Source organism: Trichoplax adhaerens, genomic scaffold (genome assembly GCF_000150275.1).
Source record: "Trichoplax adhaerens TRIADscaffold_9 genomic scaffold, whole genome shotgun sequence".
In the NCBI taxonomy this organism is placed as follows: Eukaryota; Metazoa; Placozoa; class Uniplacotomia; order Trichoplacea; family Trichoplacidae; genus Trichoplax; species Trichoplax adhaerens.
Window position 1 is genome coordinate 1,127,613 of NW_002060951.1, and position 136,021 is coordinate 1,263,633.

Consider the following 136,021-nt stretch of genomic DNA (forward strand, 5'->3'; position numbering starts at 1 on the left):
AAAGATCTGTTTACGTCGATTTGGGAGCAAATTGAATTTGTGTCAGTTGGTAGAAAAGTCTGCAAAATGTTTTGCTAATGTTGCTGAAGGTTGTAAAGATCTGTTTACGTCGATTTGGGGGCAAATTGAATTAGTGTCAGTTGGTAGAAAAGTCTGCAAAATGTTTTACTAATGTTGCTGAAGGTTGTAAAGATCTGTTTACGTCGATTTGGGGGCAAATTGAATTTGTGTCAGTTGGTAGAAAAGTTTGCAAAATGTTTTGCTAATGTTGCTGAAGGTTGTAAAGATCTGTTTACGTCGACTTTGGGCCAAATTGAATTAGTGTCAGTTGGTAGAAAAGTTTGCAAAATTGGCTCAGCTAATGACTCTACTGTAGGTACTTACTGTATACTCCTACTCGGGTATGTTTAACAGTAGATCATGTAGTAGTCCCTGTTTCTAGCAAACTGTAGACTACTTAGGTCCAGCCCTTCAACCAGAGCGTGCCACGCCCATCTAGCCTGTGTACAGTGTACAGTACAGTACACTACAGTACTTGAAGTTGCTACTGTACTGTAGCGTGCTATGTGCTGAGTTGACAGTACTGACTACTGTATGACTTGAGCCATTCAAGTCAGTACTGTACTGTCAAGAGACTCATCCTCCCTGGTACGGTAGAGTACAGTACAAAGGATACACGTACTGTACGAGAAGTTGCTACTATAGTGTGCTGTGTTGAGTCGACACTACTGACTACTGTATGACTTGAGCCATTCAAGTCGGTACTGTACTGTCAAGAGACTCATCCTCCCTGGTACGGTATGCTGCAGCCCTTTTGACCCTGACAGTACCGTTTTAGGGTCACTGTTCACATACCGTCAAACGCACATACGCCTGTCACTACAACAGGTGACTCGCAGGTGACCCAACCCAAGTCAACCCCTACTGGTGTGAAAACCGAACAGTGACCACAGACCTCCATTTGCAAAGTGAAGAGGGAAAGGATTCCAATGAAACTCCATTGAAATTCTAGTAATATTGGAAAAAAAATTGGCTGATTGCAGTAGTTTCTTACACTGGCAGACATCGAGTACAAGTTAATTTCTCTCACCTCATTTGTCAATCATTACTACATTACTCTCGGTATTACTAAACGACGACAAAATCATAGCCGCCGCGCTAACTACTAGAAGAGAAAATGGCCCCATGGTAAGCTGCTAGTCATTTTTTTCATTGCAATGGACAACGAAATGATATTTTGACGGCGTTATAACAACTTCTTTTTCCTACAATCATTAGGAAAATCAATGAAAGAAATTATCGAAGAGAATTACGTCAATTATCTCGTGAAAGCTCGACCGCTGACCATCCTCTGAGTGGTGTCACAGTAAAACAAGTAATATCCAACCCCCAAAATAACAAGACTAAATGAATTAATAACCATATCTACATCAATCGATATTCTACAATAATCACTACTCATTAGACTATACTAAACCATAGGTGTAATTCTCCACACTAATTTCCAACGGCAGTCTTCATTCCAGCACAATACTGTACAGTAATAGAAAGTAGACTGCAATACCTGATAGATAGTACAAACTTGTTGACTTCATAATTCATTCATGCTGCAAGCCTCAAACAAAAATAAACTCTTGTCCTTCAAAACTAATCTTACTTCATTATTTACGCATATCATCAGCTTCAAAACGACCCCAAGAAAGGGAAAAGTAGCGCAACTAAAACTAAAAGTAAATCAACAGTTCAAACGAGGTCCAACCCGTTGGATGGCAATGATCCATTGTCTGTTGCTAGCTCCGATCCTCTTTCATCAGCTATTTCGGACCCCTTGTCTGCAGCTACCAACGCCGATCCTCTATCTGCAGTCCATACCAAAGATGAGGTAAGATACTGTATGCAATGGCTATTTTATGCTCATGGACAATGTTATTTTTAACGGTTTTGCGGTTGTTATTCCGTTAAGGCGTTGTAATCATATTCTATTCAGTCTAAAATAGGCTACTTTAATTACAGAATAATTGTACTTTGAGCTCAATTTATTCATCTACTGTATAACAAATTCTTAGGTGTACGAGCAAAAGCAAAATTAGAGCCGCCACGCTATTATTTTGCTAAACTTCTATGACTCCAACAGCTGATTTATGCGTACACTAATTGATTATTGCGTTTCGTACAGTATAAACTATTTCCTAATACGAACAAGAAATCATAACCACTTAATTTCATTTCTAGCCTAAGCAGACCGTGTCATCGATAAGCATAAATATCGATGCGTCCTTATACTGTACAGTATATACAGTACTGTAAATTGTACGTAAATAGGTGTTCTGTAGATACAGTATGAAGATCGCTAGTTCCGACTTTAATCATACATATTATATCCATATCCACATTTAATAACACTGTACGTACGGCGTAGACGTGTGCAATCTGCACTATGTAGTGCAGTACAACATTGTGTTACTGGTCCATTGTAGCTCAGTTTACAATTACAAAGCAGCACACCATAGCACTACTCGATCTTGAAGATTGCTGTTCTGTTCGATGTTGTAATCATATATTCATCGAATATAAAGCTACTCTATGAATAGGAAGCAATAAACGCTAATTTAAGACGCATATCGATACTGCTTAGCATAAATTGTAAATAAATTATTTTTTACTTATTGTTAATAGAAACGAAACAGAAGCGGAACTGACGAAAGGATTCAAGATGAGAAATTTCTTTCTTGGAAAGACAAAAGAATTGCTATTTTAAATAAATACACAACCACGGAAAAATTATCTATTGCTACTGTATGTTAAAATCTTAATACAAACTAAATAACATTGAAATTGAAATTATCAATACCGTCATGAAATAGTCGGATTTAAATAGTCATTTTGTTTTTTAACTATTTTTGATGCATCTTTAGAGCTTCTTCACTGCTGATGACAAGGAAAAACGTAAGTTATTGACCTTGATAGTCTCACGGGCTACTTGTGCACTAATGGTGACCTGATAACATAAGATTGCAAACACATTAATGACAGTACTTAGTCTTAAGTCAATGTAAATTATAGTATTCTCATTACTATGATTAAGATTAAGGATATATCGATTTCAATCATACTTTCTTGACAACAATTTAAAAGTTAAAGGAAATCAAGCCGTCACTACGGTTGAAGGAAAGGTCAAGCAACGATTAGAAGAACTAAACAATTTAAATGAGGTTAACAAAATATTGCATAAATCGAGATAACCTTAATTCAATTTGTTTAATGAAATAAACTACCCGTTATCTTTAATTCAGCAATCCTATCACTCTCAGTTTAGAGGCATAGTAATTAATTTTTACCGTATTGCATCATTTAAAGAATGACACTATTACTTCATTGGCATTAGTAGTTAAGTTATTTATTAACTTTTTCATTAGGACTCAGCAAAAGAATTATTAAATCTGAACCAGAATGAATTTATCCAACACATCGATAATATGAATCAGGTATACATAAATAGAGCATAACTGCAGTAAAGCATTACAATTCATACCCGATTAGTAATCAAATTGTATCACCTCTTTCAGGCATTAATTAACGCATGGGAAGCTGATCAAAGAGTTAAGACTTTAAAAATTGCTATTCAAGTAAGTTATAGCACTGTATAATGAACTGGACATACTGTACATGAATATGAGTTATAGCGTTCTTGCTGCTAACTTTGCACATTTGTACCGTTTACGATGGATTATACAGTGTGCGAAATTACTCAACGACGTTTCGGTTATACAATTTTATCCTAGCAAATTTGTGCTAGTAACTGACGTATTGGATACGTTTGGTAAGAAAGCCAACTATTTTTACTATAGTTGTATTTTTTCATTTATGAATTAAGAAACTTTGCTAAAATTCTTAACAAAGAAGACTCTATTATAACGTCTGTTATCTTTGGCTATGATGTAGGTTTTCTAGTTTACGATCGGCTTCGACGCAAGTCGGCTGTTATCAATCCAAAAAGTAACAAATTATCTGAACTACCAGGTATAGTATTCTAATAAACACTATTACCAAATGGCTGGCCTAATCAAATACTTTAAATAACTCCTTTTTTCGGTAGCTTAAATACCAATATCGTCATAACTTACAGTTGTTCGAATCTGTCTCTTACAGAAAATTTCTCACCCAATGACGTACCTGACCAAGCTAAAGAAACTTGCAGAAATTGGTTTTATAAAGTTGCTTCAATTCGTGAATTAATTCCAAGATTGTAATTACACTTTCTACCAATCCTACTACAATAGTATTATGCAAATTAGCTATTGTCATCTAATTCCTAACATTAATCGTCTCGTAGTTATTTAGAATGTGCCATACTCCGCTGCTACAAATATATATCATTAGAGTAAGAATTTTGTTTCATTAGTTTACCAACATACTTGTAATAAATAGTATAATTAATAGAACTTTGAATGACTGAGTAATATTTCTTTTTCTCACTAAATTGCTCAGTGAGCACAAAAGGGTATTGATTAGGCTCGCACGTACGATAGCAGGAATTGGTGACCCTTTGGTTGCTGCTTACGCTAGAGCGTACCTATGTCGAGTTAGCATCATAATTAACTGCATTGTAATTCTAATTCTATTTCACTCAACTAATTTATGTTGCTGTTAAATATCGGTAGGTAGGGATTCTTGTTACTCCTTCCTTACGAGATTATTGCAATTTATGCCTAACAGATTTTTTTAAAACATATTCTCAGGTAACTATAATAAAATCTAAAATCTATTTACGATTATCAAGTACGCCTTGAATACATTTTTTTGTTGTTATTCATATTTTAGTTATCATCTGATGCCGTTCAAAATACACTTGCAAGTCAAGGCATAGGTAAAATACTGAACCCAATTCATTAAAAACATATGCAATCGATCGATATTATACAGACTTTTTGGATTATTCCATACTAAGGGTTAGTCCAGTATTTCGACCTCTACTCACCTGCGGTTGAATGGGTTCTAAAATGTTGTCAGCACGATGCTACAGACGTACGTTAAGTTCTTACATAATAAAAGTCATAGCTTTTATAGTGCTATAGAAAAAAATATTTTGAACATTAATTGTTATAGCCTTTAACTCAAAGTATTATATTATCCGTCAATATATGTTTAGGTTGCTTTAGAAAAATCCTTAAGTGTGTACAAAAAGGAATGCAACAGGTTGGAGACTGTATCTTAAAATTTATCATGCATACAATTAGAATCTACTAATTATTTCTATTATCAATCCCAGTGCACTGGTCTTAAATAGCATGCTAGTCACACTGAAGGCGGAATTTGTCTCTAAACGGTAATAATACAATCTTATTGCTAGATAAAAAAAGTCTCAAATGATTACATTATCTTTTTTCTTATTATTTTTTATGCAGTAGCACTAACACATCTGTATATTTCTGGGTTTTTTAAATTCTACAGTGCTCAAGAATTTGTCGAACTAATCAAAGGCTGTGTTGAGTCTGGCTTTTCAAAAGTAAGATTTTTACATAACGGCTAGAATACAGTGCGATGATTTCTTTTCGGATTAATGGTAAAATTTTATCGTAGCATAATTTATTTGCCAATTTTGGCATGTCCTTGATTGAGTATCCACCTATGGAAGACCAGAAATTACCTGTTCTCTCAGAAGTAAGCTTATTTTTGATCAAAATACCTTATGCAAGCTACATAACATCCTTTCATGAACAATCTATTACTCATTAAGGTTTGGAAAATTGTTATGAAATACAAGGATCCTGCGGTAATGAAAACCCTCATCTATGATCAAATCCTTTTGATTTGTAGATAAGTTCTTAATATTAAAACTACTTTATTTGATGATCGTAGGACTATATGGCCTGCGCTTCTGTTTGGATTGAATATCCTGCGAAATACTTTTCGGTATAAACTATTTGTATGCGCTTTACGTCTAACTATTTCATACATGTGAGCGCTTTCGTAACGCTCACACAGCGTTACACTTCTCACATAGTTATTATTACCCCATACACGAGAACATATTTCCTGTCCCATATATTTAAGACTTATTTTAAATTGAAACTGCAGGTTCGTGAAGTGAACAAGTTATTAGATGACATTATTAAGCATTTACAGCCAGACAGGGCGTTTGAACATTTTTATCCTCAGGTATGCGCAGCCGGACCAATCTATGTTATATTACTTTATTAATCACTTTAAACTGCTAAATAAAATAATGTACCAATATATGAGCATTACAGTTCACCTTAATTTTAAGGACACAAAGTTAACTCATTGAGTAAGGGACTCAGTGTATAGCTTCTATACACCTCCTAATGCTTATTAACCTTCTTTTTTAATACCTTCTTAATTAGTTGCACTCAATCGTAATAAGAATGCTAGATCATTTACATGACTTCAACGCCATCTTTTCAATGGTAAATTGTTTAATATTTCTATAAATTATAACTATTGTAAGCGCCCTGCCAGCATAAGAAAATTTGCCTCTGTTGTTGGAGTTCAAAAATGTCAAATTCTTCATTATTATTATTATTCTAACTTAATTAGGATAAATTTTTACCTTTCCTCGATATGTTTCAAAAAGATTCTACGAAGCTTGAAGTGTTTCGTATTATTATTGATTGTTTCAATAAGTACGTATAATTTAAAATCCCTTTATTGAAACATCTCTTAGCCTATCGCTTATGACTCTAGTTTGAGCTAATTAGGATTCGCTAATACTATAGGTATCAAGAAGATGCAGTTAATGATCCTATGGTCGTAAATGGTTTAATATTTGTGTCTAAATCGCTTCATGATTCTGTAAAGTAAGTGTCATTCTGTAAGCATGAGTTTTAGGAGAAATTCTTAGATCTACCAAAGATCAGTGATAATCTCATCCATACTAGAAGAATCTAAACCATTCCCTTTTTCTAAAGTTCCTTAGCCTTAGAAGATTCGAAAAGAGAAATAAGTAACCTTATCACAGCATTCATACAGAAGGTATGTGTAAATTTATTACCTACTTTCAAGAAATCATTTACCCATAGTTGACAACTGTACCAATGACGCCCATTAAGGTTGATTTTGGCCGAGATTTTGAGCAACAGTTAAATTTCTATGTCGACGCACGCTCTTTCTTTACAGCGCTGGATGCAGTTGTAATACAGCTTGTGCAGGTAAGATCAACTACAAGGTTTACTCTATCACATTACGAAAAAAGGATAATTTCCTAAGAAATTTATTAATCTAATAACTTGCTGTTATAGTGTTTTAATAGCTTAGCAATGAACACCTTGGAGGTTGTCAAAGGCTCGCATACCCATAAAACCTCATCCTTTGTTCGAGCATGCATTGCTAACTGTTTTATCACTATACCTTCGATAACTAATATATTTGACCGTCTCCAACTATATTTGTTGTCGGCAGAAGTAGCCGTAATCAATCAGGCATATCCACAAGGTATAATTAGAGTTTATAGTTATTTTAACCCTCCAAAAATATAGTAAAGAATTATTGATGTTATATTTTGACCGTTGAACATTTTGATATTCCAAGCTGATGATATTTTAAAAGCCACCATACAGCAACTTTTACAAATTCCTCGAACGATGGGTAAACTTTGCCTTAACTAGTTTCAGTAAATATTAAACTGTACTTTTAATGTAAAGTATTTCTGATCATGTAATCTTCCATATTTGTGCATATTATTACTGTGCAGAAATTGATAATCGGATTCGATCTACTGAACCCAAAGTTTTGGACTACCTAAGCCAATTGTTAGGATTCCTCCAATATGTTCCGGTAAAATTATACATATTATCGAAATGAGAGCAGTATAGTATTCGCATAAATCACAATAAAAATAAATAATGGACCGTAATATTTAGGATAATCCAGATCAAGGAGCTTTGTATCTACTCAAGGGCCTCCTAAATGTCTTGCAAAAATACCATTGGGACAGTGATCTAGGAAAAATTAAAATGTATATTAAAACAATTGGACTACTATCCGCAATGTGCCAGGTAAATCTCGGCTTAATGTACAGTATTTGCTATTTACAGTTAGCAAATACAATTTAAATTAATAATTTTATTTTATATACATTATAGGATGGTTACTTGTATCAATTAAAAAATGGTTAGTATGTGAGCATATCATATTACTGTTGTTGTGAACTCACGACCATGAATTTTACTTCATAAATATATCTATTGTAATAATTGTATTGGATATAGTCGATTCCAATGACAAATTATATGGACAAGATAAGAAATTTATTGCAGAAGTTTTACAAATAATTGATACACTGCATGAGGAAATTCGCCAATATATGCAATCAATTTCTTCTAAAGAGGTACGTTGGTGCACGATTTCTATCTCATAGAACGATTACAGCGTCTACTGTAGCAATGGATTAGAACTTATTTTCAGATGGATATATCTCGTCATTTATGGTTATTAGATCTTAGCAATATTAATACTCAAAAATACTAATCAATTATACTCCTTTTATTAGATATTAGCTGATGTTGCAATGCAATATTTTCATTGGTATGTAAATATAACCTTCATGATTGTAATAATTTATTTGTAGTCTTACCAGCTAATGTTAATATTGGACAGTTTAAATTTAAAATAGAGTAAAGTAAGGTGGGTAATTTGACTCGTATGGTATGAGGTATAATTAGATCTGTCTATTTTCTGTTTAACAGTATAATATCCCACGCCGATTTAAGTGATCAGCAAATGATGAGTTTTGCCATTAAATTATGGAACATTGTTAAGAAACAAGGTTGCGTAGATGCCAAAGTGATCGTAAGTATGAAGTAGACTCACAAACAGGTCACGAAGTTCAATCGCTATGTTCAGTATTTATTAAACTTTAGATAATCCAGTGCATCAAAAAATTTCTATTTAGAACCGCACGATAGAGTACCTCAAAGGTAAAGCAAAGCTATCGACTAGTGGAGCCTACGATCAACTTGTTAACAGCATTTAAAAAGAAGGCATCATAGCCATTAAAGCCATTAATAAACTTGTATTATAAGAAATTGGAATCATAAAATGCAATGAAATCTTACAAAAATATGGCAATGATGACACCATTTTTTATTAGACCTTTATTAACTAATAAACCATAATATTATAGTCGTAACAATAGTTTTACCAAAATCACGAAATGAATACTACTGTCAGTTAAATTTTTTATCACAGTTTCTGGTAACTATAATTAATTCTGCAGTACAATGCGTAAAATATCTGTGTAATTGTGTATGTACAGTGTCTTTCTTTACGATAATGCAATCCCTTCTGCAAATATTCTATTCATAAACTAATTTTCAACAGAACCATAGGTTTAGGATAGGTTTATTTCAATTGTGTTAAAGTATTTTAGAACGAATGTAATTAATACTTCTAGGCATAGGCGTTCAATATACATATGTATTTATATTGTCTATATATATACGGTTGAGCTAGAAATTTCTTTTTGTTTTAGTTACTATTTTAATCTTTTAATTTTTTCGCCGTATTATCTTTAAACAACGAAGTCACTATCTTGAAAGCTCCTCGAAGCATTTTGTAGAACCAATAACAGTTCAGTACATCAGCAATAGCTGGTAGAATGATCAAAGCGAACACTTCTAAACTTGTCATAGCATTCAAGACACCCGTTTGCCAATAATGGTAAATAACATGGTACTGAATAGGCGCGAGACACAGTCGCGATAGGAAAAACGAAGCAGTCATCAATAGTCCGTTGATGACGTAGATGGATGTTCCTCTTTCATATTTACAAGCATCTAAGAACCACCTAATTTGAAAAGCAAGGAGGAAATAAAATATAACAGTTTACATAATATCCTTACTTAACAAATTCCAAGCTATAGAAGCAGTTATACAGGATGCAGTATTCAACTGTAAGAATTGAAACTACAAGATTAATTTTCGATTGGCTATAACATGAATTTAGGTTATTCATTAAGACAGTAGCACAATGCACACATTACCTTTGATTGACAAAAGGTGTCGATGCCTCAGATAACATTCTGAGAGCCGATATATAAGGTGCTATTCCTCCAGCCTAAGTGTATTGATTATAATTATGATTACAATATTAACTGTTACAGAAATATCTGGATTTGATTTTGAAAAGTTAAGATTAAGCAATCAATCTTTACTATGGTAATTACAATCTACCAGTTGAACTTGGCATCCTAATACGCCAATAACATGATGTATTATCATTCCGATATCATGGAAGGCATTATAATACCATAAAATAATAGCGAGATCTTGCGCAGGTAATGGTTCACCCGGAAAAGTATAAGAAATGAAGACATTAAAGAAATAGATTTATCGTAAGAATTTTATTCACAAACTTTTTCGTGTCTTTAATTATTCATTAACAAACGACAAATACCTGCTATAAAATACCCATAAGAAATCTGGATACTGGCTTCAAGTATTGAAGGATTACCTCTGAAAATGGATTGAGTAGCATCGATATTACTTTCTGGTATTGGCGTCACCGTACATAGTACCATAAGTGATAGCAATATTGTGGCACTTCTTGTACAGTGTACACAACAAAGTGTATCATATAGTGCAGTCCAGTATATACTACAGCTAGTTGATTTTACATAGTTTTAGATTCTAATTATCTTCAATATGAGTCTTGAAAAATTCGATTAAATTTTATTGCTTAAAACTTTTTATAATTTTTATATAATTTAACTGAATAGACTATTGTTAAATACAGTAGTAATATTTCATCTAGTAAAGTGTAAATTACTGCAGTACATAACTATGTAGCTATATAAGTGAGATCATAAAAAATAAAAGTTACACTTTCGCAAACCCAGAGAACTGAACCTGGCATATGATTTTGTGCAGAATTGTGATGATTGGATGGTACAGACCAATGTGAAATGATAGTAAAATATCTTTTTACTACGTAACAGACACATAGTACCTTATTAGCCTGTGCAATTATAATTACCACTTTGATTCCATATTATTAATTGTAACAAACCATACTATGCAAGTGACATGATATCTTTCTATTTTGCAATAACGAAGATAATTACTATAGCTTTTACGTAAAATATCGTACATAATGAATTAGTTTCATTAATGTTGGCAGTTTCCATTTTAGCACTTTTCGTTGGATCAAGTATACTTGTATAGTATCTAATTTGAGTTACAGCTAAAATCCTTACCGAGGATGATAAAGTGGAACCTGATCACCCAAAGCTATTGTACCACAGCAGATAATAACAATGACAGCGTGAATGTTAGAATAAATCCTATAATTAGAACAGCATGAATTATATATATTATTGGTGTATTAAAATTTTGAACTCAGAATATGAAAGAAAACATAGTTAAAGATAGCCATGCTACTTCTCATGCGATTTTAGAATCTACTCTGTAAAGTAAATCAAGGTCACAACTAATTTCAACTCGATTTGCTGGATTATTACAACTAAAATGGAATATCATCACTAAGAGCAATATTAGTATATATCGCAACTTGCAGTGCAAGCTTCACCGAGAAATTCTAGCTGACATGTTACAATAATAGGTAGATTATGTAAACCTAACTTAGCAGTTATACTGCATTTTGTATCTTGCAAGCGCAAATGTAGACTAAACTATGTAGATTGATTGTAAATATCGTTATAGCATTGCAGTTAGTTATCCAGTTGATTCAATATGAAGCGTATTGATAAAGTTGTGAAACTGAACTATGAATTTTTAGTTTTCGCATTTTAGAGAAAAAATTAATCGTACGCAAAATATAATTTATTGATCGTTTATTTCTATACGTACATGCACATTATCTAGAATCTCACGAATAAAAATACAAAATATTATAAATCCTAACAATGGTGTAGTATGGTCTATGCGTGTTAACTTGAGTTTGCACTACTGTATTGTGTGTGTTATTGTAATGATATAAATTTTACTGTATTGTGTAGGAAAGTTAGTTCTAATTTTTATATCCCATTCGATTGAGTAAGACGGTAATTTACTGCATTTTATCATCACTGTAATAGTTTAAGATGACAGTACTATTTGTATCGTCGATTGCATGTACTAAAAACTTACGCAATCTCTTATTTATTTATAGTTAATACAATCTTAAGTAGTAAATTATGTCGTAGTTTTATTGAATAATAACCCTCACCTGGTATCCCATTCGACTTGTTGGTAGAATGTTAATCGACTATAGTAAGACCAGCATATACTTGATATATACCGGCTTAAAAAAAAGAGAATAAAAAATGAAACGCAACTGACAGGAGCGTAAGAGTTCTTGTAATCAAGAAGATGTCGGTAAATCTGCTGATACTCCATTGATTTCCTTCATTCAGTAAAAAACCAATCAGTACGATCGAAAGACAGATGGATGTTATTCCTATAAACGAAAATCAATTGATAAGATACAGCGATCATGACGATCATTTAATGTATTAAAACTATTAAACTACTTCGATTATCGTCAATGTGAAATGAAAAAAAAAAACAGTAGTATCCTTTATACGGTCGGCTAATATTTCCTACCGCCGGGTTAATAATTCGGTTATCCATCAAAGACCCAGTTGTATACTGTAAACTATGAAATGTATCGCCAAAATAGCCTATGACTAAGTAATGAAGCTGAACATATACAGTGAAATGATGCACTGATCAAAGGTCGAGTTGTGTTAGCCAATCAATCATATGGTGTTAGGTGATGGAATTGGTGACAAGGACAAGGGTAAGCTAAGTTTGCAAATACTGTAGATAATTTATCATACTGTAAATGAGCTTTTCGTTTCACGTTAAGATGGTTTGTATAGATGACAGATGACAATACCTCTTACAACTAACTACACAAGAATGATATCATGAAGCACGAATGCATGATACATCAAGAAATTGCATAACGGCGACATCCAGCAATGTATTTAATTGGATAGAGCAATATGAATGACGAACTCCTATCAGGAATATAGAGGTTTGTCCATTTTTACAGCCATGGCTGGCTGTTATCAAGGTCAAAATCAAGATAATAATATTGATTGATTGTTCAATATGGTCTGCCCTATCCAGATTGAAAACTGTGCAAGCTGATCAATAGAAATACATACAGTACAGCGATGAGCTATATAAACATGAACTTGAAGAGGGTTTGAAGACTACTGCGAGCCTTTCTTCCATCATTCTATTCCAATCGAATCTAGTAAAGTCAATTGATATAACTGCGGTGCAGTAAATTAGCGAGAGAATTTATAGTAGCAATCCTAACAACATGTAATGGATAGATTGTCATATAAAATATCCATCTATACAGTATATACTATATATATATAAATATGCAAGGGGCACCTCCCTCTTCTGTAATTCAAGAGTATCCTTTTCAAAATAAAAGGATACAACCACTCATCCAGCACAAGTATTGATCTCGAATGAATTCCATTGATTCAACATGGTGTGTCTTATCATTTTTATTTGTACTTACAGTATCTAATCTAGCCATTTTAACTGTTATTGATCGCTGTAGATGAAAGAGATGATCCATTTTGACTTTGGGATTGAGATGATATCACGGCCTATAAGCTATGCAACGAATAGCACCCTCGCGCCCATTTGCAACAGTACCCAACCTACTCTAGTGTACAGTATCGACCAGCATTCAGTCTATACTACAGTCTGTAGAACTACCGTAGTTTTGGCATTACAATATACTCTAGTCAGGTAAATAAGCGAAATTAGACTTGCAAACTTACCTATATTAAAAGTTACCAATTCTCTCAATAATATCCACAAATCAATTGTCTTTGCTGCAAAATTTTCAATCTATCGCTCCTACAAGTTGTATTCAGCCAAGATAGGTGATCAAAACCAATAATTAGAATGACTTTAGCTTCAAATGGTGGCTTTCCAAGGCGTAGTAGATTGCTTTTTTAATTAATGAGCCGAGACACTACCACTTGCAAGGTAGAGCATCGTCCATCCTGTCCCGTCCCGTCCATAATGAATTCATACTTCCTTCATACATGGCCAACACTATTGCAATTTGTATAGGATTGGAGTCTAGCGAAAGCAATAGGATGGCATACGCCTCTCGCATTGCATTATGGGAAAGACAGTATGCTATTGTAAATCAATAAGAGAGATCATACGATAATTAATTAAAAGAAATAAAAAAATAAAAATATTTAGAATGGCTCAATCCCAAACAGTTAACTGTTTCTTGCTGTGGAATATCACGTGTTTATTGCATGCTAACTGGCTCTAAATAAAATATCAGTTGTCTGCCAGTCCTCTCCAAGTTAAACAATGTTAATCAAGTAATCCAAGACTGGCAGTATTTTACAGATACAGTACTGTACTATACGTTATCCAATAGCTCACTGTAAATACAAAAAATAACATAGCGAAAAGAGGGACATAAAATGGCCGTTCAGTCAAAGACTTTGTGGAGACAGTGGCAAAAAATGTGCAAGCTTTTCATCTTCCTGCTCATTCTACTACACTACTCTAACCTTGATTGTCTTGTTAAACCTGCCAGCTCTTGATGTGCGCCTGGCGTAGCCAACATAGGGTGCGCTTGCAGACATACTCTATGAAATAATTGAAATGACTAGCAAAATACTGTAGTCAAGCTGTCAATTTGAACCAAACTGAAGGCTTGTCCGATCCTACTTTTATAGTGAGTAAACACTGGTTTATATGCGTTGAGGAACGTTCTACTCAAGATGGATGTTAAACATCAATTTACAGCACTACCGTACTCGAAAGAAGAGACATACGCGTAGACTGAGTGGATACGATCATTAGCCTGCTTTACTGGCTATACTAGCGATGTAGAGCCGACATTTTTACCATTCGGTCGGTAATCGCATGGTAATCTGTATAGTTTCAACCAGGGACTTCCAAGACTAAGACGAGTCCGTGTAAGCCCCTGCTTTTAGCCATGCATTCTAACAACTTTTCATAAATTGGCGTAGGTCTACTCTACAGTTTTGCACAACTCTACGACTGCGCTCCAAATTAGCTGCCAGGTTGATTTCGCACAGTACGATGTACAGTGACAATATCTGCTTCCAGCATTTGCATTTACTTTAATACAGTACAATAAATCTCTCGTCTTCAATTCATACTAGATCTCTGCAAAGGATGGTATTTTCGTTCCCATCCTCACTGTTTTTTTTTTTTCCTGATTTTCTTCCCCTTCCAAGTCCTGAACACTAGTTACTCTTTCCATTACTCGTATGCACTTTATACAGCAAGTAACATGATCAATGACAAGGTCCCTTAGGGATCCTGCAGTTGCAATGTTGTTCTGAAGATATCAAAATCACACTGTCATACCAATAAACCCATAAAGTAGACTACTACATTAAGCAGTTAATATCAATAACGCTACAATAAGTTTATGAGTTCTTAAGTAAGGTAACCGCGTGAATCTGAGTTACTTTCAGCAGAGACTATTTACAAGAGAGGGAGGGAGAGCGCGCGATAGGGGATCACTAGACACAGAACCAATTTGCAAAAAAATGATACAATTTTAGTAACTTTGTAAAATGACATTTCGACATCGTATTTATACAGTATACTAGCTATATCCAGCACGCTTCGTCGTGGAGATATTGTTAACCAGATGCACACTAGTGCACATCAGGAAGATAAACAAGTTGTTGACGATGTTTACTATACAGTATGTATAGGGTAGGGCGAACTTACGAGTTTTACTGTACAGTATGTTCTTAACTTAGTCATACAGTACACAAGGATACTGGCCCTAGATGCCTGTATTATAGAGCCATGCAGGTTAATCGAAAAACGAAAGCTGTATACTAATGCAGCTGGTTCTATTTCTTGCCAATCAATGCAAATGATGATGAATGTACGGGTATAAAAACATTTATAGCAGTTTAAACGAATCGATCCGCAACTGAATACTCTATTACAGTCTACTGCATCTGCAATGAGTTCAGCCAATGTCAGTAGCTATGTATGTCTAAATAAAGTATGTGTTGATTTAAAATGTTGTTATCTGCGCGTTTATGAAAGTCAAGTAGGGTTGCCTATTTGGGTAATTTAGCAAAGCTTGCAGAAGATATATTGTGCAATATTGAGCGCCTACCTACTCCTTCTATTCATAGCAATTATTCGATTTTACTTGAATACACTGTCATGCATTTCTTCTTCTAGTCCATATGATAAACTAGTGCAGCAATCGCTCGCGATAGGGATAATTAATAACATCACTATCATGAAAAGGTCGAAGAATTGATATAAATCCAAAGCATAATAGACTACCTTCAAATTAGCTCACGAGATTTACTTCATCTAGTGATCTATACGCAGAACTGAGAATTTATTATTTGTACAGTATTCTGAATGAGTTACTCGACTTGAGATATATTCAATTATCCTTCATCCATTACTCAATGATATCTATACCCGAAGTCACCAAGTAATCACCTATCAGTAATCAATTATAAACTAGCCATTCCTGTTACTCATTTACTGTCATGGCAGCGCTAAAATTTCAATTCTAGAACTCATTATATTATGAATCGCGGGAAACGCGTACCTTAATTTTTCCAGTATTTCACCTACATGATCGTTACTAGCTAAATTCATAGTGCTCACCTCAGTTATTATTATCTACCTAGCGCATCCAATCGTCCATTTATAATAACTACTTACCAACTGTCCGTATATACGAGTATATAAATACGATACAAATAAGTGCATCACAAATCTTTGAAAGTAATACGGCCAAAACTGCAAGCACGAAACGATCAATTAATTTAAAGACGTATTATAGGACCAATTAAGAGTGAATTGATTCATTATTCTAAAATTTTCGTTCTTCAGTTTTATCGAATGATCAAAGCAAATATAGGTCATAATAATCAGACCCTCCTTTTAATAGCCTATCCACTAATTAGTAAAATTATAAAATATTACTTTGAGTAATTGCAGAATAGTTGTAAGCTAGGGCTCAATTATATTGTAAGTAACGGCTCTAATATTGCAGTAACTGTTCGTATTTGCCGAGATTCAATATGAATTCAATCATAAACAAACAGTAGCCAAGTCTAGTCATGGTTTATGCAATAGTGAAATCGCCATCTAATTTAGTCATTTAAAAAGGTGGAGATTATCTATAGATCGTTCAGCTTCTATCTGTCCTATCCAAGTAGTACAGTAATAAGGCCATTGAGTATGATAATTGGATATCTAATATCTCCTAATTCAGTTAAAATGCGGTACCAGGCACAATTTTAAGTAAATTTATAAGCGCAATTTTACTTCACTATCAAAAAGTCTACACTGATTGTTCAGTATTTATCGGTCCTATTGCACCCAGATAACTATCAAATAAACCCATTATACACTCCTTTTAACATAAAGTAACTATTCTTGTTCCAAATGATTTATTATAAAATATACATGTAGCGTTTACATACATTGATTGATATCTTATACGACAAGTATTATCGTAGGTATACATCAATGTCGGTTAAGTCAAGCATATTAAGTAACATATTCTTAATTCAAGTTTACAGATACCTCTGGTGCATAATACAAATCACACTTGTCATGTTTTATCCTATTTCTTGACTGAGTCTTTACCGAACTGTCATCACTTAGGTACGAATAAATAAACAGATTAAGTATTGAATTTGATCTATGCGATTATCAAATTCTGAATCTAAATCAACTTCAAGAGGCATAAAATGATAACTTTTTAGTTCCAAATGAAATCACTCATCGGTAAATCATATATTGTCGTGAGATATAAATAGTAATTATAATGCTTTTTATCGACTTATAATCAATAATTTATACATTGATAATTTATCATTGAACAGTCCACTGTAATTCAAGATCAGATATATGTTTCGTAAATATCATTTGTTATACTTTTTTTAGTGATATTAAAATTCAAAATTCCGAGGTGATAGTTGCGGAGATATTGGTGATCTATTTAGTGAGGCTTGTAAATTAGGTAAGGAAACGCTGTCTTGAGCGAATCCGAATAAACTCCTACTGGCTTCTTTCTGACGCATGTTAGGAGTCATGGGTACATTACGAGGTAGAAAAAATTCTTCCATATCCTTATAAAGATAAATTAAGAAGGAGTAAACAATGTTAAAAGTTGAAATTAACAAAGATTATATTATAGTATTCCTAACACTAGAAGACGCTCAGTGTTAAGTACTCTCCAATTAAATCACAAAACAGCTACGAAGATGTGCTACCCGTTGAAAATAAACAATGATACTAGAAAAAAATGTATTTACACGATACGTTTTCCGGTTTGGCTATTGAGGTATAATCTATAACTATAGTAGTTAATTTAACTCTCTTCAGATACATACATCTTAGTCAAAAAGTATCTGGACTATAAGGCAGATTAACAAGACATAACTGCAGTAAAATTACATTACTGTGTGATCATAACAAAACATAGGCAAATAACTGATTCCGTGGACACAGATAGAGCACCTAGAGACAGATTACACTAGCATATCAACATATCTAGCGACCACAATCTACTGTATAATACTGTTAGCGAACGCCATGAAAAATAAAGTATACTCTGAGTTAGGGTTCAGACTGCTACCAATTTAAATACATACCGGTGTTTTAATAACTTGAAATGGAGAGCAAGTCTTGCCAAAACGAACAGTTCGATTAATATCTATTTCACCCATATCTTGACGTCGACGACGGCGGCTTTCCATTCGACGTTGATATTGTTTTGAATATTGATCGCCAAGAACAGACTTCAAATGAAATTAGAAAATTGTTATTTACCCATACACTATGATAAAAACTACGATAGCAATACAAATGCAGTAAGCTGATTAGATACCCTACTTGCGCCTATTGCTTAATTAGGAATGCAAGTAAAAATTGCAAGCTAAAATCATTTTCTTACCCTGGCAGAATCTATTTTAGGTATATGTTGTATTAATTCTTCAACCTCTTCATCATTATTCTTATTAATGGTATCATTGGCATTGTTTGTATATTTATCAAGACTATATATACTAGCATCCTTTAAATTCATAGAACTTCTGCTGCTACCTATCATTTGCAATTTAAATTGAAAAGTCACGATTAACCAGGGTAGATTATATTAAGAGATTATAATATAGGTATGATTTTTTTAATATTTTGCATCTGCTAAATTTTATTAATGCCTTACTTAAAAGCTGTGAATCAGAAGCAGTCCATGGAGTTCTACAAGTTAGAATAAAAAAGAATTATTTATGATCGATCTTAGCTTACCTTTCGATATTTAAGAATTCAGATAAGAGTAAAAGTAATGCTGTATCTAATTACATTAACATAAAATCAGCCGTAGTAAATTAACGCCAATTAATATTCAATTTAAAATGAAACAAGAATTTTTACATTAATTTTAGCTTATTTTTAGCTACTTATTTACGGATCGAAGAGTAAAAATAAGAGTCATTCCCCATTTATAATGAAATGATCAATATAGATACCAGTATAATTGCGTGCATACTAGTAACTCATGAAGAGCGATATCATTACTACAGATATACAATAGATTATGTATAGTTAGATGAACCAAAATTACTGTTGTAAAGTGAAATTTTATAAGAAATTGTAGTTACTGCTGTAATATTTAGAAGACACCTTATCACAACTATACCGTATATTTTCTACTGTAATGAAATGTCATTGTACTCTCAAGAATCAATAACTTAAAAATTGCTGCTACGAAACATTGAGTATTACTTTCATTTTTATCCGTTTATTTTGATTATAACTTACTTAGGATGTTGGTAAGTCGAAGGGTCCTTTAAATCCCACTTAATCGCTTGACCAAATGTCCCAACGTAATGCCCGCCAGCAGTCCAAACTCTTGCTGTTTGATCAACTGATGCCGTCAATAAGAAATCGTTTGCTGTATGGCGAATATATTGGATACTAACTACAGCAAGATCATGTGCTTTCCACCGAATTAATAATGGGGGTTCATCCTCCTGTAGTTTGATTAGAAGTGTTAATGACTACGATACATAAAAATGAATTGACATACATTACCACATTACTTATGTACAATTTATGATAAATAGAATATAACAAGGAATTAATTAAAACGGTCATATAGGTATAATAAGGCATCTATGTCTATGTCACTTCCTGCAACTAAGCCCAAGGCTTGAATAATAAGGACTTCATAGGAATGACTATATTTTTATTCGCTAAACTAAACTATGTACTTACCACGATAAACTAATAAAGCATGAAGTTAATTTTGTATTATTTATACTCTATCGATACTTTACTCATACTTTACTAAAATATTTCTGTGATGCAATAATAAACTTAAAGTGTTTTATTTTCTTATTTTTTTCATCATTAGCCAAAAAATGTGAAATGTAGTGTAACCATTTAAAAAGTAAGTAGTTATGCATCCTAATCAACAAACTATCGAATAGCTTGATCTTCAACAGACCCAAAGCTTTAGTTACGAGTGATGACTCGTTAGCTTTAAACTTTTCATAGTGTAGTAGGCCATAGCTTACCGAAAGAATATCAGGCAGACAGAAACTTGTGATATCCCAAATACTAACATTACCACCACTATCGCTTACGGCCAAGATCTCGTCGTAGGAATCGACATGGATACTTAAGATAGTATCTCCGCGTTCTTGCGTTGCTCTAAAACTAGCCAGACCTCGACTATCCGAAGATAAGATATTCCAGAAGTAGATTTTATTATATTGGCTAGATATGAGATGACCACAGTCAGGGTTTCGAATATGAATTCGAGATTTTAAAAATGCCAAATTCTCTACCGCATGGCGCCTGAAAACAGTTAAGATAATGACGAAAAATGTTTCATACTATAGCTTAAATTTACAAAATCTATCTATTTAAATTATTTAATCTTTAATGAACAAAACAAGTAGTCATCCATACTCTAAACAACAGTTGGAATATTAGTGAAAAATATTCGTGTTATATTACATCTTTAATTTATAAAATTCGTATGTCCATTTTTTAGCACTTAAGATGACTAATATCTCTATACCATATCTATTTTCGGCTTTGGCACTTATTCAAAAAACTAGAGGTACTATTTGTAAAATATACATTGCTACAGCCTCACTGCTAACAGTCAGTAGACTTTATGATCTACTACGATTATGTAATAAGTAGGAATGTAATCAATACTTTTTTAGCTAATTTCATATAACGCCGAGATTAATCCCAATAATTACTGTAAGAAATCAAAAATTTCATCTATAGCAGTAACGCTTGTAGTAACTATTTTACAATACCCTATCTATCCAAAATATAATCGATCTCTAGCTTACCCTGGTCCATGTCGACTGTCAGTATATCCAGAGTTGCTTTTACTTGATCTATATCGAGAGTATGAGAAAGAGCGATCGATTTCGGTTATTAATTAAAATATAATTAGCGGCTGTAATAAGAAGCAGCTTGATTTATTTACTGAGAAGGTATCATCCTATCGTTACCTTCTACTACTTTTGGATGGCTTTCTTAAACGACGGAAAACACTTTCCGTATCGGCTAGCCAAATCACAATTTCCCCATCAAAACTACCAGTGGCTACATAATGTGGAGGACAGTAGTCAATACTAAGAATATCCTCCTGGGTTAAGGATTGGAAAGGAAGGCAAAGGATTAGCGAAAAATCTTCAAAATTTAACTGATATATCCAGTATAGATTCATGTCAGATTCATAAATAACCTTTTATAATATCATACAGTGTGATAGAAATTGATTGGCTTCTTATAACCGCTAGCGTAATATACATCGTGCTATATTCAAATTCAATAAAACTAACATTATCATCCATCAATTATTGTTACCTTGTGTAGTTGGCCTCCTTTCCATTCCATTTGAGGATCAAGATGAAAACTCTAATTTAAATTACATAAAAAGTAAAAATGATTAGAAACATAAATTATGCAATTTTACGTTTCCTTTCAACCAAAATTGCTCAAAGTATTACACTAATGCAAAATCTCTTTAGTGCACTATGATTATACTTTAAATTGAATACTTAAATTCTGTTCTTAACTAAAATCAAATAAATATGATATTACTGAAACATCTTTTAAATACTTTATAGTATATTTAGAAACTAAACTGCGTATTAAAATATATTATATCTTAGATCTAATATGGCATTGCCGTTTAATCTTTCGCGAATACTGCAATCATAGCTTAAATCATGGACTACTAAAAAAGGCTGACATTTTTTTAGTAGTCCATACTTAAATGTACTCTTCGTTTAGATTTTAACATCATATGAACTTACTGTAAGATCCTTCTCATACACTACAATCTTTTTACTCCATCCAACTGAAATGAAGCAGTTGTGTTCCGGGGCATCGACCACTCCGGTAATTTCGTCAGAGGTTGCTGGTTCTAATCTATGAAGGCAATGGCCATTGGTAAAATTCCAAACCTACATTAAGAAAAGGATTTTATTAACATAGTGAAAAATTTTACATAAGCGAATTACATCAATTTTAATAGAATATATTTATATTATCCATTGATGGCATAACAGAAGGACCAAATATAAATTTACCGTTATACTTCCGTTGCGACTGGCGTTCAATAATCGCTTTTCATCAGCATCAAATCTCATATAAGCAAGTTCTTCTTGATCATGAGCAGTTGAAAACTGGATTATCCTTTGGCCACCCTCAAAATCCCAGACTGATACTAGTGAATTAGTACAGCCAACAACAACCTACAACAGATGGATAAAATATAGCATTTCGTTAACGAGATGTACAGGAGATGTGTTCATGGTATCATGTTATACATTTTTAAATCGTATGCTTAAGATTGCTATCGCATCATTTTAATTTAAGTTACAATGATAGAATATTTTACAGCAATATCGAAATTCGAAATCAAGAGATAGTTTTATAAATTATGGTATCACCTGATTAAGTCTCTTATTATACAGCGCACTGCGCAACGGTCTGGAATGAGTAACTACATTTCGATGCCTGGTACCAATTTGATGAGAACTTTGCATCTTCATTTCCGCAATAACATCACTACAGGTAATTAACAAAGTATTTAATGGAGATGCTTGCAGTAAGAAAACATGGGAGAAATGATCGGGTAGCCTAGCGTCCAATGGAAACTTCAGGTTGATAGAGTGTAGGCAATAGTGCTCTTTAATACACCAAATCCTTATTGACTACAAAAAGAAGAAGAAATATCAATGTAGCTAAAATATTTATAGTAAATACCACATATTCCTCATTTCTATCGAATAAATGAAAGAATAAAAAATTAAACGATAACAAAATACTAAATCCACCTTAATTTCTAAAAGACTACTATCTGATAAATTAACATGTGACTATATTAGATTTAGATTTAGATTTAAAATTGTATATTAAGCTAAGATAGGACTTTTTAGTTGAATATTTAATAAAAATTAGGCGATTAAACGATAATATAAAGGCTATAACATTTTAACAATTTCCTCTGGGCTAACATTTATTTACCACGTAGAATATATGAGAGATTTTTGTGAGTATTAGAAAAAGTCATGATGATTTCTTCAAAATAAATTCTATTACATTTACAAAATTGCAGCGATATAAAAATTATGATTCATGTACTAATTCCGTCAGATATAACAGATTAGTTTTGTTATTGTTACCGAATGAACTAGGAAAACTCATTCTAATAGCCGTAATTTCTATCCGAAGTATTCATAATTAGTGGTCTGCAGTAATTACTGAGATTATTTCAGTTGGTGGATAGAACATGAAGACTGCACTATGCCTTAGCAATTATTGATGAAATGATAATAGAAAATAATTCGATTGCGTTCAAAGAGCATACGTATTTAATTATAGTAATCGAGATTATGCATCTATTATACTATATATATATATATCAATTAAGTTATCATTATATAGGTCTCTTTCAACATCTCGGTAAAGGCACTAGTATTGATCAACTTTCATTGTGTAACTCCGATCTAAATACCAGCTGATATATAGCATGACGTTACTTTTAAATCTACGCATTAAGAAATTCTGATAGAATTTTTACCTCTTCCTTTGCGAAACTAAGGACCAGTCCTTGATCTTCATAGATTACTACATCAATAACTGCCAATTGATGCCCTTTCATGACCGCTACGGGCTTATTTGTCACATATGGATTCCATAAGCGCACTGCATCTGAACTTCCTGTAGCAATAATGTTCCATAAGAGGCTAACATCGAAGCAATCGATTCCCTAAAAAAAGATCCAGAATTACCTTACCGTGAAAAGATAGATATAGTCTACTTCAAAGCAATTTTAAGAAAACCCGCTTCTCTTCCAATAAAATGATTAGTCCATTTATCAAGCAAAGAAAAGATTTATAGCTTACTAGCAAATGAGCAACATGTGCAGGTATAAGTCATTACCATTCATTATATTACATATTACATATTGGATTAGATATCTGGATGTACTAACTCTATCAATTGTAAGCTAGTTAGCTTCTTACACATAACTAGAAGGAATAACTCCTTAAAATCATTCGCTACTATCACTTTTAATAACAAATTGTTCAATCTACTACGCCATGAAACTAATAACCGAATTATGCTATACTAAGGAAACTGAAGCTTTAAAAGGTAAGCTAAACGATCAATACTATGCCATTTATTTAATTCCAATCCATTACAAGTCATTTAATTCGCCAATAAGTAATAAAACCAATGATGCAATAGCGAGTAAACTGGGAGTTCAGATCATTAGACAATTATCAAATATTGTAATCTCTTGTTAATATTTCTTTCGATCATAATGTTCTGAACTTGCTAACGCATACTATAATTTATAAAACTGATCGTACTATATCAAGAAAATTAGACTTTCCAAACAGGAAATTAATAGCAGATTAATTTTTAAATAGTTTCAGTTAAATAGCTGATAAACAAGTGGAGTTAATATGATTCTTTAATGCATTTCAATTTCCTTCAAATATGGCTTACTTTTGTAACTCGGAATGTATAAGGTTTTTTCTTCTTATCAATATCTCGAACAACTAGGGAATCTTTACCATTGCTAGAACAGGAAATTATACTGGAATGTGTTGGCAGATATTTAATTCTCCTAACCCAATCTTTATGCATATCTGTTAGAACTTGCATTTGAACAAATTCGGACTGATGATCCAGATCCTGCATAATTTTGAAAGAAAGCATCCATTGAATTATATTAATCTATCACTTATTCCTATCAGTAGAACAACTCAAGTATCTGTGATGAATTTCCACCTAGTCAAGCATAATTTTTACGCTCTTTTAAAGGTCGAAACCTAAGACTAGCATGTTATTAATGCTACCTTGGCAAATATTTGATATGTTCGATCTCGTCTTATTTTTGCAGGATCATCAAAAAGTGCAACATGAGGCTTATTAAAGTATAAAAATGTCACATTTCCGATATCATCACCATAGATTAAAAGAGATCTTGTATCAAATACCTGCAACATAACCCAAAATGACGATTACTAACATCTAATGATATCCTAATCCTCATGAATAGAATTAAATGAGATTCTATAATAATAAGATTCCTTTTGGATAATATTACTTACTAAGGGATCAAACCAATAATCGAGGCATAATGGGACAGATGGTAAATCTAGTGTATATTTACAGAAATAGTACGGTACGATCAGAATTGTTTCTTCATATAAAGTTTACAAATGAGAAAATTGACTTATGAATATTATAGACTATTTTTAGTGCAATTCAAAATAGGACCATCATATATAGGCATATATCCAATACTAAATCCAATAAATAGAATCTAGACTAGCGTTATAACAAAAACACTTCTTAACTAAAGCAGCCATGACGCATAGACATGGTAATTCTGTAACTTACCGAATAAATGAAATTGCTTCATTAACGTTGTTGTCGTGGTGTCTAAAAAGTACAAGTCCCGACTTGTCGTCGATATAGCTAATTTATTAATATTTTTCATGTAGACGGCATCGGTAACCCACAAATTTAATTTCTTTTTTGCTTCTTCATTACTAGTGGGTGATAGCTGAAGACACTGAACTAATTCTAAATCAACTCCCCATACACCAATCGTTCCATCCTAGATAGAAATGACGTATTAGTTAAGATTATCATCTAAATAACTGGCAACTTAAAAATACTAGCGCTAAAATAATAACTATTAGTTGCAATCTCTCTGGTAATTGAAAAATTATAAGGAATTATTTAAAATCATCTAGCAAAATACTAACCTTTGATACGGTTGCATATCGATTGGAATTTGAAATATACAATATTCTAATGATAACCTCCTATAAGTTAAAAATATTTGCAGTTCATAATATAGTTAGCAATAAAGACTGGCATAAGTTGTAAAAGTATCAATAACGAGATATCGATTAACATATAATTTATTTTTCTGAGATATAAATTATTGGTACTATTTGTCAAAGGGGTTAAATCTATCAATATCTTATGAATAACGTAAACTGTTAGACAGTATCTTTTATACTTATCATTAAATTTCGTTTTTGAGTACCGTATATCAAGTTGTTGATAATCAAGTACCTTATTCATACGAGGATCCGAAAAAAATTTGGGCTTGCCAATAAATGGAGTTTCTCTGTTATGTTTTTCATAATCAAGCTCCTGATATTGTAATAAAGTATATGTACAAAAATCTTCCCAGTCGACTAGGCCATCACATGTAACATCGACCTAAGTAAAGACAGTGCCAATAAAAATCTTGAATACCATTTATTTCGTATATTGACATAGTATAATCTTTAGATTAAATTAAACACATTATTTTATAGGTATCATAAAGGATAACACCAATTGCATCCATCAATTATCATTTAAGCTTATTACCTTAGAAAATATTTCGTCCAATTGGCGATTAAATTTCTGCGTTCCTAGTAATTCAATTAACGTCCGTTTAAATTCTAGCCTATTCATTTGACCTGGCTTCTTTCTGATCTCATTAAATTCTACATCATTTTTTAATCTTTTGCTGCCTATATTATCTTTAGCCCAAGCTAGTCCTCGCTGTCGTTGAGATGGCGAACCAGGCGTTATTGAAAATCGATCCATTAATTCCTGGAAATTGTTTAAACTCAAGTGTTGCTCAATACGGGGACAAGCTTCATCTCGGTCAAAACTATTTAATGAAATTGTTCTATTAATTATCTTCGATTTCGTCATTTCAATAACTCGAGTATCATAGAGCAAAGATTGATTTAAATATTCTTATGGTGATTACCATCACTTTAACATTACTGTTTTGAATTGTAAGAGTATTGTAATTACTTGCCTTTTAACCACGGTGACCGGTGTCGAGCGCTTGGCCACTTTATCTATAAATTTATTCTGTAAAAATAAAAGCATATAAGCCTATTTAGCAATTGAGTTTGGAGAAATCTATTCCTCCCAATAATTTATTTGTAACGCCTTTTGGGGTATTTATCGACTGCAGTCGTACAATAGTAATCCATTAGCCTCTAGATAGACTTACTTTATACTGATTAAATAAATTGATTTGATATTCAAGATAATTTTTGGCTAGAGTAATTTGATATTGGGGTTTAAAATGTGTAATGCAGGCATGAATAAAAAGCTTAGACAACCTCTACTACTGATATTGTACCATATTCACTATGATAAAAGTTAGCAGAGAAAAAATAAATTGATTGCTTATATTAATTACGACTATCGGGATTAGCATGTGGCATACTGTCTTAATCCGCTCTCAAAATGATCCACATACTACTAATCAGGATTAACTGTATTATACCAGCAATACGTATATATGAGGTTATATATTAATAAAGAAAACTCTAATAAAAAGAAATAACATAATTATTTATTAATTGTGGCGATTTAGATAAATTTCGGCTAAAATTCATCATCAGACTGAATTGCAGTAGTCAAAGAAAATGAAAAATCTATCGATGCCGTTTTAACACTTCAATAGCATGATTTCGTCATTTAACCGCCTTGTAGTGGGATAGTTGATTTGCTATTAAATTGCTGATTATTCCCTACACAGATCTTTCATACGTATATAGTCTAATATTGAATATCAATAAAGAAGTACTAAAACTATGATTCTATATACTGTAATTTATCACGCCATAACGCCTACCGATATATAACTATGAAAAAGGTTATCGATATCTTTCTAAAATTTATCATTAATGGTAGAAGTAAACATTTAAAATTATAGAACGCAAAATCAAAGCATAGATTAATTCCTAAGTGGTACTTAGATACAAACATTATTTATTTTAATGGCAATACGGGGTTGCTAAGATTGTGTATCTTGATAAAAATAGTAATAATGCTCTCAAATTACGAACTATCGCTAGGATTAGAATACTTATATAGATACTTTATCAATCATCGTTCTTTTGAGTATATGTCATATTCGAAATATGTACCCTTTCCCGATAAGAGTGAAGGAGCGTAAATCAGAGAATTTATAGTGCACGTATTAATATAGTAGTCTCTTTGGCAAATTGAGATTATCTAATGAAAAATGTCAACTTTGCGTTAATCAATTTACAAATATTAGGGGTTAATTAATTAAAATTGCATCCATTCATGAACTATTCGCATTATACAAGGTGATGAATTTAGGTTAAAACATACAGTAAGCCTTACAGATGACGTTAGAAATTCATTTTAACATCCAACGACTATAATAAAATTTCTTCGATTTGCTTAAAATCAATGAAACTAACCATAGCTGTACATGATAACAATCAGCAATGAATCATGGGTGGATTATGCACGAGATATTTATACCATTAATAGTAGAATAAGTTATGAACGCTAAAATTTGGAACATCGCTGGATTTATTGACTCTACTACCGTAAATTAAGTGCTATGAATTATTTCTTTCCATAATTAGAATAAATCAGTCTATATCGATTAATAAATATCTTACATACTCGAATGTCAGTCCATCGTTTTCTAGATTTCTTAATGTAGCCACTATTCGATGATGTTAATAAAGCGTTCATCAAAGCATAAATATCGCCAAGTTTCCCCGTGGCATCCTTTTTAGCGTTCTTATCGTAATCGTCGTCGTTCATGGTGATTTCGTGGAAATTTTTCAATATACAAGTAGCTCAATCCAATAACTATGCAATCATACGAATTGCCTAGAAAACCGACCATATGATATACGTATATGCATATATTTGTAAATAAACGATAATAATATTTTATCTTTATAAGAAGACAGTTCAATTAATTAATATAAGATTAATTGTAATAAATATTAATCTCACAGAGTGAGTAATACATATGATCAATTGCTATCGACAGTAAGAGCAACCTATCTCATTGGTCTATTACAGTTTTGATAACTATAAAATTTCTTGAATGTTCAACATACTTATCTACTTATGTACTCTCTTTACTACATAATTACACTAAAAAGAACTTCATACAAGGCTAATAAAACGATAAACATTGGAGTCTAAAAGATTTAGGATTAAAAGTAGCATGATTGCAATAATAATAACTAGGCATTTAAGGCCAGAAAAAAGACACCATATTATTTCTAAGAAATTATACTTACCTTCGTTAAGAAGAGATTTTCGAAGAAATTTTTATCATCCCAACTTTAAGTATGATGCAAAGAATGGACGAAAAGGACGAATCGTTGAAGGTCTATGCTAACTTAGCGCTTATCATAGATCAATACTTTTAGAAAGACTTTATGAATTATAGCTTTTCCTAATACGATATTTACACTACATTATAAGTAAGGCATAAAACAAAATAGATTTTAAAAGTTGAAAATGGCCGAAGATAAAGAGATATAGCCGAGAATAAAGTAAGTAGATACGTGAAAAAAAGGAAATTTATGCCCAATCTAGACGTCCTTTATAATTTATACTGGCATACAAAATGTGCAATTATGCAGTTCTTACGTTGCTATCATTCACAGCGTAAACCACGACTAGAATAATATTATTAAAGCATATTAATGCAGTCATTGATAATTGGAGATAGTATCTGCCATAGTAGTCTAAGATCTGATCAAGCACATCAAAAAGCATCCATAGTACTAAGAACACTTTACTCTATCCTATAGTATAATGTCTTACATTAATACGTTAATGAGATATCAACATATATCTAAGGCAAAATAATCATTTTCTGTGGTTGCCATGGAGATTATTTTGTTACTAATAGGCTATTTACAGATAGTTTATTCTTTTCCTAACTATTGTATTGTTATAATATCAGTTCATAAATCTAGACTAAGGATTTACTATGATTCGCTATGAAGATCGCAAACAATTATCATCCTGGTCTTCATTTGACGAATTTTGTGGAAATGCTTTAAATTTAACATAATTATAATTATGAACTATAAATTTTCACGTAATTTTCTTCGTTTAATTAGACGATTGAATATGTTATATCGAACAATTTGCAGCTTGGGTTACTAATAACATATCAAGATAGAATTTTTCCAGATTGTTATTCCGCTCTGGAAATATTATATTAGCTCAATTCTACAAGGATGATTGAATGTACTGGACATTGTCCATACGGTACTATGTACGATATGATACTATATAAAATTGTTAGATAAAATCTCGAAAGCTATACTTGCGCAAAGTCATTAATTTGACATACTAATTGGTGTCAGCAACTTTACATACGAGTATACGTATTACGAATACTATTCTTACTGAAGTATAGTATGTTGTCCCTCTATTGCGAGTTACCCATGCCACTCAAAATTGCATACCGTATTTAACTGTAAATTCAATGATGACGATCGCTGTATATTAGATAGATTATAAATAATATCATTTCTGCTAAACGAAATGCAGGATTTAAATTTTGCATCAAGGTGACTGGATCAATAGCAAATCCCACGTAGACAATGTTGCAATATAAAGTATAATTATTACGAGAGGGGATTCAGTAATTTAAATAATACTAGTAATATAATTTGTTATATCAATTATTCTCAACCTTGAAATACATATAGAACAAAACATTCAACGAGTTATCCAACGATTAATTTAATACTGAACAGGTCAAATAATTTTAATAACTATGACTCAATTGAGTTTGATACATAAGCGAGAAATAGCAAAAGCAATTTTTTGTCTAGAGCACCAATTCTTAGAATTTCCCTTTGAAAATTTAAAATTTTGAATTACTCTTCAAAGAAATTGCGTTTAAGCTATTTGATTTAAATAACAGATTAAATTTAACTTTTACCTACAGAAAAGGTAACGATTTTAGCTAAAGAAATAGCTGCCTTAAACAATCCAATTACAAGCTAAAAGTTTAAAAAATGGACTAACAAAATTCTATGTTGGATATTTGCTATATAAATGATTACAGCTATTATTCCATTAGAAATGAACCTGAAATCAATATAGTTTAAGTAAAGATTAAAAACTCAATAAATGGAAAGTTTTCTTTATTGAAGGCGAGTTAAAGTTTGCATGTCTTAAAGTGATTGATTGTTATTGTATCCTATATTTTTAACCTAATATTACTGATGCCAATAAAAGCAATCTTCGGCTGCATAATCAAAAATTTTAATAGATTAAATCTTCGATAATGGGTAAAGCTATTAATTTAAATAGGATTGATTTCTTTTTAACTTCTGATCAAAAGTTATTGTTTAATTCAATCTTATTTCAATGGAGAAAATTGAACGGGAACCAAGATTTTCGATGTTCTACTGATAACGGATGGATGATCTGCAACATTTGAACGATGAGAGTAATAATGTACCGTAATCGTAAATCATTCAACACGTATAAAAGTTTGTAATTTCTCACGAAAATTATATTAACGCATCATAATAATCACCTAATTCTGCTATGCTATCCTTGGAGTTTTTCTTGATGTTGTGTCTTTCATCTAAATCATTAAACCTCCAGAGTAGGAACACTATTCAAAAAGATGTTGTATTATACAAACATAAATTTGAATTTTCTAATACGAATAATGTTGTAATTACTCTATTCGAATCGCAAGCTAAAGCCTTACTTGTATCTAAAGGTCCATGTTCTGTCTTCCAGATTCCAATCAATTTACTGGAATCATTATTCTGAGAGGAAACCGTTTTTTTTACGTTCGTCTCCAAATTTGAGTACTTACTGGCGGATGATGAAATACTTTGCAATTCATAAACACCTTTAATTGATCCAATTGGATAAGATACGTTCATATACCGTAATGTATTAAAGATGAAAGACAATTAAAAATAATTAAAATACGGATTGTGAGTAAAGATTAGTTAATATTTTAATGACTATTAAAAAGATAACTGAAATCGTATTCTTAGGGATATTTACGAGTGAAAATGTTGTAACTGTACCTCCTTGTTGATTGGATGATTGAATAGGATACCATGGTAGAGGAAACATGACAACATTATCCTATAATAATAATAATAATACCATACCTTGTAACTGATGAACTTTTCAAGAGATTAATAAGACTTCATTCATATTGTACAGTTTGATGAATTGCGATAATTTTTTAGAACTATTTGACATAGCGAAATTGATCTAGCACACGGATGGTCTCTATATTAATTACTTTTAAATCCTATCTATTTTTTCCTCCATACACAATCCAGCATTATCGCGCAGGGATGTAATAGTTAACATTTATATCCAGTACTGTATATTCAACTAGCGTAAATAGTCCATCATAGAGGAAAAAGACGGTGCTATTAAATTGAAACTGGATCAATCAATCAGTTATCTTATGACTTAATGGTAGATTCTCATGGGGAGTATGGACAGTTAAACAGTACCGTAGATAGAATAACCCTCATTTAATCATAAATGATGAGAGAATGACAATACGTCTGATAAGATGAGAAAACCTTTCCAAGCAAGATAGCATAGGTATTTTCAAGCTGCGATGGATAAGAGTATCTATAATCACTTTTTTCTGAGGTCAGTGTGTTACAGGATACAGTGTAATTAAGAGAATTTGAGATTGAAGGGAAATTATGTTGCCAATACAGTTATGAGAATGATATATTAAGCGAAATCCATATTGATTACTGCTAGAAAAAATCTTTTTAGTCGATATTTTCTTGTCATTCGTAACGTTCATTAGAATACTTTGACGATTGTACAGGTATTTCACTATCTTTTATGCTGTAAATTCCAAATACACGATCGCTGATATTTGAAACTTTTCAATTTTTACTAGGCTATCAGTCCTTGTTGTATAATTTATTTAATAATTAGCATAGAGGTCTGATTGATTTGGAGGTGGTGGAAGGAAAATAAAATAAAAAAAATGAAATCATTTAATCAAGCTTTGAACGAATGTCTTACCTGTTGAACCAATTTTTTCATCATGATTGAAATATAGTTACTAATCCATTGCGGATCATCAGCTAAGGCCTTTCTGACATTTGTTCTATGTTGGAAGGTATCTATAAAATTATAAACAAAAATAAAAAAACGTTGTACAATACTGGAATTTACAACAGCATAGATAATAATAATTCTTCTAATGGATAAGAATACTGCCACAGTAATAAGAGAAAGGGCTATTACTACAGTACTACGTCGATTCGTCCATTCATGATTATCATCGTAGTTAAAAGTATTCTTAAGAAAGTAGCACTATTTCAGCTGTGGGTTAAGTAACATGGAATAACCGTATTCCCAGATATGGACAACTTGATTTAAGCCACCGAGTTCGCTTGTCCAATATCCAAGTAATTTGGAATGGGCGGTGCGCAAGTGGAATTGCTCTTGCGTCAATTTGAGAAAATTTCCAAATTCCGCAGGTTGTATTGAATATGTTCGCAATTCGTACATTTTTTGTGCATTGCAATTGGAGGTATGCAGTTGATGACGATGTTGACATGATAACTGCAAGTAACATTTCCTGGCAGACTGAAAGCGTCGAGGGTTAAGCCACGCCGCCATGATTGATTGTAATGCTGAACTTTAGACTTTTCGTGGATAATTATACAGTATATATGACAATAACAAATATATAATCATTAATCTGATCACATCCAAATATCGCAGACAGTGCAGGCATGCGCGAGTCTAATCTTGATTTGATATTCTAAGTTAACAGCATGGTTAATTCCTTCCTTCCCAGTTGAATGAAGGACTGGTGGATTTTTTTACAAGTTCATGATTTCACGACTGTACTGTACAGTACTGTATAAGATCATCGCTATATAGTCGCGGAAATACCTCGATTAAGTGCAGTATTTTATTTCATTAAGGGGCATTTCTCAAATTTGTAAATGGCTTCAATTTAAAAGAGAAAAGACAGCTATCTCCTTCAGACTGAAATCATTCATAATTTCGCAAATGCTCCTTTCTAGAATTGAATTGATTAATCATGCGAATACTCTCCTTGTAGCAATACTTTTCAATGCCTTTTTTTACATAGCTTTGCAGTAATGAAGTTTGATTAACTTTAAAGGGCATCACTAAAACGTAACACAGTGTGCAATTCAATATTTTATTTTTGTAGTTCTCTTCGTGTCGAACGCGATCTATTCCTACTTATATCAATCCATCAATGCAGTAACAAAAGGCAAATACTGCATGTAAGTAGAACCATTTTTCGCCTTCTTTACAGTGAATAAATTTCCAAATATCACACTGTACTGAACACTGAGTCAGTGTACATGAAAGGTTATTGCAATTTTTCCGCCAAACTGACAGCTAAGGTCTAACCCTCTAAAATGAATCTCCTACTTCCAACAAATGTTATAAAAACAGAAATACTAATCATTCATCTGGATATAATTAATCATCCCAACTCCTATTAGCTAAATACTGTACCATCCATTTTGAAATGGGGCGTACTTTTTTTAGTAGGTTGCAGTACCTATTACCGTAGTTATAGGAGATTGTATGAACCTATCGTGTAATCGCCAGCCTCTCACTTTTTATTCAATCAATGAAGAGTCGATTTTGAAGTGTGGATAAAATCGCCAACTCATCGAAAAGTAGCGTAGTACATGTCCTACATTGTATAAAACTCAGTCAAAGTCTCCCCGAAAAAAGATCCATTTTCTCTTCTCACCATGTTCATACTATACCACTAGCAATGTTTCGCTAAATGCAGTCTACTGCACAGTAGAATGGAGGGAACTCTATTCAGTATGGATTGCATCGAACAAAACTTTGAACTTTTCCTTTATTCATTCACAATTTATTGAAGACGTGATCGTTATTTGAGGATATTGTACGCACGTACCAGCAATGATTTGTTCAATTGATGTTCTTTCCGGGATCGTATAAGCACATGGACTACAAATTTACCTCTAAGTTAAGCGATTTCAGAACCTGTGTTCAATTAAGTTTTGAAGAACATGCATGTCCACTGTGCAGTGCTGAGGGCAACCCGCAGGAAAACATACGAGTACTGTCGTACTGACCTCCGTATAGAACATCCATTTGACCACGATTACAAGGGTGTGGAGAGCCCTGTAAAATGGTTGAAAGATGTTCAGCAATAGTGTTGCTTTCAATTATATCTTTCAATTGTGAAGAAATAGACTATCCATTTGGTTGCAATTGCATGCAGACAGATCAGTACAACCTTGAGCCATTGGCTCTTGCTATTTTGATTGCTTTTGATCGCAGTCTGACATCATTCTATTTCTTTCAAGTTTCGAATATAAACTACCAGTTGCTGTTACTGGGTCGCTCCAAGCGTTGAATAAGTCACGTCGTTCTACCGGTCTCCAGTACACAGTGTACATACAGTACAGCAGAAAGTCTCTAATACTGTACAGTGAAGAAATGGACTTTCCATTTGGTTGCAATTGCATGCAGACAGATCAGTACAACCTTGAGCCATTGGCTCTTGCTATTTTGATTGCTTTTGATCGCAGTCTGACATCATTCTATTTCTTTCAAGTTTCGAATATAAACTACCAGTTGCTGTTACTGGGTCGCTCCAAGCGTTGAATAAGTCACACCGTCCTATCTGTCTACAGCACACAGTGTACAGTACATAGAGAGTCATTAGAAGGGTCTGTACTGTACTGTAGTACGGTACAGTGTACGTACACTGTAGAGAGAAGTGAAAAATAGTGCTGCGAAAATCCTGATGAGCCTGTAGAATCAGTGCTGTATTTGCTGATGAAACTGATCTGTTCACTGTCCAATTTGAAGAGCTTTTCGTTATGATCTTGTCGTTCCTATTTCGACTTTACTCGCTGACGTCTACAGTACAATGTCCAGGCGAGATTCTTTCGTCTTCCATTTCTTTCTACAGTACTGTGCTACACTGTACAGTACAGTGTGCACTGTGCGATACAGTGTATTGTACTAGACTCTACCAAACAGCATGATCACGCTATTCGTACTGTACTCGGTACCAGACCTACTGTTCGGTACTGGACAGGACGGTACAGTGTACAGTAAGGGAAGTGTTGATCCTCCTCTCGATGACACATTTCTCGATTGCGCATGCTCCATGGCATCCAATAAAACTTCTGGCTGTCATCATCTCCAGCCATCTCCAACCCGTTCAGAGTCAATCCACTTTCAAGCCAACTGGTGTACCCTACAGTATACTGCTGTGGACTGTTTACAGCGCATCATTTTGGATAATTTTATTTTCCAAGCTAATAGTTTTTTTCCGCTACGTATGAGAAAAGATGTCGAAGGAAGACGAAATCGTGGTAGAATTAAGAAAAATCATTTTTAAAGCTCGCCAAAATGTTGAAATGGAAGAAATAATGCAGCCATGGCTACAAACATTGAAAAACCGTAGTCACCCGGCAGATATTTGCACGGCCATTGCTGATAGTCTTTACGATTTGGTATGCATAAGACGTTGATTATCACCAGTACCCTAAAAATACAAACTCCTTCCTTAACGCAATTTTTGTACATAGCGACTGTTACATCTTTTAGTGATGTAGTTGCTGTCAATGGAGTTCAGTTGCAAAGCCATGATGATAGCAATCATTATTTTATAGGGCGTTAGTACTGAAGCCGATGTGATACCGTCCGTTAAAGTGGCCGTCAAGATTCATAACAGCGAAATTCTGAAAGACGCTTTCGCTTTGGCTCTACTAAATAGGTTCTACTATTGCTTGCAACATGAATATACTAGCGCTAACTTTCATCTAATTCATTTCCTTACTTGCTCTACTTTGAACATACTCCGTTATAGTCTCTGCATGTCAATACATGTTCAACTTTAACATCAATATAAAATACATAACCATACGTAGAGTCAATAGTAGGAAGTAGTTTGCGTAGACGTGGAGAATAATACGGTAAACACACTGTAGACGGCTCTGCTTTACCGCAAGTCTTGCCACACTCTACTTGTAAACTCATGTTGTATCACCAAAGAATTCTACAAATGACATACACCCCTCCTACAGTTCAACTTGATGCTAAAATATGCCAAAGTGCTGTATCAGTCAACGACTAAACCAATTCCTATAGTAACACAACTTGCTTGGCTACAATTGATGTTTATATACTACTGTAACATTTTGTAAAGGTGCAAGACGGACTATGTTAATAGAAACAAGCTAATCGAAGAAGATCAATGGATGCAGCTAAATATCAACCTTTGGTTTATTTGCAACATGTACCAAAACTGTAAAAATCTGGTAGGAAATCAATTGGTTGTGTAACCAAAACAACCTGCTAATAGCTAAATTAAATAATACTATTTGCTTCATTTCTAGCAAACCGGCAAAACTATGTCGGTATTGTATGTGGCCATTGTCGATTACCTGATAAATATCATGGAGAATTTGCAAAAGCTGGATACTGTTAGAGATGTATTATTGGTTAGTATTGGAATGAAATGTACAACAAGATCCAATTAGTATCAATTTTAAAATTTCCTTTATCGCCGTGACGAACAAATATTTAGTTTGCCTTGCCAGCCCTAAAGGAAGATGAGAAAGCGTCCAAACGTACCCCAGGTTTAACCGACGTTTTTAATATGGCAAGAGAACTTCTGAAAGATTCATCTATAGCAGAGTAATAGCCGTCGTATTCATTTCAATTTTCAGTATTTAGTTAAAAAACAAAATCTTACCATGTTACTTATTTGGCAATAGTGACGTTAAAGCCATCTTGACGGACATAGCGGAGATGAACAACAATGCGGAGTCCGACGCAAATGACACCAATCCACAAAATGTAAGAAAACTACCCTCAACCGATATTTAAATACTATTTGCTTTCATGTTCCAACAACTTTACTACATAGTTTGAACCTGATGTATCATCTTTTAGCATGATAGCAAAGATCAGGAAACTGCGTCGTTATACGAGTATTTGCATTATTCTTTGGATGAATTGAGTGCCTTCCCGGGCGATGTAGCTACGGTGACAGAATCAATTATTGCAGAGTTAAAACCTTGGTCGGAAGATGAAAATGTTATATCTGAAACTGCCTCATTAATTTTTAACAAAGTAAGCAATTCGCCTTTCTACTCTATACGAGCTAAAGATTGTAGATGCTGCGATACAATACGAGTATAGCTACGCTCATTTCCGAAATAACACTGTTTATCGTTTTCATAGGCAGTAGCCGATAGTAATTTCCGCTATACGGCTGCTCTGTTATGTAAAAGTATTCACGAATCATCGGTATTTAAGGACGATAAATTTAGATACCATTTGCTAAAGGAGTAAGTAAAATTTTTCCAATCGTTAGCGTGAAGCCTTTTAAGACGAAAATGTATCTACTGTATTGCGTAGATGCCAAAAACTATTCCAAAGCAAGGAGAAATTCGAGAAACAAGTAATGTTTGGAGGAGCGCTTTTTACAGCTGAAATTTACTTAAATTTTAAATCTGTAAGTTAACTACATATTATCAAATCCTGTAGCTTGTTACTCATTCAATGTGTAAATACCGATATCGTACCTTTTGGGGGATATATTTCACTAATAGGGTAACAAGCCTCTTTTAAATCTACATGATGCACTGCTTTCTTACATGGAAGTACTATTGTTAAATACAGACAAAGATTATGTGAAGTGTATTACGTCTTTGTTAAAGGTAAGTATTTTTGATCTATTTTTAACGGACTGTAAATCGCTAAAAAAAGTTGCTTGATTCAGTTGGTAGGTAGCAGTATGGATCAATTTGAAAAGGAAGAAGGAAAAGATTTAAGTTTAAATAAAATTTTTGAACGTCTCCAGGAGATTGCTGAAAACACGAGGTACACTGATTATACGCTAGTAGCAATACAGTGCAATGATATTGACAAAAATGCTATTATTATTGAACTAGCGCTCAAAGTATCAAAGATATAATCTCAAATGTAGTTAAAATACGAGCATCGAATTGGGGGTTGGCGCCTAAACCGACATTAAATCCCAATGCCGCAGTCTTCCGTCCAACTGATAAAAAGTCAGATAATAATTCTGCTAGTTCTAATGAAACTGGAAAAAAATTCAATCCCAATGCTACAGAATTCTATCCGTCATACAAGACCAACCCTAAAGATAGCACTGAACAGGAACAACCTGTGAGAGATCTAGGTAACATCGTAGTATATGATTCAATACAAAAATAGGCTATACATATTTTACAATTCATTTATACATGCTATATCCTCGAATTCCTATACAGAAACTTGGAATGAGTACGTTGGCGATGATGACGATTTCAATGCTGAACAGTAAGTTATACACGCTAGTACAGAAACAACCAATTTTTAGAGCATAAGAAAAAATGTTATTCCTTCTTAGAATACACGAACAAGAAAATGTGTTTCAGTACTTCGAGGAAGAGATGATTGATGACGATATGGAACAAGAATATGAAAAGTTTCTAGCGAATGAATATTAAACTTTTAAAACATTCTGTAGAGATTGGATTGCATAAGTGAAGATTTATTGTTTGTTTGTTTGTTTGTTATATGATGCTAATACGGATGCTAGTTACGGTGGAAAGATATCAAAGTTAATAACTTTACCTTCATTTTGAAGGATATGCGACAATGCTGTATTTACATTAAATTATCATCTAGATTATCTATAATACACACAATGTTAATTATTATAACTTATTCGAGTGACCGATAACATTTCTTTCAGTTAGATGTTTGTAATATATGTAAACAGCTCTAAATAATTACGACTATTATTATGTATCCAGTTCCTCCTAAAAACAATAAATCGATGATTAACTTATAGTAAAAACCCTTTACCTAGCATAAATTTATAAGATTGCAACGCATGCCATATGCAAGATATCTAAAATTACCTTATAATCGCGAGGAATGAAAAAAATAGAAACTGGAATGTCATCGCTGCTACTATATTCTTGAAAGCTGACTTTGGCAGTAATAGTCGGTAGTATAGATAGTTCTACACATAACCGTAATTCGAATTATCACAATTAGTACTTTATTATACCATATACGACGCAATTTAAGGTACGTCTTACAACTTATTAATTTAATAGTACTGTACAGTCAGACCAAATTTGATAAATTGATTCACCTAATTTAACTGGAAAACCAGGAGGTAATTTCATTTGAATAAATTCTTTTAATTTCGTAAATTGCTTCATAGGTGACAAAATTGTTAAAATATCTACCAATCTGAAAATATCATATAGATAAAAATTGAATAAAAGTCAATCTAAACTAGTAGCAACATGCAAAACTTACACATTTACATCCAGTGGAAATTCCTGACTCTATAAATTTTTAAATGAAACACATACAAATACACTCATATTAAGAAATGCAGCAAATAAATTAGTATATCCTAATTGAACCTACCATAGCAACTTGTGGTTTGAAAGCTTTTCTCGTTTCCTTTACATCTACTAATCTAGCCAGTTGTGGCATACTTCAAAAACCAAATAAACGTACTTTAGATAACTGACCTGAAATACGTTAACTTGAGTATCATAAAAATTCGAATTTCTTACTCTCTACTTTCTAAGTACTCCTGCCAGGTCATCTTACATTTAGCCGGTGGCTCCAGGGACATACGATGCTTATGAGAAATTAAAGTTGAAACACATGAAATTCAATCCGTTAAGAAGTATAATGTAACTTTCGCAAGTAATTAGTTTGCCGTACTTCGGGTTTAAGATAATCCTCATCAAACATTTTAGAATCCCCTTTTGAAATCTTTTTCATCAACTCCTTTAAGGTTTTTATAAATACCAGATTAAATCCACAAGAATGAAATTATGTAAATGCAATAGACGCATTCTGACCTTATTTTTTTTTTTATCTTCTTCAGACAGATGTTCTCTCCTACAATACACAGTAAATGAGATTGACATGGAATTTTTAAAAGGCTGAAACAGCACTACATAGTAAATAAATGTAATTTTATGCTGATATCTACCTTTTCCTTTGGATCAATTGCAATCCGTTAACACTAAAAACGTCAGCCTTAAAGTTTCCTATGGTTTCCTGGATAAAATTTGTAAGGCTTTTTTTAAATGAATGTAATTAAGAAGATTTAAGCCAAATAAATCATACAATTTTATTTTCTCGAAAGATCCAGCCACTTTGTACTTTCGTAAATGTAACTTGCTCAGATGTTGTTTGACCAGATACTATATTACTTAATAATTGTCAATATTGCAATTCGATGTTAAAAACGCCGCACAAAAATACAACTTGGAAAGCAAACTGTGTTTTATTGTACAGAATAGTAATAATATTTACTTGCTCATAAGTAAATCTACTTCTTCATCTACTTCAGCGTCATCATCCTTGAAATTTGATCAGCAAACTTAATTAAGAATAATATCTAGAAATCTATTTATCACAGCTAATGTACAACTATACGCGTATATACAACATACTGATATACGAACTCTGCTAACCTTGAATCGCATTTTTTGAAAGGTTTTCTTATCATTATCTAAGACTATCGGTAATGGGTGAGCTGCCGAAAAAAATCAGATATACCCATAAATCATAATCTTTAATGGTAAATTACTAGCTTTTATCGCTCCTATCGATTAAAGTGCAAGCTTATCTATTTATTAGCTATATGACATCGTGCATATTTAGAATTAGTACCGTCATTATTTCCATTAAATATCAGACTGACATCTCCTCTTTGCCATTTCATTTCAGAAAAATCAGCCAAAGTCGAATCAACTCTGTCGAGGATAAAAATTAATTTACAGCTTAGCATTTCGTAAGATATATAATTAATCAATTGAAATATATAAATACTCGCAGGAACATCGAATGTTTTATCGTACAAATCTACCTTATACACGCGTCTCGTTTTCTAATTTTACATATATCAGAAGGCAGCAGTCTTGATAAAAAAGGAACTTTACCAATGAAACCATAAAAGCGAATTTAATTAATAATTGATTCATGAGTGCACAAGTTGAAGATTATTTAAAACATTTATCGCAAATTTATTACTCACTCCAAGATGTAAACTCCCATTTTAATTCCATGTAAAAATCTCCCAACTATAGATCGAAATTAGAGATTAAAGTGTTATTAACAAGATAGAGTACATTGGCTGTCCATATATGTATCAAAGTAATAATTGTAATCTTAGTATTTACACTTTTTAAAGCAGCGATAACTCGTGGACGTTTAGCCTTTAGATCTTGCTTTGATATTGTCTTCATGGTTAGGAGTAATTGAGTAACTGTCAATGAATTATAATTATATGTACTATAAAATTAATACATTGCTCAGAAAATTTGCTTATTGTATACATATTCCACCATATGAAATGTATGTTACCTGTTAGGCGATCACCATAGCTAATCGCCTCGTCTAAGGGCGTCCAACCGTAATTATTCTTGGCTTTTAGAGAGGGTTTACGTTGCAAAAGTAATTTTATGCAATCTAACAGTGTAAATGGACCAGTACGATGATCAGATTATCCATTAGCAAAATTATGCTAGCTACGATTACCGTACTATGCATCCATTAATTAATTAATAGTCAAAAAATAGAGAAAAATACGGATCCAGCTCTATAAACTATTTATCCAAAGCATATCAAGATTGTAATACAATACATAAATTGTAACTATTTTATTATTTTAAATTACTGTTTTAGCCTTTCTACGAGACAGGCGATATTTACCTTTATGGCCAAGCATGACAGCCAGATGTAATGGAGTATTACCTACGTCACAAGAATTAAATGTAACAATAATTAGAAGCAATGACTATTGTTTTCCATTAACAAGTAATCGACTACGTATACCTTAGAAAGCAATAGTATGTTACATTTGACGTACAATGTAAAAAGCACAATAACCGAAAAGTCGTAGACAAGTAATATTAACTGACTCCGGGTTATTCTGTCTAAACGACGACATTAAAATCAACATACAAATAATGCAATAGAAGCGTTGCATCGTCTCAAAATATTGTTGCTGAGTGCAATTGCAAAAATTTTATTGCTACCTCAGTTAGTTCAGTTCAGTTCAGTGTTTGATAAGTCGTCACTGGAGAGGGCTACCGTACCTTCAGACTGAAGGCTTCAAGACATACTAATTTATATAAAATGATGAAAAATTGGCAATAATGCAGTATCGCTACGAGTTATAGTAGAAGCTACGTACAGTACAGTATTATAGTGTACGAGTATCATGGATACTTTAGCCCTTCGGTAATAGAATACGTATAATTAATTAATCAACGGTGAGATAGAGGGAGAATCTGAAACCTATGCTACTAGGGTGCGCGTATTATTTTTCATTTTCTAACCACTATTTAGTATGACATTCAACTGATAAGATAAAAAATAGACATCATTCTTATTTTCATCGCTTTTAGTTTGATAAAATCAGCAAACATACTATAATGGATACTGTAGCCATTAGGAATAGAATACGTAGTGTAATTAATCAACAGTGAGATAGAGGGAGAATCTGAAATCTATGCTACTAGGGTGCGCGTATTATTTTTCATTTTCCAACCACTATTTAGTATGACATTCAACTGATAAGATAAAAAATAGACATCATTCTGATTTTCATCGCTTTTAGTTTGATAAAATCAGTAAACATACTATAATGGATACTTTAGCCATAAGGTAATAGAATACGTATACTGTAATTAATCAACAGTGAGATAGAGGGAGAATCTGAAACCTATGCTGCTAGGGTACGCGTATTTTTTATTTTCTAACCACTCTTTAGTATGACATTCAACAGATAAGATCAAAAATGGACATCATCCTTATTTTCATCGCTTTTAGTTTGATAAAATCAGTAAACATACGTACGCTCGTATGTTCCTGTTCGTTCTCAATGAATGACCAGAATGATCAGTGTTTTATTAATTATCAGCGTAAACATATTGATACAACTAAATCGCCACAATGCGAAACTAGATGCTACGGGTTGTACAGTATAAATGGAATTTCTTCGATTATTTCGAATAGGAGTATGAAATAAAGGTTCATCCCTATCGACTGAGCAGCATTGAACTCTTGGCCGATCAATCAATATCAGGATGAAGATTAAGGCCATACGTTCATTAATGTTTACAATACGATATCGCATTTCTAAAGTCAAGCTGTCTCTATAAAGGCAAAATCAATCATGAATCTTCTAAAAGAAATTGTAATATTATTATAGTTAAAAATAATTTATCTATTTCACAAATCAATGGAAGATTTACTGTATCATTTCAATTTGTTCTATATTAAATGCGTATGAATACTTTTACATGGTCTTGATTCCGGCTTGTATTTTATATTTTACAATCAGTAATCGGATTAAAAATGAATGGGAAAACATGTTTAATGAACAGTTATGGACTACCTAAAAGAGTTGGAGGACTGTCTATAGAAATGAATTCAATCATCATTATCGTTGCTAGATGAAGTGGGGCACAGGATTGACCCACCTGTATCTTCCAGTAATTAATAATTTACATGTCATGTTGATTATAGTAAAGACTGAGTTGCTGTAAAATAATAACATGAAAATAAATGTACTGTATATTGGTATCGTATTCGTGTACATTCCATTTTTGGCAGACTACGTGTCATCATTCGTATGACATAACATGGAAATGGAGTATTTGCCGATGGGGAAAATGGCGTGTATCCACAATAAACTACTTCAAGAGTAATTGAATCCAGCTGTTATGATATTATTGAGTAAAAGGAATGACTATTCAAAGAATTCAAGCCGTTGATGATCATTACTTTGTAAGTTGGTTGAAAAATTGTCGCGTACGACTATCCATGGATCCGACGGCAACTGTAGACCGAAACATCATTGAATCAATGAGAATACAAGGATCAAAATGATCGACTATGAAAAGGTATCCCATGAATCTATCCTTCCATAAGGAGGATACAAATAAAAAAATTGGATTTGCAATCTATTCTGCTTTATTTAGGCCATTGCAATGATTCTTTTGCTTTCAAAGTGAGTCTGTACGTCGTTTATTGCTGTAGCAAAGCAAGCTAGTAGCGAAGTTTATTCGTCCGACAGTGAGATTTGGATTTTCAATCAGTCAAGCTTTCATTTTGGCCCAATCTACTGATACAATACTATAGTAGATTGAGCAAAGTAATGTACAGTTTGCTGCTGGATGCCATGACTCCACCAGCGGGTCTACTGTACTGTACTAAACGATTGCTGTGGCGTCTATTGACATATTAAGACTACTGTGGACGTTGACAACGATCAGCTTCTATTTACTCTATACTGTCCATACATCCAGTACATCACAAACTTACCATGTTTATCCTTTCTATTGATGTCGTGGCCTTTCTGTAACGATTTTACCATTTCATTAGCATTGCCATTGAAGACATGGTAATGCACTGGATAGTCCAATGTCGTATTTTGAGCCATTTTAAAGTTGATACAAGGAGAAAAATCAGTAATAGAAAGCTGCTAAGGAATTGTCACGCAAGAATCCTTGAGAATATTGACTTGGAGCGGACACTGCGAACAGCAGTAGCTTGCTGTACCGTACGCACTGTAAGCACTGTACTGTACACTGTAGTGCGCCGTACTGGTTGTTGTACAGTACAGTACTGTACAATGTACACTGTACAGTATAGTACAGTACACTACGCATGTTCAATGTTCATTGTTCAAGTACAGTATAGTACAGTATAACATTCTACAGTAGTGAAACCGACTCCCTCTGCTTGTGGTCAATAGTGTACAGTGTACAGTGTACGGTACGTGACGCAACTGAGAGTACAGTACTGTACTGTAGAAAGAGAGAGAGAGACGACTGGACTAGCTGTCCTTCAGTGCAAAATAATCAACAATACAGTAGGATTGTATGCAGCACTACAGTGTACAGTGTACAGTACGCTACCAACGAAAGAGTACAGTACTGTACAGTACAGTACAATATGCAGAACCAACCAAGCGGCTAATTTGCATGATAATCGTAGACAGTACAGTATAGTGTATCGTTTCAGACATACGGCTCACCGGAGATGACCAGCAAAAGAAGTTAGCTCCCTTCTTTTTACCATGGTGAACCACTCTTCTCTGCCCTTCTCTTTCTTTCCTTCACTAGTCCCTACTCCCTAGCCATAGCCTCTATCGCTGAAGCACAACCATGGCAGATACCAAGACCATGGTAGTGCCTAGGAACTACGAATGATCTTACCGTACTGTATTACTCCCAGTGAAGTTAAGTTGACTAGTCGTGCCGTCGTGGCCTACTGTATCAATTAGTCTTTTAATGAAGTGAATAAGAAAAAAAAAAGCAACTGTACTGTACTACTAGACGGCTGATGGTACTGGCCAACAAAGGGTAGAATTATTAGCCTTACTGTCTACATAGACACCATTTTAGGATCAAGGTGATCCATTCATTTCTAGTTAATACGGGTAATTATTATACTACATCACTACGTAGAAGGCAATATCCTGGAGTAAAGTAGAAAAGACTAAAATTCATTTAGAAATCATCCAAGATGATGTAATTGTTGATCGCCGAATAAATAGCTGCATCATGCCGCAAAGAGCATTTCGATTCATTCGTATATTTTCTTTTCTTTTCTAGCCGATTTTAGTCAAGTTAATATTGGAGTCTCAGTCACAGTCAACGTGGCATCACTACGCAAGACTGTACAGTACAGTACAGTACTGTACTGTATCGTGCAGTCTTACAGTACATACTATTCTAGAAACTGAATGAATTTAATAGAGCGGGTGACGTAACGCTACACTGACGCTATGGCCTGACCATACTGTACCAGGGGCATGATTGTGTTAAACAATTACACTGCAGGAAAACTTTTTGGAACTTATTTTGTAGTACTGTAGTGTACAGTACTGTACAGTACAGTACAATGAACCGTGTGTTTAAAATCTCTTGTATCTCACAAAAAAGTCAGTGACAAATAACTGCCGACTAATCAGTAATCAGGCTTTTGGTCTTTCGGAAAGTGCATATCATTGTGCAAAGGTTAAAAGCAGCAGTAAATCTACAAATAGACAGCATACGACGTGTACGACATGGCCGCCGATATTAAGCAACCCGATAAGTAAGTCAATGAGTAGCAAGTTCTATTTTGCTAAAAAGTATCCAAGAGTAGAATGAATTCTAATCATAGGCGATGGAATGTCATTGAGCTCAGATATTGCTTTGTGATCTTCAACTTGTTAGAAACGATGAATTAGCAACAGCAATTTTACGCACTAAGGACAAGCCAAACCGGCTAATTGTTGAAGATGCGGTTAATGACGATAATTCTGTTGTTTCCTTAACACAAGTAAGTATCAGTTGAGATTCAAGTTGGACACCCAACGAGTACACAATTTAATCGTTGATAACATTTCACAGGCAAAGATGGATGAATTGCAACTCTTTCGTGGTGATACAGTCTTATTAAAGGGTAAAAAACGCCGTGAAACGGTAAGTAATAGAATTGATATTAGTATGATAACCTTGATGATACACTTTTAATGTACGGTACAGTAATTCCAAATTTATAGTCAATGAGTAACGTACTATACACCGCTTCAGCTTTACCATTTATGGTATCGCTTTATGAAGAAGTCAGCCATTACAGTAGCGCTCTTCATTCACTATTGGTTACTACCAATCAACAAGAACTATAACTGTTACTAAACTATGCAAAACTTGGATCATTATCGTAGTCCTTAACTATGACCATGATCGATAGGATAGTAAGAAAAGGTCCAAAAATTGGCACCATACTATACTATACTATAGTATACTGCTAGAAAATGGAAATAAAATACAAGAGAAATTCTTAAAGTGTTCCCATTGCAGTAGTTCATCTTGCCGATTGCATAGCTTTGAAGACTACAGTAATGTACTGTACATTGTGAGTGCTACTGTTGCAGTCAAATTGTGCTGACTGAAGCAGAATTACATGCGCACATGGGTGAGTCTACATCAGTACAGTGCCTATGTACGTTCAATACGAGGTTCAGGTGCAAGACCGTAAAACTATACAATATTATAGTTTCTGTACCGTCGACTGCTACAGTGCTTTCTTTGAAAGAGATTTGACTGATACAGTACTACTGTACGGTACAGTATTTGGTAGTACAGCACTGTACTTCAATTGTGGGGGACTCTTGCTCTTTCTACCAAAAGCGGTAGAAAAATTGACCTTTCAAGCAATGGTGATCTATCGTAGCAATGAAATTATCGATGGATCGTAGCTATTGGATAAGTTTAGTTATCTTATAAAATACGTCAAGAGATATTAGTGCACTTTACAGTACTGTAGCTACAAGTTCGATGATTATCTCTTTGTTCTTCTATGAATTTTCTCTATTGTACCCAGTACAAAGTCTCACTTGCACACCATTCTTCCTACTTTACACTCGCATAAATGTCCAGTCTTGATCGGGTTATATTTCGTACTGTCTCAATTTCATGTTTGTCATGATATATAATAATGTTCAGTGAAGCCAATTGATGACTTGCAACTAAACCAAGGCTGATACTGAGACTACTGTATTACAGTCTATAATTAATTGTTAACGTTTCCTCATATCACACTCCAACAGGTCTGTATTGTATTGTCGGATGATTCAATCCCAAATTCAAAGATTAGACTTAATCGTGTCGTGCGACAAAATCTTCGAATCCGTATTGGAGATATAATTAGGTAAGAATGTTTCGGTATACGCCGTTATACTTGCCATTAGAGTCACTAGAATCTCTGATATATCGATCGTATGAGTCAACCGAATTTTCAAGCGCAAATCTTCGATATAATAAGACAACTTTCTGCTTGCATGTGCCTAGTATTCATCCATGCCCTGAGGTCAGATATGGCAAAAGAATCCATGTACTTCCCATCGACGATACCGTTGTTGGAATAACTGGGTAAGAAATTATACCTCTTTGTAATTATATGACTAAAATCTTGACTAATTTCGTTATAATTGTTTCAATTTTATAGGAATTTATTCGATGTCTTCCTAAAACCCTATTTCTTGGAAGCATATAGACCCGTCAGAAGAGGTACTTCAAAATCTTGACCAGAGACTTGCTCGATTTTAAAAAATTATTCTTAGCCATAACTGGATATTACTTGACCATACATTCGATCTAATCAACAAAAAAGTACTTGAATTGCAGTAAATAATGATGGCTTATATTAACTATATTCATCTATAGGTGATATTTTCTTGGTTCGTGGCAGTATGAAATCTGTTGAATTTAAGGTTATCGAAACCGATCCATCACCTTATTGTATCGTAGCACCTGATACTGTGATTCATTGTGAGGGTGAACCCATTAAGCGAGAGGTATTTTGCTGTTTCCTATCAGTTCTTGTTTGTATCGGCGATAACAGCAGTTACTGCCAATATCTTAGGACGAAGAAGAATCATTAAACGAGATAGGATATGACGATATTGGTGGCTGTAGAAAGCAATTAGCACAGATCAAAGAGGTATAGACGTAATGGGATGATAACCGCGAGATACGAAAATCATATTGCCCATAATTTACCAGTGAAAGCAATACTCTAATTTTTATATTCGAATCTGTTTATTTGTATCAATAATAGATGGTGGAATTACCACTACGCCATCCACAGCTATTCAAAACTATCGGCGTTAAGGTAAATTATATCTATGATTTTTATAGGAAATACAGTAATTTAGAGAGTACTTTTAACAGATTTGTACCTTAATTTATTATCAATGAGATAGCGATCCAGTCTTATAATAACTATTACACTATTAAAAACAGTGCAATAAAAGTAGTTCTATTTCATAGTGATCATCCTAGTGAGCTAAAGCTCTTGAATTATTGTCTTTTATAAGTAAAACATGAATAATTTATTGCGACAGCCATGAATAATAATAGTTTTTGTCTAAAATATGAACCAATTTATAGCCTCCACGAGGAATTTTATTGTATGGCCCTCCTGGAACTGGAAAAACCCTTATAGCTAGGGCGGTAGCTAATGAAACTGGTGCATTTTTCTTCCTAATAAATGGTATGGGTATAATTTCTTTGCATATAGATGTACGTCAATGAATATATTAAATTACTCCTGCTTATACATGCAGGCCCCGAAATTATGAGTAAACTTGCTGGTGAATCGGAAAGTAATTTACGGAAAGGTGAGTTCTAGCAGTTTGTGATAGCACACTCAGTTGTCGATAAGCCAACAATTTTGAATCCTTTAAATTAAATTTATTACATCTCAGCTTTCGAAGAAGCCGAAAAAAATGCTCCAGCTATAATATTCATTGACGAACTAGATGCTATTGCTCCTAAGAGAGAAAAGGTATTATTCTATTGCTACAATGGCAAACTGATATTAATTCTTCATACACGCTCCTACTCCCACTCGTTTATAACATCTCCTGAATGATCTCATGTAATTAATTATAGACGCATGGTGAAGTAGAAAGGAGAATCGTGTCACAACTTCTTACGTTAATGGACGGTCTTAAGCAACGTTCTCATGTCGTTGTCATGGCTGCTACTAATCGCCCAAATAGCATTGATGGGGCTCTTAGAAGATTTGGTATGGTTTTTCGATAGAAATTGAATAGCATAGTACTAGTATTGCTTATCATTTCTATATTTGTAAAGGGCGCTTCGATCGAGAAGTTGACATCGGTATACCCGATGCAACTGGTAGATTAGAGATATTACGCATCCACACGAAAAATATGAAACTCGCAGATGATGTGGACTTAGAACAGGTAAAAAGTAGCTTGAATTTTTTATTATACAATTTCTTTATTATCAGTATATTGTAGTACTTAGATCTTGAAATACTGCAGGTAATACACTTATATTCTAATATCTTCGTGTACTGGTATATCACAGATCGGAAACGAAACGCATGGTCATGTTGGTGCTGATTTAGCTTCTTTATGTGCTGAGGCTGCTTTACAACAGGTAAAATAAAAATAAGTTCAAATTCAATGTTGTATACTTTATCTCACTTGGTTGGATGTAATCGTAAAAGATAAGAGAAAAAATGGATCTGATCGATCTTGAAGACGAAACCATCGACGCAGAAGTAATGGATTCTCTTGCCGTAACGATGGAAAATTTTAGGGTTCGATATACACGTCAATTATTTTGTACAATTCTGCTTGTAGTTCTTCCATCTTATTCATATTTTCTATAGTTTGCTTTAGGTAATTCCAACCCATCTGCTCTTCGAGAAACAGTAGTTGAGGTACCTAATGTTAGCTGGGATGATATTGGTGGATTAGAGAAAGTAAAAAGAGATTTGCAAGAAATGATTCAGGTATTCATTGCAGTAATAATAAAAGTTGATTTAAAGCTTTGAATACTAATAACTTTAATTATCCGAAAATATCTAGTACCCAGTTGAATACCCTGACAAATATCTAAAATTTGGAATGACTCCATCAAAAGGTATATTAAAAATTCGATTGCACTTCGGAAATATAGAATGCCTTACTATATTTGCGTTCTCCAATTGTTGGAAAACTCTAGGTGTTTTGTTTTATGGTCCACCTGGCTGTGGTAAGACACTTCTTGCTAAAGCAATTGCAAACGAATGTCAAGCTAATTTCATTTCCATTAAGGTTTGAAATTTTGTTACTCGTATCTTATTTATATAGTTTATAGAATTTTAGGCTTACATAAATTATAATATAAAATTTATTAGGGTCCAGAGCTGTTGACAATGTGGTTCGGTGAATCCGAAGCAAACGTTCGTGATGTTTTTGACAAGGTAATACAGTACTACGCATTCGGTAACATGGTATTAAACACGGTGATATGCTGTACCCATTGCTGAACAACATTCCGTATTTATACAAATGAAGGCCAGAGCTGCTGCTCCTTGTGTCTTGTTCTTTGATGAACTTGATTCAATTGCCAAATCTCGCGGTGGAAGTGCCGGCGATGGAGGTATACATAATACTTATATGATGACTTATTTATATACTAGTACATGTGTATAGGTTTATTCACAAGTTGATTCATTTATAGGCGGTGCAGCTGATCGTGTCATTAATCAAGTTTTGACTGAGATGGACGGCATGAGTACGAAGAAAAATGTCTTTATCATTGGCGCTACCAATAGGTGACTATGTTCTTGTGGATTTCGTATATTGAGCGCATGAACTTATTTAGAAATCTTCGTTTAGACCCGATATCATAGATGCTGCAATATTACGACCTGGTAGACTCGATCAGTTAATCTATATTCCCCTACCTGATGCCGAAGTAAGCTAAGCCCTTTATTGACTGATTGATTATAATTATGTCGTTGTAACTGTATCAAATCATTCAAATGTTAACTCAAACATTTAAATTCTTTAGTCGCGTATATCTATCCTCAAAGCGAACCTTCGCAAGTCTCCTGTTGCTACGGTAAGTCAGAATCATTGAAGATACTTTGTGCTTTCTGACAATTACACTCAATTATATAAAATATGCGGATATGATTCTAAAATTGTCCTTATCTCTCTCTCTCTTATAGGATGTAGATTTGAGCTACATTGCCAAAGTTACGAATGGCTTTAGTGGTGCAGATTTGACCGAAATTTGCCAAAGAGTAAGTTCTTTATCTCTTTTGATTGATTAATTGAAATAAGCTGAAGGTTCACTATTTTAATTTTTAAAGGCTTGCAAATTTGCAATTCGTGAATCAATTGAGAAAGAAATTCAAAAAGAAAAACTTAGAAAAGAAAATCCAGATATTGGAATGGTATCTAAGCTTATCAGATAACCCAGTGTAGTATTACTGCACTGACGAACAACCACAGTAATATTGATTATGTGTCTTTAGGACGTAGATGACGAAGACCCTGTTCCTGAAATTCGTCGTGATCACTTCGAGGAGTCAATGCGATATGCTCGTCGATCTGTTACAGATGCCGATATAAGAAAGTATGAAATGTTCTCACAGACATTGCAGCAGAGTCGTGGATTTGGAACATCATTCAGGTTATAATGCTAGAGATACGAGAACAGTATATAGGTAGTCTATAGCGAGCTAGTATGATGCTGACTATTTCCTTCTGATTTGGTAGACTTCCTACTGCAGCTCCGGATGCCGCAGGTGGTGATAGCACTAACCAGGGCCAGCCTCAAGGTGGCGCTGATGATAGAAATCTTTACGACGAAGGTGACGACGATTTGTACAGTTAGAGATTTCTGTTGTTCGTGTATCTTTGATTATGAGTTAATTGGTAGCATCGGATAAATTACTGAAGTTCTGCAATTAAGATAGCTAACGTAATTAGGAGATTATCCATGCTTCTTGATCTTGTAACTGCATAATTGATGAAGCTTGCCTATCTTGCTGTCTTTAGACTGCTTCTTAAAGGTTTAAATACTTTGCTAGTTAAATTAATGTATGCTACATAATAACTAAAAGGAGGCTCTACTCGCTTATGAATATAACCGAACGTGTGATAGCGCGCTCCTGGTGCAATGATTATTAAATGTTAGATGCTATTACCAATGTAACACTTCTTTTATCTTTTTCGCTGACATGACGAATTAGATGAGCAGTGTTCAGCAATCGATTTAACTCGTTATTTGCAATTTCATTACCTAATGTTATTAGTATCTTACTACTTTCTAACAAAACCGTGGTACGTTTGTACTATTTTTGACAGTCTCGTTGTTTTGACATAGGTTTTACAATAATAAATAATAAACACAGTCATTATCAATCTCTTGGACTGTTCTGTGTTTTGATTAATCAATTTAATGTTCAATGACTAATGTACAGTAGAAAGGTGGCTAAAATAACGTGGAGATAGGTTCAATAGAACTTACGTAACTTCATGCCAATTGACCAAATGATTAATTGATACAGTGTAATATAGTTGGCAGTAATATGTGGCTTCGCTTTAGTATGGACTTCTAGAAACTAGTCTATTTCTAGAAGTCCATACCTTTGGGGTCCTCCACTGGCATGGGGTAGTAGATGATAAAGCTACTGTACATCAATATGGGCATATTACACTTTCTTATCAACTACAGTTGGTTGCTAACAATGTTGTAAACTGGAATGTCGATAACGTTGAAGTTTTAGCTAGAAATATAAATACTGAAGGATATCAGGGAAAGTAATATAGACTTTCTCTATCAATTTTCCCTACTTGGGTGAGTGTATCGTCAATTATATAATGTCAAGATACCAGGGTCAATCAATTTTCAGACTTTAATGGGGGGGGGGGGTGCAAAAAGTTGGAACGTTGAAACTCTTTTAAAGCGTATTCATGGTCGTACCATAGCATAGCAACTGTACTATACTGCATATCGTCATATCAAGGCGGCAAATAAGACGGAATTTACCGGTTGGATCGATTTCAGCTCGGTACATTTTACAGTAATGTACCACCGTACGCTGTTTCATGGACTACTCCATGCAGTACAGTACAGTGCTATGGTACGCATACCATTGATCCTACTAACACAACTATACTGTAAAATAATAGTTGATGATTTACTTACCAAAACGTCTGTACAGACTGTCGGCTGGCTTCGTATTTCTGAATTAATCCGTGCTAGGAAAGTGCAACAGTGTATTTGTTGTTCTGAGCAGAGTAGCTGAAAAACGCAACCTTTAATTTATAGCAAACTAGGAATTGGTGTTGTAGAATATTCAAGATTGTAATCAATTTCATCATGGGATCGATGATTAGCTCACAGATGAAGGAGGTCATGGGTGAACAAATGAAGCAAAATAAAGAATCCATGAGTGAAATGCAAGATACTATGGTATGAAGCAATTATAAAAACTTATTTCACGCTTACAGTATACGCTTGTTGCCGGCTATGCTGTCTGGTAAAAGTACAATTCGGTGTAGTAATTCCCATCGGAGGCCTATATTTAGCAGGCATCACATTTGTAGAATTTCGTTCTCTCTATCACCACAGTATTCGATTGCTATCACTTGCTAGCTTGTAATAAGTGATTACATCAACTAAAGACGTATAAGAAATTTAATGCGTTACGCTACCTTATTACTATCATTTGTTCGATTGAATTACAGTAATAATTTACATACATCAAACGCTATATGGATGCAAAAATGCCTCATTTGTCTACTATAATAGAGTAAAATCTGATTTGATTTAATAATAACGGTAATTGTAATCATTATTGCGAACATTGGCTATCTTAACATCCAGCAAATATTTATTATTCACAGTAAAACCACAAAGGTACAAGGCGGAATATTAACGCTTTAATCCTGATTTTATCGCTCTTGACAGTAAATAATTTCACATAGTACCTGATTTACCGGTAAATTAATTGTTGGCGGTGAAGAAAATAATTACTCCGTACTAGTTAGTAACTGTTATACAATATTTACTCGTACGTTGGGTACGAATGTCATAGGGACGTTTCTTTCCCCTATTTTATCACGCTATTAGTTATCACTGGATACTGGTAGTTATCGCTAACTTCGTAGTTGTACAGCAGCACTGTTCTACGTATTATCTCGGAGTTACGAGGGCTTTACTTGCTCAATTCTAGACTCACTATATCGTATACATATAGTATTAAATAAATAATATTTACGTTGCTCCCACCAACGTGATTTGTGCTATGTCGTATAGATGGAACGACAAATTGTGCTACAAGATCAAATCCGTCGGCGTCAAATGGCATCACAAATCGCTAGAGCTAGAGATTTCGTTGCTTGGTATGGTTCGTTCTACGCCCTAGCTGGGATTGGCCTTATAGCTGCGTAAGAGTCGCAAATTTAGATCGCGGTTATACCGTACAACACACAAGATACTATTAATTAATTAATTAATACTGATTTTACACTATATAGTAGAACTAATGGTTAACTCTGTACAGTTCATTGCTATTGATGTACTCGAATATATAACTTTAACTGTTACAGCTCTAGACGAACAAAGAACCGTGCTTATTTAGGACCATTAGTTCCACTCGGATTTATACTGGCGTATCAAGCCGATTTAGCTTATGGGAATAAAATGGATCGTATACGAGGTAATGTAGGAAGTAATCGATTAGTACAGCTGCTTATACATGCTAGCTGCAGTTTATCCTATCCTTACATAAATGTTTATGGAATGCCTGATGTTAGCTATTTCCCTCAGTAACGAATTATCAAATTCTTTATTAAAATCCCTTCTAATAAAATACAGCCGAAGCGGAGAGGATTATGTCTGATGAGACTCACTACCTTGAGTTACCATTTGGACGACCAACTCTTAAAGCCGTAGAAGAAGCAAGGAAGGCTTCCAAGAAAAGCTAATTCCGACTGAGCCTCTTTTGGAATTGTAAATTTTAGGGCAGTAGATAGACAGCGTATGCAGCCCGTTGATAATTCCCTTAGTATATCTCATACAGTTTACCTAGGATTAGACTGCTTCTATTGACCTTAGCCAATGTAGTATGCAATAATTTGTCTATCACTTTAAATATTATCGTAGTAAATTACAGTAAAGTAAATTTAATTTATTTATTATGCTGTTTTTACATAGAATTCGTTTTAGTGTTTGATAGCATACGCCTTAGTTTGTTCCACAATTGGAATATTAGAGCTGTTGTCCTTCGAGATTGGGTGTGTATTAGAACACCTTTTCGTTTCTGATGATCTTTACCTTATTATGAAGCATTTGGCTGTGACATTTGTCTATTACAACCTATAATTACTTAGCAAATTTTATATGTATGGTATGATTGCGTGAGCCAATAAACAGAGCGGCTAATACGAAGTTTAATAACAATTTCTTAAATATAATTAAATTTATCAAGTTAATACAAAAGTATCGTGAATGATATCTAGTTATATGAAAGTGACCAAAATTTTGTCAGCAGGACCAAGAAAAAAATATGATACACCATTAATAACTATATACAGCATGCTGATAACCAGATCCATAAAATATACAGCTTTACATGATACGTTTACGGTACAGTATACTAATTTCGTCATATTGCTACCTTGTAATAATTCGGGGAACCGGTAAGTAACACCAAACATCTTCGATATCTATAGAGAAGACTATCCGTATTCTAACATTCCGCCTGAGCTCCAGCTTTTGCGAGTTTGTCTGCCATTTCATTACCTACATCACCAGCATGGCTACGTATATGAGTCCATTTTACTCTTAGTTGAGAGTTTAAATGATCTAATTTGACAATATCTTCCTTATTTTTGACTTCGTCTCCGGAGCTTGTTTTCCATTCATTACGTTTCCATTTATTAATCCAATTTGTAACAACATTAATAGTGTACATGGAATCTGTTCTTATTTCGATAGTTTCTAAGTTGTGATCTGAGGCAGATTCGAGAGCTTTACAGGCTGCAACAAGTTCAGCTCGCTGGTTAGTTTGTTTACCTGATAATCTTTCACTTACACTTGAAAGATTCGGATAGCTCCAGTATATGCCAATTCCGGCTCTTGCATTTTGAAAGCCATTATTAAAACAGCAGCCATCGCAATAAACAATATTGCTAGAGCTACTACTACTGGCAACGGCAGGTCCTACTACCTCATCTGTTATTCTCTTCTTGACACCTAAATCCTGTGTCATGAAAGCCAACAAGTACAACCAGTAGTTACTTAATAGTATTACACTTTTAGAATGATATTCATTGTTACTAACGAGTTAACCGATCCTCAAAGTTAGCCTATGATATTTTCATTTCTATACGCATAAGATAAAAGGACATACCATAGCCATACGTTTTCTTTTTTCACCAACAAGGTCTGAAATCAAAGGTGAAACACGTGTCAAAGGTGAAACACGTTTCATTACTGTTGCTGTCTAATAAATAAAGAAAAAGATTAGATTGAGAATCTTTGCAGACGTCGTCATAAATATTAAAACTATCGTTGTCTGAGCGTGCATTTTTAGTCATAAACTACAGTAATAGAACTAGGGTTTTTTTTGGTTGCCATGGTTTAGAAGACTGTAGTCAGCTTTATTTTCAGTCGAATTGGGAAACTTGCTTCGAACTGAATGGATTGTATACTTTTAACCTATCATTTCATTGATACAGAACTTTCTAAATTGTGTTATTGTTTTCTGGACTGATACGCATACCTCATAAGTTAACATCTCCGTGACATGCCTATTTGTACAGTATTTGTTAGTAATAAGCCATGCGGTAAACGAAATCTTTGCCCACTGAACAGCAATTCTAGTTTGTAACAGAATTTACTAATGATGTAGTGTACATACTTAATGTATAATTTACGAAACCTAATTTGTACTCCTGAAGGTGATCCATTCGGGAAGTCTTTGAATTTTTTTATCTCAATCGTTTGCGATTTGGAACTATTGTGTGTTTAAAAAGGTAAACAGTAAACCTTTTGCATCTTAGGTAGAGTTGTGGCTGAAGATTTGATAAAACTTTCGGCTTCTTCAAGCTGTCTAAATTTCTTGTAGATCGCACCAGGATACCCTTTAACATTTTCGGCGCAATCAGGCCTATAATAATAAACCATGCAGACGTATAGTGTAGGACTATGCTACTTAAAAGTGTACGACTTTGGTTGAAATACAGTAATGCACTAGATAAGATTGCATGCTCGTATATAACTGTTTAAAATTTTCAAATGTGGACTTACCAATTTTGATAGATGCCGGGATGTCTACCAACTCGCACTGCATAAAAATAGGCAGCCATTCAGTTGGGATAAAGTATTCTCAATTACACCAGAAACGTCTAATTCATAAGCTGTTGCAGTATTCGGTAGCAATATTGAAGTATAGTTCAAGCAAGATGCTCAAGCCTGGCCAACAACAGTATTAATAACTTTAGGGATTCTTAAGATACGAAAAATGAAATAAAACTGTGTAACCTACAGTAGTTGACAAGGCGAATACTCGTATAGCCTGCTATGACTAACTTGACACGTCGGATTGTCCAATTATTGTATATATATATACTGTACAGTATATTAATTATATACCATGCATCTATATGGTGGTTGAGAAGCTTTTATGGCATCTGTAGTTGAGATCAATAACCATATACTGTAGGTTGTTGTGCACAAGAAGTAGCTCACAAAAATAAAATTCAGGTGCCAAATCCAACTACAGTACAGAATGAATAGTATTTAGTAGTTTACTACAATACAGTGCAGTACTGTACAGTAGTATAGCTCCTCTGCACATATAAATAGACATTTACAATTACAATTAATTAATTAATTAATGAATTCTACTTGCTGTGCAAGTGTGCATACAATCGAGCATCGCAGAGCTATACTGTACTGTACGGTTGTTAGTGTACATATGTGACAGTAATATAAGTAAATTAATTAATTTATGCAGAACGAGGGACTTTTAAAGTGTACAATAGTCAAGCATTGAGATAGAAATTTGTTCTTTCTGTCTTTACCTGGCTCTAGAAATAACAGGCATTTCATAATTTAATAATTAAAAATTTACTAGTACTGTACTGTATATCCTTCGCTCGTTATACTCTACTTCGCGAATTATACTTTCCCTGACTGAGAATATTTACAGTACGGCACAGTATATCATTATGCATTAAATCCATTTGATGAGACTTTCCGAGTACAAACTTTTACTCGTTATTTAACTTGACCATGCACTACTACATATACTACTGTACATTGAGTGTACAATGTACAAGATCATCGACTACTATAACTTGTCTACAAAACCTTTTTCCAATACAGTAGTCTATTCTACATGACTGCTAGGACTGATCACTCTTGGATGGACATACATTTTCGGCCTCATCTCGTCAGAATATTTATGACAACGCTTTAGTATGCAGTTGGTCGATTTTGAATGGATTGATTCTTTCTAAATTAGGTAATATTACGCTAAATCTTATTATTATCTGTTACTAAGTTCCACTCGGAGACAGTCGATGTTATTAGAATTAGTATCAGTAATTTAGAAAACAGACGCGCAAGATCCATACTAAGTAGCCATTTTTCGATATTTATAGCCTAATTTGGTAAGCAAAGTCCGCCTGTCTGAAGGAGTGATCATTTCGGGTCTTCTTCGAATATTATATAGTCTATTCTGTACTACACTATACTGTAATGTCAATGTCGCTCAAGACACACATTGCAAGCAAAATAGAAGGAATTCCTTTCCATCTTTGGAGCGTGTTTGCAGCATTTGCAGCCTATTTTCTTACCGATACGAGTGCATACATATACTTGTATAGTATTATTCGTCTTTCGACATCGATTTATCACTGTCTAACTGCTAGAAATCATTTCAAACCAGGTTATCGTAGTCATATTCACTACTGTAAAACTCAATAAATTAGAACTGAGCTCATCCAGTCGCTGACCAACAACGAATTTTCATTGAAGTAGAAGATAATAGTAATAATTTCTTGAGCTTGCATTCTAATCATAAACATCGACGTTGTTGAACGAAATCAGTCGTGATTCGTTGTCATCATATCCACGTTCTTTATCCTAATGCTTATACTGTACTGCAACCTAATCATTGCAGTATCATGAATGATAATGATAAACAGTACTGCATACATATTCGTAATGCAGTATAAAGTTAATCGGCATGGATAAATCCGATGCATGGGTGTAGGGTTACATTTTACATGGCGATTAATCCAATCTGATCGAATACGAAGGCCGATCAACAGCAAAGGACTTCATTTTCGTTCAAATCGCCAACAAGAGTACAAGGAATGATAAAAATTGATTTTTAATTGGCTTAATTCTGATTGATGACTGACGTAAAGGATGCCATGACGATGTGCAATAGTCTACCGGAAATCTTTTAGGCATCTTTTCGAGACAATTGCAGATTGAATGGCTAAAAATAAGTATACAGCGGTGTAAAAATGAATAAAATGAAAGTTGCAAATGGCAATTAATCCAAGATGGACAAATATTACTAAAAACTTGCATACGACTCTATTAGTCATGATAGTAATGCTGCAGCGCGGCTTAGCCATTTTTGCATAAATTACTTTAAAGGCTACGGCAGATAGTAATAAGTCATATAAAAGCTCAACACTATCAACTACTAGTCAATACGCGGATACGTATAGAACGAGGCAATATCAATAAAAGAGCGTCAAAAGATAGCAAAAAAAATGACCTATTTTGACAAGTGGACTAATTATCACTGAACAAACAGATTTGACTTTACACACTTGATATGGCAATCTACTATACAATCCACTCAATGAATGATTAACTACAAGCCTATTTGAGTCCACATTTTACTGCTCTTAATATACGAATATTCTTATATCAGGTCAACTGGATTGATGATCATTACATTATCTTTATGACGCGTTATGCGGAATGGCTGTTAAAATATTAATTATATTATTATTATTTATTTTTATTGGTAAAAGATATTTCTAGCCCTTCAGGCTTGTTGGAAATAATACACTGAATAATAATACATTTATCGATCGTTTTAATTCCATAAGAAATAATCGATATACTCACTAACACAATACAAATATCTAATTTTATTTTATATACATGGAATACGTATAAAATTTCAAATAAGTCGAGGTATGCGAAAAAATGTTGTCATGCGATATCCATGACTACAAGCATCCCTACATTATATTATTGCAATTTGGATATTCTCAAGTTTTAAAATAGAATTAAGGATTAGAATAAAAGTAACGACCATTAATGTAATCCCTATCATACTGTCTTTTTTATAGTCAATAACATTATGAACTGTAGCATTTCTTATTGATATAAGGATTAATCTTGTTATTCACGGTCAAGGAAATATCGTGGATGGGTATAGCAGAAATCACCGAATTACCTCATTTGTGATGCAATTATAAAGACGGAGGTCCTATCATTCCATCTACATGACATCAAAATCAGTCCATTGCTTGTTAATAAAAACGTTGCAATACTCCACGTAAATGAGCAATACTAGACATCAGCCATAGTAATCAGACTAATTCGGGGAAAAACACGAAATTAATAGTAAAGGGGTTATAGGAGATTTTTTCAATGATTATGTTGCATTTCTTCCTTTCATTATATTATTTTTTTTGCATATATTATATTATATTATATTGATGCTGTATTTCTTTGTTCTCTACACCTGTATTCAGGCCTTATTGTTTGATTTAGAATTCAAAAATGATATTATACTCGTTCTATATTAAACTATAGAGGAAATTAAAATAGTCATCAGATGCTTTATGTTGGCTTTACTGACTGGATATTAAAAACACTTTTCAGCCATCAGCAACGCCATACCACCACATAGAACAACATTTCAATCGATCTTATAGCTGTATCGAATCTTGCTGTCATTAACTTAACATGTCTTATGACAAGTTATATCAAATTTAGATATTAAACTCATCTTTCCTGCTCAACTTGGATATTAATGGCTGACGAGAGAAAGTGTTATAACACTGGAATGAATTCAAGCTAAAAAAATCTTGTTTCCTAACGTATGCTTGCTGTAGCAACCTCGTGTTTTGCTAGTCAAAAAGAAAAAGGAGGAGTAAAGAAAAATTTTCCTTTGCCAGTCAGGTTATTTATACAACTGAACATCAAATGTTAAGTAAAAACTTCTGTACTTAAACTCTACGGTTGAGTATCAAAGTTTTAGAGGTAAAATTACCAGGTAGATTAAGCAAACAAAACTGAGCATTAAAATTGATGATGGCAGAAAGAAAGGAAAGCCAAGGAGGACTACCATTAAGCAAACGTATCAAAAAGCATAATCCGATCAAATTACAAACTTTTGGAGAGCTAACAAAGGGATTGTTAAATTTTCAAGAATTGACAGCAACAACTACTCCTGTTAGTACTGCAAGAACTGCTGTTAGTGAAGCAGATAGTGGCCCTATTGAGGATGTCAAGCCATCCCCAGCCAGTATAAAATTAAGAGAACAAGAAAGGAATATTTCCAATAAATTGACACAAATTAAGAGAAGACTAAGCCTACAGAAAAGCCTTGAAACCGCTCAGGTACAATCAATTTCTAACTTTTTACTCTATGTTATACTACTTATTGTGTCCTACCAAACATAGAAATGGATTTCAACGTTATAAAATAAGACTACTGCGTTAAAAATCAAATCAAGATACGCACAAGGCAATAATTACAATATCTTACAATTCTAAGTAGTAATCATTATCAATTACATTAAATCAAAGCCAGTTCAAAGTAGCGTTAGTATTTTCCAATAGTTAATGTGATATGCTGTATATTTTTCGTCAAAGTTGTACCTTGATTTATGCGTTAAGTGATCAATTAATGACTACTTCTCACTGATATTCTCAATCAATCGTTGATAAAATCACTAGCTATGAACGTTCAATCTATCGTATTAATTCAACCATTTCTAATTCGAAAGGCCCAAGGGGAAAATAAAAATTATTATTAAAATAAGGCAAATCAATTTCATCTGAACGTCATGATATTATTATACTAGAGACTAATAGCGAATATCTATCAGCAACCCAATTAGTAACTTAATTAGATAGAGTAGCCATACAAAAATTTATATTAATTAATAAAATATAATCCTAATACTATTCTATTGCAGTTCTGACAGAATATAAAAGTAAAAGCGAGGACACTATACATGATTATGCTATTTCTTGAACTAATTTTATCACTACTAGTCACTAGATTGCAAAAACATTGAACTTGGTTTAACAACTTCAAATAAAGTTGATGCAATCATTACTTAAACAGTCAAAAGTATTCCTATTTTCGATGTATTATTATCTCTTTTATCATCAACGAGAAGATGCCTTAAAGGATCAATAATTTCTGTAGTAGATTTTTTTCTATTTCATTTGTAATTCTGATTTATTGTCGGCAACAGTGTCATTCTTCTATTTTTAATCCCTTGCCAATCCAAAAACTATCTAAATATTTTTCATCACTTCCATTTATATCATCATTGTTGAAATTAATTTAAAAACTACTTTGGAGATAGAATAGTTTGTAGCCAATTTTCTAAAATTCATTTTGGTATTCTTGTTCTCTATTGGATTCCTGCTCTTATTTTAACGTACAGTAAAGATATTTAAAACGGCCTTAAAGCTTTTTATTATTCAATTTATCAAACTCCTTTCATGATACAGCATGAGTAAATATTCACTAAGTTACTTTATAATTAACGAAAGTAACCAAGAACACCTATAGTCTAAACGAAACCACGCTGTCTTTTATTTCCATATAACAAAGTTTGCCTTGTTTACTTGTCGTAGTCATGCAAAGCGCTAATTAGAATCAAATCAAATCATCAGTTTATAGAAATTATTGATGCATAAAATAATACACTGGTTACTGCCATCTAACATAATAAGAGAATGGCAGAAATTATAGGGAAAATTTTTTAAATTATCTTCACCATATTTCTACTATAGCCTTAATCTTAATTTACATTCTAAAGACACTAGCCACCAAAGAGTAGCAGATTTTTATTACAGGCAACTGATAAAAATAGACCATGACCTTAGTTCCTCTTTAATCAAAAGAAGCTTTCCATATTTTGTTAGATAGAGTACAATTTGGTGATAGCAGCCTCAAAACTAGATATTACGCCTACGCTATCCTTATAGAAAAAATAATTTAGTTGTTATAGACTAGTATATTAGTTAGGATTAGTAGAAATCGATATCCTATAAAAAATTTTAAAACTGAATTTATTTCATTTGCATTAGGATAGATTTAAGTGCAATACACCATCCTATTTGTTTAAATAATATTGATTTATTCTCGTATATCCAAATCATGATATTAATATGGATATATATAATCCTATGCTGAATTCTTTATTTTCATAACTTGGCTAATAGCACAGCCATGTAGATATTATTGTAGTAAATTCATATATTATTTTATCCTTCATGAGAATCTATTTCATAGTTTAATTCACATAATTATGTAGGATAAAAAAATTTTGATGTAGAAGAGCTAAACTTGAATGCATTCCACGATACAATTATATTCGCTCTATAAATATCTATTTTAAATACTTTCTTATGTTAGAGAGTAAAATTATTTCTTTACACGGACATAGCAATAATCGCTAAGTAACCTGTTCAAGGAGCTAAAATATTAAAAATATAATAGTATTGACATTGGAAAAGAAGATTAAGAGAATAATTTTACCTGGATAGATATAGCACTTAAAATTTAAGTACAAATAGATAATATCATTTTGATAGTTATGACATTGAAACCGATTTAAGGTATAAAATTTGTGCCTATAGATACGAATAAAATATAAAAGCAAGCTCTACATGAAGGATGTGATTAATTATAGCATCCGAAGATGAATATTTTTATAGACCACAATATTATAATCTAGATACATGGCAGTAAATATTGATCAGTGAATAAATTAATTAATTTCGCAATCCACTGTTTTGATACTATTCTTTAAAAGCTGATGTAATTTATAGTAATTATCGTATTGCTTAGATTGATTCTGTTGAATCTAATGGGAACAATCAAATTAAAGTCGAAAATACGCCTAGTGAAACAAATTTAAGAACACCTACAAGTACTACTGTGGCAACAGTCAATACAGATGATGAAACAACTACGTCTAACGTCGCTACCGAATTCAAAAATTGGCATCGAGAGGAATTATATCGAATGTTAACGTTAACTCGGCAAAAATTAATGAACTGTATGAACGAATTACGAGAAATTGAAAATTTATTAATTCCAACGATAATGGCTCCAAACGAATATAATCAAATGATTAACGATAAAACAGAACTATTAATACACTTTGCAAAGGCTATCATCGATTTGATGAATCAACTAACAGTTAATTCTGAGACATCTTGCCCTAATAATTATGAAAGCAATGATGTGATTATCAAAAAAATTCAGCAAGGGGAGTACAATGTTACTGAAAAAGACGATATCAATGACCAAAGTGGCCTATTAATAAAGTTAATAACTGATATTAACCACAGTGTTCATTACCAAAATGGTCATGCTAATATTAATCCTTCATTCCAAGCAAATCAAACTGAGTATAAGGACTCACAACATCTAAATCATAATGGATCTATTCCTTCTCCGATGGCTACTAATGGTAGACGAGGTAATCCTACATTAAGTTCATTGGGTACAGTAATACACTTGGAATCGCTATTAAAATTTAACTCGATTCTTCGATAATAATCTTAGTTAAAATAGCCAACCAGCCTTATCATTTTAACAAGTCCATCGTAGGAGTGTAATTACACAAAACGTAGTATATAATTGCCGGTGGATATTTCGTTACTATATTTTATAAGCTTGTAATTATATATATTTCATGCTTTCAAATATTTTCAATTATTATAGACTCTAATGGCAATTGTTCTGATCGAGACATCGAGCAGCAAAGTAACAACAGCAATAAAGTAAGCTATGCTTAACTATACAAGCGAAACTATAGTATCTTTTTGAAAAAGTTTGGTTTTAAGCTAATCATAACCTTCTAATGCAACTAATTACAGTCCTAATGCTAGTCTCAATGCATTTTTTGCTTTAAAGATTAATCAAGATGAAGTATTAAATGAAAGAACTCATCGTCACAGTCTTAGTAAGGAACCCTCAATAGATATTCCCAATGCAGATGAACATATAATGAGAAATGGCCATGCCGATAATGCAGCTAAGACTATATCGATAGCGGATATTCAGGAAGAAAATTTAAATACAGATGGCGAAAAGGATTCTCAAAATAAATATTACGACATAGCGACATCTTCCGGCCTTGAAAAAGAAATGTGTAATGACTCTGTAACGATAGCAAACCTTAGCGACCATAAAGATAATGTTCAAGCACCAATGGATCTCCCTCAAGATCAAATTATTATAAATGGAAACTCCGATAGCTTAGAAATCAGGTAAATTTTTATCTACTAATTCTTGCAGGCATTCAATTAATTTCAGTTATGAATAATTTACAATTAAATCTTAATTTAGATATCATAAATATTAGTTAGCTAGTTTTCGTAGTTTAAATCAACTATCTCGCGACTATTTATGAATTCTTACACATACAACAAGACTTACTAACTTATCGAAAGGATTTATTTTCCGCTTTCATTCTTCTAACTTCGTGTTATTTAATTTAATTCTATAGAGATTTCATTAATCAGGATTTTAAAGAAAATTTCCAAAAACTTGATGACCATTTAAATGAAATAAACATATTATCATCTTCTAAATTGGTAAATAAGAGTAATTTTTTAATAAGCAATAGAAAATGGTATCGCTTATGTTAATAATCTTTAAAATAGTACCAGGAATGTTTTAATTGACAAAATTTTATTATCTAATAAATTAAATATAGGACGAAATATTAAATCAACTAAGGAAGCAATGGTTCGAAGTAGTGCTAGCTGATAATTTGCAAATTGCTATGTTAAAACAATGGATAGAAGAGACCAAAATCAGTTCAAGTAAAGCCTTGAGTGTCATCATTGATATGCAAGACCTAAATGTAATTTTTCATTTCATATTTGAATATATATCACTATTCTAATCAAACTAACACATAATATCGTTTCAATACATATATTTCACATCACTTAAATCTTACTAGAACCTATCCTTCTTTGCTAATATCTTAATCATTCTTATTAGGGAAATACACTTTTACATCATTGTGTCCACAATAAGGAATTTGCCTTAGCTGAATATCTTCTCAATACTGAATTATGCCAAGCAGGCTTATACAATCAAGTGAGTTATACGTTAGCAGCTTCAAAATGTCATAAGCAATATAATAAAATCTAGAAACTATACTTTATTAGCTTCTAAAGATGGTAATTATAACGCCATCTGTCGTAAACATATAGTTTATTGTATAATACTATAAGATTCTGTAGGAACGTTGAAAAACTTATTAATTAAAAACAGTATTGAATTTCATTTGTCAATAATTAATATACGTTAATTTTATTAATTGATTAAATGTAGTACGATAGAATCGATAAATGAACAATCGAATTTCCACAATAACATCTAAACTTTAAAATAAATTTATGTAGTCATATTAAAATTTAATTTCTAGTGAAATTACTGCTTGATACGATTTATAACTGTTATAACTAGATACCGAAATTTTTTAAATAAGTATGATGTTTAATGAGTCATTTATTTAGTATGATTAATGCCATGACCAAAAATCAATCATTTCCATTTGCAGCTCGGGTATACTCCAATTATGGTAGCTGCCTTATTCGATATTAAAAATGACGACGAACGACGTATTATTATGAAAATGCTATCTCACAGCGATGTAGACGCTAAAGCAACAAAAGTTAGCAAATAATAAAATGAACTAGCTATTGAAACTTGGTCGTAATAGTTTTAATCATCTTCTATTTCATATTATGTTATAGACTGGCCAAACAGCTCTAATGTTGGCAGCAGCACATAATAAAGTAATTTTTTCACACCTACTAATCCAAGCCGGTGCCGATATCAATTTACAAGATAAGGTTAATTCTCTATCAAACTAATCGATGATCGTTATACTAATTGTCAAAATTATGAAGGAATTAATGTAGTTTAATAAAATTTTTATCTCAAAATTATGGTAATCCTAAGAGTATTTTAAATATATCACTAACATCTTTGACTTATGCTTGCAATTTCTTAAAAACTGGCGAATTTAATAATTTTGAATATGCTATTTTTATCTCGTAATTAAAAAAGGATGGATCAACAGCTTTGATGACAGCATGCGAACATGGTCTAAAAGACATCGTTAAATTATTATTAGCTCAACCCAATATTAATGTTACTACTCTCGATTATGTAAGTGATTTTAAGTTGCCATTTGTCTGCATTCTACGACCATAACAATAAGCTAACCAACGCTAAATTTTGAGTGCATTACAGCATATAAGATCGTAATTTGTAAAGTTTACTCATAGATAAAGCTAATTTTATACTCCTTCTTTCTAACATATTTATACATATCTTCTATATCAGGACAATTATGATGCTTTATCAATAGCCATGGGTAACAATTTCAAGGACTGTGGTATTCTTATTTACAGCTACATATCTAAAACTTCTAAAGCTCATTCTTAATAATAAGCCATATCAAAAAATAATAAATTATTATAACAGAAAATAGTACCATTAGGTGAAAAATATAGGACTCCCTTCAATCATCCTTCCTCTATTACCTAGATAATATATGATTTATTTAAAAGCCACCGATGTAATCATTTTAAATACAGACATATTGATGACTTTTATAATTCCTACAAATTTAAAAACTAAGATAAATATTGTTGTCTAGTTTTATACTTTACTTTCTCCGCAAGACGATGATTTAGATTTTGAGCAGTATCATTTCTGGATATAATATTTAGACAGTAGTTTATATCACAACGAAGTTGTTATAACTTATATCGTGTAGCATCACGGTAACTGTTTCAACCGTAAATACAGATGAACTTTAAAATTAATTAGTGAATGTCTTTCCTTAATGAAATTAATTAAAAATAATTCAGTCTTTCACGATATCTTTTAATTAATTATAGGAAATCTGCATATGTATATAGTCGTGTATTTACGGTACCTGCATTGCGTACATACAGTAATTATTGTCAGTTAAGTCAATAGCTGCTAAAATTGCTGCTGAACTTACAGAAAATGAACTACCTCAACACATTGCAGTAATTTAAAAATTACAATTACCATGGAAAGAAATATACGTAATTCAAGTCTAAGCCTCTATATGTTCTAATAATAAGACATAACAAGTATATTTTATGATTGAAGGGCTATTTATTAATAATCTAGAAAGAAAAGTGACGATATCATTGAATTAAATTTGTATGTGACTGACAAAATTAATATAAGAATAATAACTACTAAATTATTTAACACGATATCGAACATTTCCTCTTAGCCTCTACTACATATTGCTTTCATTTTTTAAAGAATTTGACTGATTGAGAAAAAATTATATTTAACTTACGAGAGGTCATTTGGTCTGCATTGAATTTCGCATTAATAAATTTATGTTTCATTCCTTAATAGCCTTCCAAACATTATTTGAATTAAACTATGTTATCTAAGATCACGTTAATCAGCGTTTGGCTTACCAATCCAGTTAAGAAATCTAGTCACTTTGTATTTTTAGTGGCAGTATAACCGATACCTATATCTTACAATGAAGCAAAGATTCAATTACTATTTCAGCAGCTTCGTTTCAGTTCTGATCTCATATATAGTATCTACAGAACATCAAGATTTTTCATTGTCGGTAACAATAGCTACTACAATGGTATGCATTATAATTGACATTAAAAAAAAGTTAATCCTACACCTTACGATATCATAATAATAATTCTGCTACTATATGCGAAAAAAGGTAAACTAGGCCAGAATTACTTTAGATTAACACTAATTTATTACTTCAGATTATCATTGAATAAAATTGATTTCTTAACTAACGTGTACAGTATTAATAAAATAATGTAAAATAGGGATGGAATTAGTGCAAGAGTTAGTTAGATTAATCTTGTTTAATCACGAAGGAGATGTAAGTTTCCACGTGCAAACGAGTAATTAAATCAACATATTTGTTGTATGTGGTAATCAATCTTTGAAAAAGATCTTACGTAGTTCGAGATATCAATCTAAATCAAATGACTACAGTATGTTATGTGAATACATAGGCTGCATGATTCAGTATATTCTTCATAAATGCCCCACGAAACATCACCTCTAATACGAACATTGCATGAAACGATAGCGATAAAAAATATACTATGCAGAATAGCAGAAAGATTTATATATCATCTGCCGCTAGTGATTAGAATATTTCATGATCACGATAATATATCAGCTTAGAGCATTTAGCGTGTAAGTAAACTGAGTTCCGGTTCCCGTTACAAGTTTGCACGAAGTATTAATTATTATTTGCAGGCGGGGAAAGTTTAATATTCATCACTTTAACTCTTAAATTTGCTCTCGGCATAGACTTACAGAATATATATTAGTATGTTATATTCAATCATGATTTTAAACAGGGAAAAAAGACGATGTCTTCCATTTTTTCTCGGAACACATATATCTACAGTAACTAATACCTTCGGCACTATCAAACAAAGGCTAGACTTTAATAATTTATTATCCGTTAAGCCTATTACGGTAACAATAGCCGAGACATTTAGCTGCTTAAGTTCTTCATATAAGTCAGATTAATACTAATCATATCGACAATGTGGACAAATTCATATCGAAATAGTGAAATTACATTGCGAGCATCAACATTGAAGCGATTACCAGCTTAAATACGTCATTAAAACTGTGATCAGCATTTTAGTTAGAGCCATGTAGAAATAGAATCAATTTTATTTGCTTTTAAAAAAATCCGCCGCTAATGATAGCGATCCTTACTCATACGTGATAAATTATAATGTATAATGGTAATTTCACAACGTAATAGAGTAAATACATTAAACGGATGATTCGTATTCAGCATTGCGAACAAAGAGGTGATTTCTTTTCACAAATATTGATAAATTAGTATTATATGTCTTTAAACTAACCCATCAATCAGTAACGCATTACTTAGAATCATGCTCCTTGCGTGATATCTTCACGTGTTTCTGTGACAACAATTTTCCGTTTAATGCTTAGCTCATTTTTTCGCTGATTTAACAATTCCTAATATGAAATATATCTCGGTGTTGTAAAGCTTATTCTGTAATAAGACCGTCTCTGATAATTCATTTTGATTACATAACTTATCCTGCAAGTAGACTATAAATGCTAATTGTTAATAGGTAGATTTGCACCGTTAGACCGCAATAAGAGTCTATAGGGGAGGGCGAACAACTGTTCAGAGAGTTCCTTTCTTGGATAATTTACTAGGCGGTAAACTACCTCAAGACTAATAAAAATAGTTCTAAAATCAATACGCAAATATCAATCGTAACTGTAAAGTTCATTCGCAGGAGTAAGTTGGTAACACTCGGCTACATCTTGATACAATTTCTTCAATTAACTTATACTTAAAGGTGTGTTTAAGACTGTCATAATCACTAGGATTGAAATTATTTAGTTTCTTTACCCATATGAGTAGCTAGAACCATAATTATTAGAATCAAATTACCATTTTTAATATAACGTTAAGTGAATAATGTAAAGGTCATAAGCAGTAACCGCATAGATAGCAATGGTTATTTCAAGTTGCCCGTAGTTAAAATTCAATCATTCTAGCCTAAAGGAACTTCTTTGATACCACTACTGTAATAAAATCTTGATAGATGTATACTATCAGTTAGTTATTTGAAGTAAAATATAACTGGTAGGGAAACAAAGCAAGTTTATTTGCAATTATCATTGCGTTATATCAATTATTCTATTAAGCTACAGATGCATGAAAAAATTTTCTCCTATAGCAATATAAAGATTACTTAGCTTACTTCGATGCTTCTAATAATTACTATAGCACTTTCTTTCCTACTTTCAGATAGATTAATTTACATTTTTGCCACTCCTTCAATTTTGGGGGTTTGCCGATCTATTAATGAATCATCATCATCCATGGTTAAAACCAATCTATTTTTTCGTTGACAATTCTATTAAGACTTAATATTTACGAAAGGTTTAAATTTAATAGAGCAATCATAATCCAATCTACTCCAATGAAGCATAAAATAAAGATTCGACAAGTGGTATTTTCTATTTAAAACTTTATCGATTGGTGGTATGAGTTTACCGTTTACGCATGTCTTTAATTTAAAGCAAATATTTTTTACCTTTTCCCTTCAAGAATAAACATGCTCTTTTTGTGGTGGAAAAATAGCCCAGAATGGGTGGCAACTTAAAAAATTGAACACTGCACTAATTCACTTGGCCATAAAATGAATCAATCAATCATACTCCCTCAGTCATTTATAAAAAGGCGATCACGTCCATTAGGGTTATCAGTCTTGCATCGAGTGATTTACCAATTTAGGAATCATGAAGGCGATCTCAGTAGCTATCTTATTGCTTGCACTATCTTACTCTGCTAATGCAGGTCACAATGCCAACGCATGGCGAAACAAAGTCATCTATCAGGTAAATCCTCTAAAATTTACAACAATATTAATGTCGTCACTTCAATTAGGGAATAATCCCAATCTGCCTTCACTCATCTTGAGTTTTTCTTTACTTTACATATTTACTAAATTGCTGTATACTGTAGAAATTTAGAATTGCAATTGCCATAGATAATAATATTGCGTTTATACTGTCCTGGACAACATAGGCATCTATACAATAACTTCATTATAATTGCGTCCTCACGCTTTCCTAGTAACACTGGAATGAATAATTTCTAGCATTAAATTCATTTCAGATGTTAAAATTTTTAAAACCTTTGAGTTATTTGGCCATTTATTGGCCATTCATATTTCTTGCTCGGTTTATTACCGGTACTATTTTTATTTGTAGTACATTATTTTATTCTTTTCAATAAAACCGAAATCTTCTGTCCCTGATTGATGGTCGAATTCCAGCAGATATGAATTCAGTAGTCTACCGATTCCTTTAATTTGAATTTGTAATACAATAAATTATCTACTCTATAATATATATCAATTTGATATCACCTATATTGGATTGCAAATAGAATAAATTGGCCATGTAATAAGTTACCGTCGTCTAAAGTCGTATGTTCCTATACTTCTGACAATTAAATCATTTATATAAGCTACTTTGATACATTTTTATGATTTTTATCCAATGTACAGGTTTTAGTCGACCGTTTTGCCGGCTACAATTCTAATTCATGGAGCTCTTGTAAAGATTTAAAGGGTTACTGTGGTGGCAGCTTCAAAGGTTTAAAGCAGAAATTAGGATATATCAAAAATATGGGATTTGATGCCGTTTGGATTTCACCTGTTGTAGAAAACACCGATTTAGGTTACCATGGTTATTGGGCTAAAGATATTTATAAGATTAATTCTCACTATGGTACATCTCAAGAACTAAAAGACTTGGTAAATGAGGCTCACAAGCAGGGAGTTTGGATTATGTTGGATGTGTAAGAAAAATATATTTATTCCAACTCTAGAATCAAGATAGCAATTGATAATACAAATAATTCAATCATTGTTTTGAATATATTAAAATTATAAACCGATAATTAAAGCTATTACTATAATTTGCCTTTATTTACTTTTTTAATCATGATATCAATACTCCTGTAGTGTTGCCAATCATATGGGCTATGGAGACATTAGCACCTTCTACCCATTCGATCGTAATGAACATTATCACCCTGCCTGTGAAATTAACAACTGGGGTAACCAATGGGAGGTAATAATTTTTAGCATATTGAATCCCTTTAGCCATATCCTCCATTCATGGAATCCTTTATACCTGATTTGTAAGCAGAGGTATATATCACCTTAACTAATTAACTGATTGAAATAGGTTGAAAACTGCCGTCTTGCTGGTTTACCTGATCTTAAACAAGAAAATAACTTTGTCAAAAATGAATTGAAATACTGGGTCAGCTGGATCGTCAAGGAATATAACTTTGATGGTATTCGCATTGATACTATCCCAGAGGTTCGTTTAAAGACACATCCATTTTTATAGAATGTAATTAACAAATCTGAGTTAAAAAATTTATCATCATATCAACCGATAGCAACTCTAAGCCTGTTTCAATATAGTACTTAGTACTCTTCCTACAGCCATAATTTATAAATCTTAGATGGTCATGCAATTAAATTATATCGATATTGAAGTAGACAAACCCAAATAGCTTAAAAATTTTTACTTCGTAATTTAAAACACAGTCTCATGTGTAGAATTACTAACCTGTAGATTCCAGTTTGGTTCTGGTCTGAATTCCATACTTCTGCTAACGTTTTCACAATTGGAGAAGCTTTTAATGGTTTCGTAGACTATTTGAAGAAATATGTACCTCCTTTGGATTCAGTTTTGAACTACCCCATGTACTACGCTTTCAAAGACGTATACATGTACAAACAATCCATGACTAGAATCCGTGATGTCTTAAACGAAGAAGTAAGTTACTATATACGTGACTTTAACATAACAGATGTTTTAAATCGTATAAGTTGTAAATAGATATTTCGGTAAACTACAAATTCTATCATTTAACTCAATAAACTGAATAAGATTTAAGATATGGAGAGCATAGTACAGCACTTAATTGTGTAATCGGCGTATATATTTATGTAATGCTTAAAAGAGCATAATTTGATTAAGCTAGGATAATATAAAACATAAATCATTATGACGAACGAAGTTAGAAGTATTTTTATTCATAGTTTCTCAAGCGGACAAATTAGCATTTCCAGCAAGAAAGCTTGGTGCAAGCATAACCACTCTTGACTTCAACTGATTGGGAGTATTTTTTTACTTTTCATTAAATTATAGTATAGCAAATTCTCCGATGTTCAATTACTCGGTCTCTTCTTGGACAACCATGATGTTCCGCGTTTCTTGTACTTCAATAACGATTGGACTTTGTTGAAGAACAACTTGGCTTGGATCTTGCTTGGTGAGGTAAGACCAATAATCGACAATTTACATAGAACAGCTACAATACTTGCTCTCCAGTAAGCATGAAAAATATCTTGAACCAATTTCTATAAGACGATTAGCGTTTTCCTCGTGTAAGGGTTTGCATATCTATTTCAGGGTATCCCAATTGTATACTATGGTACCGAACAAGCTTATGCTGGTGGTAATGATCCAAATAATCGTGAATCTTTGTTTCCAAATTTCAACCAGAATCACTGGATGTATGATGTAAGTCATCTTCGTCAGATTCTATTCGTTCGGTGTAAATAGTTTATGTCAATCATACATCTTATAAAAATATTTTTAAGAATTACTAAAATGTCTTCTAATCACATAGATATAGTTATCAGACGTTACTTATAGTATATGCTTGAACTACTCTACCGTGCTATAGTATAGTAGATTAATTTTTGAATCAATGTCCAATCTCACCATATTGTACTTATTGCATCTTTTAAGAATCGCCAGGATATTTTTAAATTGTCAAACTTACTTTATATAAAATTGTATACGTAAAAAACCTTTGCTGTTCTATAATATAGAAAAGGAAATTTCTAATCAATACCAAATATGATTTCCATAGTAGCTATAAATAAGATAGCATTATGGGATAGGTATCTTTATACATCTATACTATAGAGTAACTTTAAAGCTCTAGTAAAATGAGCAATTTATAGACTCGATATATGTTGTAGTTTCCATAGTATTAGTTATACGTAGATTCATCAAGATTACTTTTTACCCAACATTGTATGTCAAGTAAAAATTAGATTCATAATAGACTATAATTATCACGCTGGTAAAATGCATAACTCATTTCTTTTACTATAGTGTAATTATTACACTAGCAAAATACACAACCCATTTTTTTTAATATCGTTAGCGAATTTAATACTTTTATTATCCGCCAACAGTACATCAAAACAATCAATGACTACCGTAAAACTGTAATCAACTACAACGGCCAGGCTTATGTTGAAAGATATGTTAGCAACGACTTCTTCGCATGGTCTAAGGGAAATACCTTGGTCGTTACCAGCAATGTTGGTTCTGGTGGTAGCACAAGTAAAACTATCAGCTATCTACCATATAGTGTTGGTACTTCTATCGTTAACGTTCTTGACTCTAGCGAAAAACATACCGTCCAAAGCTGGGGTATTTATGTTACTATTAGCAATGGTCAACCCAAGATCTTCAAACGATTATAAGTAAGAATTTTCTCTTACAATTTAAAAATGAAAATTTTCGTCTTATTCCTCTACCATTAGCTCAATTTACTTCATAATTTATACTGCTACAGATCTATTCAATTAATCATTAGATGATAAGTAATCATTTACCGGTATCCTTCAATGTTAAAATTTGATAGATCTATGGCTATAACCTACATATCCATAACAAATATTGTAGACCACCCTCAGTTAGCTTGCTAATCTACCATGTGATACGCCACGTTAACTATTTCATTTCTTTTTGTGTTCGCCTGATCTAGGTCATAAAATTACTGCTGTCCCTTGCTTCTGTAATATCAGGACGTTGGCATAAAGTTTTATCATAGAAATTGATACTTTAGCTTGTAGCTTGCTCGCTAGACTAGTTATTTGTCCGTCATATAACAGAAAGTATGATAGAAATAACATAACTAACTAGAGTTAAATGTAAGCATCCTTCACATTTATCATCATTAAAATCTCAGCAGTTATTGGGGATTTCACTGGTAAATCCTCTTACTGCAGTCACAAAGAAAATTAAGGATGCTACATATTCTTATGTAGGAAATTAGTACTAATAAAGATGATATTGCATTAAATTGCCAATTTGTCACTATTGTAAAGGGTATACGTTTATAACAGTGAATTTTGCTATCCGAATGCTTATCAACATGTCTTATCGTATCATTTCTATATCAACAATTAGTACTATAGACAATATTGCAGGATTTAAAATCGCGGTTAACTGTCAAACCGCCATGCTCCCAATAAGATTGTAATAAAATTCAAATCCAAAGAAACGTCAGTGGAAAGTAATAGCTTCATTACAATTTATTGGGAGTCTAAAAAACATTAACGGAGGATAATAACTAACCATTAACATAAAGATCTCTCTATATATACAACTGGCAAACATCATCTGCCATGCTACAAGTTACTATAGCTTCCTAATTAATACAGTAGGAGCTTCTACTCACATCATAGTTCCTTATATTATCGTCTATCTTTCCAAATACGACATAGATAACAACTGATTACGTTGTTCATATACTGTACTTTTAGTCGACAAGACTATTATAATCATCATAATAGATACGATATCTCTACTAATATAGGCTCTCCTATATTAACGTCAACAGCTATTTAAGTTAGTTAATGTCGCTAATTTTGCAAAGATTCTTCTGGTTTATACATGAATATGAGAATTTATTGAAAATTGTAATGTCGATATTAGGTAAAGAGCTAGAATTGTTGATTGGAGGTAGAGGAAGTTAGTAGAACATACTGCAATTGCGAAAAACTAACTAAAATTATTCAATTCGCGATGATGGATAGTACTGCGATCTTAAAATACAATCATTTCATAAGCTCAGGACATTTACAACTATTGAAACTTTAGAAATATAAATCAACAACCGGATACATTGTATAGTAAATACTGTATTACGAGTTAACATGAGAAATGATATACAAGTTTTAGTATTATTCCCATTTTATCTCTTGTTCTCTTTTTTTTTAACGAAATATTTGAGTTTTTTCGGATAGATGATCGCGCTATAAAATTTCTGTATCAAAATTAATATTACCTTGCATCATAAAATCTAGCCAAATAGAAAGTTTTTCTTACACAGCTAACTCTTGTGAAAGATAATTCAGATTCGAAATCGCCATGTTGTACTATATATGGCACTAACAATCATGAAACGTGAATTATCCAACTTGATCCCAATGTTTAAGGTTAATAACCAACTAAAATGATCATCGTGGTATACATAGACATATCCAGCTTGTACAATTGAATAACATAACGTTCCATTTATTTTTAGGTTAATAAATGTGAAACTTACTTAATTTTTGAAATGTTTCCTTTAATGAAGCCTATCTCACTGTAATCCTTTCCTTGTGGACAAAGTATTTTAATGAATCCTTGATAAACCAATGATAGTGTAAAAGTCAAACTAGTACCTGTAGCATTTTAGCTAAACTGATATATAAAGATAGGATTAAATTTCTCTTACATGGCAGCTAGGTAAAACTTTTATAAAGTTAAGTTATTAGCTTAATAAACAATTTTTATATCACTATTTTTAGTGAGTATGTCTTCATCACTCTTCTTACACTAACTGTAACTATTGTAATTATTCTACGACTGTAAAAAATCTATCCCATGGTAATCATTAGCATTTCAACTCATAATGGTGGACCAAACAATCGTTTAGTATCGATAAATTAGTAAATACTTATTTAATAGCAAGAATAATGTTTGATACTCCATAACTAGTAGACAAATTTAAATTCGAATGAAATGAAATTGGAGCTATAAGAAAGATCTAAGCAGATATCTGTATAAAGTTATCGAAATTCTTTAATCATATTTTGCTAAATATATTTTGTATTTACTCAATTGTACTTATTAAGGGGATTAAATGGAATTCCGATAGATAGACCAGCTTCATTTTACTTTCTCTTTCGAGTAATAGCCTAGTTTTTTAAATCTGAATTTGTTTAGAGTAAAACAAGGATAGTGTAAATCTTTATCGTATGGGCTATAGTACTGACAATAATCACGTACAGATTACTTTACTCGAAATATTTTGGAGTATTAAGCGGTTAAATATTCCCTTGTAGTGCCGCCTCAAATATGGCTTGGATTGTGATTTGTAAGACTGTACGAGAGCAGTAGTACTCGTATGTTAGATTGTATGATTTTGAAGATATCTATTTGCAGAAGAGGCTTACATATGTATTGTCTTGATACTATTGAGATCTTCATATTAAAATTTCATGATAATAATAGATAGCGCTAATTATGTTAGTACTGAGAGAGTTGCATTGTGGCGCTTTAATTAGACGCGTGAATAATGAATAGTTCGCGCGATGATAAACTGTTACCTTGCGATTTAATTGGCAAGATATGATTGTAAAGTGTAAAATTCATTCTGTAACAAAGGGTATATAAACCACGAGCTTTCGCTGTAAAACATAATCCAGAGATAGTCCTATTGAAGCTAGATAGTTCTTGGTAGTTGTACGACGAACCTAATCTTTGTAATAAAATGAAGTTTACAAGAAACTGTAGTTTTTTTCTATTTTTGAGAAGACACTTTATAACATCATTATTTACATTTACCGGTAACTAATAAAATATTTTAATTATTTAAAGGTGATTACGATTAACCGAATAAGAGACAAAGGTAGAATCAAAATAGATCATATTTAAAAGGAATGTTTACTCATGAGATATATTATACATTACGGTTGCAGTAATTTACTAGAATCACTCTCTTGTATTTAATGAATAGTAAAAATATCAAGTATCAAAATTTGAATATTAAAATCGCTCGTAATTGTATGCGGCTAAAGTCGAATTATTAATAATAAATATCCTTCAGAGAAATGAAAAGACGTAAGTTCTAATTTACTAAAGTACCTCTATAATCGCGATATTATCTTGAATAAATTGTAATAACCGGCCTCGATATATAATTTGTAGCTTATAAACTGTCTTGTGTCATTCTAAAGTGAAAGGAAGCTATAAGACGTGCTTAGATATCCCTTATCAGTAAATAAAATTTGATCAATTTTATCCAATAGAATTGCACTGCCTTCTAATTGATATAAAGCAACAAGATTAGACGAATCAAGATCTAGTTTCCTCAAATTTTCAAACCAATTCTTAATAAAGTAATTGTTGTACATATAGTAAGCTGCAGAGATACGCGTATTAGATTGCCTTGACTTATTACCAATAAGGCATCAAGCGTAACATCTCCATTGTAAATCACAAATTTGCGATTTATTCTAATCCATAACAATTATAGAGCTTTCTTTAGTTTACCTGTTTGTTTCTTCCAGGACTCTGATCAGTATAACTGGTAGGAGCACTATCTTCAGGGTTAGAGGAAGTAATACAATACTGAAGACTGTTGAATATTAACTAAAATCTCAAATTGGCTATGGAACATTTCTCGTATTTCTTAAAGGCTTACAAGTTGTAAATTTTTATAATTTATTTTAATGGCTCATATTCTCTTATAGCTGGTACATCAGGTGGGCTTTTCAGCTGAATAAACAAAAATATTGAACAAAATACCTAAATATAGCTTATCGTTTTTTGTCTGCCATATCAATAATTTACATTTTTTAATGACTTTGTAGACACATTAGCTACTTTATTATGTTTCTTACTAGTTATTAATAAAAAAATTCAGGTACTTAAATTTTAGGGCACCTTAATAATCGAAAATCAGAGCATGAATAGTAACCATACAACTAGAATAAATTCAGACTTGAACGAGAAATTTGAAGTGTTGTTCATTTTATAAGCAGTACAGATCGCTACTTAATTTACATGCAATCAAGAAGTGTCTTTATACATCACCCCAACGGTAAAAAATGAGTAACGAAAAATACACAAAATTGTTATTCATAGAATATTTTTTAATACCTATAGTAGTCTTATCCTGACAAATAAACTATCAATGCATGTGTACCATACGCAAATATTACGTATGTTTATATTCTTTGCTAAGGCTTGCTACGACAAATATCATTAAATTGATTAAAAATATAAATGAGCATTCACCATTGAAATTTATAGTAGAAACAGTTTTAAGATGTATATATATATATATAATACATGATAAAACATGATAAAGATAATAGCACTTATTGTAACTTATTTTTCCAGCTTCGATTATTGAAAACTTTATTATGTGTGTCTTGACATTCTGTCTTCCAATTATTCTATTTATATAGATCCTATATAGCTGTAATGAAATTTTCAAAAATTATTATTGTATGTTTAATATTATTAACTGACTAGGTTGAGCTCTTAACATTTCAAAAGCAATCGATTTTTGAATAATTTAATTTAAGAGGCTGGCTAAAGCAGTATTATTAGATTCTAGAAATTAACGATCGTGATACAATAAATGGAATGACATGTTGGCGATGATTGCTTCGTATTGCCATTAATAAATGCTGTTGTTAATATACGTGGGCTATAAAAAAGTATCAATGTTTCCGGCAGATGAAATTAGCTAAAGCAGAAATTAAGAGTCGAAACGGAATTCTGCTACTTTCTTAACTAGCAGATTTCCGATAATTTAAAAATTTATAAACTGATTACGAAACTAAAACTGAATAGTGAGTGGATTAGTATTTTAGATTTTATTTCATATTTAACCACTTCTAGTTTACTAGCTGACTTTTAGAGTATTTAGTTCATAGAATTTCATCTCTATAATAATTCAATTACAATTATAGAGAATATTCTGCTGGTACTACTGTAGTCGGTCACGATAAATTCTTTTTATTACCCCTAACAATTGAATTAAAATAGTATATGTATGTTTTTGTCAGATAAGATGTTATTTGAATCTTTAATGACAATGCTTTATCATTACATTAATAACTTTATTAAAGTTGTTTTTAGTTCTATGCCGAAATAGCATAATAATCATAATTGCCATCTGGTATTGTTTTTATTTCCTGTATCGGAAGCAATTAGCAGGGCATATAATAATTATTATTGCCGACATTATAGCAAATAGGTCAAATGTGTTATGACTATGGAGTAAATAATTTAACGCGTTTGCCCCAAAGATATCTATATAAAGGGTTGTTAAAGTTATCAACATTAAAGTATCGTCACCTTAAATTTGATAGCATTTGTTCATCGCTAGAAAACCGACCATCAGGTATGAAATATGCACTTGAAGACATTTTTTAAACTAGTTCTTAAGGAAATATCTTAGCTTTAGTTTCATCCCAGTATTAATTAAAAGGAAGATTATAATCTACAGATATCTTCGATCGGTTAAACACTAAGTAAAAATAAGAAGTAGTTTGCAACTTGTAAGTAAATATCAATTAGACTAATTAGAATATTTTTCCATTTCCGTTGCATAAGTCTAGTATGTCCAGCTTTATTTGTATGCTTGCCATCTTGGTTGCTACTTTGACCATTTGTCACGCTATCGAAGATCGCAACGATCATAAATTCTGTATAGCATTAATGGAGAAACTTGAACACGACAAAGATATCCAGCGAAAATGTGAGGCCATAAAGCTGTTAGATATCTTAGTCAAAGACAAGGATAGTTTAGGAGTTCTTATTCGCAAAACTGAAGCGAATAATAAGAGAGAAAAGACAAATCTTAATAGAAATAAGACAATCTTCGACAAATTACAAAAGATTGGGCAGAGACTATACCACCAAGTTAAAGAACGAGACGACGAGCCAGAGCTTATTTTTGGCTAATTATTTCTAATTGTAACTTTGTTACAATCCAAATTCCATATCAAAACGAAAATGACATAATGATGTGTGTCAGAAAATAGAAAATGTGTAGAATAATCAATGGATAATATAATCTATGTGAAAGGATTGAAAGTATTTAGAATTATTAATTTTCTTCTCTTGGCATACTCTGTAAGTGCTCATATGAATTTTTAGTATTAGCTGAAATTATAATATAGATTATCTATTAGTATACATTAATATGCTTAGTCTAAGTCAGGAAGCGATATTTTAGTACCGAAACTATCTAAATTGATTAGTTTCATATAGACCTCTATATATTAAAATATGCGATATGGATTCTAATAAATGCATCATTAATAACGACTGATAAAGCTGGCTCAATATGATTTATTATGTCTACGTATGGTTTTCTTCACATACTGAAAGTTTAACCGATAGATTTACTCAATGGTAGTGGATCAACTAAATCTTCTAGAAGAATATAATCAATTACAAATTAGCATTTGACGTATTAAGTAACTATTAAAGAAACACAGCATTCGACATCAAGCATGATAATTGTTTACAACATGTGAAGATCATAAAATGCTGTTATCATCTAGTTTTATGGGCAAAAGTGGGAAAATGATCAAATGGAACAGGAAGAATCTTATTAACTCCTTTATTTTTTCACATCAATTCTATCGCATAAAACATCAATACAATAGCTAGTAGTATTTTGAAACTATTATAATTTCCTCACTTTCCGGACTATAAATATTTTTTGGAAAAAATGCGATGTAGAACTATTCATTAAAAGAATGCTTAAATAGTGGCCATGATTGAAGCTAGTCAATCGTCATTTATAAAGCTCCTCTCAACCACCATCAATCTGAAAATTGTATGATTACGTAAATGCTATATTCAATTTACCAACGCATATTGGTACGTATTATTATTACGTCGAGATAAAAGATATACAGTACAACACTCTAGCAAACACTATCCGGTAAAATGATTATCAAATAAATTACTGCACATATACTAATAGTTTTTTCAAGTAAATGATCTTAAAACAGCTTCAAATCCATATTCAGGGTAGTAGAATAAGTTTATATTTTAGAAAGGGTTTACTGTCACAATTTCAATTTTGTGACAAGGAAACGTACAGTAAAAGTCATAAGAATTACTGACTTAAACACCCTTTTACTAAACGTTAAACACACACTTCGAAGTACTGTAAAGATAGAACTTTTACTAGTACAGTTTAGACACATCTACAACTTTTCACCATACTACTCAACTCAAACGTTCCCGTTTATATAGAAACCGCCTAATCTGTCAACAACAACAGTAATATTATTATACCCTACTTGGAGAGGCATCTCGAACTGAGATGTTCCTTACTTAGCTTTTCTATCAGTAAATACTTTAATCTCTTACTCACATTCAATCTTAATCTAAGCATGTATGTTGTCTAATTCAACTATTAATAGCTAGAATTTGAATCATCTTACTACTATTTACACATAATAACAATCAACATCAAATATGTAATAAACTATCACAAATATTATCCACGTTAAGGCCTCATTTATCTTTCCTAGCACTACAAACATGGATATTCTCTATTTTAGCTACTACTGTATTTATTAAACTATAATAACAGTAAGGTAATACCGTAACGGAAGGGTTAGTAAACTTATCAGTAAAGATATTTACAAATAATTGTAGTATTATCGCTTTGAAACAGTATAAAATAATTAGAAATCATGATAAAGTGAAGCAGTTTAAGCCTACTTTACAACAGATATTGATTTAAAATTAGATTTTTCTTAATTCTTCTTCCCGCACATCATATATATGATTATAGTTGTTACTTCAGCTATATCATACAAATGCTATCCTCAATTGATGTGGCGCAATAGTTAGCAAAATACAGAAGGTGTGTAGTGTAGTCAATATTCGATAAGTTAGTGCGTCAAATATTTAATACCAATTATCGTAATTAAAAATGTGAATGCTGCTAGCTCACCTTGTACTTGGCATGTAGCATCATTATTTATAGCAAAACATGCATGTACATACACACAGACAAGATTATTATATATCTTAGGATGGGATTACAGTACATGAAGAAAAACCAATCAGAGAGGCAAAGGTGACGAAGCACAAACACTATTACCATGCACCTTATTTTTAACAATTCAATTTTTGCTGCCTTAAAAAAGGTACGAGCTAAAGATGTGCCGTACATCACGACAATATTATCGTAAATTTGCAATAAATCCATTCTAAGGTTAAATATTTATATATGGGCTAGATTGGATATCAAATCACTTTAATTCTAGTTTTAGCACGTCTCTTTGAATAATTAAAGATTTTTTATAAAAAATAGCCTCCTTCACCTTTCATTCTTGTTAAGCCTACCCAATGTATGATGTTGAATAAAGCTTGACTAAGTTACAGTTTAGAATTATGTATTAATACAGATAAAGTCTACGTATGAGTTGATTATAAGATGATAGTAAGTCATTCCTAATGAATGATTTATTGATTAACCTTCTAACTATACTTAATTTGCTGGTACAATTAAGCCAATGATATACTCATGGCCCATAGTAAGCTATATTTTCGTATATCACAATAACACAATCATTAGTTTTTGTACTCTTACTTAAATCATTTATTAGAATTTTATGATTACTTAGGCATACATTTATTTAATTCTATTTTAAAAGTTATATTAGACTCTATTTTTATCTATACCAAATATTTAAGACTAATGGAAAGAATGATCTTGGGTTAGTAAACTAAAACTGCTTCATATATGCTTAAAAGGATTACTCTGCATACCTAAATCGGAGTTTAGAATCAATCTTAGTTAGCTTTGTCTTGAATATGAATTTCTTCTCATAATATAATAGGCAGACAGACAAGAAAATAATGATCCTTTTAATAGATATATTCTCCTTAATTTTTTGTCCATTATAAAATTTTATATACAGTACAATTAATTCAGCTGTGTCAATATTTTTGCATGTATGAGGTGTTTCTGATTTACTAGCGGTAAAAGATTAATATACTTCAATAATGATTAGTTTAGTTTAATTTAATGATCAAAGTTATTGCCGTGACCTTGTAATCTTATAGAAGGAATTAATCCAGACTTTTAACTTGCATGGCTATGAATACAAAAAGAAATCTAATTTTTCCAGTGCTATATCTACCATGTGTACTTTACTGCTTGATTTTAAAAGTAACTGAACTAGTCTAGCTGCTTAAATTTAAAAAATTTAACTTCCTTTGATACCAAATTATTCAGTAACAATCATGAAGTGAATTAGTTTAAATATTTCTAGCTCAGCTGCAATTTACAAAGCGAAACCAATGCAAATTTTAAATTTTAATACAGTGATATCTCAAAATCGATACTTTTTTTAAGTACTGTATTCTGCTAAGGGAGCTGACGGAATTTGAATCAACTGCCGTACCTTGCTGAAAATAATGTATTCTAAGCCAGTTTCAGGCCAATTACTAAATTTAAGATTTTGTAGATCCAACCTACATTGTAATCTGACATCTTAACCGAGTATGGAATGGGTCTTCCTTTAATAATTTTTAATAATATCGCCAGCGCATATATCAAATGAATTGCAACATATCCTTTATGTATTTCCTATCCTATGCGAATATGATTTGCGCCATAGAATTAGCTGATAATTAAATCACTCATTTTATAATATACTTATTAGTATTCGTTTTTGTCATAATTCTAGAATATAAACGATATTGCTATCGTTAATTTAGATTTAGAGTAGTATAACTTTATTTTCTACTTTAAAATATGTTAGAGCACGCACATAGAGCGAGATAGTCATGATCCAGAACACGATCTGACCTTATGAGCCCCCTTATGAATTAGATATCTAAGTAATTCACTAGCTGTTGCTGGAAAATAATTAGTTTCATAATCGAAAACCCTAACGAGAAGCTATCAATTGTATAACGATCGATACAACGTATTTGTGTAGAACAGTAATCTTTAACACCGTGACAATAAATAATTCAATATTTGTGCAAGTCAGTACGTGAAATATTGTACGAAAATTATATTGTGATGATCAGTGACTATAGCTTGCGTAACATGAATTTCAATAAAGTATCACATTGAAGTTACAGTGATTATCGCTGTAAAATTATAATTGAATAAGAAAAGTCGATACCAATATGCAAATAATAATTATAAAATTATCTTCAAAGCATATTAATCCATAGAGCAAAATCAACACATTAGAATCTACTGGAATGGATACTATAGTAAAATAAATGTGATTAGATACGAGATTACAGACTACTATAAAATTGATTATTGACAGGATTTTGAAATTAAATCCTTGCAATCATGAAAGAAAGATTTTGGTAGAGATTTTATCGAGCTATTTTCACGTAATCATTATGAAAATCGGTTTATTTATCAAGCAGAAGTATTATACAACAGCGTTATGAAAAGTTGACGATATTCATGATCTATGATAAAGTAATATTTAATACCGTTAAATCTAATAGATAGTAAAATAGATATGATTGGATACGAGACTGCAGATTGCAATAAAATTGATTATCGGCATGATTTCTATACAGGATTTTAAAGTTATATCCTTGCCTCTATGAAGCAATATCGGTATTATTGTAGAAATAATGTCCAGTTATTTTTGCATAATCATTCCGAATATCAGCTCGGTTACTAAGTCAAAGCATGAAGCGACAGCATTATAAAAAGTTGATGTTTCACGATAGTTTCCTTATTAGTATTTGATTTGAAAGCAGAGCTCTTAACAAAAAATGTGAAATTGAACTACATATTGTTAACAGTATATCACCACCGCTAAAATTTAAGACGTAAACATATGAATCTATTTCTTACTACGAATAATATTTAACATTATTAAAGCTTTCAATAAGTTTATAGTGACACTAATACAATTTTATCCACTACTTCCGAACCATTTGTATGTCTATAGGATTATCAGATCATAAGCTGTTTTACTTATTGAAAAAGTGTAAAAATCAACGGAATAGAAGTTCTTGGAAGTCTTTAAATTATTAAAAGGGATTCGATTAAAAAATATAAATAATTGACCTATTTTTACTTCGTAAACATCTTTTATTTTAAAATGGAAACTTACCGTATCTTTTCTTGAATAACATTATAAATCTTTAAACATTAGTGGCAAAGTACGTCAATAATACAGCACTTATTTTTAGTCATTCGATAAGTGTTCTTCGTTTTTTTAAATCGAATTACCAGTACTGAATAAGTACCGTTATTTCAGGTAACTGGAATTAGCCTTCACTTCTTCGACAACTTTTACATCAGAGGAAATGAAATTTGAGATTTCCTGAGTAAAATTGGATAAGTTTACCTAGGGACAGTAAAATCCTGTCTTAGTTGATCACGGAGTTCATTTTCGATCAGAAATCCGAAAATTTGAACTCCGTAGAGGCCATAATAGATAAGTAATTCACGATCCAAAGGAAGTTATTCGAAACCTAGATGATAGTACAGATCAATTAAGATCAGAAATTCGAAAAGATGAAGGTAGTAGGAATCACTTAAGGGCGAAAGCTCGAAACGACGGCCTTAGCAGAGGTCGCTCTCCATCAGAAATTCAAAAAGAAGGACTTAGTAGGTCATTTTCGATCAGAAATTCGAGAAGTTGGAAATTGTAAAGGTCGCTTTCGATCAGAAATTCGAAAAGATGGAAATAGTAGGGTCCATTTTCGATCGGAATCCGAAAATGTTAATCGTAGAAGCTGCGATAGATCAACAATTCGTTACGCAGAAGAAACTGTTCGAAACCTAAATAACCTTATTAGTCGCTTTAAATTACAACTCCGAAAAGATGGACTTAAGAGAGCCCACAGTAGATCAGCAATTCATAGTACAGAAGAAGTTAATCAAGGTAGAGGTTGTAACATATTTGTTGAGACATGGCGTTAGCAGAGCTCGAGATAGATCAGATATGCAAGATGTTAGAAATGAGGGTTGTAGTAGAGCAGCACTTGTCGTAATAAATGTGGCTAATCAAGAAATAGCCGAAGATATTCGGCTATTTGTTGAGAGACGAGAAGCTCAGTAGAGGTAGAAGTAAAGTTAGTTCGAAAATTTAAATATTGAGTAAACATCGTTTTAAGTTATAACCTTAATAAGGCAGTCTTAAAAAAATGGTGATAGATTTACCGTACTTCATGGTCGAAAAGAAGTCAATAGGAGAAATTACTGAATATATTTAAATTCGGAAAAGCATTGTAGTGTAATAATCTTTTAAGATATTCAAGATGAGATTCCACAGAGAAAGTAATTGTGTAATCATGAAGCAATCGTTCTGGCAGTAATTCTATCTCGGTTATCTTACGATAGGTTATAATAAATACAAAACTGATGCGATATCAAAATTATCATCTTGAGAGCGGAAATCCTTACTTCACTAAATTGTAACTGGGGTAAGCCACTGATATAATTACTATATATTATATATCGTAGGGTTAAGTTCTAATTGGAGCATACGAACTCGTATAGATGTTGTAGATTTTCTGTTGGAATAATTTTATTCTCGTACCGTGATTTGCTTTACCATCTACTAAATTTCCCTTAATAGAGAGGTAAATTTTGGACTCTATTTCTTCTAGCTGTCACTTTGAGATGTGTAGCTATTCGGAAATGATAAAAGTATTAAAATGGTAGCAGATTGTCTACGCTACAATAGTACAGTTCCATCATGTAATCGTTTTTTATCAAGATGATCTTGTGTTTACAAGTCTTTAATCATCTTTTTTTATTGCTAGTCTAATTCTAAATCGGTACATTCTATCGCGATTGGGCTCATTGGCTTAGTTAGATTTTGTACTCTTGGGTTTAATGAATAAACATCACATATCCAATTTCAGTTTCATTCAACTATCTATTTGTTATGTTATGGATATCATGACCTTAATCTATCCAAATAGTCAATAAAAGAATTAATTTCCTTTGTTTGATATTTCAATTTAATCAATTGAATAAGTAGAGCTAAAGTTAAAGACATAATGCGTAATTACTTTTTAAGTAGATACTAGAAACTGGAGTGACGGATACAAATTTTACATAGTTACTTCAGTAGTAAGTAACTAGGATCTAACAGAGTTGAGCAAAATTTACAATTCTAGCCTTAGAAATTGAGACCAATACTGCAACGTATTAGTCCATCGCCACATCATGCTGGAATTAAAAATAAAGACCACTAATTTATATATCGGATTGAAACAACAAGAATAAATTGATATTACTAATAAACTTCAGAGGTATGTACGTGTACCGTATGTTTCAATTCCACTTTTCTACTTGATATCTGAGAATAGTTTAAATAAAAAAACGATAAATGATCGTTCTGGTCTTTAATTTCACAAATTTTATAATGCTGCCAGCCGGTCATTTATTACCGTCGTTTATTCCTTTTTACATTTTAGAGATTACTTTAGTAACAATTCATTCACCTAAGATAGACAAGAGGTTTTATCTATCTTGCCTAAAGCATCAGTAAATAATGCGATCAAAATAATTTATTGCAGAGTATCTTTCGACAATAATTGTTCTACATCGTACTGATAAATTATCTTTCGTCAAGTTGTCATTAGTCATAAACCATTTATGTTTTGTTGCAAGAAAAACTATAATTCAGGTAGTAGAATCGATATATTCCGTTATATTTAGTCAAATACAGGGGCATAGTCAGTATTATTTATCCGATATCATAGTTGAAGTAATTCGATTAAAGAGTGAAGGTAGTTAATATTTATTTTTCTCGAGTTTATTTTTTAGATTAATCAATATGGATAGTTAAGTAAATTAATAAATTGTTGCAAGTCGTGATACTATGATCCGGGAATTTAAAAGTAAAACTGTTACTGCAGAATCAATTGTAAAAGCTTAAGTCAATGTGAATATACCGTACAGATTCCTGCCTAATAATAAATTATAATTAAACTTCATTGAAATTAGCTGTCTTTAGTACCTCATTAATCTACAATACAACTTACCAGCATAGCAAAAGCTATAAACTTATTCTAGAGTTTCAAAGGATGAAAATGACGGAGATATTAGAATGAGAGATAGATCCGTAGATCACAAAGAAAATAGAGAGCGTAATCATAAAAGTATTAATACAGTACTAAAAGTGATCATGATAATCTCCGTGGACATAATAAATCTAATCTCTATCGTTATTCCAGAAATTATGAAAGTTGGAGTAAATGGCAACCATTCCTAGATATCCAAAATTCTTAAAGGCTGCGACAGATCCGATCTAGGAGTGTACTTGCTATTACATTTGAACTGAAATACCATTGTACTACAGATGGCACTGCCAGTCTAGGGTAACAAAGTTAATTATGGCAATTTTTAAACCGGTAATTTCACACATTATTGATGATGTTTAGCGCTACACAAGTAAATATGATACTTAAAATATAAACTTATTGTGCCATTATTACAAAATAAACGAAATTATGCACTATGCAAAAGAAACTATGAACGATTATGTCTCCGTAATAATTCGAAATAGAAGAATACAGTATATAATGGGAATATTTAAATAACAGCACCTGTCTATTATGTAGCACATACCGTACTATACTCTCATACAGGTAAATCATGAAATACAAATCAATTATTTATTATAATCGTAAATATTGATTACCATCGCTCTATGTTGTGAAAAATTCCCTTCATCTAATTATATATTATCATTATAAGTTATTTGATCAAAGGGTGTTCGTATCATTATATTGCTAAAGTCTCTTCGTGTAATAAACAAAAAAATGGGTATCCTCATACGTTTATTGCTTATATTATTAATGTGGTTTATTGCTGTTGCTAAACATTTTAATCTTGTTGATAGGCTCGTATATACATATCAATTTTACTACGAAATACGTTTAATAATAGGTGTTATATGATTAGTTAGAAACACTATATATTTACCTACAGTATATGATAATTGTATGGTAGTACTTGTAATACTGTAGGTGATAACGTTGTAAAAGGCGGACTGATAATTTACTAATTATAGTGCGAAGTATAAATTGTAATCGTATTGAGGCACAACCTCATATAGCTATAAATACCGATCGTTAATAATAAATTGCAGTTACAAATCTTATTTACGGAGTGAACTCATTGCTATAATATAACAATAGGGGTGATATTTGCAGAATATAAGCAATATACAATCCAATAAGTGACCCACTGTGTAATATAATGAGCTTTCGCAATAGTTGAAGATATTCTAATTTAACAGACCACACGACAGTAATCCATACCACTCAATATTTGCAGCCATAATCAGGCATTATGATCTCGTAAAGCTGAACTATAGTGTTTTTATATTTTAACATTATATATACGTTTAATGTATTAAGCATCATACTACCGCAATGTAATATGCACATAATTATTTAAAACTGCTTTATATATAACGATCTTGTGCAAGATAATCCTCACATGAAGTTATCTGTAATAATACACTCGCGTAAATTAGCACGGATAAAACTCATGGAGGACTCCTTAAGTGTAAAATGAGGTAAAGTTGGCACCAAATTGAGATAGTATTATATAATAGCAAGGTTTAAAATATCGAATAAGACAATATTAATGTAGCGCAGTGGTATAGTAAATCTACCCAAAGTATTAAAAATGAGATTTCGCTTGATTTTTCTATGTATTAGGAATACAAGTTATTTACAGGAAATGAAAGTCTTTAGAGAAGTTAATTCACTATTTATACATTGATTTCTGTACTGCAAAACAATATAATAAAGCATTAAATCATTTATTTGAATGCAGATTATATCTGATATTAAAATTTAAAAAATTTTGATGAGTTCTAAATGACGGTGAATTTACGTATAAACCGTCAATGGAGCAACTTTCATGTTGTCATTGTCATTTGCTATATTAGCATACTGTAATTTGAGTAATGAAACGGATCACAACGGTGCAATCTTGTACGAAATTATTTAAAATCTTTGTAATAGCACGGCCAATAAATTATTAGACCGTAAATGCTATTGCAATCTTTCATTTTTAAATCAGGCAACGACCAATCTTTATTATAACATCACTGCAATTTTCGTGTAAAAAGTTTTTCATGTACTGACCTTGAGCTATAATTTCTTATTTCTAAAAGTAAAGCCATCTCGCTAAAGTAATCAGTACAACAATTATTTAAGGTATCGGGATCGATTGTAATAAATATTCCATCTTTTTTTCAGGAGGTTATATCGTTCGTTTACAATGATCAGCTAACGTGATAAATAATCAACACGAGCAGGAAATTAACAGATATAAATAGTTCCTAACAATTCTAAATAGATACTTTAATTTCATGGTATTTAGTTAAATACCGCTAACTATCGATAAAGTTATTTACTACGTCATAGTGTTCTAGCAACGATGAAGCAAGCTTGATTGATTCTACACCATAGCACGATAGAATGTGATAGATGAACATAACAAATTAAATTTTATCTAAATTTAGCTACTATACAGGTTAAGATTGAGATGAGATTTATATCAATAATCATACGAGTAAGTACACATTGTCTTAACCGGATCAATATGCAAGCTTCAATAGATATTTATTATTTCTTATTCGTATTTAATCCTTTTAATGCAGAATTCGTAAAAAGTTAACGGAGACTATCAGATTAAGTACAGGCTTGGATAAGCATTTGAGTCTATAACATATTAATAATTGATCAATCAATACAGTATTTATAGATGTACCTAAGGTATATATTCTGTTGGATCTAACTATATGCAGATAATTCCTCTGGCATTAACATCTATTGCGATTGTAATAAGTATAGATATAAGGTATATTATCTCGTAAGTAGGCTTACACTAAATTTACTATTTATTTCAGTTTAATTGATAATATGCAATTTTAACGTGCTGTTGATAAACATCATTTTGGTAATTTTTTATATTTTTGATATTGCAGGATGTCTAATTTTACTTGCTTGGTGGTTATTTTAGCTGCAATGTTGGCTATTTGCTATGGTCGGCCAAGTTTTCTGGATAACGATCAAGATTTTAATTTACTAAAAAAAATTAGTCAAGAAAGAACTATTCTGTCACTTCGTAATCGTCAACGGAAGATATTGCTGGCATTTAATGCTTTAAAAAGCTTATATCCGAAGAAAGCTATGCATCTTTTTAGTAAATATAGAAAACATAGAGCTCTTAGCCGATCTGAACGTCGCCATAATACAGAAATTAGTAGGTTGAATGATCGTCAAAACGATTATGGACAACATGACGGTCGTGCAGAGGAACTTCGTTATGAAGATCTCAGAAGATTAAGTGATCTTAAAAGACGCTGGGTTAAATTCTATCGTCGAAATCACTAAAAAATAGGAGGATAATTTATGATAGATCGGTTTAATACAGATTGAATTTTACAAATTGGGCAAGAATGTCATACTTAGCACTATGGGCATTAGTGGTAGTAATAGGTCGTTAACTCGTGCTAGGTAATATTGCCCATCTGTAGTATTTCCCCCTTTGATCTGCAGGATGTAGCTATCTTTGAATTAGTTTTGAAATAGATTTTAAATCTATTTTCAGTAGTTTCTGTAAATTAAGGTTGTAACCGAGTAAATCTAGATTCTAAGAGAAGTTGTTCTTCATATCAATTCTAGACTGTGATTTAGCCGATTTGGTGATTCTTTTTGTTGGTATTTAGTAGCATTACACAACGTTCTGTTTTCTAGCCATTACTCTCAATGTAATGAGTAATATGATGTAATTCTTAGCATCATTAATGATACTATGAAGGAAGACACTAATTCTATCGTCTTTATGTATTAAATATATATCGTGATCTTATTCTATGTGTGCATCGTAAAAGGAAACTAGCAGAAAAATTTTACATAGTATGTGTCTGTTCTTAATCTCTGACGTAAAAAGGATACCAAATGTATTAATCATTCTCTAACTAAGTTCTGTAATAAAATAAAATAGATCGATACTTAATGGTAGATTGTTACTAATAATGTATCTACTGGTCAATCTTAAATAAATTAAGACATTACGACCTTTTTTAGTATCCAGCCTTTCTTAATGCTATTTCTACTTGATCGATGAGTAGAGTTATTTCTGATATGAAAATCCACCCAACACTGGCAATAGTCGGATAAGTCATGAGAAAGATTAGAAAATTGTGCTAAATGGACAAGATCAATAGAGTTGGAAAGCAATCTATAGGACGCTTGGAACTATAACTATTAGAACGCAAAGTACTATTAAGATACTATTTGGTTTAAGTTATTTAGTTGCTGTTTATTACTGCAACTTCAATTATATAATTGTTTTTCAATAATGTCCAATACCGTACACCTATCGCTACAATAGAAGATGATTTTATACCTGTATATTGATTTTATTCATGAGTTCAATATACACTTTAACTTAATGATGCATAACGATTAAACTTGAAAAAAGAGTCCTCTCACTATTTAGATGCTAAAATGCTCTCTACCATTCTTGATATATTGATACGCTACCTGTAGTTCTATTCTTTAGTATTTCATTATTAAGTAATACGATTTATCGTTCACGTTTATTGAATTAGGAAATTGTGGAAATAATTCACTTATATGCGTAATAATTGCTGGCGAAGAGACTCAATAACGTTAAATACTATAATACTATTACAGTATTTCAAATGAGGAGTTCCTAATATAAGTGGCTATTACCATTTAACGAGCTAGTCGCCTAAGAAATAAACTAAACTACAAAGATTATGAACTATTCTTGATAATATATATGCAATTGGCTCCATATTTGTGCTATAATTCGATACCGTAATGAAGAATTTGCGATCTTACGGACAGCATAGAATCAATTTTATTCACCTCATTTACTTACAGTATATCAAAAATGATGTTTCTAATCTGCTAGCTCTATTATTTTAGGGCAATTGTTCACTTAAATCTCATTAAAATTTACACCTGCCTATCTTAATATTGAATAAGCTTTATTGTGACTACAAAAATTTAATTAGTATTGGATTTAATTTGCTAAAGTAGAGATAGCTAAAGTTTTTCGTGAAGGAAATATAATAAAATTCAATATTTACTTGAGTTAACTCCAGTAACATTAATATGACTGTATCAATATACTAGACCCTACTTTAATATAATTCTTAGTTTGAGAAATTATATTCTTTCACACCATGGTGAAAATTTATACAGAATGACGTCGGATACAGGAAATATTTTATTTTTGAGCTAGGAAAGCTAATAAACTATCCCTACATATTTTGGTGGTAGTACGATCTAAAGTACTTGCATGATGAATAATATTTCATTTAAAAACGAAAATTTGGTCTAGGAAATCTAAGAATGTTGCGGTATATTGTAGTGTCTCGCTATTTTTCCGCTTTAATATTGCAAAATTATTATTTTATTTATATATTGTTTTCATTTGTTACCTTAAAATGTTTTTTGGTATTGATTATAAAGCTTATATTTTGCTCCTTAATAATTTAGCGGTTGCGGTCTAGGGTATTGCCTTGGCTGATTGCTATTATTAAATTTAATTAAATGAAATTTAAGCATACAATAGTGTCGCGGTTATTATTTTACACTATTGTTGCCAAATTATCGTTCTATTGATGCAATATTTCTTGTGATTTCTTCGTTATAAAAAGAGATTTTGGCTTTGGGCTATCAAGGGCGTAAAAGCTACTTTGAGCTCTTTTGATGGCGGTATAGTTTTCGATGTTGCCATGTAGGATAGATATTATTATTTATTAGGTAAGGAGAATATTTTAATGAAAATTAAAGCATGTCATAGCATAACTGTCTTCATTTTAAGCCTTAACATTATTGTAAAATTATCATCAACTTCTACGCTATACTTTTAGTTGCGTAGTCTTAAAAGCTATTACAATAAACTTGTCGCGATATTGTTTTAGTTAGGAAAAGAGTATACGTTTATCAGTACGTAATTTTATTGTAGCTTAGTTGATGGTAATGTTTAATATTTCTTTGGAAGGGTAAAGATAAACAAAGTAAGAGACGGCTCTAATTTTTAAAGCCTAGCTAAATAATTATATAACAATTTAATAATACTTTTGTATAGAGGTAAAATTGAACAATGCTAAAATTACACATGGTATATAAGGCATCAAGAAGCTCTCTCAGGCTATTGAGAAATTAATGATCTTTAACAAATAATGGTTCAATTTTGAGGTGATCACATAATAAATCTTTCACTCGATCGATATCTATAAGAGAATATCGAGAATAAATCATTAAAACAATTTGTTATTTATTGTTAAATTATTACCAAATCAATCATTTATGAAAAATCTGTATTAATGAATATTAATATGTCCACGAATACTTCTCATATGTATTATCTTCTCCATTCTATACTGGTTAAGAATTACAAAAGGTAACGATATGAGTCTTGGAAAATATTCTCATTAATGACATTATAGAACTAGAATGGATACTTTTATTGCTATCCCAAATTTTGATCAAGGGATTGATCATGAGGAAAGCCAATGAATTTTTTACACATAAAATGCCTCAAAATAATTTACTCGATAGTAGATTTAGTAATGAATTTAATTTTTCAATGGTATTTATAACTGCTTCTAGACTTACCGATTGTTAAATGACAAATAAATCATGCAAAATAAATTAACTCTGATGTACAGAATAAGATGCTTTCAATCATTCTACATGTTGATGATTTATGTTCAGAAATTTCTTTGGCAACTTTGTTCAATATTTTTTGACCTTATTCTTACCTGCCCTAATACTTGCTTAATAGAATGAGCTACTAGTATTGCTGTACTGTATGTATTAAAGTTCAAGCAATCTGATCCTATTGATGCTATTTAATTGCTGATTGATGATTGTTTGCAATTTTTTTCTCACGTTCCTTTAATACTCAGATGGCAAATTCCCATTTAAAGTTTATAAATACCAGAACAAACTATCTTGAAGTTGACATTCTTCTTAGAAATTATTCCCCTCTATCGGATATAATCTCATACCAGTTAATATAGGAGGTAACTTTTAGAAATGGTGATAAAATTTCTGAATTCCTTAATTGATATTATTTAATTAACATACTGTACAAAATTATGAAAAGATAGTTAATAGTAATTCTCGTTTCATATTCATGTTAGGATGACAAATACCGGACAAATTTCACTTCTATCGATCATATTATTATGTGTCGCTTGCAAAGTAGGATCCAATATGCTTGATACAGTTGAGCAGGATATAGACGACATGACGGAGAATATAATATCACAGCTTCGTCTTCTTTCCAAGCTTCAAGAAGGCATTGCTGTTAATAGGAATAGCAATAGACAAAGAGCCGTAAAATCTGATCAAATATCTACAGACCAGGATATCAATATGATAGATGAATTACTCGATCTTCAATATTACATGAACAAACGTAAATCGGACCAAAAGGAGCTACCTATGTCAAGATTGCACATACTACAAGAGCTTATAAGTAAACTTGAGCTTGGTGCGCGGGTTCGTCATGATTCTAAACGAAGATCATCCGTCCCATGCGAGTATGTTCAAAATAATAAAGGGCGCGAAGGAGTTCGGAGAGCTAATTCCAAACGAAAACCAATCGTTCCACGCAAATTTGTTCAGCACGATAAAGAATACGAAATATTTCGTAGTTTTAAACAGAAGTCACCCATTCCAGTTAAATCTAAATTGCTTGATGACCCTAAAGAACCCAAAGGAGTTAATAAAGAAGGTGGACCATCGAAGCCACTTCCGATTTCTAAAAAACTGATTCAAAATAAATTTACTGCTGATAGTGAAGAATATAAAAGAGTTCGTAAAGAAGGTGGAAGTAAGCAAACTCCCCTGACTTTAAATAAATTAATTGAAGACCAGGAAGAACCCGAAAGAATTCGTAAAGAAAGTAGATCTGCGAAACTACTACCTGTATCAAATAAATTAATGGAGGACCCCGAAGAACCCAAAAGAATTCGTAAAGATAGTAGAACTACTCTACGAATTTCGAGTAAATTGATTGAAGATGATGGGAGTGTATGGAAGAGCAAGTAGATCTACCGGGGGTAAGAAAGAGCCTCCGACCTCGAATAGATTGGCTTTAGATAGTAAATATGGGAGAGCTCGTAGAGAAACTGGAGGTAAGTAAACGCTCCCGGTTTCAAATAAATTAACGGAGGACTCTAAAGAACCCTAAAGAGTTCGTAAACAAAGTAGATCTGCGAAACTACTACACCCTATTTTAAATAAATTGGGTCAAGATAACAAGGTGTATGGAAGAGCACTTCGATCTGCTGGGAGTAAGCAAATGCCACGATCGCCCAGAAATCAATATACTCTTGATAATAAGGAATATAAAAGATTTCGTAGAGAATATGATAGTTAGCTACCACCGCCGGTTTCTTATTAATTAAAGACCCCAAAGAGCGCAAAAAAGTTGGTAAATGTAGTGAATAATGTTATTAAAAGCGATAGATGTAATTCATGCGTACTAGTTGTGGTAGAACTCATTGCGATACTGTGTATTCGTTATATTTACTTGTATTTATGTATAATTAAAACGTAGTGCTACTGTCCTCTTTAGATATAGCATTGCAGCCTAACATGACATTATATAGATTAACATGTGCTTGCATATAGCGTCTATATTTAAGGCATGTACTTAACATATGGCCATGATTTGCATAACACTTTCAGCTTAACTAGTTTAATAAAGTTGTGCCCGTACATAAAAGCAAACAAAGTGGATCTAGGAAATCTTTATTATAGTATCTTAAGCTCGCTACAGTATTTGCTGGAATACTTTCCATTCTCTTACTCGTATGTACAGCGGATATTAGAAATCAGTTATCCCTCTAGTTCTATTCTGAATATACTCTTCTTCCCTGATAATTTGTGTGATCATTTGTTTGCTACACCATCGATGGCCACTTAACTACCACCTCCATGCACGGAGGTACCTACTGAAGTAGATAGCGATACGTCAGGGCTAGTAACCCTGACGGCGACTACATCACAACGATAGCTTTCCGAATAAATTGATTCAAAGCGTTAAAGAATATGAAAAAAAGTTCAAAGAAGTGATGAAAGCCAAGGCGAAGCCTTTTATTAATTACAGTATCATTTTATTCGTAAATTGATAATATAGGCTATTCCATTGCAGCAGCGTGACGATTTATCTTTTGCTTGTTGGCTTCACTTTCTTAATTATTACCGCATGTGGATGCAAAAATATTTATTAGTATTGGTGCTGTAGTTCTAGTAGTTGTAGAAGATCAATTACAGGCGTTTTATTACATGCCGATATCTCTTCCTTGAGATCGATTACCAGAGTTACCTCAATTAAATTAAAGTATTTATTAACGATTAATTCATTGAAAGATAATAGCAATAAGGTTATAAAGATTCCATGCTTATTATAATGCCACGAGAATTTTAAATTTGCGCTGTGCTTGAGCATTAACCTGTACTCTACTATAAATCAGATTGAATACAAATTTATAGTAATAAATCCACCCGTCTTGTATCCATCGTCCATCCATTGGAGTTATTTTAATTTTGTTGATCAAGCATTGGGATAATATTTCTCAATTTCATCAATATCTATTGAATCTACCGTCATTAAACTACAGTATCTGATCGTTATGACGACAATGAATCTGAAGAATTCGCTTGCCACATGAAACTCACTGTCTACCAAGACTACTGCAGTATCATTCGAATAACTGTGTGATCTACTGAGAGTTATTACGTGCCAGAATATGACTTTAATATGTAACATATATAGTTATGAGTTAAGCCATAACAGGTTTCCGTTATCAACTACATCGCATCATGACGTCGAGGTGGTACCGTGTTATAGTCCATTGCAAATTCGGATGAATGGATTCAATGGTGAAATTCTCTGCTCAGCGTTCATTACTATGCGATGACTTGCAACAGAATATGATTAGTTTCATTTTTAAATAAGTAAATGAGATATTTTACTTCAATTGTACTATCCAACGGGGGGGGGGTGATTGAAATATTAAGCCAAAAAAATAAGAAGGATAATCAAGAAGAAAGTGTTGCAATTTTTCTATCTAGAATCCATTTCGCTCTTCTCTATGCAGTGAAGCGTTTAAAGTAAGAAGTGAATGGCCATAGGTAACATATTTTCAGGAAGGAAGCATAAAGATCAAGATTGTACTGATTGCGGTATCTAACTCTCTATACCAAAAGGTTACACAGTACAAAATGTCGAGCTGATGCAGAGTTAAGCGACTATTTATTCTGAAGAGAAATTGTTTTCTGTTCAGAATCAATTTTTAGGATTTGCTATCTACAGTATTATGATATCTATAGTACAGTTCTGGACGGACAGACACCTGGCCTACTTTGGTCAATCAATTGTGTTCAACACTTATTATGACAGTACTTTAGTATGCAGACAGTCGATTGTGAATGGACTAATTTTTTCTCGATTTTAAGTAATATTCCATTGCATTCCATTGCCTGTTACTCAATTCTGCTTAGAAGCAGTCAATTTAGATCATGAATGTTATCCAAATGAATACGAGTGATTTTCGAAAATAGATACGCTAAGTCACTATTTTTCCCCATTTTCTGCCTTATCTGGTATGGAAAGTCCGTCCACCCGAGGGGAGTTACAGTACTGTACTGTACACCACAGTATTTACAGTACAGTACCTTACATCTACAGTACAGTACAGAACAGTACAGTACCTTACATCTACAGTACAGTACAGTACAGTACAAATTGTAGGGTGACATTATTTTTGCAACAGACTCTATAGTATAAAGTATTTTTTGCATTTGTATTAACGTCCAGTACAGTACAGTATTTACACTACCTTACATCTACAGTACAGTACAAACTGCACGGTGACATTATTTTTACAACAGACTCTACAGTATAAAGTATTTTTTTGCATTTGTATTGACGTGCAATAAGTACAGTACAGTACAGTACAAATTGCAGGGTGACATTATTTTTGCAATAAACTCGACAGTATAAAGTATTTTTTGCATTTGTATTGATGTGCAGTACAGTACTGTACATCTAGAGTACAGTACAAATTCTAGGGTGACATTATTTTTGCAATAAACTCGACAGTATAAAGTATTTTTTGCATTTGTATTGATGTGCAGTACAGTACTGTACATCTAGAGTACAGTACAAATTGTAGGGTGACATTATTTTTGCAATAAACTCTACAGTATAAAGTATTTTTTGCATTTGTATTAACGTGCAGTACAGTACCGTACTGGAGTCTGAGACTCAGTACGGTACAGTACAGTATTTACAGTACCTTACATCGACAGTACAGTACAAACTGAAGGGTGACATTATTTTTGCAATAGACTCTACAGTATAAAGTAGTTTTTGCATTTGTATTAACGTCGAGTACAGTACTGGACGTGACAGTGTACAGTACAATGCACTGCATGTTGAATAATAGTCACTTGGTCAATTGGCAAGTTGCAGATGCAGAAAACTACCTATGGAAGGGCAGGTCGGGTTCCAACACCCAGCGAATCCGCTGTCAGAAATTCGTGAGAGATTATTTTATGCGCTGTTTTTTCGACTATCAATCTCGTATGCAAGATATGTTCCAGCAAAATTCAGGAAATTTCTTGAGCTGTTTGTGTTAATGAAGGTTTGTATGGTTCAATATTGTAACCAATTCGTTTTCCAAAGTGCTACCTTTGCTCCATGATACTGATGATAAATAATAATATACTGTACTGTCTATATGGATTGTTGTGCATCAAACTGTCGCTGTTACGGTACCTGTACGATACGTGGTGTTGATATACTCTAGTATCAATTTACAGTCGGTAGATACTTTGGTAGTACGGGATGCTACAACAAGCTTGGTATCCTGATCGTCATCCATAAATGAATGTCAGAGATGAAATGGAGTTTGTTATGAGTTATCAAGCTGTTCAAAATTGGAATTGGGATCGACTTCATTATCCACATCGATAGATTGCAATGGATAAGCAAATACATTAGCCTCATCATGACTACCACGATGACCCGTGAAAAACTACGATACATAGAGCTCGTAGACAACGTCGATAGTACTACGTTAGATTGATACTGATGTTGAACTCCACTCCTCGTTATGCAGTTGTTCACCTGGGACTAGCCAGTTGTTATACTACTGTACCAGGATATCCCAACTCCTCTCTTATTACATTATATCTAGTAAAAGTTATACAACATGCCCCAATTTTCTACTCTTTAATCGAATCTGAAAAGTTTTCTCAATCCAAATTAGCCAAAAGCTCAGTCAATAGCTACAGTGTATCCATTTTTGATGATTACTACTACTACGGCCAATGACTAGTCGAATAACTGGCGGTATATATGATATGTATTCCATGTCAAAAGCTTTACTGGACTATTAGCTATGATACAGTGCCAATCTTGAGAGTATAGTTTCAATGACTATTTTACTGTATTTTCTTTCGACTAAATAGAATGATCAATTGGCATTCTTAAGATTAAATTCTTCCTAAACCTTCTCAGTATTGAGTTGATGGTATTGAAATGTACAAACATACGCGTACAGTATATGGATAAAGCTTAACAACAGTACCTACAGCATTACCACTAATTTTGATCCTATATAACGTCAAACAGATTAATAGAATTTTCTTGTAGGTCATGTAATACTGGATGCATTATTGTAAGAGTAAAACCTACAGTACCAATGGGTAATATCAGCAATGGAAAACTGTCCTATTTGATATCGAGTTGACAATCACTATGGCTATGGTACTACCATACGGTTTGTAAACTTTTGGATTGAAAATCAACTTTTGTCGTAATTAGAGAGTCGCCGGTAATACTACCACATAATAACCCCTAAAAGAGATAAATTAATGTTTATTAAGCTTGACTTGGAAAGGCACATCGTTAATCTGTTTTCCATTTCTAGTAATTTTGAAATTTAAACCAGTTCGTAGTTTGGACTGTTTGGATTAGTTTGCATTATTTTCATACATCATCCATGACAGTAGGACTGTTTGATGTTGGATCAACTTGTTCTATTGCTTGATTGAGTATCAACTGTGCCAACAGTAGACTAGTCATTCGACAGTACAGGATATACAGTCCCAATGTATAGTACCGGTACAAGTCCTATACAGACGCACGGACAGCTGCTATTCATAATAATATTCATAACATAGTACTGGATGCTGCTAGGATGATATTAGTCAGGTCTAGATATTAATTGTACCTGCTGCATTTTTGCTCCACTTTTGTACATGATAGTTAATCTGACATTCACAATTGGGATAAAATAGAGCCAATACTGTTCTCTCTAATGTTGTTCGTCATGATTACTGCGTCCTAGTTACTATTTATTCATTTATGAATTTATGTCTGTTGACGAGGTAATAAAAATTCAGAACATCACTTTTCCTCACACAGTCAAGTATGGGCTGCAGACTAATCTTAAGGATCACACACTAGACAGTATGATTATAATTAGATGAGTATACAATTGCAATAGTATAGTAGCATGAATACAAATAAATTATATAGTCTAGCAAAAAGTGGTAAAATCGTCTAAGAGTTGAATGCAAAACGAGTAAAATGCAAATCTTATGAAGGGGCGAAATAAATAGCAGTATCTGATATCCATTGTGGATCTCAATAGATAATGAAGATAAGCTTCTACTATGGTACTCTCCTTATGGCTGCTCTGGAACAACGATACCCAAAATTCCAAATACTCCTACGCCATTTTGGGACAATCTTATACCACTGTTTAATACTATATCTGTAACTCTTTAGTCGAAAGCAAAGCTTTTAATTTATCAGTGAGTTAGGCAAGCAGACGTACGATGTAGACTAGTGAATTATCGCGACAATAAGTGTGATTAATGACGACTTTTGCACTATTTATATAGAACGATTGAAATTTTGGAGGTAACGTACGTATAGGATAGCGTAAAATCTTTGTTAATGGTTATATGATATTGAAACTCCAATAATAATGATATTATTCGTCACAAACTAAAATTAAGATAAACTTCTGTTCGTAATCATTCGTTGGTTATACTATGCATTCTACTTTTTCCTATTAATGCAATTGATGCTCGATATTGATATGGATAATTTTACGTTATCTTGTTAGGCTATCTTTGTCTTATTTGTTTTGATCTACGTACACGTTGCCTTTTCGAGTAAATCGATGGAATGCTTAGGCGATTTACAAAACTCTTGGGCTAAAGATGGAATTTTGCGAGTCGAATTGTCCATAGATAATCGTACACATCAAGAGTTGCTCGATCCCAACACATTTCATCCAAATAAAACATTGGATATTCTGCACTCGAATAAGTTATTACCTTCATCTTTGGCATATTTTGGACCGATGAGAAAGCATGACATGTATAAATACATCCTGGATACTGAATTAAAGAATAATATAACTGGTGCGTTATTGTAGTCTGTTATGTCAGTGTAATCGAAAGTGTACTTTATTTTAACGCAGTTGATGCATTAAAATTACACTATTAAACACTTTATTAACTGAAGCTGGTATGCGGTAGGAGGGCTTATAACTGAACTAGTGCAACCGCCTTCGCGTTACATTATAGTTTGCGTCAATATTAAAGTGCTATTATTTTCACTTTTTTTAGAACAAAATTTTACTTCAGTTATGGAATACGCATTGGAATATGGCTTTCTTAAATTATCTAATGAAACACGCCGTCGATACAATATTACCGTCACAACCCTGAGTTTAAGTATGTTTATGAGAATAGAATAGAATTTCGTTGTAATTCATCTCGCGTACAATTGATGTTTCAATCAATTTTATTTATGTATGTCGGTAATAATCTATTACATCTTTGCATCATCATTTGTAGTGGGTATTAGCAATTCTGTTTTAGTTTTTACTAATTTTTATCAATCAATCAATATAGTAATTGTAAGAAATGCATATCACCTGATATATGATTAATTTTTCTGTAAACGTATGAAATATTGAAGCCATACTAATAATTCGATATTGTAATAAATTGCATAGATAATACTCACCCTTGTTTTGGTAAGAATATAGTGGAAAGACTTATGGTGGAAGAATTTCTAGGGTACGATGACATTTTAATGTCCAGTTTTAAAAGCTTAGCGGAAGAACATGGAAATAAAGGTTATTAATCAGTTATATTCGTATGCGTATCTTTAAATGATCTTTAAATGATCTTTAAATGATATGACATCTGTTATTATTATATTCGCATTTTATATAGTTCATTTATTAAACATTGATTGTTGTCCCACTTTATTCTTCAAAAGAGATAATAGACAAGTTGAATGTCTTACGTTTAGTTTTTACTCCATTATTAAGGTTATCTGCATAATTTAAAAAGTGGGGAACACTTCCGATTTATTAGTGTATGGATGGCAAGAAGTTCCTATTTGGTTTCGTTGCTTTTAATGTTAACATTTGTAAGCCTGTTTAATTTGTACAGTTGATTTACTCACAATTATATATATAATAATGCCATACTTATGCGACAACTGCGTTATTGACCAATTGATGTTTTCTGAAATTTTAATTTTTAGACTATGTCCATTGCTATGCTGTTAAGATTTTCTCATCATTTTATCTTCTTATTTATCGGTAAAAATTGATTGATACTCCTTACAGTAATATTTTATTAGTGCAATGACCATGTATGTGGATGCTTAAACTAAATGTACTGTTGTATTACGGTACGCTTTTACTATTTCTAATTTATACGAAAAATTGGGCTTTTCAACAGTGCAATTGCTCCAAGTTATGGAATTAAATTCGTTTGTCGTGCTACCAGTTGCACCTTTGTTGACAGTCATCCTTGCTTTAGTTGGTTAGTAACGTTGCTCTTCATTTTACTTATTATTGTGTATATTATTGAGATGGAAAGTTTTAACTAAAACTTAATTGTTATTGCATTTTACAATAGGTGTTGAAGCTATTATGTCGGAGTTTTTTCACGATGCTGTCACTAGCTTTTATGTGATTCTGATCGTTTGGGTAGCAGACCAGTATGATGCACTATTCTCTCATACTAGAACAACTCGAAAATTTTGGCTTCGGTAATCCAATATAATTTCCTGTAGCACAAATGAAGGAAAATTGCTTAGAGACAGCTTAGTTTATTCGCAATGTAGAATCAAGTAATTGCTTTTATGAAGGAATTTACTGTACCTTTTCTTGCTATTAAACTTATGGTATAAAGAAACTATAAATGTCACGAGCGTTAATGCTGTATTTGTTTATCATAGATTTTTCTACGTCTACCTTTACCTGTTTTACGCTTATCATTATCGATTTAATGGGCAGTATAGCGGTCTCGCTTTGCTTTCATCGTGGCTTTTCATACAGGTTAGGTGATCAACGCGTAGATGTAAACGTTGAAGTATATGTTCATCATTTGTAGATAAAAACTGCTTTACTAGTCATTGAACTCGTTTAACTAGAGGTATTAAATCTTATCCAATGTTTGCAGCATTCCATGATCTACTTTTTCCATCATTATGAGTTACCTGCTGTTATTCTGCAAGTACGTATTATGGCTGAAGTGCCAGGAAATGTCCACGGCAATCTCGCTTTGTTAGACCGATTAGGTACACTTAACACTATGAATGACATGCGAAATGCAAATGAAGGCTCAACTACTGAGCGATCGTCAACACATGGGCAGAGATAGTATTGTTTGTATTGCCAATGCTATCAACAACAGCATTTGTTGTTAATTACTTTATTATCAGAAGATTCGAAATTGTCATGTACTATATAATCTATAATTTCTTCACTATCTATCTATAACACCGGAGGATGGTTCCTATTATAATTATACTCTTAGAGAATTTTCACAGTTTTTGCTTCGCTTTTTATGGAAGTATACTATTTTAAGTATTAATTTAAAATTTGTTGTAGGGTAAACTGTTGCATTTATTTGCATTTCGGTGAATTTATTGCCGTGTATTAATACAATATTCTACAAAACGAGAAAGCGAAATTTAACTGTAAATAATAGTGAGACTGGATAATGCTTTAACATTACGCAGTAAGATATTGTATAAATACAATATAATCAAATATTTTAGAAACGAATTGTAAAAGTTAATATTAATGTTCTCATCATGTATATGGCACTATAATTAATTACAATATTGCCATGTGAGAATAATATTGTAAAGAATGTATCAGCAATCAGAGATGCTATATGGGGATGTACAGTAACATCACAGAAAAATGGTGAATATTTTATAACACTGTACAGTAAAACTGTATGTTTAATCATCACGTACGGTAATTCATAGATGCTAAAACAGCTACTCTCACACTTAATATAAGTGAATAAAGTAAACATCTTTGCTACAAAGTTTGATCTTGATTGGTGTTGGAGAATGCATTACGAAATCAATTTTCGGGTAATAATAAAAATTATATAGTACATCAGCAGTATTATGATATATACTGTCATAATCTTAGATTGAAATACAAAGTACGGTTTTAAGAGGTTATGAATCGCTGGAGCTATCAGTAGACATCATGCCAATATTATTATTAATTCCTTGGTCATTTTCAAGGTTTTCTACTTCGTTATCACTTTCGCTCGGTTGATCGCTTAAATTTTCCTATACCATTTGAGTTGTAGATATTGATCCGGTTAGATTTACCGGTAAAAAAATTGTAATCTACATTATTTATCGACTAATTTTGAGAATTAATTATCTCCTGGGAATATAATAAAATTAAAGAGTATTGCACGAATAACAATTAAGATACTGACAGTGATGTATAGTATGCTATATAGGAAAGCAAATGTACGTTGCTTACATTTTGCTTATTGCTATCGTCTACGGCTTCACTATTTTTATTACTGTTTGAAATGCCTAAAAATAAGTAAATAAAAGGTTGTATACTTAATAGTCAAAAGACAGCATCATACCCAGAAATATAATTTGATAAATCAAGGAAATATTCAAAGTTTTGTCAATATACCGTAATCTACATCAATAGCATTATCGCCATTAACATTGTATTCAGTAAGCTTTCCCAAAATTCCTGCTCTCATCTCGATATCAATTGGGTACGGACGTCTTGAATCTCCTGGTAGATTTTATTTTAGGTATGAAAAATTATTTAAACAATAGGTAATTTCAAAACTTGGTATCACAATTCTGCTTCGTATTACCTTGTTGCCAATTTGTTGGGGCGCAAACGGCGTGATTACTACTAATTTCATATGCATACTTGATTAAATCTTCGGAATTTACGGAGCCTGTAATGTTGTATTAGTAATTAATATCACTTGTGTTACAAGAAAGTACAAATTTTTACGAAGAATTAGTTTTTAACGTACGACTCTCTTCACAAGGTAAGACTTCTTTTGCGTTTTCTATAGCGGACATCTGATATAATAGAATGTTATAGGAATCTCCACGTTAAATTTAAAAAAATCAACATTATCGCTCTAAAATAATGTGTAACGGTTAATGAGCTACTACGTTTCTTTCATAATAACAAGATTACAAATTCGTACCAGACTACTTTCTGCTTGCTTTAATTTGTCCATAAGTTGAACAATAACGCGATCTTGTTGAACTACGGCTTCGTTGCATTTTCTAATTTTATTATACACTTCAATTTTACCTTGAGCTAAAGGATTATTGAATAATTAATATCTTAGCAATTACTGATATAGATGGTTAACAATTTGTGTTCTCTTACTAATTTAGCATACGAGTTAGTTCTTGTAATATAACCTATACCATATAATAATGTAAAATAAACTACAGTGGGTAATTATTCGTAGCATATGCAGTCACTGAATTACGAGATATAGATACATGGCTTTAGTTCTGATATAAATAGAAATTGACATCCCAAATGCTCCTTCCTTTCTATAAGTATATGATTATTAAATATTTGTCAGCCGCTTCTACAGTACTGTAGACTATATCAAGTCGATGCCAGATAATGGAAAAGTAAATAAAGATTTTTCAACTATTCTAAGCTTAGATATAGGTTGAGAAGCTCTTTGTAGCAATGTACACTATGATTAAGTTAAGTTAACTCATTGATTGCTTTTATGTTTGAGTAGTGATCTGCTGCAATACGATCTACTAGACATTCAATAATTCTACATTATTCTACAGTATATATATTATATACATTCTAATCTGTGTAGATAAACTAGAATAAGCGTAAATTGCAGAACGACTGGCAGTATCGTCTGTTTGTACTTGCCACGGCCTTTGGTGTTTCTAAGAGAGCAATCCAATCAGCTTATACTATTACTATCTAACAATACCAATAGTAGATTGCAATCTCGACAGTTCTACCGTAGTACTTGCAGACTGGAATACGCATCAAGTGCAAAACGAATCTATGAAATCACTTTAAGATTTCTGATGCGTTGTATCGTAGTTAGCAAGGTGTTTAAAGCACATACATGCATATTAACTCGTCCTATATACAATTTAGATAGTGGTTCCTGTAAACAGTGTAATAATAAAATTGTGGAATTCTATATCCATGAAATCCATTGAAAAGAGACTGGAAAACTCACCATCAACGAGCGCTTTCCTGAATTCCTCATCTTTGTTGGCAATTAAGTCAATTTCCTTCAATTTAATGCAACGGAATTGACGGTTAACATAGTACATATATATATAAAGAGAGAATATTTCATGAATTCAGCTAGTAATAATCTATCGTGCAAGCTTGTAGTCGATTAGTATCGATGAAATGAATCATAACAGCGTACTATAGAGTTATTGCTTATTACGGATGATATCGCCAATTTCTTTTACTAAAGAAATCTTTATCGAATGATTGATTCAAATTGACACCATTGTTAACAATTACATACCTTGCTAGCATTACTGGTATCTCTGATATTGACATTGACCTTTCTTAAGGTTTCCCTATAGATCGGAGCATTATCAATAAGTTTGTGATTGGAAATTGCAATTTCAGCCTACTGTATTTTATTTTTCCACCGTAGTAAACTAATTATAATTGCGCTGACTGTAGCAAACTTGACTGTGGAATACTGTGTCTTGTTCAATGCTATTCTACGATGAAAAGGTTTACAGGAGTAAAGATGGATGAAGACATTAGAAAAATTATCATCGAAAAACCTGGTTAAATTTTCAATTTGATCCAATATCGATAGGAGTGGATTGTCGGCCATTCTTCAAGCAGTTTTGACCAATTTTGGCTCGACTACTCGTTGCCTTGGAATCTAGCCGCAGTTCTCGTTCGGCTTTCGTTTCCTTTTAACGGATTGGAGGTGAAAGCTTATGAGAATGGTAGAGCAGTACGGGACGGTACAGTACAGTACAGTGTACTGTACACTGTACACTGTACACTCAGTGTACAGCAGCTTTAGTCTTGTAAGGGAAAAGGTCTTATTCGTAGGTGGCGTATGCTAGTGACATCATTTCTGCTAACGATTCATTGAGAAGGCTAGTTAGTCTGCAGCATGCAATCAGATCTAGAGAACTATTTTTCTTCTTTTTCCTATTGGAGGTCGTTATGATTGAAAAATTTTGTATGAACAGTGAGAAAGAATACTTGACTGTGCTAATAATAATATACTGTACAGTATATAGGCGATTATATCTATACCCTTATATCGATAATTATGTACTGTACTGTTAATGCGAGAGACTTGTGCAAAGGATGGTAAGCGCAGCCAAGAAGTTTAGGTCTTAAGATGTGTCCAGCGGATTTATTTCCAGCACTAGCTGATTCATCATAAAGGCACGTAATGGCCAGCCCTGCGCCGTGTCTGTATTATTTTTAGATGGATCACTTTCTAACAATATCTTTTTATCATAAAAGTGGCGTTCTTATTACTTTATACTTGCATACTGCTGTATTTTGGAAGAGACTGATCCTTTTTGTACTGCAGAACAATTTCATTTTTTTGTTAAAAGTCACAAAACACTACCATGTGGATTGAAAAAAAAAACAAGATTTATTATATAATTATAATCGTTGTCTAAAATAGCTGGTCGCCCAATCTTGTGAATAAACATGCATAATATACTGTACAGTATATAAGATATATCATAGATATTACTGAAACATACGCAGTAAAGAAGGACGCAAAGTATCACGGGCCCAAATTTCGACTAATAATTATATTTATTTCTTTTTTAAGTATTACATAATGTATGATTGGCTTTATAAATAAATATCTATGTACGTAAATATAAATTCTAGAATTGGTTGGACAATCGATAACCTTGGGGATGGCGACCATTTCTAATATACCAGTAGACAAATCACTAGCAAAAATAATGTCACTATAGCATGACAGAAGTACTGCTTACGATCTACTGTCCATACTGTCTTTGCTCTATTACTGTATACAACCATACGCGTATATGGTACTGTACTACGCGAATCCACACTACAGTATAGTGTCTCTAGTGAAAGCGACAACTGCAGTAAAATGCACTCACTGTCAGGCATCCATAGCTCGTCGTATCGGCTGCTCCGACTCCGTTTCGCCACTCTGACAACATCCATCCCATCGGACAATTTAATTAATTATTTATAATTTGCAGGCCCCAACTTTTAAATAAGACAACGGGCGGGAAACAACTTTAATACCCTTTCCATCCATAGCGTTATTCAGATACAGTCTTATCATTAACATTAATATAAAAATATTGGCATTAAGTGAACGCAAAAGACCGGTAGATCCTTCTACTGACACCTTGCCACGGAAGAAGTTGAATGGTATTAGGACTATTGGTCTTCCTGCCTTCTTCCGACGCCCATGTTACAAGGAAGGTAGTATTCATCCATCGATTTGATATACCATACAAGCAATTCAGTATATAGAGCAACGATGGATTTACTACCTGAAGAAATACTCTTACATATTTTCTCCTATGTTGAGTGTAAAACATTAATTTCAACGGTTAAAATACTTTGTAAGCGATTTTATGAACTATTATCAGTGGAAAACAATTGGAAATTTCTCTTTCCTGAAATCGGATCCAATCATGAATATTACGATATCGACGATTATGGAAGAGATAAAGTGATCTACTACAAGTGTACAGATAGAAAATTTTGGAGAGGTATAGATCAACCTATTTCAATTGATTACTTGCGTGGCTCTATTGGTGCAGTCGATGTCGTTCGAATTTTCGATCATGGTCAATATTGTCTTTCTGGCTCTCGAGATAAGTCAGTCAATATCTGGTCATTAGATCAACAGTTACGTGGAGATCCTTCTAAATATCATATAGGCTCGCTTGATGGTCATAATGTAAGTAGAATTGATACAAAACTCTAATCTTTTTCTTCTTTAAAGCATCAATTCAAATCTCGTTCATCTTGCGTTAATGTCCTTTACTATTCCATTACTCAAACAGGGGTGGGTATGGACACTTGAAGAATGCAACAACACTGTTTATTCCGGCTCTTGGGATCATAATGTTATGATTTGGGATTTAAATGCTAATGGAAAATTACTCGATACTATTAGGTATTACTTGTCTTGATCAACGTCGAAATAATAAATAAATATCTTTTTACACCTGTCAACAAGCTAAGGATGTTATAATTTACTATTTTACTGTATGTATTCGTATATCACATCAGATCATGAGTTGACATGATCAACACTCTAATTTTCTCTTTCTAATCAATTTAACGATATCCCTTCATAGAGATGTTCATCCAGCAGCTGTCTTGCGCTTACAAGTTAAGGATAATGTCTTATACACTGGCTGTCATGATTCAGCTGTTCGAATGTTTGACTTGCGAGGTCATTTTGATTTGATTTTGTTTAACATTGATTATATTAAATTCATTTTAAGTAATGCTTTATTTTTAACAAATTGGAATTGCCTACATAAACAGTTGATTATCGAAATACCAGTCATGAATTGTATCGACATAGAAGAGCAGCCTTATGTATGACCTTTTGTGATGACTACCTTATAACTGGTAGTGAAGATAAAACTGTGATCGTTTACGATACCAGAGCTAATGCTATCCTAAAGACACTAAAGGTAAATTTTTCTTTGTTTCTTCTAGGTTTGTTTTCACCTTGATATCAGCGTGCTTATCACATTCTACTGCACAACTTATCACGGAAGCTTCAATCTTTTTAGAAATAACGCACACGTTGCTTATTGAATGATTCCCCCGTATATCACATTTATATCTATTGTATTTTAATTATATAGTTGTACAGTATATCTAGTTCACTATTTACGTTGACCAGAAATATGCTGTGACGACGTCCTTACGTATTTGCATAATAAGTGTATTGGTATTAATATGTATATTTAGAAATCTTTAATTCTACTGTGATATCTTGTCATTAATAGACAACGTCTTCTGTCACTGCTCTTAACTGTGGCTACGATCAACTAAGAGTAGGAATACGAAATGATGTTCAAATCTATAGCACAAAAGACGGATTGTTTACGGAAATGGATGTAAAGATTATCTTTAATAATTAGGATTTTTTCTGTATTCAGATATCAATTACTAACAATCATTTTTGTTTCAGATTATACCTGAAGTTCATAGTAAAGGCATAATGGGAATACATCATGATCTTTCTTGCATGATTACATGCTCCATTGATGGTACTATAAAGGTAGGAACATTCACTAATGTATTCATTAGTTCTAAGTTTAAATAAGTAATCTAATTAATTATCAATTTATTGTACGTAATCTACGGTCTATATTACTGCAGGCATCGTTATGTGTTGTTTAGTTGCGTAGTTTTACAGCTGAGATTATTATGCATTGTCTTTTGACGAGTATCTTTATTCCGTATCGTAGGTCAGCGAAGCTTCAAAGTCACCAAAAGTAATTAAAGTTCTCGATCATCACAAGTCAGCAGTAGCAAGGGTAGGTAACTGTGATTAATGGAATTGTCTGACGTCATATACACGTATATAGTAGAGTACAGTTGCTATATATGGAGTGAAATTTTGCTAGCTTTATGCTGTTTCTAGTACTTTCATGCCATAATTACGAAGCGCACTCAATCTATAAGTAGTTTATAGTTATTTAGGTGATGTTACCTTTCGCATACTTTAATGTAAGTCATAGTTTTGGCATGCAGTTAGTTATTTAGGTCTTGATGTACGGTTGCACATTGTGGGCTTATGAAATTAATTGGTCATTCCTTGCTATTCTTTCTGTAGTCATTTATCGTTTTAACGTTATTACCTATAGATCGACTATCGTGATGGTATATTAGCTTCCGCTTCCAGCGACGCTACTGGTACAATCGGAATTATTCGAAGATACGGACCATAGAAAATACGAACACGAACAACCACTAAAACGCGCATTTTCTAAACTCAAATGAAGATTCAATTTCTAAAATATTACATTATCAGATATATCAAGTGTTAAGGCTGTAAATTTAGCGTGTTGACTGATGTGGAATTAAAATACATTTTTCTATACTCTACCAGCTTAGTAAAATGCTGTATAATATTCTTACTATTTGAGGTTATAGACTTTTCGATTTCTCACAATATCATGTCGGTATTCATAAAGATACATTTAAGCTATATTGAACACGTACAATATAATACCCAAAAAAGTAATTTAACGTCATTATAAAAGTTGATCAAAATAAAAGTTATGCAGATTTGTACTAATTAATATTACTAAGTACAAAGTCATATTTGATAAGGTATATGACTCAAATTTCGGCAGTATACAATGTAACAGTGAACAAGTTTCACCAAATATAACAATATAGACGAACGGATTAAAATTAGTAAAAAAGAAGCGTTAGCAATACTTAATCTTCAAAGGAAGTAAATAAATTCTTATATACCATAGTAAGTACAATAAATGGAATTCCATTGAGGCAATAGTTTATCAAAATTGTATTTACAAATTGAAATCATGCAAACACAATATTATAAAAAAGGATTGTATTGGCATCGGCACGGCAACCAAGAGTCGTTAAATGATCCTCTGTGCAGCAACCCGTTCTTTCAGCTCGGCAACGTACTTTTGTAATTGATTGGAATCAGTCAAAAATAAAACAAATATTCGTCGCTCAAAAGCAACATATTGATCAGCTTGTAAAACCTATTAACAGAGATGAAAAATATTAACTCTATAGAAAAATGGAAGATGATACTCTCTGATATTTTGTCAATACTACAAATTTTAATCCCTTACAATACATTATATACAGTACTATAGGACCCTAAGATCGAAATTTAATGATTTAGTTTAAAAGCCGGGTAATATCAATTTACCAACGTTGAATGAAAGATACGATATCACGTTAACAAGCTCTTCCAAAATCATTGATATTCTGAATTGTCGTATTTTTATATTTGACTATTCACTTTTCGATCAGTCGTGATAGCCTTTAGTGTGATTGCTAGATATAGCTTTATCTAACCTTTTTCTTTTTGTCAAAATCGGATATAATTTCTTTGAGAGTTTTTTCGAGAGACAATAATAATTCTTCAATTTCCGTTAAATTATCTAAGATTTGCTAGAATATCGTGACAATGTATTACATTTGTGAAGGGCTCTCTCGCATAGTACCCAATTCTTAGCATTGAAAGCAACTTTAGCAAGAGGCGGTCGATAATACATACCTTTGGTGATAGCTGCAAATTTTTAGTTGTGCGATTTCCAGAGAAAATCTTATCTTCCAGGCTAGTACAACTAAGTAGGCTAGTTAATATTATATAAAATAGTCTGAGTATTATTCCTTGCGAGAGCTACCGTTACAAATTCTTTACAATCTCGCATTTAACTGATAATAAGATTTCCAAAATAATTACGATAAAGTGAATAACTGTAAATTCATGCCTACCATCGTCGCAATTTTTCTTCGTTGTGAGATTCGAATGAAGTTAATGCAACACTAAAGGAAGAAACGAGGCGATTTAAATTGCCTACAGCATCAACAAGCGAAGCGTATGTGATGAAGGCGTTGGGCTCTTCCTGCTTGGTATTGGACGGATCTATATCACAAGATGACAAATTTAATTGGCTATACGAATGTAGAATTCGTTTACTTGCACTTGTAATTAGTTTTATTAATTTGGGATTGCTCATACTTAAGACATTATAGATTCTTGTAAAAAAGAGGTCCCTGTTATCGATGGTATTACGAGGGGATTTGATTGTGATTCCAGCTATGTTAGCTAAAAATTCCTGAATGTTAATGAGTTAAGCTTAATACTTGTATCATCGGTTACAAGGAATACATTTCATATTAAAGGTAGAAAGTGGATACAATTCTATCATTGGTGACTTTTGTATCTTCGTCAATCAATGTATGAACAGAAAGTAAGAGTCGATGGCAGTCACGGAGTTTTTTTGCTTCTATTTCCAATGCCATTGAAAGAAATTGCTCACATGAACGTAAAAACATTAATTTGTTTATCACCTGCAAATGGTTAATATTTAAGTTATAGATTACCATATACTCTTAAATACCAAAACCGTTAATAAAATCAAGCTATTGTGTAAACTAAACTACCTCATCTTGTTTGGAAGTGAAGTAGTTCTGACGCGCAATTTTGAGATCATAATCTCCTCGTAATATTGGAGTGTCGATTAAGCGAGCTTCCCGTTTTAGGGCATTGCTCAGGGATGTACTTTGTATGGTATTAATATCGTCACGAATCTGATGGAGGATCTCACTCTTTTCCTTTTCCAACTGCCTGTTATGTGCCAAATTAAATGAAACGATCGTGAATGAGTGAATTTTGTAACTGTTGGTTTTTATTGTTATCAATTTAGAATGCTAAGTCTTAGGAGCCTTACATTACCTTAGAAAGACTACATTTCGCTGAAGGAGGAACTCATGTGATCCAAGTTGTACTTTCGCAAAGTTGATAGCGCTTTGAATACCACTTAAGCGTGCCTTTGCCTTAATTTGTTGTAATTTGCTCAATGGATATCTGAAGTAGGTAACATCCATAATTTGAAGCGATGCATTTATTACAGGTTCCACGGTTCAAGAGATATAGAAAAGTTATTACCACATTGTTATTTAAAGATGTAAATACTGAAATGAATAGAATCTGGACAATATAGGCTTGACAGCATTTGATTCGAGTCATACTACGCAAAAGCGATTATAATAAGCGATCAATAAGAAACGTTTAATTGTATTGCATTGATGATTCTGGACACACATTTAAATTGCAATCAATGACTTACATTTGTTGTAATCTAGATAGCTCTTGACGCTCCTGGGAATACCGTTCTTCAGACTTTCCTAGATTTTGCCAATAAATAGTAATTTAAGATTATACCGTACTTTTAATTTAATATGTAAATTCTAGTGAGATTCATTTATTTCTTTTTTATTTTAATGTGCTAACCTCTTAATAATTCCTCCAATGGATTATTGATATCAAGTAACTGGTAATAGGATTCATTTTCAGGGCCAACAATCTCTGAAATACCCTAAAAATATACGCGAATTAGACAGATTTTTTATTATATGTTGAGCAAACAGAAAAGTTTAAGATTAGCTACGGATCACTAGAAGAAATTTGTAGTGATCCATGAGCTAATTAGCCCGTATAGAATCGTTCAAAATATATTCTATGCAATAACGGTTAAGAGTACTATAAAGGACACAATGTTTGATGTTGATGATAACCCACTTATACCTCGAAAAATTGCTTTTTGATAAAATTAGTTAGAGTCCTTAAAAATTTTTCAGTACTTGCATGATAATCAGATAAAGATTGCTGATAAAGGAATGGCGGATTATCTAGAAAAAGAGCCAAATTAATATTTATAATAACGAGTTACAAAGATATTCATGCCATGGTATTGATAAATACGCGTAGAAGCCTTCACGGCAGTATACAATCTACTTCTTATTTACTGGTTACTGCAAGCTTTAGTCTTACCTGCATCATATAACTGCGCTAGCGAACGAACGTTCTGCGTAATCATCTGTAGACTCTTATTTACCTACAAAAAATACACATACGCGTATAATGTAGATGCAAGGCTATTCATTTTTTACTGCTGATGAAATTAGTTTATGATAGCGGTATGTACTCGCTATTGTTAGATTGTAATCAAGAATTGAAGATCCATGGTAGTTGGTTTGACTTTGGATAGTAAGAAAATTATTTACTTTTTTATTTGCTTCCTCATTTTCTTGTGCTATGTTGTTATTTTCTTGCCTTTTCAAATTATTCAAGTCTACCAGGGGATCCAATTTATGGGAGAGTGAAATTTGGTGAATACTAGAATTGAAAACGAGATAACAGTAATGCAACCAACGGATATTATAAGATCTCTAAAGCTATAGTCAATGATTGCCAGCATAGTAAGATCGTTCTATAGAACTGTATTGTAGAATCCAAGAAATGCCATGTAAAGCAAAGCATTCTCGTATTTGCATTCTACGAAGGCTACGATCGTTTTTATTTTGTTTATGACATGGCCGGTAATTCCATTTCTAGTCTTACTTCAAAGCATTCCTGTGATTGATAATTTTAGCCTTGTATGCCTTCGCTGTAGCAATTTCCTTACGTAATGCATGTAAATCGGCCCTAGAATAGCATCCATGGAGAGAGAGAGAGATAGTATCGTAAGACGCAATATACTGAGTGAACTATAGTAATGGATTGATATATCACTGTTCACTGGATTGGACTATTATGAAGTACGGTCGAAACGAAGGTTCGCATACGTACAAAGTCACAAATTATTCTTGGACATAGAATGTTATTTCCATTAATTATAATGATCGAAACATTTCTACATAAGATACGGTTAACCAACCTTAGAAGATCTTCGCTTTCGTCTATTTGGGTTTCTTGGTCGGTTTGGTCAATAGTTTGTAATGCAGCTTCTAAATCTCTTCCCTACGGGTATATATACGCTCGTCGATTGATAGAGTATTGCAAACAGTGGATTTTACGCTTACGTTCCATTCAAAATAAAATCATCATCTCGAATCGATGTAACCGCAACTGTATGCATTGAACTGTGTGAACCTACCCTTAAGACTTTCTCTCCCTTTTCTGTCACAAGTTTCTCAAATCTATAGTATAAATCAACAGATGTATATTGGTTTAGCTAATATGATTTAATGCCGCCATTCTTCCTTATTGCATAATCCAACATGGACTACTCTACGTTAGTAGTCGATGTATCGAAACAATGTCGTATCTAAACTAAAATTGGGGGGAAAAAAATAGAGGACATCCAAGAAGTTACAAATTGAAACGAGTAGCACTAGATAGTGAGCTACTGATTTGTTTCAATGATTGATGATTGGGTAATCTGTTATCGACAGCATCAATTAATAAATGATAATAATCCATCAGAATATTGAAACATACAACGTATTACTGATGAAAGGGTTCCTTTCCCGTTGTATCAAATGAACTAACCTATCTTTTTCTTCAGAACTTAGTACATTGTTATTATCGACACTATCGGCTAGCCAAGCAAGGAAAGATAGCATGGAATCTTCTTCAAACAGCCATTCTAGACTGGCAGGTTGTAATTTTTGCCCAATGGGACAGCCTAGTTTGGTCAAATTCGTCAATAATTTGTCAATAACTTGATGTGCCGCCATCATGGCGAAGAAAATAATGGATAGTCCTGAATAGAATGCAGAATGCACTGACAGCAATCATGTAGTCTTCAAACTTTCTGCTTATTAAGCTTACTGTACAGCGTTCATCAACGACTAATATAGCAAATGCTTCTCTTGTGATTCGTTGGCAATGATCACTTTGCCAACCGTGTACAGTACTACTGTTGATGATTGCATCGACTTAGAAGCTTTAGTATAGCAAGCAGGCAACGTCGACTATACACTTTGCAACAGTGTACACCGTCTGTCCAGTATGGGCGAAAGACAATTTTTTATTAATAATTCATGAATTGATTGCATTTACCAAGATGTACTTCTATACCTGCGTATTCGTTTTATACACGCACTAGATTGGCAATTCCATCGGTTATTTTCAAGGGTTAATTTTAAAGTAACGCTAAGACAGTTCAGCGTAGGAAGCTGCGTTTCTATGGACTACCAGTGCTAGAAGAAGCCCTTCTAGAAGGAGTCTATGGCAGTGAAAAGGATTTTGACAACATGATCATGCCAGCCACTTCATCCAACTCTAGTGGATACAGATTGAAGGGGTATATTTTTTTTGAATAGTACTCTACTCTAATGATTGCTCTTCATGATGATATTGCAATTTTGAGTTTGAATTGCAAAGAATACCTCATGAATATCCAATCATGGCAGTTTTCTGGCTGTTAGCCATATCGTTGACTGTTATACAGTGGACCTATGCACACATATTGCACAGTCCACTTGTTGATGGTAAGCAAAACCTCTTTTCAAGGCATTTAATATCGAATCATCGTAGTTTTCTGGCTGTTAGCTCTATCGTTGACTGTTAACCAGTGGACCTATGGCGGCCTATGCACACACATTGCACAGTCCACTTGTTGATGGTTAGCAAAACCTCTTTTCAAGGCATTCAAAGGCAGTCAGGCAAAGTAGAGCAATATCATTTTGCTATAAGATATTTTAATACAAGTATCCATGCAATGTATATCAACCATTTCTAAACATGCAGTGAACTCCAAGATTCCATGTCGGTCAAAACTATTGCATTAGCCCGTTTTGGTTGTATTTTTGCTAGTTCAAGGATGCAAAAGGAAACTCAAATCGCTGTAGACTACAGTAGTGAGTTTGCGACATTTTTCAATTTACCGCCACTTTTGTGGGCATGCGTAGACTGTACGCCGTGCGGTACCGTAGTTGTCCAGATCTGACTCCAGCTTGTACTGTACAGTACAGTTACTACAGTACAAGCTTATAGAATTTCCTACAGTACAGTACTGTACAGTAGAGTAGAGTACTGTACACTGTACTGTACAGTACAGTACTCTAATTTTTGATTGGCGGTCATTGCAGACTTGTACAGTACTATACTTACCGTACTAGAGCACGGTACGATACGGTACAGTACAGTACAGGACATCATCACAAGTTTTCCATTGGTGATACGGTACGGTGGCCCAGAAGGCTGAGGATGGAACGACACGTTTGCTGTACAGTACATTTTGAGTGGTACAGTACAAATGTACAGTACACTGAGTACAGTACAGTACTGTAAGCTAGCCCGAATTTTTGACACCCGATCTGGTACTGTACCAGTACCAGATCGGGTTTCGAAATGAGATTTACAGTACTGGACTGAACTGTACACTGTAGAACCATCACAACTTCAATACTGTACAGTGTACAGTACTTGACAGTACAGTATGCAGTGGTTGTGGTGATTGATGTACTGTACAGTACAGTACATTGTACAGTACTGTACTGTACTGTACGCTAGCCCGAATTTTGGACACCCGACCTGGTAACTGTACCAGTTACCAGATCGGGTTTAGAAATGAGATTTACAGTACTGGACTGTACTGTACACTGTAGAACCTTCAGGACCTCAATACTGGACAGTGTACAGTACAGTACACTGTGGTTCTGGTGATGGATGGATGTACGGTACAGTATTGTACTGTAGACCGGACCGGCGTTCATTACAGTCATGCCATGGAAATTCCAGTACAATGTACTGTACAGGACTACCATTGTACTGTACTGTACAGTACTGTACTGTACTGTCAAAAGGCCGTCCACAGTACAATACACTGTAGCTCACGGAACAGCGTGTACGGATTTGTATCCCTTCAACACTGACTTTGCAAAGTCAAAATCCTCTCGGCTCCATGCACATCTTGGTGTATGTGTATTGTACAACTGCAAAATTGCATTTTGGATTCTTCAACTGTATGAATTCTTGCCTGTGTTGCTTGTAATTGGTATCGCCATTGCGTATTTACCTTTGACGTAATACAAATTGGGAAATTTCATCCATCTATCCAGGTTTGAAATGGTTGTCAAATAGCAAATCATAGTCGACTTGCTTTGCAAACTTGTTGTTCTTCTTGCTGTTATACTCTAGTCGGTTGCTTTTACAATTGCAACTGCATGCGACAGTACAGTACAGTAGTGTGTATCGGCATAACTCTTTGTCGTACTGTACTGACGAGGACACCGCGACTAGTTTCATTTTCTACCCTTGCAAATAAGTCTCCATTCAATTCGATCATTTCATATTGGTTATTTCCTTCTTTCTTTTCATACTTGAAAGGATATTCAATTGACTCAAGGATTCCTCTATCCAATCATACAAAGAAGTAAAGGAAAAAAAAAAAAGCGACAAAAATGGCGGAAGGTCCGCGCCAATTTCACATTGGGCCTGATGGTTTACCTTCCATTCAAAGGGTACAAACAACGTTCTCCAATTTTTATTCATCATCATCAGATACTCAACTAACTTAATATACAGATTGAAATCAATTTACAAATCAAGGTCTACTGGCTTTTTACCATCAATCGATCCTAATAGTACAGTACAGTCATTTTATCATCAAGCACCACTAGACTACCGTACTCTACTAGAAGTGCAGTAGTAATAATAAGAAGAACGATCGCCTTGACAGTTTTGGTCAAAAACATCATTGCAATCAAACGCTTTTACATTACTTCAATATTATCTTTAGGCCATACTCGCTGACTAACTATACTATCAATCAAAAAGCAAGTCCATTCCCTTTCAGTTATTTTACTTACAATCAACCATGCTATCATATCCTAAAGTTTACCTGTATAGAGATACACTAACAAGGAACAAGGTTGAAACTTTGCTTTTGTTCTTACCCTTGGTCATAGCTTAATAACAAATTCAACATGGTAAAACTCTATGTTAAAATATCTTTCAGTAATATTGAAGCCATAATGTCTCTCTCTATACCATATTTTACAGTCTTTCTCACTACAAAGACGTAGTAAACACGTTTTAGTAAAGCCATCGTCTTTTACTGCCCCACTTGATACCAGAGATCATGGATGCAATTTTCTTCTAAAAACTGTAGTTGATAAGTTAATCAATCCTTTTTTCCTATCGACGTACTAAACTTGATTGTTGACCGACAGTAATACGTATATTACGGAATAAGTTTCTTACTAGGATGACAACTTACAGTAGATTCTCTACCTGGGTAATCTATTTTACCGTTGATATTGTAGGCAATTACTTCAATGCAAGAGAAAGGAATGGAAAATGATCCCAGATATTCACAACTAGTTGCTCTATCTCGTTCAATACAAAATAATGGACCCCGATCCTTTCCTGTTCCTAACGATGCCTGTATTTATCAAAGTGGTCAAGAACCCAACCGCTTAGGTCAAATAAAGAAGACTACAGTGGACAACAATAACAATAAAGGTATCCCAATATTAATAAAAAAATTCCGTGTCATTGCTTACTATGCAAGAATGAAAGAATCATGTTATGCATTATTTCATAATTTAAATTTGCAATTCGATATTTAGTAATCATATGACGGTGGCAATTTTGATTTTAATTTATTACAAACGATAGAAAGGTAACGTAAAATAACTGCAGATTGTCTTTGTTGTAAACTACAGGTAGTAACTTTAGCGCAACGCAGTTACAACAATTACGAGCTCAAATCTTGGCTTATAAGACGCTAGCGCGCAACCAGTCATTGAATGATAACGTCTTAGACCTAGCAAAAGGTGAAATGTCCAGTCACCATTTACAGCAAGTAAGCTTATTTTATATTACTATTTAGATTACTATTACAAAAGGCTGTTCAGCCATGACAACTACCACTATTTTATCAATTTCTACCTCCATTTAATCTCACGCAGAGGTGTTTTCATAATATCAACAGTACTGTACATTTCATACATTAAAAAAAAATGGATAACTGTGATAATCATAATTGGAATAGTAATATCTTTTCATAATATCCAATAACATGCAAATTGAACAGTAATAAACTGTTATCAATAATACATATACTACATATTTTTCCATCGGGTGCAATAAATCATCAGCAACAAAATGGAAATTCATCATCGATTAAAGCAATGCCGTTGACAACACTACAAGACATGCAAAACAATGTTCCAACTACGTCAGTGAATTCACCTGCACAAACAGTTTCTAATCCTTCACTCAAGAAATCACAAATAAATGCTTCCGCTACGTACTTAGCATTGACAGCCAATCAAGATAAGGGCAATAAACTAGCTCCACTTTCGAAACCATCGGGAATCGATCCAAAAGTTATTTATGAAGAAAGGAATCATAGGTATAACGGTAGTTATAGGTTACTTGATTACATATTGAAATAAACTACTATGTAATGCATTCTAACTTGTAAAATCTCTACAAGTTCTTTTTATATATATATCTTGATATTTTTTAATTTACTATCCTATGCTTTTAGATGTAATGCTCGAATAATGCAACGAATTGTCGAATTACAAAATTTACCTGATGGACTTAGTAAAGAAATGACAATGCGCGCCAAAATTGAATCATTAGCTCTAAAGCTATTAAATTTTCAGCGCAAGGTATTAATAATAGTAATTATTGTGATCGCTTTACAACATGTAGAGATCAGTTGTATCAGTATAACGGCTAATTATATTATTGATAGCAATCTTTTCTGTTTTACTTTTGTTGTATATATATATATAATAAGCCACGTTTTCAAATCTTATATTTTGACAATAGCTACGAACGGAAGTTGTAGCTTGCACTAGAAAAGATGCAACCTTAGAGACAACTATAAATCCGCGACTTTATAAACGTACTAAGAGACATTCTTTAAGAGAAGCTAGGTAAAATGGATTACACTATTAATATTGTTGATAACAAACGTTTCAATAAAATAATTTTTATCTCCTCTTATTATGATATTAAAGAACTACGGAAGAGTTAGAGAAACGACAACTCATGGAACAGGAACGAAAGAAACGACAGAAGCATCAAGTAAAAAACCACTTATTGAATAATTATTGTCAATTAACTATGAATGCGGATATAGAGTGGCATTTTAGATTTGTAACTGTAATATGTTATTTTTATAACAAAGGAATTCTTAAACAAAGTCCTTCAGCATGGTAGAGATTTCAAAGAATACCATCGAGCAACTGCTATTAAAGTGAGCAAATTAAGTAAAGCTGTAGCTTTGCACTATGCTAACAGCGAACGAGAACAAAAGAAAGAAAGTGAGCGCTTAGAAAAGGAGCGAATGAGAAGACTAATGGTAATTTAATTGATTATAACTTTTATACGGTAACATTTACTAATTCAACTTGAATTATGTTGGCAATATCTTAAGTTTATAATATTTGGCATTTAAATTATTTACCAGGACGAAGATGAAGAGGGATATCGGAAACTAATCGATCAAAAGAAAGATTCGCGTCTGGCTTATTTATTATCTCAAACTGATGAATATATCGCGAAAATGACTAAACTTGTGGTACAGCATCAAAAGCAACAAAATCAAATAATAAGACCCGAAAAACCGAGACGCAAAGTTGAAGTAAGATTGTACTATACCTTGACTGTTGCATTATTGATTAAAATATGCGGCGTTATAGCACTAATATAAATATTAATATGTTTTTTGTAATCATACTTGCTGGTGGATGAGAAGGAAGTAGATAAAGGTAATCAATCATTAAGTATGCTTTACAGAGTATAAGTGTACCTAAAATTATATGCTTAATTAAATCGTTTACTGGTTTTTAAATTTCTACAAATCGTATCAGATGGAGAATCTGCATTATCGAATGAGGTTAGAAAAAGTAGCGCTAACGTACTCTTGTAATATGCTGAAAGTATACATTATATATAGATACCTGTTTTACTGATGTGTTCATTTTTAGAATGAAGAAGCTGACCGTATTAAAGGTAATGGTACGAAAACTTCGGAAATAAGCACATCGGGAGTAAATTCTCCATCAGAAAACTACTCTGAGTATGTCTATTTTTGTTGACGGTACTTTTTTTGTCTTGAATGCTAAAATATATTTTTTTATGGGCAAATGCTTAACGTGTATGTAATCCTGGTCATCGGCTGATAGAAATCTTGCGGATAAGGTTTGTTAGACGTCAATATCTACTATAGTTACTGTTTATTGTTATTATTAATTAATTAATTAGGTTTAAACAGGTCTTTTTTAGTTATGCCTATAAGTCAGTGAGTTGATAAAGAATAATATATTATTATATCAAATTAGGATGGCGAAAATAATACTCCTAAGAAAGATAAAGGAAGCAATGCGGGTGCCAAAAGGTACGTTTACGGACGGATACTATGTAAGTTTATTACGGTTGATACTAAATAAGCAACTTTGATCATCTAGTATCTTGAAAGAAGATGATGAATACAATGTGTCAGGCAATGCAAAGAACTACTATAGTATAGCTCATATGCATCAAGAAGAAGTACGTGAGCAACCCAAAATGTTAATCAATGGAACTTTAAAATATTATCAGGTAACTCGGCTTAAGAGTTGTATCGGTTAAAAAATGATATTATGATGGTATTGACTGCGTCATTGCAACAATTCTTTATTTTTAGCTCCAAGGTTTAGAGTGGCTCGTTTCCCTTCTTAATAATAGTTTAAACGGTATTTTAGCGGATGAAATGGGTCTTGGTAAAACGATACAAACGATTGCCTTGTTAGCTTATCTTATAGAGAAAAAGAATATGACTGGCCCATTCTTGATTATTGTTCCTTTATCGTGAGTTATTATGACCTTAAGTGTTACTATTTCTGATGTATATCTGATCACTTCGTACACGAAAGTAAGGGTCCTGTTTTAACTGTAAGGTCATGTTATTATTGCAGCACTTTATCTAATTGGGTATTTGAATTTAACAAATGGGCGCCAGCCATCGTTAAAATAGCATATAAGGTAATACTAGCCATACAGTCTTCAATGTCTTAATCAAACATGTTGCTAACTGAATACGTACAGAATAAGCATACCTATACAATTTTCATATATTGTAGGGTTCACCTTTGATACGTAAAGCTATGCATCCTAAAATAAGATCTGGAAGGTTTAATGTTTGCTTGACAACGTACGAATATGTGATTAAGGACAGAAGTGTGCTATCGAAAGTAAGATATAATTATATATTATCATATTAATCTAACTACTAAATATACAGTCTGTATTTTTAACCCTGTAGTTAACTAGATTCCAATATTTACTTCGAATACTTGGCTTGTTAACGATGATATGATTTTTAGGTAAAATGGAAATATTTGGTAGTGGATGAAGGCCATCGCATGAAGAACCATAATTGCAAGTTAACTCAAGTTCTAAACAGTGCCTACTTAGCGCCTCATCGTCTTCTATTGACCGGCACGCCTCTGCAGGTATTCTATTATTTTCAGCTGCTCAGTTATTTGCTACGCCTTTTTAAAACTGCTGTTAATGATCCGTTTTATTACTACGTTAGTTGATTGTACAAAACGTTTAATAACATATATCGTATTATATATCTCATAACTGATAGAACCATTTACCGGAATTATGGTCATTGATGAATTTCGTTTTACCAAGCATATTTAAATCATGTAACAGTTTTGAACAATGGTTTAACGCTCCTTTTGCGACTACTGGAGAAAAGGTATTACATGAAGTAGTTTCATAATCTCAATATTGTATTATACATTAGTTACCGATATTTTACTACTTCTTATATAATTTCCTAGGTGGAGCTTAACGAAGAAGAGACTATCTTAATTATACAACGTCTACACAAAGTGAGTTTGCTTATATACGAACTTTAAGTTTAATTGCAATTGTAACGCTATTACGATTTCTGTCATACAATTTAAGAAATTTGAATCTGTTTACAGTATTGATAAAATTGCATGTATCTGTTCTTCTAGGTTTTACGCCCGTTTTTACTGCGTCGATTGAAGAGGGAAGTCGAGTCTCAGCTGCCGGAAAAGGTTTTAATAAATAGTTAGCTTCACTTGTATATCTTAAAAAGACTTGACTGTTCTTAAAATCCATCTGCTTTCGTAGACTGAGTATGTTGCCAAGTGCGAAATGTCAGCCCTTCAACGATTACTTTACGATCATATGCAAAAACAAGGAGTTCTTCTGACGGACGGATCTGAGAAAGATAGAAAGGTATAAATCCTAATTGGTCTTTAAAGATAGCGATTATTTTAAGATTGTAATGGCACTATCTAATGATATGTAGGGTCATGGTGGTACGAAGGCCTTAATGAATACGATTATGCAACTTAGAAAAATATGCAATCATCCGTTTCTTTTCCAACATATCGAGGTTTGCCATTTTCATATGTTTTTGGTAGTACCACACCGTAGCATCGATATGATTTAAATGAAATTTTTTGTTATAATTTTATTATATGATCGTTTCTCACCCCAAGTCTTACAGTCACTATGTTTATATCGTATTAGGAAGCACTAAGTGAGCATTTTGGAATGAAAGGAGGACTAGTTACAGGGTAAGTTTTTTGTACCATTTGACTTCGTATGATATCTAGCTGTGTGGTATTGGCAATGTCTATACTTTTAATTCTTCTAGTTATTATTTGCTATGGTAAAACTAATTAGTTTGAAATACACATCTGTAAACCTGCATTTGCATGAACGTTACAAATTACAACGTATACTCATTTTATTTAGGTGTAACATTTATCGTGCTTCTGGTAAGTTTGAACTCCTCGACAGAATGTTGCCAAAGCTACAAAGAACAAATCATCGGTATTAATAATAATTATTACTATATGAATTGTAAGTGAAAATCTGAAATTGAGGAGTATTGCATCCTTGATTAAATTATGCATTATTAAAAAATTTTTATAGTGTCTTAATATTTTGTCAAATGACGAATTTAATGACTATTATGGAGGACTATTTGGTTTGGAGAGGTATATGATGAATATATACTGTATCTTCGGTATTCTAAATGCTTATTTATATATATCGGCTTGAAAATACGTGTTTTATCTAGGCTTTCGTTATTTGCGTTTGGATGGTACAACCAAAGCAGAAGACCGTGGTCAATTGCTAGCACTTTTCAACGCAGAAAATTCTCCATACTTTATCTTTCTCTTGAGTACTAGGGCTGGAGGATTAGGACTAAATTTACAAAGTGCTGATACTGTCGTCATATTTGATAGTGATTGGAATCCTCATCAAGTATTGTATATGAATTAATCTGATTATTTTAACTGATATGGGATAAGAATAATGGAAAATTTTCAAATGTGCTATAGGATCTTCAAGCGCAAGATCGTGCTCATCGAATTGGTCAGCAAAACGAAGTTCGTGTTTTACGATTAATGACTGTACAAAGCGTCGAGGAAAAAATACTTGCTGCTGCTAGATATAAGTTGAACGTTGACGAAAAGGTACTCATAATGGTGATATATAGTGTAAGGTAGTGATACGAGTAGAGTTGTGTATGTCGCGATAAGCTGTATGGATTATCTTTAGGTAATTCAAGCTGGAATGTTCGATCAAAAATCAACTGGTAGAGAGCGTCGCGCATTCTTACAAGCTATTCTAGTTCATGAAACGTCGGAAGAAGAGGTTAAAATTATTACTTTGTCATGTAATTTACAAAAATAGCAACCATATTATTGATGCTTATAAAAGAGTAATCTTGATTGAAGAAAGATTATCAACTTCTATGATAGGAAGGGACGGAAGTTCCCGATGACGATATGATAAATCAAATTATCTCACGCTCAGAAGAGGAATTCGACTTATTTCAGGTAAGATTAGTTTGGTTTTTGGCATTGCGTGGATATTTAGTGACGCCTTGAATTTCTATCGTCATTCCAATATAGCGCATGGATGTGGAAAGGAGAGAATTTGAAGATAAGGTTTGTCCTTTAACAGTTATGGTTGTATTATGAATGCATCAATTTCGATCTAAGAATTTTACTACTAGTTATCAATAAGCTAACTGCAAACGTATATTAGGACCCTTTTCTGAAGAATCTTGGACGTTTAATGATCCAGAGTGAACTCCCTGCTTGGCTGGTAAAAAATGAACAGGATGTCCAGAAACTAACTATTGAAGAAGAGGAAGAAAAACTTCTAGGACGAGGGTCACGTCAAAGGCGAGAAGTCGATTATACTGATGGATTGACGGAAAAGCAATGGCTCAAGGTAAATTACGGTTTTTTTATGTGTAATTTCGATTTATGTAATGTACCATACAATATAATAATGAGCAATATTCATACAATTAAGGCGATTGAAGATGGTAACTTAGAGGAGCTTGAGCTGAAGAAGAAAAAAAGAAAATCGGAAATAAAAGAAACGGAGTGTAGTGAATCACCTCCACCACCACCACCGCCACCACCACCAGCAGTTGTTGTATGTAATTTTTGATGGACTAATGATCCGTAATGCTTCTCTTGATTAATTTATGTCTATGTTCTACTACAGAATAAGAAGAAGAGGGGTAGATCATTAAGAGGTGAGCTTAGGTCCAGATTGAGGATGATACTGTCGATTAACATTTATTTTCCGCACTCAAATCTCAACTTACATATACGATTTATTAATCCAAATATAATAGAAGATTATGATCCGAACCCTAAGGAATTAGTCGAAGATATGAAAAAATTAATTCGAACCGTTGTAAATTATACCGATAGGTAACTGTGCTGAAATGATAAAACTGTTTCTAAAATTTTAATTTTTACCAAAAAAAACATTTTTAACTTTATTCTAAATAGCACTGGTCGTCGCTTGAGCGAGATATTTATGGTTTTACCGTCTAAACGAGATCTCCCTGATTATTATCAAATCATCAAGAATCCAATCGATATCAAAAAGATTAAGGTTTGTTGACGACAGTTGTAAATGGTGCCTTCTCTTGATAAAATAATAACGGATTTGTTAACGCCAAATTTTATTTATCTTAATTAACTGTACGTATTGTCTCCCAATTTCTGCTAAATTATTCAGGAGAGAATAAACATGCATCGTTACAGACATATTGATAACCTGGAGGAAGATGTTTTACTATTATTTCAGAATTCTAGAATTTATAACATGGAAGGTTCTCAGGTGATTTTTTATTGCCATTATTAACATTTCGAGTGAATAATTCAGTGGTGATGTCCGTTTTCATAACGATATCATTGCGCAAAGTAAAACGATGCTACATAATTGAATTTCATTCTCTTACTTTGCAGATATATGAAGATTCTTTGGTGCTTGAAGTAGGTTTTACTCGAAAGCTTATTTATTGCATTAACACAAGATTTAAAAATATTTAAAGCATGACTTAAAAATGATCTTGTTTAAAAATATAGAATGTCTTCTTAGAAGCTCGTGAAGCTCTAACTGGAAGTGCTAGTGCTAGTGAAGATAGCTTTGAAAGTCAAGTAAGTAAAATAATTAATTTCTTATACAAAAGACTTCAGAACCACAAGATAGGATTTATAAGACATTTTATGCCCATGCAACTTAGAATTACAAGCAGAATGATACGGAAGAAAATAATAAAGAAGGTAAAAGCGATATTACAGCCTTGATTAAATTACCAGCAATTTTGACTAATACGTATATGACTTCTATTGTAAGGTCATATTCGGCTGAAACTCAAGATTAAAGATATTCCTGACGTTAAAGTATCGTCATCTTCCGCCAGAAAAAGACGCAATCGAGGACGCCCACGTCTGTATGATGAAGAGGATAATGACTAGATTGCGTAGACCGAGATATTCGATTTTTAGAGAGACTAAATTATTTATAACTTGTAGTACCTGATTATTACTTAAGTAGATATATTTTCTTTACCCCATTCAGCCGTTCTTTCGTCATCTCACAAAATTTCTTGTGCTAGCTTCTGTACAACAAAAGTAACACATCTAAAGCAGACCCTGATTCATTTAGCTGATGGTTGCTTTTATCGTACGAGTGCTATGTACTATATTAGTGCTGTATGTATCACTGTACATCTCGCTGTTATTTCTGTAGTGGTTCGTATAATGTTATAAAATGTAATGAAGAACATACCAATACTGTAGTACTTATGAACTGTATTTTACAGTGTTTGACGGTGATTTTCACCGTGATAAATGTCAAAGTGTATCTGTCATATCTGCCGATATAGTATTGTGTTAATGTTCTGGTTTAACGTAAAGAAATCAGTAATTTAATTCGTAGTTATGATAGGTGTATAACTACTATATATATACTGTATTTATATTATACAAACATTTCATAATAAACTTTAACAATTTTGATGTTATGTTTGCTAAACGTAAAACTTTTTCTATCAAAATAAAAAAAGTTCAAGTTTACATTATTCCGTAGCTGCTATGATACATCTACGTAATAACTTTGGTGCAATTCTTTACATTGACGTGAGTAGACTTGACTACTCACAGTATACAATACAGTATTAGTATTTAGTACAAATGAAGCTTCGTTACTTTAAGTATAGCGCGTATCTCACTCCGTTTGCTGCACAGTACTGTATTTTAGGCTACACTTGAGAGTTACTGCGAGTAGTGGCTATGGATAAATGCCACACATACGTATAACATTAAAGTTATAGTTAGATGATTCAATTGGGAATGTTTGAATAGTTCAAGAGTATTTATGGAATAATAATAATATAATGCAAAGTATACAACTTCGTACTAAAAGTGAGTTTAAAGGGATCGAGTTATGTGCTAGCCTGATGAAGAAATTCTGAATTGTTTTATATCGTAAACTTATTTTTGTTAACTATTTTACATTCACTTTATCAGTTAATTGTCTGTTGATGCTCATTTACTGTGCTTTTGGGTTGTATTCACTGAAGTAATCTAGTATAATAGCACCACTTGGATTCTCTGATATCCCAACATACTACACCCTCTAATCGGATAATCCTTTAATGCAGCAAAGAGCGCCGTATCAAGTGCTGTACCTTTGATTTAGAGTATTCATAAATCTCTTCAAGTTTTTGTTATCTGCAGTACTATCAGAGTAGGATTTTGGAAACATTTTGACGCGGCTAATACAGTGCGCATACTGTATAAATAATTTTATGGGAAGGCAAGGTGATTTAGTTTGAGTGAGACCAGTCTGTATCATTCAAAGCACAGTAAGTCAATGTGCAATTTACAGTTAGGCCCAATCACTTCTACATAGGTTTACTGTGTTGTGCATTTGGTTGAAAGAGCGGTTTTCAGTGAAGCCTAGGAAAAATTTGTTGAAAGTACCATATGACTTCCAGAACATAGTATAGTACAGGAATTTACCGAATAGTCAAGCAGATCAATTCGTATATTCCCTTTGTATTTTTCAATTAATTAGAAGAAGACGTTGAAGACAAGGCTTTCTGCCTTGCAGGAATTTACAGAATATTCAAGCAGATCAATTTGTATATTCCCTTTGTATTTTTCAATTAATTAGAAGAAGACGTTGAAGACAAGGCTTTCTGCCTTGCAGAAATTTACAGAATATTCAAGCAGATCAATTTGTATATTCCCTTTGTATTTTTCAATTAATTAGAAGAAGACGCTGAAGACAAGGCTTTCTGCCTTGCATGTATTCGTATTAACTGTACACATCTACAGTACTTGTATTACAGTGTACAGTACAGTATGTACAGTACTGTACTGTGCATAGTGTTGAATAGTACCGTAGGGAATACTGTAAGTCCAAGTTCAGCAACGAAGGCGAATTCAAGCACAGTACAGTATAAGGATGCTGTTGGCAACAGGAGTAACTGTACTGTAGTACAGCGTGTCTTGCAAACTTTTGAATGGTTTCATTTAAAGCACACTTGACTCAATATTATTTAATGAATTCATTGATCAAGATAAAAATAAAAGTTGGTATAGTATAGTGCAGGTAGTAGCAGACTAACAGTTGCATACGAGTTATCATCCACGAGTATCGCTCGTCACTTGCAGGCTAGTCTATAGACTCTATACTACTGTATATAAAGAGGAGTCACGAGTCACGACTAGTCACCCACTCACGATCATAGCATGAAGTACCGCACTGCGCATTTAGCTAGCATCCAGCTTATTTGTACAGTACATTATAGTAGTGTTTGTATGCGTGCGTGATTCGATAAAGTGCTTTATTTACGAACAAGTGCCGCGTATGTGTTACGGCATAGCTCGGTTTCCTTTTTAAGATTTCAAGTACGTACAGTGTACGACGTACATATCAAATTTGGTTTACTGTGGTGATGAACTGTTTCCAGCAGATCTCCCAAGATTTTTCTTTCTTTCTTGACTGCTTTGCCTGATCTGATTTACTGCATATCGATACTGCCATACTGTACTGTATGATGACAACATCACAGTGGAACAAAAGCCACCTACTGTACAATGTACTGTACTCTACTGTCTCCATCACAGTAGTCTTGTCTAGAGTCGTAAAAACTGTATCAGTCTCTGACTGTACAGTACGGTAGAGTGTACTGTACATTATTATGGAGTCACCTTAGTACAGTATGTACTGTCTC

The 136,021-nt window shown here is 32.7% G+C and overlaps 19 protein-coding genes across 19 annotated transcripts; 12 read left to right on the forward strand and 7 right to left on the reverse strand.

Annotated features, from left to right (window-relative positions):
• Positions 1-2,676: 2,676 nt before the first annotated feature.
• Positions 2,677-8,823, forward strand: TRIADDRAFT_28863 (uncharacterized protein; the record flags this gene model as incomplete). Its single annotated transcript, XM_002114869.1, has 30 exons — positions 2,677-2,800; positions 3,136-3,212; positions 3,417-3,485; positions 3,567-3,626; positions 3,736-3,820; positions 3,943-3,973; positions 4,127-4,246; positions 4,334-4,381; positions 4,489-4,582; positions 4,662-4,739; positions 4,822-4,867; positions 4,949-5,025; positions 5,238-5,326; positions 5,452-5,506; positions 5,581-5,661; positions 5,738-5,773; positions 5,860-5,913; positions 6,079-6,159; positions 6,366-6,428; positions 6,559-6,644; positions 6,738-6,818; positions 6,930-6,993; positions 7,071-7,169; positions 7,260-7,452; positions 7,549-7,605; positions 7,712-7,794; positions 7,881-8,015; positions 8,103-8,130; positions 8,229-8,351; positions 8,672-8,823. Coding segments are annotated over 30 exons (2,469 nt in total), but the record flags the coding sequence as incomplete, so codon positions are not given.
• A 675-nt stretch (positions 8,824-9,498) lies between these two features.
• Positions 9,499-14,603, reverse strand: TRIADDRAFT_58892 (uncharacterized protein; the record flags this gene model as incomplete). The annotated part of the gene is made up of 5 exons (XM_002115061.1): positions 9,499-9,805; positions 10,002-10,075; positions 11,234-11,300; positions 12,185-12,259; positions 14,548-14,603. 5 exons carry the CDS (start codon positions 14,601-14,603, stop codon positions 9,499-9,501), a joined length of 579 nt encoding a protein of 192 aa, XP_002115097.1.
• Positions 14,604-17,939: 3,336 nt separating this feature from the next.
• Positions 17,940-29,163, reverse strand: TRIADDRAFT_58893 (uncharacterized protein; the record flags this gene model as incomplete). Its single annotated transcript, XM_002115062.1, has 23 exons — positions 17,940-18,119; positions 18,645-18,791; positions 18,947-19,095; positions 19,217-19,251; positions 19,813-20,024; positions 20,571-20,853; positions 21,366-21,413; positions 21,531-21,667; positions 21,889-21,939; positions 22,341-22,490; positions 22,617-22,781; positions 22,980-23,243; positions 24,113-24,301; positions 25,048-25,236; positions 25,401-25,541; positions 25,656-25,702; positions 25,948-26,167; positions 26,319-26,378; positions 26,635-26,784; positions 26,938-27,165; positions 27,376-27,435; positions 27,581-27,627; positions 29,016-29,163. The coding sequence occupies 23 exons, from the start codon at positions 29,161-29,163 to the stop codon at positions 17,940-17,942; spliced, it is 3,300 nt and encodes a 1,099-aa protein (XP_002115098.1).
• Positions 29,164-31,898: 2,735 nt separating this feature from the next.
• Positions 31,899-34,017, reverse strand: TRIADDRAFT_58894 (uncharacterized protein; the record flags this gene model as incomplete). Its single annotated transcript, XM_002115063.1, has 5 exons — positions 31,899-32,005; positions 32,105-32,251; positions 32,436-32,496; positions 33,415-33,515; positions 33,744-34,017. 5 exons carry the CDS (start codon positions 34,015-34,017, stop codon positions 31,899-31,901), a joined length of 690 nt encoding a protein of 229 aa, XP_002115099.1.
• Positions 34,018-36,725: 2,708 nt separating this feature from the next.
• Positions 36,726-39,899, forward strand: TRIADDRAFT_58895 (uncharacterized protein; the record flags this gene model as incomplete). The annotated part of the gene is made up of 14 exons (XM_002114870.1): positions 36,726-36,890; positions 37,050-37,153; positions 37,586-37,697; positions 37,776-37,880; positions 37,967-38,076; positions 38,157-38,238; positions 38,335-38,514; positions 38,626-38,732; positions 38,803-38,899; positions 38,997-39,104; positions 39,167-39,267; positions 39,339-39,589; positions 39,681-39,729; positions 39,800-39,899. The coding sequence occupies 14 exons, from the start codon at positions 36,726-36,728 to the stop codon at positions 39,897-39,899; spliced, it is 1,671 nt and encodes a 556-aa protein (XP_002114906.1).
• A 372-nt stretch (positions 39,900-40,271) lies between these two features.
• Positions 40,272-45,883, reverse strand: TRIADDRAFT_28574 (uncharacterized protein; the record flags this gene model as incomplete). The annotated part of the gene is made up of 17 exons (XM_002115064.1): positions 40,272-40,420; positions 40,556-40,656; positions 40,726-40,754; positions 40,840-40,909; positions 40,992-41,059; positions 41,247-41,325; positions 41,420-41,487; positions 41,557-41,641; positions 41,746-41,792; positions 41,907-41,968; positions 42,106-42,188; positions 42,302-42,368; positions 42,470-42,515; positions 42,615-42,700; positions 42,799-42,903; positions 43,147-43,188; positions 45,766-45,883. The coding sequence occupies 17 exons, from the start codon at positions 45,881-45,883 to the stop codon at positions 40,272-40,274; spliced, it is 1,305 nt and encodes a 434-aa protein (XP_002115100.1).
• Positions 45,884-47,515: 1,632 nt separating this feature from the next.
• TRIADDRAFT_58897 (uncharacterized protein) lies at positions 47,516-54,134 on the forward strand (the record flags this gene model as incomplete). The annotated part of the gene is made up of 29 exons (XM_002114871.1): positions 47,516-47,544; positions 47,667-47,772; positions 47,844-47,915; positions 49,046-49,146; positions 49,287-49,367; positions 49,444-49,505; positions 49,662-49,792; positions 49,861-49,938; positions 50,056-50,109; positions 50,388-50,490; positions 50,564-50,617; positions 50,705-50,784; positions 50,892-51,027; positions 51,096-51,208; positions 51,336-51,407; positions 51,478-51,570; positions 51,643-51,765; positions 51,842-51,896; positions 51,933-52,069; positions 52,153-52,218; positions 52,313-52,397; positions 52,479-52,572; positions 52,637-52,715; positions 52,812-52,862; positions 52,972-53,046; positions 53,116-53,199; positions 53,281-53,438; positions 53,525-53,637; positions 54,001-54,134. The coding sequence occupies 29 exons, from the start codon at positions 47,516-47,518 to the stop codon at positions 54,132-54,134; spliced, it is 2,619 nt and encodes an 872-aa protein (XP_002114907.1).
• Positions 54,135-55,133: 999 nt separating this feature from the next.
• Positions 55,134-56,743, forward strand: TRIADDRAFT_58898 (uncharacterized protein; the record flags this gene model as incomplete). The annotated part of the gene is made up of 4 exons (XM_002114872.1): positions 55,134-55,226; positions 56,073-56,203; positions 56,366-56,475; positions 56,634-56,743. The coding sequence occupies 4 exons, from the start codon at positions 55,134-55,136 to the stop codon at positions 56,741-56,743; spliced, it is 444 nt and encodes a 147-aa protein (XP_002114908.1).
• A 764-nt stretch (positions 56,744-57,507) lies between these two features.
• TRIADDRAFT_28584 (uncharacterized protein) lies at positions 57,508-58,029 on the reverse strand (the record flags this gene model as incomplete). The annotated part of the gene is made up of 1 exon (XM_002115065.1): positions 57,508-58,029. The coding sequence occupies one exon, from the start codon at positions 58,027-58,029 to the stop codon at positions 57,508-57,510; it is 522 nt and encodes a 173-aa protein (XP_002115101.1).
• Positions 58,030-63,116: 5,087 nt separating this feature from the next.
• Positions 63,117-63,928, forward strand: TRIADDRAFT_58900 (uncharacterized protein; the record flags this gene model as incomplete). Its single annotated transcript, XM_002114873.1, has 2 exons — positions 63,117-63,425; positions 63,893-63,928. 2 exons carry the CDS (start codon positions 63,117-63,119, stop codon positions 63,926-63,928), a joined length of 345 nt encoding a protein of 114 aa, XP_002114909.1.
• Positions 63,929-66,156: 2,228 nt separating this feature from the next.
• Positions 66,157-69,528, forward strand: TRIADDRAFT_58901 (uncharacterized protein; the record flags this gene model as incomplete). The annotated part of the gene is made up of 10 exons (XM_002114874.1): positions 66,157-66,535; positions 66,781-66,839; positions 66,973-67,328; positions 67,568-67,655; positions 67,778-67,927; positions 68,071-68,169; positions 68,636-68,749; positions 68,832-68,930; positions 69,148-69,249; positions 69,427-69,528. The coding sequence occupies 10 exons, from the start codon at positions 66,157-66,159 to the stop codon at positions 69,526-69,528; spliced, it is 1,548 nt and encodes a 515-aa protein (XP_002114910.1).
• Positions 69,529-73,425: 3,897 nt separating this feature from the next.
• On the forward strand, positions 73,426-77,216 carry TRIADDRAFT_58902 (uncharacterized protein; the record flags this gene model as incomplete). Its single annotated transcript, XM_002114875.1, has 8 exons — positions 73,426-73,524; positions 74,199-74,491; positions 74,658-74,766; positions 74,884-75,021; positions 75,283-75,486; positions 75,862-75,990; positions 76,126-76,236; positions 76,923-77,216. The coding sequence occupies 8 exons, from the start codon at positions 73,426-73,428 to the stop codon at positions 77,214-77,216; spliced, it is 1,377 nt and encodes a 458-aa protein (XP_002114911.1).
• A 17,293-nt stretch (positions 77,217-94,509) lies between these two features.
• TRIADDRAFT_58903 (uncharacterized protein) lies at positions 94,510-94,917 on the forward strand (the record flags this gene model as incomplete). The annotated part of the gene is made up of 1 exon (XM_002114876.1): positions 94,510-94,917. One exon carries the CDS (start codon positions 94,510-94,512, stop codon positions 94,915-94,917), a length of 408 nt encoding a protein of 135 aa, XP_002114912.1.
• Positions 94,918-98,820: 3,903 nt separating this feature from the next.
• On the forward strand, positions 98,821-99,627 carry TRIADDRAFT_58904 (uncharacterized protein; the record flags this gene model as incomplete). Its single annotated transcript, XM_002114877.1, has 1 exon — positions 98,821-99,627. One exon carries the CDS (start codon positions 98,821-98,823, stop codon positions 99,625-99,627), a length of 807 nt encoding a protein of 268 aa, XP_002114913.1.
• Positions 99,628-103,073: 3,446 nt separating this feature from the next.
• TRIADDRAFT_28950 (uncharacterized protein) lies at positions 103,074-108,294 on the forward strand (the record flags this gene model as incomplete). Its single annotated transcript, XM_002114878.1, has 10 exons — positions 103,074-103,232; positions 105,729-106,029; positions 106,237-106,344; positions 106,629-106,751; positions 106,950-107,050; positions 107,168-107,225; positions 107,368-107,451; positions 107,548-107,680; positions 107,870-107,969; positions 108,094-108,294. Coding segments are annotated over 10 exons (1,368 nt in total), but the record flags the coding sequence as incomplete, so codon positions are not given.
• Positions 108,295-109,111: 817 nt separating this feature from the next.
• On the reverse strand, positions 109,112-111,792 carry TRIADDRAFT_58906 (uncharacterized protein; the record flags this gene model as incomplete). The annotated part of the gene is made up of 9 exons (XM_002115066.1): positions 109,112-109,228; positions 109,431-109,486; positions 109,596-109,703; positions 109,789-109,875; positions 109,957-110,005; positions 110,137-110,252; positions 111,166-111,220; positions 111,469-111,523; positions 111,740-111,792. 9 exons carry the CDS (start codon positions 111,790-111,792, stop codon positions 109,112-109,114), a joined length of 696 nt encoding a protein of 231 aa, XP_002115102.1.
• A 1,671-nt stretch (positions 111,793-113,463) lies between these two features.
• On the forward strand, positions 113,464-115,906 carry TRIADDRAFT_58907 (uncharacterized protein; the record flags this gene model as incomplete). Its single annotated transcript, XM_002114879.1, has 8 exons — positions 113,464-113,889; positions 113,996-114,108; positions 114,293-114,390; positions 114,486-114,637; positions 114,959-115,069; positions 115,144-115,233; positions 115,424-115,492; positions 115,823-115,906. 8 exons carry the CDS (start codon positions 113,464-113,466, stop codon positions 115,904-115,906), a joined length of 1,143 nt encoding a protein of 380 aa, XP_002114915.1.
• A 663-nt stretch (positions 115,907-116,569) lies between these two features.
• Positions 116,570-121,193, reverse strand: TRIADDRAFT_58908 (uncharacterized protein; the record flags this gene model as incomplete). Its single annotated transcript, XM_002115067.1, has 16 exons — positions 116,570-116,698; positions 117,021-117,116; positions 117,223-117,301; positions 117,444-117,594; positions 117,992-118,022; positions 118,116-118,299; positions 118,408-118,539; positions 118,802-118,859; positions 118,966-119,050; positions 119,260-119,363; positions 119,506-119,569; positions 119,739-119,850; positions 120,076-120,159; positions 120,392-120,474; positions 120,611-120,653; positions 121,006-121,193. The coding sequence occupies 16 exons, from the start codon at positions 121,191-121,193 to the stop codon at positions 116,570-116,572; spliced, it is 1,623 nt and encodes a 540-aa protein (XP_002115103.1).
• Positions 121,194-123,863: 2,670 nt separating this feature from the next.
• TRIADDRAFT_58909 (uncharacterized protein) lies at positions 123,864-133,253 on the forward strand (the record flags this gene model as incomplete). Its single annotated transcript, XM_002114880.1, has 39 exons — positions 123,864-123,923; positions 124,728-124,926; positions 125,130-125,269; positions 125,565-125,821; positions 125,960-126,086; positions 126,250-126,356; positions 126,441-126,507; positions 126,611-126,784; positions 126,893-127,066; positions 127,413-127,504; positions 127,690-127,726; positions 127,767-127,822; positions 127,893-128,025; positions 128,111-128,274; positions 128,382-128,448; positions 128,547-128,657; positions 128,790-128,918; positions 129,059-129,172; positions 129,258-129,308; positions 129,438-129,500; positions 129,577-129,684; positions 129,758-129,844; positions 129,982-130,028; positions 130,390-130,454; positions 130,538-130,725; positions 130,803-130,937; positions 131,023-131,118; positions 131,226-131,303; positions 131,379-131,414; positions 131,515-131,703; positions 131,788-131,913; positions 131,986-132,016; positions 132,119-132,197; positions 132,279-132,384; positions 132,511-132,612; positions 132,741-132,767; positions 132,861-132,932; positions 133,019-133,058; positions 133,132-133,253. The coding sequence occupies 39 exons, from the start codon at positions 123,864-123,866 to the stop codon at positions 133,251-133,253; spliced, it is 4,056 nt and encodes a 1,351-aa protein (XP_002114916.1).
• Between the last annotated feature and the right edge of the window lie 2,768 nt (positions 133,254-136,021).